At 42.0% G+C, this 144179-nt stretch overlaps 1 protein-coding gene across 1 annotated transcript; it reads right to left on the bottom strand.

Annotated features, from left to right (window-relative positions):
- Positions 1-58464: 58464 nt before the first annotated feature.
- On the bottom strand, positions 58465-139119 carry SAR1B (secretion associated Ras related GTPase 1B). Its single transcript, XM_089669960.1, has 7 exons — positions 138963-139119; positions 97192-97267; positions 93544-93663; positions 78637-78702; positions 77774-77877; positions 62977-63108; positions 58465-58723 (listed from the first exon to the last, which is right to left on the bottom strand). The coding sequence occupies exons 2-7, from the start codon at positions 97247-97249 to the stop codon at positions 58607-58609; spliced, it is 597 nt and encodes a 198-aa protein (XP_089526086.1). The 5' UTR covers positions 97250-97267; positions 138963-139119; the 3' UTR covers positions 58465-58606.
- Between the last annotated feature and the right edge of the window lie 5060 nt (positions 139120-144179).

Genomic DNA, 144179 nt, shown 5'->3' with positions numbered 1-144179 from the left:
CAATTAGGCAGGCCCTTGCACTACATAGTTGAAGGTAAATCTAAAGGAAATTGGGCAGAAAATCTGCAGATAATTGTATAATGTATGGCCAGCCTAAGGATTTTATGGCTTTGTTCTAGCTTTCTATGCTTGAATGTGTCAACTACATTCTGAATCAATATGATGCCCTGTTAATTTATTTTCATTCAAGTCATGATGCAGACTGCTTGGTAACTGTGGACAGAATAAGTATCAAGCTAGGGGACCCTATAACTAAATGCTATTTTCTGTTTCTTTAACCACTTGAGCTCCAGAGGATTTACCCCCCTTAATGACCAGGCCTCTTTTTGCTACTCGGCGCTGCACTAATTCAACTGATAATTGCGCGGTCGTGCAATGCTGCACCCAAACGAAATTTACGTCCTTTTTTTCACACAAATAGAGCTTTCTTTCAGTGTAATTTGATCACCTGTGCGCTTTTTATTTTTCACGCTATAAACCAAAAAAGGCCAAAAATTTTGAAGAAAAACAATATTTTTTACTTTCAGCTATAAAAAATATATAGTAAACTCAAAGTTGGTTATAAATTTAGGCCAAAATGTATTCTGCTACATGTTTTTTGTAAAAAAAATCCCAATAAGTGTATATTGATTGCTTTGTGTGGAAGTTATAGCGTCTACAAACTATGGTATAAATACTGCAATTTACGCCATTTTTCTGCTATACAGCGCTGCGCTAGTTTAACGGACAATTGCGCGGTCATGCAATATGGTACATAAATGAAATTTACATCCTTTTTTTCCCCACAAATTGAGCTTTCTTTCGGTGGTATTTGATCGCCTGTGTGGTTTTTATTTTTTGCGCTATAAAAAAAAAAGGCTGACAATTTTGAGGAAAAAAAAACAATATTTTGGACTTTTTGCTATAAAACATGTCCAGTGAAAAAAAAAAATGCAAAAATCAAATTTAGTCATAAATTTCTGCCAAAATGCATTCTGCGACGTCTTTGCTAAAAAAACCCCCAATACATGTAAATTAATTGGTTTACGTGAAAGTTATAGCGTTTACAAATGGCGGGAAAGATACTGGGATTTTTAGGGGTTTTTTTATACTAATAATGGCGGCGTTCAGCGAATTTTGGCGGCGATCAGAGACTTATGGCAGCGACCAGCGACTTATGGCGGGACTGCGGCAGACATTCTGACATTGGGGGGTACTGACTTGGGGTCACTGACATCCCCAAAAACACTAATACAGTGATCAGTGCAAAAAAAAAAAACACTGACACTGTACTAATGGCAATGGGGAGGAAGGGGTTAACTTTATTTTGCAGGGAAGGGTTACAGGGGTGTTTTACTAGGGGGCGGGGGTGTGTTCTGGACGGGACAAGGCTGATCGAGAAAGAGAAACTGTTATTTCTCGATCAGCTCATCCTCGAGCTGACAGGGAAGTGACAGACAGCACAGCTACAGCAGCTGTGCTCTCTGTCACTGTTTGCCGCCAATCGCTGGGACATAGCCGCTAAGGAGCGGCTGTGACCCGGCGACTGACATCTGCGGTGGTGATCCGCGGGACAGATAGGGCGGCGGCGCGCCTCGCGCGCGCCCCCTATTTGTTTACAAAACACACGTTTTAAAACGTGGTTTTGCCTGCGAGTGCCGCCCTGGCGCCGTATATGTACAGTGGCTGGGCGGCATGTAGTTAAGTAGTTCTGTCACTTTTCAACCAATTCAATAACATTTTCCAGCACAATTCTCCTATGGTACCTGATATACTTTAACCACTTGAGCTCTTGACAGCTTTACCCCCTTCGAGACCAGGCCATTATTTTGCTATTAGGCGCTGTGCTACTTTAATTGGAAATTGCAAGGGCATGCAGCACTGTACCAAAATGAAATTTATATAATTATTTTCATACAAATAGAGTTTTCTTTTGGTGGCATTTTATCACCACTGTGGTTTTTTTTTTCATTATATAAATGAAAAAGATTGAACATTGTGAAGAAAAAAACAATATTTTCTACTTTCTGTTGTAAAGCATATCCAATAATATAACATTTCTTCATAAATGTAGTCCACAATGTATTCTGCTACATGTCTCTAGTAAAAAAAAAGTGTATATTAATTGGTTTGTGTGAAAGTTTTATAGCGTCTGCAAACTATGGTATATATATATATTTGAAAATTGATCAATCTTGATGTATTTATGGCCTCCTTTTTTCGAGGCTCTAAAATCCTAGGGCACTCGAAATACCACCCAAATAACCTCCTTTTGGAAGGTAGGCAGTCTGAGGTATTTAGTAAGAGGCATGGTGAGTTTTATGATGTTGTAATTTTTTTGTCATTTTTTTGAAAATTAAGAAATTAAAACAAATTGTTTTCTTTCATTTTACTTTTACATACTACACCAGCGCAATACAGCATCATCATATGACTGGAGTGGTAGTGATTAGAGATGAGCGAATCGAACCAGGCGAACCGGAATTCGAGTCGAATTTCAGGAAATATTCGATTCGCGGCGAAACCGAAATTTTGCCTACTTCGGGTGCGCGAATCGAACATTTCCCGATCAGCCGGCAAAAGTGTCCCTGCAGTGAGCTCCGCTATTTCTGACAGTTCTCTGACAGAAGGAACACATGTTTAGCGGTTGAAACATTGTATCTATTAGTTTACATTTAGGATACAGATGTTTCAACCACTGTTCATGTGAAGAAGCTGTGAGAGAACTGTCAGAAATAGAGGAACTCTGCACATACACTTTTTGCCGGCTTGGAATTATTCTTCTTTTCATCCTACTTCTTCTTCTTCTTCATCTTCATCCTCAGAAGAAGAGGATGAGGATGAGGATGAAGAAGAAGAAGAAGAAGAAGAAGTAGGATGAAAAGAAGAATAATTCCAAGCCGGCAAAAAGTGTATGTGCAGAGTTCCTCTATTTCTGACAGTTCTCTCACAGCTTCTTCACATGTACAGCGGTTGAAACATCTGTATCCTAAATGGAAACTAATAGATACAAATTGTATCTATTAGTTTCCATTTAGGATACAGATGTTTCAACCGCTGTACATGTGAAGAAGCTGTGAGAGAACTGTCAGAAATAGAGGAACTCTGCACATACACTTTTTGCCGGCTTGGAATTATTCTTCTTTTCATCCTACTTCTTCTTCTTCTTCTTCTTCTTCATCCTCATCCTCATCCTCTTCTTCTGAGGATGAAGATGAAGAAGAAGAAGAAGTAGGATGAAAAGAAGAATAATTCCAAGCCGGCAAAAAGTGTATGTGCAGAGTTCCTCTATTCTGCAGATACACTTAGAGGAGCTCTGCACATACACTTTTTGCCTGTTTGGAATTAATCTTATTTTCATCCTACTTCTTCTTCTTCTTCTTCTTCTTTATCCTCATCCTCAGAAGAAGAAGAAGAGGATGAAGAAGAAGAAGAAGAAGAAGAAGTAGGATGAAAATAAGAATAATTGCAAGCCGGCAAAAAGTGTATGTGCAGAGTTCCTCTATTCTGCAGATACACTTAGAGGAGCTCTGCAGATACACTTAGAGGAGCTCTGCACATACACTTTTTGCCGGCTTGGAATTAATCTTATTTTCATCCTACTTCTTCTTCTTCTTCTTCATCCTCATCCTCATCCTCAGAAGAAGAAGAAGAGGATGAGGATGAAGAAGAAGAAGAAGAAGAAGTAGGATGAAAATAAGAATAATTCCAAGCCGGCAAAAAGTGTATGTGCAGAGCTCCTCTAAGTGTATCTGCAGAGCTCCTCTAAGTGTATCTGCAGAATAGAGGAACTCTGCACATACACTTTTTGCCGGAAACCGCTGTATGGAGGGAATGTCCCAGAACTGTCATAAATAGTCTATTTCTGACAGTTCTGGGACATTCACTCCATACAGCTGTTTCAACCGCTGTATGGAGGGAATGTCATAGAACTGTCAGAAATACAGTTGTGTCCAAAATTATTCAACCCCCACTGAAATTGAGTGTTTTGGCCAGTTTGACATTGCTTTTGATCATTCAGTCATCTTGCTTACATTTACATTAAAGAGGCACTTGTAGGTCAGACAAATATAACATAACAGTTATAATGAAATAACCACAAATGTCTTTTCTGTGCTCACAGCATTATCAGTTTTATTCAACCCCCAAGTGACATTCAATCTTAGTACTTAGTACAGCATCCTTTTACAGTTATAACAGCTTTTAAACGTGAAGCATAGCTTGACACAAGTGTCTTGCAGCGATCTACGGGTATCTTCGCCCATTCTTCATGGGCAAAGGCCTCCAGTTCAGTCACATTCTTAGGCTTGCGCACTGCAACTGCTTTCTTTAAGTCCCACCAGAGGTTCTCAATCGGATTTAAGTCTGGTGACTGCGATGGCCACTCCAAAATGTTCCAGCCTTTCCTCTGCAACCATGCTCTAGTGGACTTGGAGGTATGCTTGGGATCATTGTCCTGTTGAAAGGTCCAACGTCTCCCAAGCCTCAGGTGTGTGACGGACTGCATCACGTTTCCATCCAATATCTCCTGGTACTGAAGAGAATTCATGGTACCTTGCACACGCTGAAGCTTCCCTGTACCTGCAGAAGCAAAACAGCCCCAAAGCATGATTGACCCTCCACCATGCTTCACAGTAGGCAAGGTGTTCTTTTCATCATAGGCCTTGTTCTTCCTCCTCCAAACATAGCGTTGATCCATGGGCCCAAACAGTTCTAATTTTGTTTCATCAGTCCACAGAACACTATCCCACAACTTTTGTGGTTTGTCCACATGGCTTTTGGCATACTGCAGTCGACTCTTCTTATTCTTTGGAGACAGCAAGGGGGTACGCCTGGGAGTTCTGGCACGGAGGCCTTCATTACGCAGTGTGCGTCTTATTGTCTGGGCTGAAACTTCTGTACCCACATCTGACAAATCTTTTCTCAGTTCCTCAGCAGTCACACGGGGACTTCTCTCCACTCTACGCTTCAGGTAGCGCACAGCAGTCGAAGTCAGCATCTTCTTTCTGCCACGACCAGGTAGCGTTTCAACAGTGCCCTTTGCCTTGAATTTGCGAATGATGCTTCCTAAGGTGTCTCTTGGTATGTTTAACATCTTTGCAATCTTCTTATAGCCATTGCCCTTCCTGTGAAGAGAAATCACCTCTTCTCTTGTCTTCCTGGACCATTCTCTTGCCTTCACCATGTTTGTAACCACACCAGTAAATGTCTAGAAGGAGCTGAGTATCACAGTCATTTTAAAGCTGCCTAATTGGTGCTTATTATGCTTGATTGCTGCTCGGTGACATCCACAGGTGTTTTCAATACCTGATGGAAAGCACCTGTATGAACCTCTGTTCTTCAGAGTGGTAGTCTTTAAGGGGTTGAATAATTGTGGCAATGAAGAAACCACATAAGAACCATTTACTACTGTATTACATAAACAATTGATGTCATTTTAGTTGCATTTGGGTAGTTACAACGTCCTTGTAGGATTTGATTCTGAATACAATTCCAAATGTACACTATAGTCCCTAAACCCCTTTACAGCATTGGGGGTTGAATAATTTTGGACACAACTGTAGACTATTAATGACAGTTCTGGGACTGTCCTTCCATACAGCGGTTGAAACATTGTATCTATTTGTTTCCATAAATGGATCCATTTATGGAAACAAATAGATACAATGTTTCAACCGCTGTATGGAAGGACAGTCCCAGAACTGTCATTAATAGTCTATTTCTGACAGTTCTATGACATTCCCTCCATACAGCGGTTGAAACAGCTGTATGGAGTGAATGTCCCAGAACTGTCAGAAATAGACTATTTATGACAGTTCTGGGACATTCACTCCATACAGCGGTTGAAACATTGTATCTATTTTTTCCATAAATGACATTCTGCAGATACACTTAGAGGAGCGCTGCAGATACACTTTTTGCCGGCTTGGAATTATTCTTATTTTCATCCTACTTCTTCTTTTTCTTCTTATGAGGATGAGGATGAAGAAGAAGAAGTAGGATGAAAATAAGATTAATTACAAGCCGGCAAAAAGTGTATCTGCAGCGCTCCTCTAAGTGTATTTGCAGAATGTCATTTATGGAAAAAAATAGATACAATGTTTCAACCGCTGTATGGAAGGACAGTCCCAGAACTGTCATAAATAGTCTATTTCTGACAGTTCTGGGACATTCACTCTATACAGCTGTTTCAACCGCTGTATGGAGGGAATGTCATAGAACTGTCAGAAATAGACTATTAATGACAGTTCTGGGACTGTCCTTCCATACAGCGATGGAAGGACAGTCCCAGAACTGTCATTAATAGTCTATTTCTGACAGTTCTATGACATTCCCTCCATACAGCGGTTGAAACAGCTGTATGGAGTGAATGTCCCAGAACTGTCAGAAATAGACTATTTATGACAGTTCTGGGACATTCACTCCATACAGCGGTTGAAACATTGTATCTATTTTTTTCCATAAATGACATTCTGCAGATACACTTAGAGGAGCGCTGCAGATACACTTTTTGCCGGCTTGGAATTATTCTTATTTTCATCCTACTTCTTCTTTTTCTTCTTATGAGGATGAGGATGAAGAAGAAGAAGTAGGATGAAAATAAGATTAATTCCAAGCCGGCAAAAAGTGTATCTGCAGCGCTCCTCTAAGTGTATTTGCAGAATGTCATTTATGGAAAAAAATAGATACAATGTTTCAACCGCTGTATGGAAGGACAGTCCCAGAACTGTCATAAATAGTCTATTTCTGACAGTTCTGGGACATTCACTCTATACAGCTGTTTCAACCGCTGTATGGAGGGAATGTCATAGAACTGTCAGAAATAGACTATTAATGACAGTTCTGGGACTGTCCTTCCATACAGCGATGGAAGGACAGTCCCAGAACTGTCATTAATAGTCTATTTCTGACAGTTCTATGACATTCCCTCCATACAGCGGTTGAAACAGCTGTATGGAGTGAATGTCCCAGAACTGTCAGAAATAGACTATTTATGACAGTTCTGGGACATTCACTCCATACAGCGGTTGAAACATTGTATCTATTTTTTTCCATAAATGACATTCTGCAGATACACTTAGAGGAGCGCTGCAGATACACTTTTTGCCGGCTTGGAATTATTCTTATTTTCATCCTACTTCTTCTTTTTCTTCTTATGAGGATGAGGATGAAGAAGAAGAAGTAGGATGAAAATAAGATTAATTCCAAGCCGGCAAAAAGTGTATCTGCAGCGCTCCTCTAAGTGTATTTGCAGAATGTCATTTATGGAAAAAAATAGATACAATGTTTCAACCGCTGTATGGAAGGACAGTCCCAGAACTGTCATAAATAGTCTATTTCTGACAGTTCTGGGACATTCACTCTATACAGCTGTTTCAACCGCTGTATGGAGGGAATGTCATAGAACTGTCAGAAATAGACTATTAATGACAGTTCTGGGACTGTCCTTCCATACAGCGGTTGAAACATTGTATCTATTTGTTTCCATAAATGGATCCATTTATGGAAACAAATAGATACAATGTTTCAACCGCTGTATGGAAGGACAGTCCCAGAACTGTCATTAATAGTCTATTTCTGACAGTTCTATGACATTCCCTCCATACAGCGGTTGAAACAGCTGTATGGAGTGAATGTCCCAGAACTGTCAGAAATAGACTATTTATGACAGTTCTGGGACATTCACTCCATACAGCGGTTGAAACATTGTATCTATTTTTTTCCATAAATGACATTCTGCAGATACACTTAGAGGAGCGCTGCAGATACACTTTTTGCCGGCTTGGAATTATTCTTATTTTCATCCTACTTCTTTTTTTTCCCTCTTATGAGGATGAGGATGAAGAAGAAGAAGTAGGATGAAAATAAGATTAATTCCAAGCCGGGAAAAAGGGTATCTGCAGCGCTCCTCTAAGTGTATTTGCAGAATGTCATTTATGGAAAAAAATAGATACAATGTTTCAACCGCTGTATGGAAGGACAGTCCCAGAACTGTCATAAATAGTCTATTTCTGACAGTTCTGGGACATTCACTCCATACAGCTGTTTCAACCGCTGTATGGAGGGAATGTCATAGAACTGTCAGAAATAGACTATTAATGACAGTTCTGGGACTGTCCTTCCATACAGCGGTTGAAACATTGTATGTATTTGTTTCCATAAATGGATCCATTTATGGAAACAAATACATACAATGTTTCAACCGCTGTATGGAAGAACAGTCCCAGAACTGTCATTAATAGTCTATTTCTGACAGTTCCATGACATTCCCTCCATACAGCGGTTGAAACAGCTGTATGGAGTGAATGTCCCAGAACTGTCAGAAATAGACAGAAACTGTCACAGAACTGTCCTTCTTCTCATCCTTCTCCTTCTTCTCATCCTTCTTCTCATCCTTCTTCTCATCCTTCTTCTCATCCTTCTCCTTCTTCTCATCCTTCTCCTTCTTCTCATCCTTCTCCTTCTCCTTCTTCTCATCCTTCTCCTTCTTCTCATCCTTCTTCTCATCCTTCTCCTTCTTCTCATCCTTCTCCTTCTTCTCATCCTTCTCCTTCTCCTTCTTCTCATCCTTCTCCTTCTCCTTCTTCTCATCCTTCTCCTTCTCCTTCTTCTCATCCTTCTCCTTCTCCATCTTCTCATCCTTCTCCTTCTCCTTCTTCTCATCCTTCTCCTTCTCCTTCTTCTCATCCTTCTCCTTCTCCTTCTTCTCATCCTTCTCCTCATCCTTCTCCTTCTCCTCATCCTTCTCCTTCTCCTTCTTCTCATCCTTCTCCTTCTCCTTCTTCTCATCCTTCTCCTTCTCCTTCTTCTCATCCTTCTCCTTCTTCTCATCCTTCTCCTTCTTCTCATCCTTCTCCTTCTCCTTCTTCTCATCCTTCTCCTTCTTCTCATCCTTCTCCTTCTTCTCATCCTTCTCCTTCTTCTCATCCTTCTCCTTCTCCTTCTTCTTCTCATCCTTCTCCTTCTTCTCATCCTTCTCCTTCTTCTCATCCTTCTTCTCATCCTTCTCCTTCTTCTCATCCTTCTCCTTCTCCTTCTTCTCATCCTTCTCCTTCTCCTTCTTCTCATCCTTCTCCTTCTCCTTCTCATCCTTCTCCTTCTCCATCTTCTCATCCTTCTCCTTTTCCTTCTTCTCATCCTTCTCCTTCTGCTTCTCCTTCTCCTTCTCCGTCTTCTCATCCTTCTCCTTCTCATCCTTCTCCTTCTTCTCATCCTTCTCCTTCTTCTCATCCTTCTTCTCATCCTTCTCCTTCTTCTCATCCTTCTCCTTCTTCTCATCCTTCTCCTTCTCCTTCTTCTCATCCTTCTCCTTCTTCTCATCCTTCTTCTCATCCTTCTCCTTCTTCTCATCCTTCTCCTTCTCCTTCTTCTCATCCTTCTCCTTCTCCTTCTTCTCATCCTTCTCCTTCTTCTCATCCTTCTCCTTCTTCTCATCCTTCTCCTTCTCCTTCTTCTCATCCTTCTCCTTCTTCTCATCCTTCTTCTCATCCTTCTCCTTCTTCTCATCCTTCTCCTTCTTCTCATCCTTCTCCTTCTCATCCTTCTCTTTCTTCTCATCCTTCTCCTTCTTCTCATCCTTCTCCTTCTCCTTCGTCTCATCCTTCTTCTCCTCATCCTTCTCCTTCTTCTCATCCTTCTCCTTCTCCTTCTTCTCATCCTTCTCCTTCTTCTCATCCTTCTCCTTCTCCTTCTTCTCATCCTTCTCCTTCTCCTTCTTCTCATCCTTCTCCTTCTTCTCATCCTTCTCCTTCTCCTTCTTCTCATCCTTCTCCTTCTCCTTCTTCTCATCCTTCTCCTTCTCCTTCTTCTCATCCTTCTCCTTCTCCTTCTTCTCATCCTTCTCCTTCTTCTCATCCTTCTCCTTCTCCTTCTCCTTCTCTTTCCTCATCTCCAAGGGCATTTAAATTAAAGGTACAGTGTTCTGCACTAATTTAAAGGCTCTCTGAAGCCTAGAAACCCTTTTTATAAGTCATCTTCGTAGCGAAGAAATTCGCATCGAATCGAATTTCACACTGGAATTCGCCGAATCAGCCGAATCGAATTTTTGAGAAATTCGCTCATCTCTAGTAGTGATCAAGTATACTGACTAGTGACAGTATGTAAAAAAAACATTTTTTTTTTTTAAATACATTTTAAATCTTTTTGTTTTTTAAATTTTTGTTCACTCTGTCATTAGAGTAGCTCAGAGTCACCATAAAAACACTATACCACTCTGAAAGGGGGAGGGGGGGAATCAGGGATTTTTTCTTCACACTGTTATTACTTATACTGTGAAGCTCACTGTACAAACAATAGCTTTAGCTTTCATTAATGGGTTAACCATTCATGAACCGCTTCATTTGGATTGGGATCTGTGATTGACTAAGCTAATCACATGGTACAGGCAGCCCAAAACCACATGATTGCTTTGGGCCAATTACAGATCACAATAGTAAGCAAGCTTTTCATGAATAAATCCCATTCATGACTGGTTGTTTACATTGTTATTATGTGACCACTATAACTATAACCAATAACAGCGATCAAATGATACTTGGTTACCGATTACCGGTAACAGTGATCCGCTTTGTCCCGTGGACAAGGCGCTTACAGGAGGAGCGCACTGGGCACCCCTAAACAGGTGCAGCCTCAATCAGGTATATATACGTGACTGGGCCTGCATGTGCTGCTCTGCCACAGTAAATCTATTTTGCGGTAGCTACAAGTGGTTATTATTTATTTATTTATTTATTATAGGTACTTATATAGCACCGTCAATTTACGCAGTAATATATATTGCGCATTCACATCAGTCCCTAACCCTCAAGGGGCGTACAATCTAAGATCCCTAACTTACATTCATACATACACATACTAGGGCCAATTTAGACTGGAGCTAATTAACTTACCAGCATGTCTTTGGAGTGTGGGAGGAAACCTATGCAGGCACAGGGAGAACATGCAAACTCCAGGCAGGTGATACCATGGTTGGGATTTGAACAAACGACCCTAGTACTACCCTAGTACGGAAGTGCTAACCATTTAGCCACTGTGCTGCCCTATGTTGCACAACACTTTATTCATAGTTTGTCTCTGTAGTGCTCCATTATAGGAGAACAGTGGGGCATACTCATATCTGAAATATTGGAGGATATTTTAAAATGTTAAAAATGTACCAGAAAGCCCTATTTTCATGCAACCACAAATATATGGGTGCCAAAAGGGGTAATAGGCTTTAACAGGTGTACGGAGCCTCATGATGAAAACCACTGAAAATGTATATAAACCCAAAAGCAGATAATCAATATACTGCAACTTACCAGTCCTTAGATGTTGGTGGCTGCATTAGTTTTCTTTTTTCAGGCTTTCTTTTCCCTTATATGGTTATGTACTAACAACTGCCTAAAGGTTATATGGGCTACTGTATCAGGCCTGTTGGTTTCACTTGAAGATGATAGACTGATTACATTTGACCACATTAATAGTGCAAACTTCAAATCAACAGACAACATTTTCATTGGCTACCATACAAGGGAACATCTGTCTAGAGTAGATGATTTGTCAGCTGTTCAACAGTTCATGGTCTAAGCAACAACAGTTTACACAACAGCAGTGACTGCCATTCAAAAATGAATGCCCATTGCAAAATTCAGCTGTTGGTTTTACTGAAACCTTAAGTCCTCATGCACACTAGACGTTTTTACAGATGTTTTTGGCTTTTGACATTTTTTTCTACAGCCAGTAAACTCCCCAGTATGTTATCATATATGTCAATGCACACACTGACTCTAATCAACATTTTTTGGATGGAAAAAAACCCAGAACTAGTGGGTTTCTAGAGGAGTTTTTTATCTGTAAAAACATTCTAACGCTGAAAAACGCAGCAAACCAGTATTTTTGGACTTTTTTTTACAAAAAAAACCTCTAAAAATGCGGAAAAACGCAGCTAAATGTTAATACAAAAACGCTAAAAAGCGTTGAAAAACTCATGTTTTTACACAGCTAACGTTACAAGCGTTATTAAAATTCCCAGTATGCATGGAGCCTAAAACAGGTCTACTGCTGCATCTGGGGGGATTATTGAATTTTCAAAGCATTTTCCACAAATTGTTCCCCCATCTGATTTTGACGCACTGTATACTGAATTTATTGAATGCCAAGTGACAGATTTAATTGATGTTGCTGAGACTGACAAACGATTCTTATTGGCACATGGTAGGACAAAGTTGTGTTGTCCATTAGGACAATCTAAAAGTACCTAAATTCCAACATCTGGTAAAATTTGCAAAACTTATGCTTTCTCTTCCTCATGGGACAGGTGATGTAAAATGTGCGTTCTCATCTGTTAAGTTCATGACAACTTTCCACTGCAGTGTTGGAAGGACTGCTGTCAGTATAGAGTGGCCCAGGAAGAATTACTCAGGTAATGATTGAAAATGTTAATATCACAATGTTTGACTACAAGCTTGAAACTGTAGCAAAGCATAAACATAAACTACTCGGTGTTTCTTCTACTGCTGCTGGTAAGGACTATAACCACTTCCCAACCACCCTATAGCAGAAATACCGCTACTGTTTTGTTTACTGTCCCTGTCCCTCCCTGATAGCTTGAGCACACTGCTTTGGATGGCTGTGAACAGCACAGCCATCTGAAGCAGTGTGCTTACAGTGAAGCACACAGACACCGCCCCCTAGTGAAACACCCCCTGCACACAGTTAACCCTTTGATCACCCCTCATGTTAACCACTTCCTGCCCAGTGCCATTAGTACAGTGACAGTGCTTTTTTTTTTAGCACTGATCACTGTATTGGTGTCACTGGGGATGTCAGTTCCCCCCAGTGTCAGAATGCCCAGTGCAGTCCTGCAGTCCCACTATAAATCGCTGATCGCCACCATTACTAGTAAAAAAAAAATACCAGTAAATATACCGCCATTTGTAAACGCTAAAACTTTCACATAAACCAATTAATTTACATGTATTGGGATTTTTTTTAGCAAAGTCATGTTGCGGAATACATTTTGGCCTAAATTTATGGTGAAATTTGGTTTTTAAAATTTTACATGTTTAATAGCAAAAAGTCAAAAATATTGTTTTTTTTCTCAAAATTGTCGGTCTTTTTTTTATAGCGCAAAAAATAAAAAACCGCACAGGCGATCAGATACCATCAAAATAAATCTCAATTCGTGCAAAAAAAGGACGTAAATTTAATTTGGGTGCAGCGTTGCATGCCTGAGCAATTGTCAGTTAAAGTAACTCAACGCCGTAATGCAAAAAAACGCCTGGTCATGAAGGGGGGTAAATCCTTTGGAGGGCAAGTGGATAAGGAAAAAGATGAGGTGGTGGTGGTGAAGGAAGACAACTGATTGCAGAGGCATGTACATGTCTGATTCCTTTGTCATGTGACTGTACAATTTTGTAAAAAAAAAGGAATCATTTGTTTGTACTGTGAGAGCATTTAAAATAGTTTCAAACACAGAAAATGACAGTTTGACGTCTGAAAATATTGGGTTTACTGCCAATCTAGTCCAGTCCTGTTTGTCTATATATCTTTTGCCTACAAAGGCTCATTTTGCTTTCTTTTGCTACAGATTTTGGAAGCGGAGCTGTCTCCATGCTAGGGAGGTTTACCTTTTTCTCTTCTGCCAGTTGTTACAGTAGCAGAAACCAATTTCCCAAAATTTGCAGCTGTCAGTGGAACAGGTGGTGAGGGAAAAGCTTCACATGGGAGCACCTGTTCCACTGAATTCTGCTGCAAGATACTTTGCTGTTATTTTAACAATGCATTACTGTCTCTTTAGCAGCTGGTAACTGAAATGTCAGTTGTTTATTGATGTCTCTGTAGTATCACCCTCTATTTGGCCTGTTTACCATTATCAACCAGGGCTGGATCTAGCCGGTCTAATGTGAGGGTGCAGTAAAAGAAAGGCCAAGGGGGTAGGTGATTGGAGGTCAGCAGGACAGTATACAGAAACAGGAATCAGTAGGGCAGAGCTTGGTTGGTTAGTAGGGCAGTGTGGATGTGAGAATCAAGTCATTGTTTTGTTCAATCTGCTGCTTGAACAAAAAAAAAAAAGAAGACTGATGTATGGGCTGCCTTACTGAGCCTACTTTAAAGAAGAACTTCATTAAAACCAGCAACAGTTGGGACAATGAACATTGTTCAGGTCTATGTATATATATGCATTATGTATAAAGTACAGGTGGTCAGGAGTAAGTAATAAACAAAACAACATATAGAGTTTAGCAGTCAGGATGAGCGCCACATTCACATCAGTCCTTTTTTACGTCAAAGTCCCTGGCATTCCCCCTATACATCAGAATCCCCCCTTACATTTGTGTCTCCAAAGTCCCACCTTACATCAGTGTCCCCAGAAGGCCACCACCTTACAACAGAGTACCGCCCCTTAATCAGAGTAAACCAGAGTTCCCCCTTACACATACCTTCACCACTGGCAAGTGGCTGACGTGAAAGGGCTTTAAAAAAATCCCCTTGTCGGCTATGAACTGCACATGCACAATGAACTGCTGGGCTCAGCCTAAACTCATGTGGTGGTGCGTCATTGTGCAGGTGCACTCCTGGACCTGCCCTGCTGTCCGATCTGAGGCCGACCCCTGCAGTTCTCTGATAGGCTGGCTCTGGAACTGCACAGTCCAGAGCTGATGACAAGGGTATTTTTTACAGAACTTTTCTCCTGTCCACAGACATTTATAGACAGAAGAAAAGTGCCTGTTTTTATTACAAGCATCTGTTAATTTACATATGGTTGGCACCACAGGGCTAGGGGTGTACACATGCTGCCACTGTTAGAAACCATGGGGCCCCATGCAACCAACCTGACAGCCAAACCCCCCCCCCATAAAAAACAAAGTTTACAGTAATATACTTCAGGTATGAATGAACAAAGTGAGTTATCGGTACAGATCACTCATTGTGTTCATTAGGGAAAGGAAGGGACTATAAATATGATATATTTACCAAACTCTTTCCCCACTCTCCATCCTGAAGGATCCTGTTGTTTGCTTGCAGCTGTCAGTGGGAAGGAGAGGAGGAAAGCTGGCAGCACTGCGGGAATGGGGGCACACAGGGGGGTCTCAGCAGTAGGGGGAAAGGTATGATGCACAGGGAAGGTGATGGGTTTGGGGTGGTGGAGGATATTACTGGAACTAATCCCCTATATGACTCTCTGCAGCAGCTGACAGCCAATGGGAGGGAGAGGAGAAGCAGTCAGCTTTCAGCTGCTGTAGAGAGCCATACAGGGGATCAGTTCCAGTAATTGCACCCCCCTTCCAGAGCCTATCACCCTCCCTGCCCACATTTAATTCACCCAGCTACCTCGGCCCTCCTGCTGCTCTGGGCCCTGTACAGGAGAACTGGTGGTACCCCCTTATCTACAGCCCTGCTAACCCATGTTAACTGGACTTGAAATCAACTGGCTAGTTTTTGGAGCTCCTAGAAGAACAGGGAGGGAGAGGGGGAGAGAAAGGAGGAAGATGGGGACAGTTCAGTTATAGAGTAGTGTTCAGTGTTTACTCACCCCAGACTGGGATCTGGAGGCTCAGGCCGCAATGAGCACAATGTAGCTGTCAGCTGCTGTACTTCTTATTTCCTGCCCACGCATCCCCTTTCTGAGGCACAGCACTGGCAGGGGATTTGAGTGTGGGTGGGGCAGACACAGGAAGAGAGGTGTGGGAGGAGTTTGAGTCATCCTGTCTATGTGGGAGGGGCAGAGTGGATGGCATCTGTGACACACTCAAACTTGACACAGTCAGCCGCCCTACAAACTGCTTTCCCTGATGAACAGTTGGTAACCCCGTCATGGGCACAATCACCATGGGGGGGGGTCACAACTGAAATCTGGGGTGGGGGGTCACAGACCTCCCCAGCACCCTTCTAGATCCAACCACGTTATCACCAAAACTAAGATCAAATCCAGAACAGGAATAGAGGGGACCTTAAGAATTGGGGACATTTATTTTGGTGATCCTGGTGGCTACTTGGGATTTCCCCTCACTTTCTGTGATGGCTATGGAACTGAAATTAAAGGAGAATTGCTCCAATTAAACACAGGTGACAAAACTGCTGGATTATGTTAATCTGACCTTCATGTAAAAGGAGAAATATGTTTTTTTGCCTTTGGTTAAACCTTAAGTACATTTCTAATTGCATTTTCTACATGTTTATAGCTTAAATATTGAAATTTGCACTGAAAACGGTAATTTTGGATAACTTTTTGAAACATCAGTAAAAATTTGCCTTTGTCATTATTTTTTTTTGTGGTGCCAATAAATTTCACTTCGGTAGGTTGGCAACCCTGAACGCTGGCATGAGGAACCTGATAGCTTCTTAATTGTACCTTTCTTTGAAAGTAGGTTCAGAAAATATCATGCAGTTCTATAGTTTTCCACCAGAGTGCACTGTTGTAACATACATGAAGAAGACTGACCTTACCCAACTTTGCCTGTTTGAATTTTTTTATTTACAGCTCAGCTGTGAAAAGTCCATTCACTTTAGTCATCAATCAAATAATGAACTCTGTAAAAACTGTATCCTAACTGACCACATAACATTATCCTATTAACCTTTTTAGGGAAGATGCATTCTGCAAATATTCTGTTGTAAACATTAATGATGAATAATAAATATTATTGTAATTATTGGTATTGTTGTGGAAACAGGAGTGCACTGACTGGTATAGAATATAAACTCCTCTGATCCAAATTAATTTCCCATTGCAACTACATTTTTTACCAGAGATTAGCATTTATTGGATCTCAGAGCAGATGACAAAGGTACTTATAAAATTAATACAATGAAGAGAAACCTCCAGAGTGCTCAGCTTTCCTGTCATAAATTAGTAAGCATATACTGTATGTCCAATGTATAATATGCACCTAGGTAGCTCTATGCATGGAAATACCAATGACTGAACCTGGAGGGGTTTCTGATTGGCTGACCAAACACTTTTGATCTTAATCAAGATGAAACACCAATTAAGGCCAGCTGTAATATTTACAACCCTTGTTGAGTATGACAGTAAACAATTGTCTGCTTGACCAGATAACATCTATCTATTACAGTTACACAGTTACAGTTGGGTTTGAATAGAATTAACACAGGAATAGTATGCTACTACCTTTCTATGCATATTCTTCAAGGAAAAAAAAAATATAACATATATATATATATATATATATATATATATATATATATATATACAGTGAAGGAAATAAGTATTTGATCCCCTGCTGATTTTGAACGTTTGCCCACTCACAAAGAAATGATCAGTCTAAAAATTGAATGGTAGGTGTATTGTAACACCGAGAGACAGAATAGCAACACAAAATTCAAAAGAAATGCATGTCTAACAAATTATGCACTGATTTGCATGTTCATGAGGGAAATAAGTATTTGATCCGCTTCACAAAACCTGACTTAGAGGTCAGACATTTCCTGTAGTTGGCCACCAGGTTTGCACACATCTCAGGAGGGATTTTGGCCCACTTCTCTTAGCAGATCCTCTCCAAGTCATTAAGGTATGGTGGCTGACGTTTGGCAACTCAAACTTTCAGCTCCCTCCACAGATTTTTAATCAGATTAAGGTCCGGAGACTGGCTAGGCCACTCCAGGAACTTAATGTGCTTCTTCTTGAGCCACTCATTTCTTGCCTTGGCCGTGTGTTTTGGGTCATTGTCATGCTGGAACACCCATCCACAACCTATTTTCAATGCCCTGGCTGAGGGAAGAAGGTTCTCACCCAAGATTTGACAGTACATTGTCCCATCCATCGTCCCTTTGATGCGGTGCAGTTGTCCTGTCCCATTAGCAGAAAATCCCCCCCAGAGGAGAATGTTTCCACCACCATATTTGACATTTGGGATGGTGTTCTTGGGGTCATAGACAGCATTCCTCCTCCTCCAAACACGGCGAGTTGAGCTGATGCCAAAAAGCTCGATATTGGTTTCATCTGACCACAACACTTTCAACCAGTCCTCCTCTGCATCATTCAGATGTTCAGTGGCAAACCTCAGATGGGCCTGGGCATGTGCTTTCTTGAGCAGAGGGACCTTTCAGGCACTGCAGGATTTCAGTCCTTGTCGGCATAGTGTGTTACCACTTGTTTTCTTGGTGACTGTGGTCCCAGCTGCCTGGAGATTATTGACAAGATCCTCACGTGTAGTTCTGGGATGATTCCTTACTGTTCTCATGATCATTGACACTCCATGAGGTGAGATCTTGCATGGTGCACCAGACCTAGGGAGACTGAAAGTTGTTTTGTGTTTCTTCCATTTGCAAATGATTGCACCAACTGTTGTCACCTTCTCACCAAGCTGCTTGGCGATAGTTTGGTAGGCCAGTCCAGCCTTGTGTAGGTCTACAATTTTGTCCCTGACATCCTTGAACAGCTCTTTGGTCTTTGCTATGGTGGAGAGTTTGGAATCTGATTGTTTGATTGCTCCTGTGGACAGATGTCTTTTATACAGGTAACAAAATGAGATTAGCAGCACTCCCTTGAAGAGACTGCTTCTACTCTCAGCTTGTTACCTGTATGAAAGACACCTGGTAGCTAGAAATCCTGCTGAATGATAGGGGATCAAATACTTACAGTGGGGATCGAAAGTTTGGGCACCCCAGCTAAAAATTTGTATTAATGTGCATAAAGAAGCCAAGGAAAGATGGAAAAATCTCCAAAAGGCATCAAATTACAGATTAGACATTCTTATAATATGTCAACAAAAGTTAGATTTTATTTCTCACATTTACACTTTCAAAATAGCAGAAAACAAAAAAATGGCGTCTGCAAAAGTTTGGGCACCCTGCAGAATTTATAGCATGCACTTCCCCCTTTGCAAAGCTGAGACCTGCCAGTGTCATGGATTGTTCTCAATCATTGTCTGGGCAGACCAGGTTATGTCAATCTCAAAGGTTTTAAATGCCCAGACTCATCTGACCTTGCCCCAACAATCAGCACCATGGGTTCTTCTAAGCAGTTGTCTAGAAAACTGAAACTGAAAATAGTTGACGCTCACAAAGCTGGAGAAGGCTATAGGAAGATAGCAAAGCGTTTTCAGATGTCAATATCCTCTGTTCGGAATGTAATTAAGAAATGGCAGTCATCAGGAACAGTGGAAGTTAAAGCAAGATCTGGAAGACCAAGAAAAATATCAGACAGAACAGCTCGCAGGATTGTGAGAAAAACAATTCAAAACCCACGTTTGACTGCACGATCCCTCCAGAAAGATCTGGCAGACACTGGAGTTGTGGTACACTATTCCACAATAAAGAGATACTTGTACAAATATGGTCTTCATGGAAGAGTCATCAGAAGAAAACCTCTTCTATGTCCTCACCACAAAAATTATCGTTTGAACTTTGCAAATGAACATATAGACAAGCCTGATGCATTTTGGAAACAAGTTCTGTGGACCGATGAGGTTAAAATTGAACTTTTTGGCTTGAATGAGCAAAGGTACGTTTGGAGAAGAAGGGGCACAGAATTTAATGAAAAGAACCTCTGTCCAACTGTTAAGCATGGGGTTGGATCAATCATGCTTTGGGGTTGTGTTGCAGCCAGTGGCACAGGGAACATTTCACGAGTAGAAGGAAAAATGGATTCAATAACATTTCAGCAAATTTTGGATGGTAACTTGATGCCATCTGTGAAAAAGGTGAAGTTAAAGAGAGGATGGCTTCTACAAATAGATAATGATCCTAAACACACCTCAAAATCCACGGGGGATTACATCAAGAGGCGTAAACTGAAGGTTTTACCATGGCCTTCACAATCTCCTGACCTCAACATAATTGAAAATCTATGGATAGGCCTTAAAAGAGCAGTGCGTGACAGACAACCCAGAAATCTCAAAGAACTGCAAGACTTTTGTAAGGAAGAATGGGCAAAGATACCTCAAACAAGAATTGAAAGACTCTTGGCTGGCTACAAAAAGTGTTTACAAGCTGTGATACTTGCCAAAGGGGGCAGTACAAGATAGTAACTCTGCAGGGTGCCCAAACTTTTGCAGACACCATTTTTTTGTTTTCTGTTATTTTGAAAGTGTAAATGATGGAAATAAAATCTAACTTTTGCTGACATATTATAAGAATGTCTAATCTGTAATTTGATGCCTTTTGGAGATTTTTCCATCTTTCCTTGGCTTCTTTATGCACATTAATACAAATTTTTAGCTGGGGTGCCCAAACTTTCGATCCCCACTGTATTTCCCTTATAAACATGCAAATTAGTGCATAATTTGTTAGACATGCATTTCTTTTGAATTTTTAGTTGCTATTCTGCCTCTCAGTGTTACAATACACCTACCATTCGATTTTTAAACTGATCATTTCTTTGTGAGTGGGCAAACATTCAAAATCAGCAGGGTATCAAATACTTATTTCCTTCACTGTGTATATATATATATATATATATATATATATATATATATATACACACACATATATATATACAGTTTTGTTCAAAATAATAGCAGTGTGTTGAAAAGAGTGAATAAAGCTCAAACTGCTTCTAATAACTTTTATTTCCATACACACAAATGCATTGGGAACACTACACATTCTGTTGCAAATCAAAACATGAAGAAAAATATATCAAATTTGTGTTGTTCCTCTAAAAAATTTGAAGAAAAGAGAATATTAGACTGTTCAAAAAAAATTGCAGTGTTTGTATTCTTCTTTACAAACTCAAACATTCACTATATAAACTGAAAAATGTTTGAAGATTTTGCTTTCCTTTGAATCACTTAATTAATATTTGGTTGTATAACCACTGTTTCTGAGAACTGCTGTACATCTGTGTTGCATGGAGTCAACCAACTTCTGGCACCTGTGAAGAGGTATTCCAGCCCAGGATGATTGGACTACATTCCACAGTTCTTCTCTATGTCTTGGTTTTGCCTCAGAAACTGCATTTTTGATGTCACCCCACAAGCTTTCTATTGGATTAAAATCCGGGGATTGGGCTGGCCACTCCATAACGTCAATCTTGTTGGTCTGGAACCAAGATGTTGCACGTTTACTGGTGTGCTTGGAGTCGTTGTCTTGTTGGAACACCCATTTCAAGGGCATTTCCTCTTCAGCATAAGGCAGCATGACCTCTTCAAGTATTCTGATGTATTCAAACTGATCCATGATCCCTGGTATGCGATAAATAGGCCCAACACCGTAGTATGAGAAATATCCCCATATCATGAAGCTTGCGCAACCATGCTTCACTGTCTTCACAATGTACTGTGGCTTGAATTCAGTGTTTGGGGGTCGTCTGACAAACTGTCTCTGGCCACTAGACCCAAAAAGAACAATCTTACTTTCATCGGTCCACAAAATGTTGTGCCATTTCTCTTTAGGCCAGTCAATGTGCTCTTTGGCAAGTTGTAACCTCTTCAGCACGTCTTTTTTTCAACAGTGGGACTTTGCGGGGGCTTCTTGCAGATAGCTTGGCTTCACATAGCCGTCTTCTAATTGTAACAGTACTCACAGGTAACTTTAGACCTTCTTTGATCTTCCTGGAGCTGATTGCTGGCTGAGTCCTTGCCATTTTGGCTATTCTTCTATCCATTCGAATGGTAGTTTTTCGCTTTCTTCCACGTCTTTCAGGTTTTGGTTGCCATTTTAAAGCATTTGCGATCATTTTAGCTGAGCAGCCTATCATTTTCTGCACTTCTTTATATGTTTTCCCCTCTCCAATCAACTTTTTAATCTAGGTACGCTGTTCTTCTGAACAATGTCTGGAACGACCCATTTTCCTCAGAATTTCAGAGAGAAATGCACTGTAACCAGCATGTACAACATTTGCTGCCTTCCTTCCTTCCTTAAATAAGGGCAATATTTGCCACCTGTTTTTCAAAGAATGAATGACCTCACTAATAGAACTCCACACTGCTATTATTTTGAACATGCCCTTTTCAATTAGTAAACAACCAAACCGGATATCGATGAAGTCCTCTCTGAGATCTCCGGGTGTTACATCTACATGAGGCGGAGCTGCTGAAGGGTAGCAGTCTGGTCATTAGCTCTGAGGAAAGGGATTTGTCCCCGAAATGCGTCAGCCATTTCACCGCACTGACAGTGAGGACACCTTGCCTGCCGTTGTGGCCATCGTCATTTTTCTATGCTTTTTAGATATATGCTTCGTTTGTGAGTATGTTTTTATTATTTTTTACTCTTTACAATAAACCTTGAATAATGCACTAGGTGTGTGCGCCACCTGTTTTCTCTTTACCCTTTCAATTAGTGATTCAATTACACAGAATCAGCAGCATGCATGTCATGACTGTTTTGTCTGTTGGATTACTATTACTCTACTACACCTGCTAGTAAATTATTTGCCATGTAGAAATATTATTTCTACCAAAAACAGTGATTGATCAGGTTAGTGATGTCTGACTGCTATTATTTTGAACACAACTGTGTGTGTGTGTATATATATATATATATATATACACACACACACTGCTCAAAAAAATTAAAGGAACACTTTGAAAACACATCAGATCTCAATGGGGAAAGATACTATGCTGAATATCTATACTGATATAGACTAGGTAATGTGTTAGGAACGTAAGGATGCCCCATAGTTTGATGGAAATGAAAATGATCAGCCTACAGAGGTCTGAATTCAAAGACACCCCGAAATTTAATTGCAGAAACTCATAATGGTACTCAGTAGTTTGTATGGCCCCCATGTGCTTCTATGCATGCCTGACAATGTCGAGGCATGCTCCTAATGAGATGTCTATATAATTTTGGTAGAGGGGGTGACACCTTTTGTGTTCTGTGCAAACGGGAGTTTTTTTTTTTTTCATTTGCAGACACACATCCCTCTAGGGCTGAATGCCGAGTGGGATCTCACTAATGAGAAAAAAACTTATGAGTAGGGTCGATTTTATTTTTTCCTTTATTACATTTAGGGCTGTTTTTTTTCTTCGTCCTTCCTGTTTGCAATAAGGGTGTTATGTATCCCTGCCTATTATGCCAGTTCCAAATTTCATATATCTGTGATTTGTCCCAGGTACGACGCATATCAGAGGTGTGTTTTCATTTCTGTCAGTATATGTGTCATGTTTTTAAAGTTGTGTCATGTGATTTGTATACTATGTTATTCCTGATTCAAGTTTAATTGCCAATTGTCATCAGTTGTTTTATTCTGTTTAAAGCTTCCTCTGACAAGTAGAAATCAATAATGACATGTTCGTGTGAAACGCGTCTACTGCTCCTCTGCTCAGTCTTGGAGCTGTCATGTTTTTATCATATTGCATGTAAAGGATTCCAATAAAGGATTTAATCCACCACATCGCTGTTTGTGCAGCCAACAATTCTGTTTTTCCATTGCATCTGTGATCACGGATAGGGTCAGCTCCTGCGTGTCTGTGGATTGCTATACAGATTCGGCACTCACCTGGAGTGGATCTTTTGCTCCTTTAGTTGCCCACTAGAGGAAATCAGGCCCTCAGGCTACCATCATGCAGTCTGTTTCTGATTGTTTAGTCAGAGACATTCACACCAGTGACCTGCTGGAGGTCAATTTGTAGGGCTCTGGCAGTGCTCATCCTGTTACTCCTTGCACAAAGGAGCATATACCGATCCTGATGATGGGTTAAGGACCTTCTATGGCCCTGTCCAGCTCTCCTATAGTAACTGCTGTCTCCTGGAATCTCCTCCATGCTCTTGAGACTGGGCTGGGGGACAAACTTTCTGGCAATGAAGCATCAATATGTGCCATCCTGGAGGAGTTGGACTGCCTGTGCAACCTCTGTAGGGTCCAGGTATTATTTTGTGCTACCAGTAGTGACACTGACCCTAGCCATATGCAAAAATAGTGAAAAACAGTCAGAAAAGATGAGTAGGGAAAGAATGTCAGTGGCCTCCACCTGTAAAACCATTCCTGTTTTGGGGGGTCATCTCATTGTTGCCCATCTAGTGCACATGTTGTTGATTTCATTAACACCAAAGCAGCTGAAACTAATTATCAACCCCCTCTGCTACTTAACTGACCAGATCAATATCCCAGGAGTTTAACTGACTTAATGCTATACTCTTATTAAAAAGTATTAATTAAATGTTTTGAGTAGTGTATATAAAAAAATAAACACATGCCCTATACAAATTGTACACTGCTACACTGCCCTTTCAAGGGAATCCTCCCCAGAGCTTAGAGAATATGGTGCAATTTCACTTTGTAAAGAATACCCAATCACGTACAAGAGAAATAAAAAAAAAATGAATATTTGATTGCACTTGATTGAATGAGGGAAGTCAGTGGAGCTTCACCTGATTAAATAAGCTACCCTAAAGGTATCACTCATAGTTATAAATATTTTATTACCGTATTTTCCGGCGTATAAGACGACCCCCTACTTTTCCTATTAAAATATAGGGTTTGGGCTATACTCGCCGTATAAGACTACCCCTCTTCCAACGCACACCAAATAAAAATGAAAAAACATCAGATTTGATTTCAATACGGTATGGTATTTCAGTATGGTATTCCTATGATGGGGTGCTATTCCTCCCACTGACACCAATGATGGGGCACGATTCCTCGCTCTGACACCAATGATGGGGCACTATTCCTCCCACTGATACCAATGATGGGGCACTATTCCTCCCACTGATACCAGTGATGGGACACTATTCCTCCCACTGACACCAATGATGGTGCCCCATCATTAGTGTCAGTGTGTGAGGAATAGTGTCCCATCATTAGTGTCAGTGGGAGGAATAGTGCCCCATCATTGGTGTCAGTGGGAAGAATCGTGCCCCATCATTGGTGTCAGTGAGAGGAATAGTGCGCCATCATTGGTGTCAGTGGGAGGAATAGTGTCCCATCATTGGTGTCAGTGGGAGGAATAGCACCCCATCATTGGTGTCAGTGGGAGGAATAGTGCCCCATCATTGGTATCAGTGGCAGGAATTGCGCCCCATCATTGGTATCAGTGGCGGGAATAGCGCCCCATCATTGGTATCAGTGGGGGGAATAGTGCCCCATCATTGGTGTCAGTGGGAGGAATAGTACCCCATCATTTGTGTCAGTGGGGGAAGGAATAGTGTTCCATCATTGGTGTCAGTGGGGGGTGGAATAGTGCCCCATCATTGGTGTCAGTGGGGGGTGGAATAGTGCCCCATCATTGGTGTCAGTGGGGAGGAGGAATAGTGCCTCATCGTTGGTGTCAGTGGGGGAGGAATAGTGCCTCATCGTTGATGTCAGTGGGGGAGGAATAGTACCCTATTGTTGGTGTCAGTGGGGAGGAGGAATAGTGCCTCATCGTTGGTGTCAGTGGGGGAGGAGTAGTGCCCCATTGTTGGTGTCAGTGGGGGGGGAGGAATAGTGCCAATAGTGTTCCAGCATGGTGCTGCTGCACACTTACCGGCCGCTCCCTCGCTCGATTTTTGCGGGACCGCTGGGCTCCGCCTCCTCGCCGGTGATTGGCCACCTGTGTGCCTTTCCTGAGCTACAGTTCTGGCACCCAATCACTGGTGAGGAGACGGAGCCGAGCGGCCGAACTGAATAAAGGAGCAGCCGCGCTTCCTGGACTGGATCGTCATGGGACCGGAGCCAGGTAAGAAACAGCAGCCCCCTGCCCGCTCCTGTACTTAGTGTCCCTTCCGTTGGAAGGGGGGGGCAGCACCACGCTGCCTCCCGAAAAAGTGCCACCCTGACACCGGCTCGCCGTATACCGGCGTATAAGACGACCCCCGACTTTTCAGAAGATTTTCATGGGTTAAAAAGTTATCTTTACGCCGGAAAATACGGTACTTTTTTCATTTGTGATAAATAATAAAGACCATACATTCTTAGAATACCTCAAGTCTTTAAAGGTTAGGCTGTTGCCTTGCAGGGCCGAGTTCAATGCCCACTGAGGACACTGTCATGCTTAATAATTATTTGCTGTTTCTGTGATTTTCTTCTTAGCGTTCCAGGTTTCCTTCAACAAACAAAACTGGTAGTGTCTTTGGCTTCTGCTGTAAGTTGCTGCATATATATGATGTTGTAATGCCTGTAATATGGGCATTATAAAGTAAAATTCCTTCAATCATTTCATCTGGGTGGCTCGCAAACCCAGAATGAAATCATCCTCATTAAGTATACCCAGGGTTTCTGCTGGTTTTGGAACCCCTAACATCAAACTATACTACAAAGTGGTCATATTAGACTAGGCAAAGCAGTGGTGTTCTCCACATTCCACTTCTTTGTGGCTTCAAATAGAATCCACTGCAATTTCTCACGCTCTTCATCTACTTCTGGCAACAACCTGGCGCAACTTTCATTCACCTTGCTCCTTTTTGCTTATAATCAACGCTACAGTTATGACTTGGAAAGCCATACAACAAACTTCTAAAGGAATCCATATGCAAGCTCTGAGTCTACTTCCACTTCTCTCCTTACTACTCCTTTCTCCAGACCTTCCACTCCAACACTGGACTTTGGCAGGAATCAACAGGATTGGAGATTTGTTCCAACACCAAGATCTTCTCACTTTTCAGCAACTTTCAGCCTTATACAACATACCCAGTAAGGACTTTTACATTTAATTGAGAGTGTCATGTCCTCTCTTCTAGATCCATTGCCAAGACAACCATATCCAAAGATTTCCTTTTTTCTGTACCCAGATATCCACTAAAACTAAGGGGATTTCATTCATCTATAATTGCCTTTCTAGCCCATCTCTGCCTACAAATATGGTCTACTGGGAAACAACTTTGCACATCTAGGCACTCCCAGTTGTCTGGCATGAGCTCTTCGAACCCCATCTATTTTTTCCAAAAATTTAACACATTGTGAAGCACCCATGAAAATTTATTATAAATTGTACTACACACCAGAGAGATATATCTTGTAGGAATGCCTAGTCATTGCGCCTTTTTGAAGGAACGTATCCTCCTTAATGTTTTATTCTACTCATGTTTCGCACCTGTTAGCCCCGCAAATGGCTCTCTTTGGTCTCGATTCTTTTTTCTGGCCTACTAAATTTTTCCCTATTATCAGACACATCTTAATTGCAGCACGACTAACCCTCTTCCACTGCCACTCACATTTGTCATATCTATACTTAATGACCATTGTCGAATGGAATCTCTATTTGCTAAGTCACATTTGACAGGAGACAAATTTACTGAACACTGGTTTCTGTGGTTATCAGATCCCAGATGCATTAAACTCTCCTGATGTAAATCTTCCAACCCCACTTTCAAGCCCCATAATTTTCATCTCTTAGACCAAACAGGGCCAGATGCATACACTCATCTATTGTTTTATATATGCAATCTGATACTTTCCCACTTACTCCGTGATATTCTACACTTTTCCGCTCCTCTTCCTTCTTCCCTTCCTTGCATTTGCCTCTCTTTTTTCTTAGTCTGACACTACTTCCACTGCTGAGAGTAGTGTAATGGCTTGCCTCTTGCTACAAATGGATAAATTATTCTATCACTGATTATTAACTGATGAGAACATTTCAGATAGTACAGTATTTAGTTATAATTTCATTTGTGTCCATTCTATGTACTGTTGGGGGATTCTCCTACCTTTAGACTTGGAACTTATTGAATATTTTTCAATAAAAAATATTGAAGAACAGAAAGTAAAATTCCATAGAGCTAATATCATTGCTATAATATGTACCATGCAAGGTTAATGGCTGGGCACTTATCGAGGCACAATCTTTTGGGCCCGGGCATGGAACATGCCTATCCAGACCATCCCTTTGCTCAGCCCCCAGAGATTGTACCTCTACCCCCTCCACATCACTGTGGGTGATCCCCAACAATGAAAATGCATAATTTGTTTCATCATGACCATCATAAACATTATTAGCGTTACCAACATTATCATCAACATTACTGACATTATCACCCTCAAAGTCATCATTATCATTATCAACAGTCACGTTGATAATATCAATGACACATGAGTTGAATACCTCCCCAGGTAACAATACCTCCCCAGGAAATGAGTGCCTAGGGTTTCTTCTTGTTCTCCAGCTAATGGAGAGTCCTGCAGCCCCACTCCATTCCCAGCCCCCTCCCGCTGTCCATCCACAGGTTGCTCAGACATTACCCCAATATCTGCACACAGTACCTTGGCATGTCCCGAGAGTTCCAGGGGGCCCTTCCAGGTATTCTTGGCAGGGGCATAATAAGAAACAAGAGTGCCTAGATCAGCACCCAACAAAACAGGTGTGGGAATTTCCTCCGAGACACCCACCTCCCTCATCCCCCTTCCCACACCCCAATCAAGGAACACCTTTGCACAGGGTATGCGTGAATGGGTCCCCCCAACTCCTGTGAGGGAAAGGAACTTTCCTGGGATGAGGTTCCTTTGCTCAATCTCGTCTGGCCGGATCAAGGTGACTTCTACCCCGGTGTCCCGGAAACCAGTTACAGACTGGTTGCGCACAGTGACTGGCTGCAAGTTGGTGGGGGTTACCCGCATCTTCCTTAGGACAAACAGCACGGAAGAAGAGTTGCTGGCTGGCTGGCCAGATGATGTCGTCTGCTTCTGCTCAGGACACTGCGTCCTGAGATGTCCGGCTTTCCCACAGGTGAAACATCTGCGGTTGTCAGGCTGGAATGGCTTGGCCCCAGGTGCTTCAGGTGTGGGCGGAGGGGAATCTTGACTCACCGGCGTAGGAGAGGTTGCTAGGGGCGATTTCCTCCCCTTCCAGCCATCCGGAGGAGCCTTGCGATGGTCAGACACTTGTGTCTGGACGAAGGTATCGGCCAAATCGGCTGTAGCTTTAGTAGATGCTGGCTCTCTCTCCAAGACATACTGTCTGACGTCTGCCGGGCAAATGTGCAAAAGTTGATCTCGTATCATGAGATCTTCCAAAGACTCGTAGGAGTCAGCTTTCAGTCCCTTAGTCCACTATCGGAATGTGGTGCGTAAGCGACTCGCCACATTCGTGTAAGAGTCCCCAGGTCCCTTCTGCATGGACCTGAACCGCTTGTGGTACACGTCCGGGCTCATCTGGTGCTTCCGGATGATGGCATCTTTTAAAACTTCGTAATCATCGTCTTGCCCTTCTGGCAATTCAACAAACGCGTCCAGGGCATTGCCTCGTAGCCCTGGTGTCAGGTACCGAGCCCATTGTGTTTGGGGCACATGGTACTGACAGCACGTTTTTTCAAATGACAGTAAGTACATGTCAATGTCACTATCTTTTTCCATCACTGGAAACTTGACGGCGCCCACGGCCAGAGTGGCGTCCCTGTGCTCTAGGGACCCGGGGTTCGGCACCTGTCGCTGGAGCTGGAACCTTGCCATCTCCAGCTCGTGCCGATGATCAGCTTCCCTCTGCACCGCCTCTCTCTCAGTCTGGGGTTCCGCAGCTTCTCTGTCAGCCCCTGCTTGGCGTTCCTCTCTGTCAGCTGCTGCTTGGCGTTCAAGGAACTGCAAGTATGCCATAGGATCCATCTCCATGAGGCGTTTCAGGACTTCCTGCATCTGAGGAGAGTCTCTGCTGGTTACAGGCACTCCGGTGCTGGCCCGCTCAGGCGGTGGTGTGACGATACCATTCGGTGATCCTCCAGTGTCAGTTTCTGTATGCCCATCCTGCGAGGCCGTCCCTGAGCCACTAGGAATGTATGTAGTGGGAACCCCGTCATGTTCAAGTTCCCCCGAGTTCTTATCTGCTCGGCTATCATACTCCACTAGATCACTAATCAAATCTTCACGGTTTTTGCGACCGGCGTCCAATCCCCGTGAGGCACATTCCGCACTCAAATCACTTTTGCTCCTTTACTTGTATTCTGCTGCACCAGGCATGATCGCAAGCAAAGATAAAATAGAAAGTAGAAAAAAGGAAGGAGCTGTTGCTATATGTCTCTCTCTCTCTCTCTCTCTCTCTCTCTCTCTCTCTATATATATATATATATATATATATATATATATATATATATATATAAATAAAATATGCACCGCTTGTTTCTAAGGACTGTTTCCACACAAGGCGAGTGACCCACCAAAATGATTGACTCCTCTTAGCCCATCTGGCGATATGCTCGGTTTTTATGTAAGTCTCTCATATTCCAAGATATGAGACATAGGGGAAAAATGGTTTTAACAGGTTATCTGATTCTGTCACCTATGCTGAGTTAGGTTTTTTTAGGTTGGAATCTCTCTCAACTTAGGAGAAAGCTTGCCTTATCTCTTCCGAGGTGTGAAATGGGACAGCTCGCCCAGACAGCTAGGCACCTAACTCAGAGATGCCTTGGCCTGCCAGTGACCCACAACCAGCACACACACACGCTGGCCAAATGTCTCCTCTCAGAGAGGGAGGGGGAGGGAGTGAGGAGAGAGAAATGGATACTCAACAAAATGGCAGACTGAGTCAGTCTCTGTTGCGCACGTTTGCGACAGCCGGAAACTAGCAGGATCCTGCACCGTGGACAACAACTGGGAGTAAACCCAAGAAATCATTCCTTTTTTATGAGTTACATCATTAAGAAAAATTGAGTCTGTCAATGTGAGTTTGGAGAACAGAGACTGGGCCTGCACCTCATGGCGTAGCTGAAGATGGCGGTAAAATTGCTTATGCATGCACTTAAATTCCGTTTACAATTGTGTAAAGGATTTCAGAGTTTCCCCTGAGTACAGCTGAGATATAAATTTCAAGCCTCGTTCCCTCCATTCACAGAAACCGTCTAATTATGTAATTCTACATAGTGCTGGTTATTCCACAAGGGGGTACTAGAGAGGAACCCAGTGACCTGAAAGGATGCTTTTGCCGCACTCCACACGCGCCTCAGAAAATCCGCCATAGATGGGAGGACCAACAGAGCCATATCAAGATGAGAAAGAGCTGAAATGGTGAAATCAGGAAGGGAAATCAAACTCGTAATAGAATCAGTAGTATCAGATAAATCCCACCCAACAAGATGCAGCAATCGGGCTGCCAGGAAATATAATCTAGGCTTTGGAACTGCCAGCCCCCCTGAATCCTTACCATATTGTAACGTGGACAATTTTATCCTAGCCATCCATTTTTTCCAAATGAGGCATTGAAACTGGGTCTCTATACAACAAAAGCATTTCCAAGTTATGAAAAATATAGAGAAGTTGTGGGGCCGAAATCATTTTAATCAGATTGACCCTGCCCACCACTGACAAAGGAAGATTGCACCAACTGGTGCATTTCAGTCTTTGCTGATGGAGCAGAAGCAAAAGATTGAGAGATATATACTGTCTAGGATCAGGAGAGACCACCACCCCCAGATACCTAAATGTAGATACTACTTGTATTTGCTGTGCACAGGCTGGGAGGGGAAGGTCCACAGGATTCACGGGCATCAACACCGATTTATGCCAATTGATTTTAAGGCCGGAAAAGCCACCAAAACGTCCAATAAGTGACATTACCACATGTGTGTCATCCGCATAAAGGGATATCTTTTCCAAGAGAACACCCCTATTAAAACCTATAATGTCTGGAGATTGTTGCACCAAGATCGCTAAAGGTTCTAATGCCAAGGCGAACAAAAGGGGCGAGAGAGGACAGCCCTGCCTTGTCCCCGTCTGCAGCCTAAATGAGTCTGACAGATCCCCGTTAACCGGGATGCGGGCACTAGGGGCCAAGTAGAGAAGACATACCCAGCTAATAAACTTGGGTCCAAAATCGAATCTAGACAGTACTTCCTATAGATATGGCCATTGCACAATGTCAAATGCCTTAGCCGCATCCAAACATAATATTGCCCCCCCCCCCCCAGGGTTGTCCACTGGAATTTGTAAGTTCCAAAAAAATCTACGAATATTATTTGCCATTGTTCTGGAGGGAATAAACCCCAACTGATCTTTATGCACTATGTTACCAATAATCCGTGCCAATCTAAAGGCTGGAATCCGGGCCAGCAATTTAACGTCCATATTCAGAAGGGAAATAAGACGATAGGAGTCTGGTTTTAACTTATCTTTACCAGGCTTCAATAAAACTATAATAATAGCTTCGTTCATGGAGGGGGGTAATCCATTTCCATCCATGGCGGCATTCAGGGCATTTTATCAATTATATATTTCAAATGGCAATCCATCAGAACCCTGGGATTTATTACTGGGAGTACCTAGTAAAGCTTCGGATAATTCTTCAACAGAGATTGGCATATCCAGAATTCTCTGGTCAGCCTCCCGACAACACAGGAAAAGGGCAAGCATCTAGAAACTGGGTGGCTACCATTTTAGAAGCATATAGATCATCATAAAAGTGATGAAAGACTCTCAGGATATCCACATGACTCGTGCAGATCTCCCCATCAGCATCCTCGATCTTATCTATAGTGGGCATCTCTTGGGCGACTTCGCCACAAGAGCAAGAAGATGTCCGTCCCGTATTCTCACCCTCTTCAAAATATTTTTGTTGTAAAAAATATAATTTTTTATCAGCCGTTTGAATAAGCACTGATTCATAAAGGGTTTGGGAATCTTTCCAGGAGATACAGTTGCGGGGTCTTGGGTCTTGAATCATCTGAATTTCTCTCTGTTGAACATCTAGCAGCACCTTCTCCTCCCACTCCCTGGATCTACGCTTAACTGCTGAAATCTCCCGGATAATCAGACCCCTCAGGAAGACCTTCATTGCATCCCAAACCAGGCCTGATGGGGACAAGCCCTCGTTCCACTGGAATCGTCTCAGACTCTGGAAACAGTGTCAACCAGAATGGGTTAACCTTTCACAGTGGACGAGCTTGGGTAGAACACACCTGCAGTTTAACCCAGAAAGGGGCATGGTCACACAGAGCTCTGGGTTCATACGCAGCATCAAACACATATGGCAGGATAATCAAATTCCCTAGACCCAAATCTATACGTGGAAGCCCATTATGAGTAGCAGAGTACTAAGAATAACATTTCGCTGATGAATACATCATCCGCCACACATCCTGGAGACCCAATTCTGCCAATAAATTAGCAAATGGGGTGGGTAAGGGGATAATTGTCTGCCCCTGCCGCCCAAGGGCAATCTATCCAACATAGGAAGTAAGCAATTATTATAATCGCCCAACACTGTCACGATCGCGGCATCAGACCCCAGACCTTTTCACCAAACTCGTGACCGAAGGGCTAACTAATCTACAACCGCGATGTGACGTGTGTAACAATGCCACACCCAGCTGCACCCTGCACAACAATTTTCCAGCTAATGGATACCGATCGATGTGCCAGCAGCCTGAATCGATTGTTACTGGGTCAGATTAATTACGCAACTAACCCTTCACACTGCCATCACCTCCTTTTTGATCAGAGAAAGAGGAAACTCGGCATTCAGCTATAACACTATAATGGTTGATATAATCGTCTGTATAAAACGGTCCGCAGGACAGGTATACAGAGGTTCAAACAAACACAGTAGCGTTCTCTTTAAAGGCAGGAGTTCGTAAATTGCAATTAAGAGCTATAGAAACAGTTCAACACTTCCAGAAAGAAGGATTTATTACTAAGAGGTCAAACGGTGCAATAACAATATTTACAGAAAAAGATGTAACTAAGATATACAGTATATATAAACATACAGAGAATAACAGCACAGCAAAGAGATAACAGAGAGAGGTTAAAGGGTTAAGGTACTTGCCATTAAACCTTGGATATAAGCAGATCAAGTTGCAGAGCGAAAGGCACTGGTCTCCCCAGGTGGTATTGATGTTAAAATGGGAGACGTCTTCAACTCAACTTCTCTTAGGCCTGACAGCCTGTTTTTAAAGTCCCCAGCAGGAGGTGTCTCTTAAGTCAAGGTCCAATAACCCGTTTAGGGCGTGTAGTTATGGGCGGATGCCTCAACTAGAGCAAAAACCGTCTATAACTCGTATTTTGGCCCATAACTGTCCATATGCACAAGGGACATTCCACCCGCGGGTAGATTATTATACAGACAAGTCTAAGGATTAATTCGATATGAATTATGAAATTATATACTGCACAGTTCACGAGATCTATGTTTCTGCTTCCCTGTGTGTCCGAGACAAGGCGAGTGACCCACCAAAATGTTCGGCTCCTCTTAGCCCATCTGGCGAGATGCTCGGTTTTAATGTAAGTCTCTCATATTCCAAGATATGAGACAAAGGGGAAAAACGGATTTGAGAAGTGTTTATCTGATTTTGTCACCTATGCTGAGCTAGGTTTTATGAGGTTAGAATCTCTTTCAACTCTGGAGAAAGCTTGCCTTATCTCTTAGCAGGTGTGAAATGGTACAGCTTTCTTGGGACAGTGAGGCACCTCCTGGCTCCCTGCTGGGATCTGGCCTATAACACTTCTAACACACACATATACTGCCATATGTCACTGTGCCTTTCAGGGGGGGGGGGGGAGGAAGAATAAGGGAGAAATATATGTGTCAGGACAGTTAACCCCTAGGCCAAGATGGAGGTTGAAATCAAAATGGTTGAACCGCGTCCATCTCTAGGTATACGCTGTTACAAACACCAATAGGGGAACATCAGGGTGATTAGCCATAAATTGAGCTAGGCGTTTAATGACTTCCAGAGAGTAGGGCAGGGGAATATATATCACAGCCACTATGCAGCGAAACCCATTCAAAGTACATAGTAGGAAAATATATCTGCCCTCCGCATCAATCCACTCCCGCACATGAACAAATTGAACAGAGTTTGAAGTAAGGATACTCACACCTCTAGAAAATGTAGCATGGAAGGAATGATACTGTATGGGAAATAAACGGGAGCGGAGGGTGCCGACAGTGTCAGATTTCAAATGGGTTTCCTGCAAACATACTACAGATAGTTTTAAATGCTTAAACACATGTAAAACAGTACCTCAATTGGATCTATCCCCCAGACCCCTTACATTCCAGGATAAAAACATCAAATCTTTATGGGAGACAGACATAATACATATAAGGAAAATGAGAAGGATGACATAGTTGTAGTCAGATATGTATCCTCTGCAATCACTCAAAGTTTAGCTGGATAAAGCATGGCATATTGAAGGTCCAAAGCCCGGAGTCGTTTTTTGACATCCAGGAATTTTGTGCGTTGCTTTTGAACTTTCATAGAAAAATCTGGAAATAAGGATACTTGGACATTATCAACCAACAGATTATCCTTGCTTCTGGCCTGGGAAAGGATGGCGTCTCTGTCTCGATAATTAAGGCGTCTGAACAGGAAAGGCCATGGAGGAGCACGTGTTGGGACTCTGTGTGCACGCTCCACTGCAAACATGGGGAAGAGTGCTTTGGACCTGTTCTCTCATAGTAAGTTTGCCCTCTAATATTTTGGTTTTCCTAGAATGCTATTTGTTGTTAAAGATCTGTTCCCGAGCAGCCACGGATGTCAATCGTTTCAGATGACCTTTGTTTAGCCTTTTAGAACCTGTCTACAAAAATGCCCGTTGCAGCATTGTCGTCTCTTTTCCTGGGAGTGAAAACCCACCATGTCACCAGCTTTACCTATCATGATCTTTATTACAATTCTCTTTCGTTCTGCTCTGGATATAACCATACGGTCAGATCATGGAAGAAAAGTGAATCCCTATTGGAGGATCATCCAGTGCACACGTTGCAGAGTGGAAAATCACATAGCGTGTCTGACCCACTGGGAACAGGGGTCTGATCTTATGGTGAGTGCGGTGAAAAAGGGGGAGCACATGTGGAAGCACCAATTTTGTTTTCCTTCACCAAGCACAAACAAAACGTGTTTGACGGACAGATCTTGTATATGATTTTATTGTCACATTCATGAACGGTTCAGTTTCAATCTTCGTTCACCAATTATTGTTTGGACACTTGGATTTTAATTATTGAGTTGGGGGAGGTGCACTATAGCACCATTCATCATTTATATTATCATGATTGTGTATTTATTTGCATCGGATTGTTGCGGTTAAACTGTTACTGCACAATACTTTAGGGATACAGGACATCCCATGCTTTAGAGGAGGTGTATTGTAGGACCTCATTTTCAGTTCACTGTCACTTTACAGCCCTTTAGGAAGAGGGAGGAAGTTTTTCACCCTTTATTTCTCACATTTGCATTGGAGCATTGATTAATTTTTGTTCACTATCCATTGTTGCACTTTTTGGTTTGAGGAAACAGTTGGGGGAGGTGCATTATAGCACCACTCATCATCATATCATCACATTCATCAATTATTATTTGTATTTGAATGTTATTACACATTACATTAGGGATGCAGGACATCCCATGCTCTAGTGGAGGTGCATTGTATTTACATATTTAAATAGTTCACTGTCACTTTAAAGCCCTTTTGGTAGAGGGATGAAGTTTTTATATCTCATTCCTTAAATTGAAAATGTGGAATTGATTGAGGAGGCACCTGTGGTTTTACTTACTCCATCTGGCCCACTCCTTGGCAGAGAGTGGCTCCATAGGATATATCCCCCGCCTCTCTCATTGACCAGTCCAGTAGGAGGGAGGTGTTTTGCAGCACGGGGGGCCTCTTTCACTATAGGCATCCCAGTTTGTTGCATAGTACTCCATCTAGTTCTTCTATTCCTCTAGTGGGGGTAGCAGTAACATTATCCTAGGAATAGCGCTACACCCCTATGTTTTTGATCAGCCATAGAATATTGGCTTTACAGTATCTCATATTACACAATGTACAGTCAGGTCCATAAATATTGGGACATCGACACAATTCTAACATTTTTGGCTCTATACACCACCACAATGGATTTGAAATGAAACAAACAAGAAGTGCTTTAACTGCAGACTGTCAGCTTTAATTTGAGGGTATTTACATCCAAATCAGGTGAACGGTGTAGGAATTACGACAGTTTGCATATGTGCCTCCCACTTGTTAAGGGACCAAAAGTAATGGGACAGAATGATAATCATAAATCAAACTTTCACTTTTTAATACTTGGTTGAAAATCCTTTGCAGTCAATTACAGCCTGACGTCTGGAGCACATAGACATCACCAGACGCTGGGTTTCATCCCTGGTGATGCTCTGCCAGGCCTCTACTGCAACTGTCTTCAGTTCCTGCTTGTTCTTGGGGCATTTTCCCTTCAGTTTTGTCTTCAGCAAGTGAAATGCATGCTCAATCGGATTCAGGTCAGGTGATTGACTTGGCCATTGCATAACATTCCACTTCTTTCCCTTAAAAAACTCTTTGGTTGCTTTTGCAGTCTGCTTTGGGTCATTGTCCATCTGCATTGTGAAGTGGCGTCCAATGAGTTCTGTAGCATTTGGCTGAATATGAGCAGATAATATTGCCCGAAACACTTCAGAATTCATCCTGCTGCTTTTGTCAGCAGTCACATCATCAATAAATGCAAGAGAACCAGTTCCATTGGCAGCCATACATGCCCATGCCATGACACTACCACCACCATGCTTCACTGATGAGGTGGTATGCTTAGGATCATGAGCAGTTCCTTTCCTTCTCCATACTCTTCTCTTCCCATCACTCTGGTACAAGTTGATCTTGGTCTCATCTGTCCATAGTATGTTGTTCCAGAACTGTGAAGGCTTTTTTAGATGTCGTTTGGCAAACTCTAATCTGGCCTTCCTGTTTTTGAGGCTCACCAATGGTTTACATCTTGTGGTGAACCCTCTGTATTCACTCTGGTGAATTGTCTTCTCTTGATTGGTGACTTTGACACACATACACCTACCTCCTGGAGAGTGTTCTTGATCTGGCCAACTGTCGTGAAGAGTGTTTTCTTCACCAGGGAAAGAATTCTTCGGTCATCCACCACAGTTGTTTTCCGTGGTCTTTCAGGTCTTTTGGTGTTGCTGAGCTCACCGGTGCGTTCCTTCTTTTTAAGAATGTTCCAAACAGATGTTTTGGCCACGCCTAATGTTTTTGCTATCTCTCTGATGGGTTTGTTTTGTTTTTTCAGCCTAATGACGGCTTGCTTCACTGATAGTGACAGCTCTTTGGATCTCATCAGAGTTGACAGCAACAGATTCCAAATGCAAAAAGCACACTTGAAATGAACTCTGGACCTTTTATCTGCTCATTGTAATTGGGATAATGAGGGAATAACACACACCTGGCCATGGAACAGCTGAGAAGTCAATTGTCCCATTACTTTTGGTCCCTTAACAAGTGGGAGGCACATATGCAAACTGTTGTAATTCCTACACCGTTCACCTGGTTTGGATGTAAATACCCTCAAATTAAAGCTGACAGTCTGCAGTTAAAGCACATCTTGTTTGTTTCATTTCAAATCCATTGTGGTGGTGTATAGAGCCAAAAATGTTAGAATTGTGTCGATGTCCCAATATTTATGGACCTGACTGTATATTATTACCAGTGTACTACACCTCAATGCAGGTCCTTATATCGAGCACACTTTAAAATTCATCCCGTTAATACAGACTGGATAGCTCGTACTGAAGAATATAAGAGCCAGTACAGTGCACCCCAATGTAGCCTGCATACTTCACACTATAGTACATTACAGCCAGTAATGTGCACCCCATTATAACCTGCAGAAATAACACTGCAGTATTACAGTCAGTCCAGTGCACCCCATTATAGCTTGTATACCGCACAGTGCAGTACACTATAGCCAGGCAGTGCACACTATTAACTCCTGAATACGCACTGTAGTACATTACAGCTATTATTCCCCCTTTATATTGACCCTGTTATATCCTGTATACCTTACACTGTGCAATATAACAATCAGTGCAGTGCTGTGCTCACAAGCAGTGCACCTCACACTGAACTCGATTACATCCAGCACACCGTACAATGCATTAAAGCCAGCACAGCTCACATTTTGGAGTTGATTTACTAAAGGTATTATAGGCTGTACGCTCTGGAAGTGTAGTTACATTAATTTCTCCAGAGCTTAGTAAATTTGGTAAAGCTCTGCTGATTTCCATCATCCAATAATGTACAAGTACAAATGTTGTTTTGTTTTTTTATTTTCCTTGCGCCTGTTTGGGTATTCTTTATAATGTGAAGCTTCACCACATTATTTATTTATTTATTTATCGAGTTTATATAGCGCCAAAGGGTTTGCTCAGCGCTGTACAATAGAGGGGGGACAATACATGAAACAGTACAGTAACATCAAACAGCACACAAGGGGTAAGAGGGCCCTACTCTTTCGAGCTTACAATCTAGGAGGGAGGGGGTAGAGGTACAGGAGGAAATGGCTGTGGGGGATGGAGTGGTAGGAGGAGGGAAGGGCAGCGGCTGTTAGGTGAGGGTGGGGTAGGCTTCCCTGAAGAGGTGGGTTTTCAGGGAGCGCCTGAAGGTGAGGAGGGAAGGTGACAGTCTGATGGATTGGGGTAGTGAGTTCCAGAGGATGGGGGAGGACCTGGAGAAGTCTTGCAGTCGTGCGTGGGAGGAGGAAACCAGGGAGCAAGATAGAAGGAGGTCCTGTAAAGAGCGAAGGGTACGGGTAGGGTGGTACTTGGGAATCAGGTCGGTGAGGTAGTTAGGGGCAGTGTTGTGAATGGCTTTATAGGTCAGAGTGAGCAGTTTGAATTTAATGCGTTGGGCAATGGGGAGCCAGTGGAGGGAGAGGCAGAGGGGGGTGGCAGAGGTGGAGCGGCTGGTGAGGTGGATGAGTCTGGCAGCTGAGTTCAGGATGGTCTGAAGCGGGGAGAGTTTGCACTGGGGTAGGCCGATGAGGAGGGAGTTGCAGTAGTCAAGGCGTGAGATAATCAGGGAGTGAACGAGTAGTTTAGTGGTGTCTGGGGTAAGGAAGGAGCGTATTTTGGCGATGTTGCGAAGGTGGAGCCTGCATGTATTTGTGAGTGATTTGACATGAGGTTGGAAGGAAAGGTTTGAGTCCAGAATGACGCCAAGGACCTTGGCTTGCTGGGCGGGATTGATGGTGGTGTTGTTGGTAGTGATGGAAAGGATGGGGGGGGGGCACGGGAAGGGGGAAAGACGAGAAGCTCGGTTTTGGAGAGGTTGAGTTTGAGGAAATGGAGCGACATCCAGTCAGAGATGTCATTTAAGAGGTGAGTGATGCGGGCGGAGAATGTGGGGGTGAGGGGTGGATAGGTAGATTTGAGTATCATCAGCATAGAGGTGGTAGTTGAAGCCGTGGGAGTGTATGAGTTTGCCAAGGGAGGAGGTGTAGATGGAGAAGAGAAGGGGTCCAAGGACAGAGCCCTGGGGGACCCCAACAGAGAGGGGGAGGGAAGAGGAGGTGGCGCCGTTGTAGGAAACGCTGAAGGAGCGTTGGGATAGATAGGACGAGAACCAAGAGAGAGCGGTGTCTCTGATGCCAAGGGAGAGTAGTTTATTAAGGAGGAGGGGGTGGTCGACTGTGTCAAAAGCCGCAGAGAGGTCTAGGAGGAGGAGGACAGAGTAGTCGCCTTTGGCTTTGGCGGTTAGTAGATCGTTGGTGATTTTGAGGAGGGCAGTTTCGGTGGAGTGTAGGGGACGGAAGCCGGACTGTAGTGGGTCAAGGAGGTTGTTGTCAGTTAGGTGGGCGCTTAGGCGATCGTAGACCAAGCGCTCAAGGAGCTTGGACATGAGTGGCAGCAGGGAAATTGGTCTGAGGTTGTTGAGGTCACTGGGGTCCAGGGAGGGCTTTTTGAGTATGGGGGTGATGTGCGCATGTTTTAGGGGGGAGGGGAAGACGCCAGTAGCGAGGGAGAGATTGAAGATGTGGGTAAGGGAGCGGATGAGGGAAGAGGGGGGTGACCGGAGGAGTTGAGAGGGGATAGGGTCCAGGGGGCAGGTAGTGAGGCAGGCTTCTGAGAAGACTCTGGTGACTTCCTCAGTGGTAGTAGGGCTGAAGGAGTGCAGTGATGGGGGGGTTACGGTAGGCAGGGCCTTGGGTGTGGTGAGGGGCAGTGCCGTTGCAAGGTCAGAGGAGGGGAGAGATGAGAGGGTGATGGAAGGGGGGAGGCTAGATGGGGAGGTAGACTGCAAGTTGACTATGTCCTTGTGGATTGCGTCAATCTTGCTATGGAGATGAGTGGCAATCTCGTGGGCGGTAAGTGAGGTACTGAGTGGAGGAGGGGGGGGGGAGAGAGCAGGGAGTTGAAGGTGGAGAAGAGTCGGCGAGGGCAGTTTGAGAGGGTGTTGATCAGGTCAACGAAGTAGGCCTGCTTGGCGGCGTGGAGGGAAGAGGTGTAGGTGAGGAAGGCAGATTTGTAGAGGGAGAATGCATGAGGGGACCTGGTTTTGCGCCATAGTCTCTCCAGCGCACGACTGCGACGTTTGAGGCATTTAGTGTGGTCGTTCTGCCATGGTTGGAGCGGTCTGGGTTTGATGTTGCGTGTGGTTAGGGGTGCCAGAGAGTCTAGGGTGGCTGATAGTGAGTCGTTGTACGCGGTGGTGGCTAGGTCAGGACATGACAGTGGAAGGATGCTGTCGTGCAAGCGGTCGGCAGCCGAGTGGAGGGGGGCCGGGTGCAGGTTGCGGAGGTTGCGGCTGGTGATGGTTTGGCGCACTGGGGGGGGGAGTTAGGGGAAGGGGAGATGGAGAACGTGAGGAGGTGGTGGTCGGAGAGAGGGAAGGGGGTGTTAGTGAAGTGGTTAAGGGTACAGAGGTGGGAGAAGACGAGGTCCAGGGTGTTCCCATTGATGTGGGTGGAGGATTGAGTGTGTTGTGTGAGCGCGAAGGAGGTGGTTAGGTGGAGGAGTTGAGAGGTAGCTGGGGTGTGGTCGTTGATGGGGATGTTGAAGTCCCCGAGGATGATGGTCGGTAGCTCAGAGGAGAGGAAGAAGGGAAGCCAGGCGGCGAAGTCATCCAGGAAGCGGGCTATGGATCCGGGGGGCCTGTAGATCACTGCGATCCTTAAGGGGGTGGGTGAGAAGAGCCGGATGCAGTGAGCCTCGAAGGAGGAGAAGGTTAGGGAGGGGGGGTTAGGGAGGACCTGGAAGGTGCTCAGCGGTGATAGGAGCAGGCCGACACCACCACCTTTGTGACCGCCCAGTCTTGGTGAATGGGACCAGATGAGACCTCCATGAGAGTGCCGCAGGGGAGGTAGAGTCGGTGGCCTGTACCCAGGTTTCGGTGATGGCTAGGAGGTTGAGGGAGCGGGAGATAAAGAGGTCATGGATGGCATTACATTTACTATGGTAAATGAGCACAACTGCATAGTCTATATGTCTTTAGTAAATCAACCCCTATGTCTCATTGCCACCACCAGACGTCATAATGCATGCCACTTAGAACCAGTACACCTCACACTCAAACACCTGCAACATATTATACCCAGTATGCTTCTCACTGGAATGTGGCCAAAACATCTCATGATTCACCCTATTACAGCCTGAATATTCTTTATGTGTTGTGGACCTTTTGAATTATGTCTCAAAAATATGACTTTATCAAGACATAATATTATGTGACAAACAGCTCAGTATAGCCGGATGCTAAGAGTTAATTTTGTCTTGGTTGAACCCTCAAGGATTCTAGTTAAAGAAATGGAGAGAATGGGGGAAGTAAGACTTTTCCAAGACAATAAGACTGTTTGGACTGTCAACAAGGACTATTTGTATATTGAGGTTGAGAAGAATGCCTATACAGAAAGTCAAACAAATAGCCAGATAGGACTTCGACTTTCAAACATTTTAACAATAATGAGACGGGAACTCAACTGGTTGAAAGCTTAACCAAAACTTGCAGAGTGTGATGAACTAACAGACCTCTGAAACTATTACAATATACTATTGTTCACCAAGGGTGAAAGCATTAACAGTTGTTTACCATGATTCCAATACAAGAGCCAGGCAAACAAAGAGTTTTTCCCTACACATAGAAAATGTTGATTCTAAAACAAAGAGGTGAAATTCAGGACATTTAAGCCTAAAAATCGACTGTATATAATTACAAAGATATATTACAAAAACATATTATAAATGAGATGTTCTAGATTTTACACACCACTAAATATTCAGCAATGGGAACTATATATCACTAACTTGAGTATTGAGATGATGGAAAGTAAGATGTATTATAAACTAGCATCAGTTACATGTCTTATCAGGAAACAAACAGGATGGTATTTCAAGAAGGAATAACTGAATATACACCTATATTCCATGGTCCCTATTTAGAATATTATAGGTATGATCACTTATATCTGGAAAAAGACGTATATTTGATCCCTGAAATTACCTTAAGATTCCACCCGAGGTATGAGTCATCTCAAATACTCAAATTGTTCTATGATACATGACCGCCACCTGGCGGGCAGATGAGAAATAGCTTATGTACACACATTTCTCAACTAGCCAATCAAGAAGCCTGGTGGGAAGGTATCTTAGAACAATGGATTAGTGGATATAAAAGCCCTTGTACCTTTAACAAAAAAGGACCTCATGAAAAAAAAAAAAGACCTCATCAAAAGAAGACCCTGACATCTGAAGAAGATCTCTGCTGAATAACTACTCTTCCATACTTTCAAACTTCCTAAAACTTTACTAAATTTCTAAATCTCTATCCTTATAACTTCCTACATTTTCCCAGACTGAATACCTATCACTTGCCCTATAATATCAGTCTAAAGGCGTTCCACTGCCAGCTAAATCCACGGGAGAGTTGCCTAGTCTGAATGCCGGGTGCGGTGAGATTGTTTATTTGATTTTGTATTACCTATTTTCTCTGTGGTGTGGAATCACAAAATTATCTTAGTGTATCACAACAATATTGGGTAGTTAGATATATGTAGAGAGATCCTGTTTTACTGTAAAAAAATTGTTTGTTGCCATAGTATAATTTTTTTCATATTTCATAATTTATTGAATATTAATAATCAGAGTATAAAATATCAAGGGCTAACTTCTTGCAATCCTATGGCCACGGCTTGTGAGAATATAACCTTTGAGATACTCGAAATTATTAATTATTAATAAATTTAATAAATAATCAGATCATTTAAAAATCGTGATATTGATGTAATTAGTTAGAAACCTTATTATTGTGTTTTACATTGGTAGGATATATTTTTGATTGTGTGTACCAATATTCATTTATCACCAGTCTTTTGCGTTTTGTGTTAATATATATATAATTTTTGTACATAAATAAATTTTTATATTTATCTATTATAAGGCAAATTTTGTGTGTATGGTACGAAATCATATTGGCTAAAAGAATTCAAGGTATAATAATAAGTGGTGATCAAATTATCAAGGTGTCCAAATTATTGGTTTACTAAATATTTGCCGTATTTTAACGGCTGGAGGCACTGTAATATTTCATCTAAGGGAAAGGGACACGCCCTTTATAAATAATATATATCCTTACATAAACCACCACAGGATAAATTTGGAGGCACTGCTGAGATCCATAGAAATCGTACCATAACACAAAACGCACTGGTGATTGTATATTTGTACACTTTGTCAAACATATATTTTATATCAAAATGGCATCCAGTAATCACGGATCCACCTCTTCCAAGCATAACGAGGAAAATATGGTGGCTCAAGGCATTGAGCAGGAAGCTCTGAAGCCAGCCCGGAAAGCTGTCGGTGCTTGGCAGAAGTATGTTGAATGTGAAGTAATAGATTACATCCGCAAGAGATTAAGTTTGGGGGATAGCAATAATGAGTTTGTGGATGAAGAGAAAAAGCAGGCCATGAGCACCTTTGAGGACCTGTTCAACCAAAAGGGCCAGGTTGTTGGGTTTTTAATAGCGTTTGCTGGAGCAGAAAGTGATAGAAGCCGTGACAGACTTCTCCTAGAAGCTTGGCCCATGTTATGGTTCATGACCGCTGGAGCTGCCCAGCGAACCATGACTTTAAGGGAAGAGTTGTCAGAGGCCCGCCTCTTGTTAGAAAGCAAAAATCAGGACATTGAGTCTTTGAAAGGGAAGCTTGGTCATGCCGATATTCGTTTAGACGAATCCGAGAAATGTTATGATAGATTGGTCAGAGACTTTCGAAGTGCTCAGGACCTGTATGAGAGAAACTTTCAGGAATTAAAACAACTTCAAGAGAAGTATCAGGACTTAAAAGATGAGGTGGAGTACTTCAGATCAGAGAGGTTATCTCCTGTCAAAATTAAAGTTCACCCAGGGGATAAGCATGACCAGTCAGAACTTACATTGATAAAATCTGAGCAGAAAACTCTGGAGGAGCAGATTATGAGGTTGACGGCCCAAATAAATTCTGGGGTCCAAAATCGGACCAACCCAGGCAAGCAGGAAGCTGATGAGCGGAGATACCCGCATCACAGCGAAGTACCTGATAGTGAGGCAGGGTCAGAATATAGGTCACCTCCTAAGCTTTCAAGATACACTCCAGAGCGCTCAGAAGAAAAATATGAGGTTTCATATAGGCAGGAAGGGAAATCCCAGGGGTCATTCAGGAGATATGACACCCCAAAGGTCATTAAAGGTCAAATTTGCAGGCAGAGAAGAAATCATATGCGGAAGTAGTCCGTGGGGGTAGAACCAATGGTTCCCCTAGATTTGTACCTCAAACCCAGCAAGTGAAGGAGGTCCATAACTTTGCACCCCAAAACCAGTGGGTGAGAAAGGATAGACAAAAGCCAGGAAACTACGGTAGTGGAAGTGAGAAGAATAAAAAGTATGGTAAGGGCCAGTATAGTGATGAGAATCAAAGGAGTCAATGGTATCCTCGGAGGTTCTATTATCCTCGCCAAAACCAACATGGGAATTTTTATGGGAACCCCAATTTCAACAGGAACCATAATTACAATAAGAATCCCAATTTTAATAAGAACTCCGACTTCCAAAGATTTCCTCCACGCCAAGAACACCCTCAAGCTCAAAGGGGGGAAACAGTACCCCAGGCTCCCTTTAATAACAGGGAGACCCCAAAACCTCAGAGAGAACAATGGCGTCGGGACCAGAGCAGTAGTTCTGACTCTGAGTCTCATTACCAGTCCCGTCCAAAATACAAGCGCAAGTATAGGAAGAGGGAGAATCAACAGAATGACTCCTCTGAGCGTATTGGACAAATAGAGGCACAGGTCAGCAAAATGGCTGAACAAATGAACAGGCTTGTCACTCAATTTCCATCCAATCCTTTTTTAGAAGCAGCTCCTGTGACCAACCAAGGGTCACAGAATTAACAGGCAACCAAGCCTTAAACCAACAGGGGAGGACACTGAGTCAAATGAGAGGAGATGTGTGCCCCGTCCCTGACACGCCTACTAATGGAGAAGCTAGTTCTCAGGCAAAGGGGGACCAGTTGTTGGTTAATAATGATTCTCCTGTTTTTCAGTGTCCATCTATTGCCCCTAATATAGTCGCGGCATCGGAAGTCGTCGGGATTGACAAGCCAGACGGAGCACCAACTTCTAGTTATGCTTCTGTCTTGGGACAGTCCAAGAATCCCACCAGGGAGGATAAGGGTAATGTGTCCACCACGTGCGGTGAGACAAGAGCTAGTCATAGGTTATTGAAGGGCCCACAGATCTTCAACCACACTAATTTCATGTGTGAGCTGACTGAATCTGATGGGAGATATTATGCCACGGTGCAGGTGCAGGATGCCAGTGATCTTTCGATTGTCGGCTTAATAGACACTGGATCCCAAGCAACCATCATGTCACAGGAACATTTTGACAAAGTGGCGAATGTCATGCCCACCAAGCCGAGACTTAAAAGCTTTGACAGCTCATTAATTGGTGTAGGTGGAGACCCTTTACAAGTCATGGGTACCGCCTGGCTTAAACTGAAACTGGGTAATAAGGAACTGAGACACCCCATCATCATTGCTAGCATATCCCAGCACCACATGATAATTGGGATGGACTTCCTAAAAAGGCTGAACACGATAGTTGACTGTGTGAACCAAGTACTGTGGTCACAGGTAAATACCCCAATTAAATATGGGAAACTTAAAACTCCCCATTCCCGACAACACTGCCACCTGGTGGAAGAAAGGCCTGGATCATTAGAAATCCATTTCAGGAACAGCCAACTTCCTGATGTAACGGTTATCAAACCTGATGACCATAACCCTATCAGAAGAGATGAGGAACACATTTTTAGAATTCCCCAAGATAAAATAAAAGATATCTCCCTCCAAGATGACATCCTTACGATATCTTTTCATCAGGAGGATAAACCAAGAAAAGGGGGAGATCATACCCAATTCTTGACAGGTATTGAAAGGGTTAACAGCGACTTGTTTATTCCCATCCGGATAAATGGTCTTAATAGGTCAAAATATGCCAAACTAGATTTGAGACAGGAACACAGCTTTGTAAGCCATGGGCTGATAAAACACCTGACCGAAATGGAAATGATCCGTTTCTCCACACCTCAACGTCATTGGATTTCAGACTCCATTGATGACTCTGATGATCACAATTCAATGGCTAGGTGTCTCTTAAACGTCACTGTAGGAAACAAAACAGCCACCCATGTGTTCCTAGTCTTGGATAATCCCCAAACTAAAATTTATTTTGGCAACGATGTATTACATCGCTTTGCAATGCAAGTCGACCTAATTAATGACTGTTTATGGAGTCGACTAAAGGGGGACCCCGAAAAATACCAAAATCTGGACTTAGCTTTAAAATCCCAGCAACAGATGCCTTATGCTGTTGAAGTCCAGGTAGCCCAGAAGATTACAATTCCTAAGGGCATAAATAATTTCATACTCCCCATACAAGTTAAAAAGGGACATAGACTGAAGGGGTCAGATGCATTAGTATGCCTCTCCCATAAAATGCAGGGGGAAGGACTGAACATTACACACACGCCCCTAGTCAACACACATCAATCCCCGATGTACATTTACATACATAATCTGTCCAATCAGGACATCGTCTTACCCAAAGAGACCCTTATTGGTCTAGCGGTAGAGACTGAATATTACACCTTTGGGGTCACTAACCAGGTGATTGGACTCATCCCCGATGAATATTTGTCGGAGGAACAATTAATTGAACAAACATTCCATTCATCACCAGAGGGTATTTTCACCATAGAGTCCATTTATCCATTCGATTCTAAAGATGGCACCTGTCGAATCGAAGAGACATCAATTGTCTTTGATCACCCAATCAAAGAACAAGAGTACCCCAAAGAACCTGGATGGCAGGAGAACACACACACACATCACATACCCAATGACCTCACCACGAAACTTGAAGAGGCATATGAGATAGGTCAGCCGGAAAGCTTTCCTGGATTCAAGGAGTTAGTGGAAGAGATGGTGGCCCTCGCCGATGCATGTGCCAGTGATCTCGACCGACAATTGCTCCGAGAGCTTCTCCTTGAATTCCAAGAGATCTTTGCCAAGGATTCTTACGATTGTGGGACTACTGACCTACACATCGCTAGGATCCAAACAGATCCAGATGCCCCACCAGTATTCGTAAGACAGTATAGGTTACCATTAGCTTCCTATGAATCTCTAGCTGAGATTATTAGGAAGTTACATGAAAGGGGTATAATTAGGCCCATCCACAGCTCCTACAACCACCCGATCCTGGGTATTTTAAAACCCAATGGACAATGGCGTTTGTGCGCTGACCTCCGTCAGCTGAACAAACGTGTGTACATGTCAGGATGGCCTGTCCCATACATAGACCAGTGTCTAGCCCAGCTCCAAGGATCCCAGGTTTTTACAGCCTTGGATTGTGCACAGGGGTATTGGACCATAAAGGTGAGTGAGGAAGACCAATACAAACTGGCCTTCAGTTTTGGAAATCGACAATATTGTTGGGTGAGAATGCCTTTCGGATTCATAAATTCCGGACATGAATTTGCTGTGTTCATGCACAAGGCCATGCCAGACGCCTTCGAAAGGGGGACGTTGGCATATGTGGACGATATCCTGATCAAAAGTACTGATATGGCCAAACACATTACAGAACTTCGGCATGTCCTGGGCCAATTAAAAGCAGCAGGAGTTAAACTGTCCTTACAAAAAGCCCAGTGGTGTCGCACGAAGGTAAACTTCCTAGGCCATGAAGTTACTGCTGAAGGTTTGAACCCACAAAAGAAGAAAGTTGAGGCGGTTCTGAACTGTAAAGTCCCTACTAACCTTAAAGAATTGAGATCATTCCTAGGTATGGTAAACTACTCGCGTAAGTTTATTGATAATTACGCCGAGATAAGCAAGCCGTTGCTTCACCTACTGAAGAAAGATGTCGGATGGTCGTGGGGTAAGAAACAGGAGGACGCCATGAAGGAGTTAAAGGAACGTCTCACACAAGCCCCGTGTCTCGGATATCCCGAAGGGGGTAAAAATTTCTATCTAGAGACAGGGTTTACGCAGGTAAGTATGAGTTCTGTTCTTTACCAGAAACGTGATGATGTCAGTAAGGTGATTGCCTATGCCAGTAAAACTTTGTCCCCGGTTGAAGTAAAGTTCAGTGACTGTGAAAAAGCTCTATTGTCCACCGTGTGGGCATTACAGAATTTCCGCAGTTACATTCAGGGAGAGAGAATCATTGTTGAAACGGCACACCAGCCTTTACAGTATTTAAAGAGTGAACGTATCAAGGGAGGAAATGTGTCTAATAGCCGCATCACTGCTTGGACTTTGTCTTTGCAAGGGTGGCCTCTTGAAATTCGGTACAAACAGAACAAGGAAAGTCCAGTAGCCCAGGGCCTAGCCGAGCTCCATGATTGTTCCGCAACTACGCCTGCTATGGAGGCCCCGGACACTGACTTTCTGGAAGAACAACTGTTCTCTCCCTACAAGGTTTACGATGAAGAATACTGTAAACAGCTGCCGTGTGTATATGTGGATGGTTGTGCTTTTCATCACAAGGATGGGGAACAGCTCCAACTAGTGGCAGGTATTGGAATCGTTTGGACCCAAGGTGTCACCCCAATTTCTGTGGGATACAAACTTGGACCAAAAAGCAGTCAGGTTGCTGAACTTACTGCAATCCTTAGAGCAGTTGAGATGGCTATAGAGTTCAACATCAGAGAGTGTGCCATCATAACCGATTCCAATTATGTCAGGAATAGTTTTGTGGAGTATTTCCCTAGGTGGAAGCGAAACAACATGAACAAGAGTAATCACAAACCCGTGAAACATGGTAAGCTCTTTTGTCACATCGATGAACTGGTAAGGTCCAATGATATCACCCTGCACTTCAAGAAGACCAAAGGCCACTCCAAGGTTCTGGGTGCCGAGAAAGAAGGGAACGATCTGGCCGATTCTCTAGCCAAGGAAGGGGCAATCACCGGTGAACTGTTAGACATTGATCAATTTTTAGGTACCGTACAGGTTGAAGCGGTCACCAGGCAACAGGCCAGAACAGCTGGTGATCCAAATGCATTACAGTGGAGTCACGATTCTCCTAGTGAGGATTTAATTACTGCCCAAAAAGAAGACCCAATAATTGGCTTGTTTTATAGTCATATGGAAGATCCCAACCAAAATCCCATAAATAAGGAAGTATGTAGTGGGAAGGAGGATTTACGTATCTTAATGAAATCCAAATCCCAATTCTCTTTATACCAGGGATTGTTGATACGAACCTCAAAGGGTGGCGTACAACAATGGGTCGTCCCACTTAAATTTAGAGGTTTGATGCTACAGCATGCCCATGATGCTCCCACTTCCGGTCATCGTGGAGAGAAGATCACGTATGAGATCCTGCGGGATTATGCCTACTGGCCTCATATGTTACGTGATGTGAAGGAGTACTGCCAAGGTTGCCTAATATGTCCCCAATTTCAACCTACCAAGCCAACTCACAGAGCACCTCTCCAGAAGAGGGGGATATGTATGCCTTGGTCAGACCTTCAGATGGATTTTATTGGGCCCGTAACAAAATCTTCACGAGGAAATCGGTATATGTTAACAGTTACATGTTTATTCACCAAGTATGTCGAATGTATACCAGCACCAAATAATAGCTCCGAGACATGAGCTGCATTGCTAATAAATCATGTATTTTCTCGTTTTGGTCTCCCACAGAGGATAGAGTCTGATAGAGGATCGCACTTCACTAGCGAAGTGATGGCCAAATTGTGGAAAATTTTGGGGGTTAAAAGGAAATTGCATATCGCCTATCGGCCAGCCTCTAGTGGTGGTGTAGAACGATACAATCAGACCATCGTTAACGTCCTTAAGAAATTTGTTAAGGAAACAGGCAAAGATTGGGATGTCAAACTCCCGCTGGTCCTGATGGCGTTGAGGGCTACTCCGAATACAGTTACAAAAATGTCATCTTTTGAACTGATGACAGGTAGACGGATGGTACTGCCCCAGCACTTATTGTATCGCACTACAGATCAAAATTTGATCAATGCTACCACCACACACCAGTACATAGAGGATTTACGTAAACATCTGCAATATGCTTTTGCCTTTGCCCAGCGAAATTTGGAAAGAGCTGCAACTAGTGCTAAGACATACTATGATCTCAAAACCTCCAAGAAGGAATATGAGATTGGTGACAAGGTCTATCTATACAACTTTGCAAGAGACCAGATCAAGGAACGGAAATTCCTTCCATCTTGGAAAGGTCCGTTCTCTATCATTGATAAAATCTCTCCGGTCGCATATAAATTGCAGGTTACCCGGTATGGTGAAATCAGTGATAGATGGGTGCACATCAATCAATTACGTGCTTGCCATCCAAAGTCTCAATTGCAGTTGTTGGAAGACTAACCCACCAGTTCCTATCTGGAGATATTGAGATCATTCTTAAATTTCCTTTGAACATATCATTCATCTTTTGCCTTACAGGATCCAGTAATATAATTTTATGCATATCCAATACTTAAACTGTTCATTTTAATAATTTAGAAAGGAAGGCCCAGACTGTGATCAGACCGGCGATCGGAGGTGTCAATGACCAGACCCTAGAAGGAAGCTATAATGTCCTGTGGGAAAGACCAGATGCCAGAAATCGATCCGGAGACGATAACCTGATGTCCCAGGCCACCAAGGGCCAGTCCAGAGGAAAAGACCCGCCTAGGAGACCGTCTAAGAGACCTGTCGTGCGGAGGACCCATGGACCCCAAGGTGGATGTGCCAGGCCAGGCCGGCCTCATCACAAGACCAGGATCGTCATCAGAAGTGTCCATCTAAAGACGCCGAGTCAAGTTGAGGACCAACCAGCATCACCGCTGCTATTTTATTATATAAAAAAAAAAAAAAATTATTTTTTTTTTGTATTTCATTCACTTCACCGGAGAAGACGAACGATCACTCTAACCAAAAGTCCCACTCATGTTTTTTGATACAGACACCCCTCTACACGTGCCTGTACCCCAAAAAAAAAGGGGGATTTGTTGTGGACCTTTTGAATTATGTCTCAAAAATATGACTTTATCAAGACATAATATTATGTGACAAACAGCTCAGTATAGCCGGATGCTAAGAGTTAATTTTGTCTTGGTTGAACCCTCAAGGATTCTAGTTAAAGAAATGGAGAGAATGGGGGAAGTAAGACTTTTCCAAGACAATAAGACTGTTTGGACTGTCAACAAGGACTATTTGTATATTGAGGTTGAGAAGAATGCCTATACAGAAAGTCAAACAAATAGCCAGATAGGACTTCGACTTTCAAACATTTTAACAATAATGAGACGGGAACTCAACTGGTTGAAAGCTGAACCAAAACTTGCAGAGTGTGATGAACTAACAGACCTCTGAAACTATTACAATATACTATTGTTCACCAAGGGTGAAAGCATTAACAGTTGTTTACCATGATTCCAATACAAGAGCCAGGCAAACAAAGAGTTTTTCCCTACACATAGAAAATGTTGATTCTAAAACAAAGAGGTGAAATTCAGAACATTTAAGCCTAAAAATTGACTGTATATAATTACAAAGATATATTACAAAAACATATTATAAATGAGATGTTCTAGATTTTACACACCACTAAATATTCAGCAATGGGAACTATATATCACTAACTTGAGTATTGAGATGATGGAAAGTAAGATGTATTATAAACTAGCATCAGTTACATGTCTTATCAGGAAACAAACAGGATGGTATTTCAAGAAGGAATAACTGAATATACACCTATATTCCATGGTCCCTATTTAGAATATTATAGGTATGATCACTTATATCTGGAAAAAGACGTATATTTGATCCCTGAAATTACCTTAAGATTCCACCCGAGGTATGAGTCATCTCAAATACTCAAATTGTTCTATGATACATGACCGCCACCTGGCGGGCAGATGAGAAATAGCTTATGTACACACATTTCTCAACTAGCCAATCAAGAAGCCTGGTGGGAAGGTATCTTAGAACAATGGATTAGTGGATATAAAAGCCCTTGTACCTTTAACAAAAAAGGACCTCATGAAAAAAAAAAAAGACCTCATCAAAAGAAGACCCTGACATCTGAAGAAGATCTCTGCTGAATAACTACTCTTCCATACTTTCAAACTTCCTAAAACTTTACTAAATTTCTAAATCTCTATCCTTATAACTTCCTACATTTTCCCAGACTGAATACCTATCACTTGCCCTATAATATCAGTCTAAAGGCGTTCCACTGCCAGCTAAATCCACGGGAGAGTTGCCTAGTCTGAATGCCGGGTGCGGTGAGATTGTTTGATTTTGTATTACCTATTTTCTCTGTGGTGTGGAATCACAAAATTATCTTAGTGTATCACAACAATATTGGGTAGTTAGATATATGTAGAGAGATCCTGTTTTACTGTAAAAAAATTGTTTGTTGCCATAGTATAATTTTTTTCATATTTCATAATTTATTGAATATTAATAATCAGAGTATAAAATATCAAGGGCTAACTTCTTGCAATCCTATGGCCACGGCTTGTGAGAATATAACCTTTGAGATACTCGAAATTATTAATTATTAATAAATTTAATAAATAATCAGATCATTTAAAAATCGTGATATTGATGTAATTAGTTAGAAACCTTATTATTGTGTTTTACATTGGTAGGATATATTTTTGATTGTGTGTACCAATATTCATTTATCACCAGTCTTTTGCGTTTTGTGTTAATATATATATAATTTTTGTACATAAATAAATTTTTATATTTATCTATTATAAGGCAAATTTTGTGTGTATGGTACGAAATCATATTGGCTAAAAGAATTCAAGGTATAATAATAAGTGGTGATCAAATTATCAAGGTGTCCAAATTATTGGTTTACTAAATATTTGCCGTATTTTAACGGCTGGAGGCACTGTAATATTTCATCTAAGGGAAAGGGACACGCCCTTTATAAATAATATATATCCTTACATAAACCACCACATATGGCACCCCAACATTATACTGTATTCTTCCACCCTCTCTCATTGCCACTCCATTAAGGTCAGAGGCATTTCTTAAAGCCAATCTACAGCAAAAAAAAGACAATTTTCTACCACATCTCTCTATCCTATTGACCCCAGGTCTGGTGAGCCATTGTGGCTGTGCTTACTGTAACACTGTTTAATGGTTCAGTACCAGAGGAGGCTGACTATTTGCATTTAGCTCCAAAATTGATCACTTCATGCAGTCTTAAAAGCATGGTAATCAGAGTGCACCACCATACAGATTGGGCCCCACTGTTAGCTGCCTGAGGTTTGCAATTCAGGCATCAGATACTGTACAACTTCCTCACAGGAGTACCCCTTTCAAGAAATATACCTATACCTAAGTTCAGGGGGATATACACAGGTTGCACTCTGGGGCACCTTTTGATTATTTGTTGCAGAGTGGTACTGTGATACTTCCAAATGGTTTATGCTGTTCATTGTTTATACTGCCCTTTACAAGTGCTGCTTATACTAGGACAACTACTTGCCGACCGCTCACAGTACTTTTACAGCAGACGGACAGCAGGTACAGGCAGAGCGGTGTACCGGTAAGTCGCTCTGCCTGTACGAACACGGGGGTGTGCAGCCCTCCCCCCTGCAACGGACTGCGGATGCCGGTAATTGGGACCCGGTGCTCATGTGATTGGTGTGTGATCACATAATCACAATGCTTACAAAGCTTTATGAATCAGTCTGATTCATAACAGCTTTGCTTCTCTTCCTGGTGAGCTGTGATTGGCCCACAGCTCTCACATGGTGCATGGGACTAATCACAGCACCCTGTACCATGTGACCAGCTGGAGCCAATCACAGATCACTATATTTTGAACTGTCATGAACTTAACCCATTCATAACAATTCAAAGCAAGCATTACATTGCAGAGCAACTATGGTAACATTGCACTACTCTGATGAAAAATTTTTCTTAAATAGTTAAAAATAACGAAAAATAATGTTAAAAAAAAATTAAAAATGTATTTTTTTTTAACGACTTGCCAACTGCCTGCCTGGAATGACATTAGTACAGTGTCAGTATATAGAATTACACATACCATCATGATCTGTAAGCTCCCCTCCCAGCCAGGGTCAGCTAGCATTAGATTGCCCGCATCGCAATCACGCTATAGGTCACTGATCACCGGCATTACTAGTTTACTGTTTTTGCAGATCAATATATTGATAACGTGTGATCAGATGCTTTAAGGGGAGAGTAGAGATCGAGAGTCTAATAGACCCCAGATTTCTCAGAAAAGAGTATAAAAATGATAAAAAAATTTAAATAAAGGGACAGTGTATAAATTAAAATAAAAAAGCAAAATCATTAAACAAAGAAACCGCCCCCCCCCCCGCTCATGTGTAAAGGTGAAAGCAAGCATTGGTCCAGTGTTGATATGTAAACAGAGATTTCCCCATGCATACCAGGTATCACCCTGAACTTTGGATCAAGGGCAGTATTTTCTAGCACTTCCTAGACCTTCTGTGTTAATCTAAAGTGGTAATCTGTAAAGGCTTTTAAAGCATCGCCTATAGATATTAAAGATTTATGCAGTTTGTCGCAATTTTAAAGCATGTCATGTTTGATATCTATTTACTTGGCATAACATCATCTTTTATATCTTATCAAACAATTGGGCAATATATTGTGTTTTGGTGCAATGAAATTCAAAAAAGTGTTTTTTTTTTTTAAATATGCGTTTGAAAAATCGCTTCACAAATACTGTGTGACATAAAAAATTACAACACCCACTCTTTTATTCTCTAGGACTTCTGCTTTACAAACATATATTCTGTTTGGGGTTCAAAGTAATTTTTTAGCAAATAAAAGCATAATATTCCAGGATAGTAGAAGCAACCCCCCCCCCAAAATTATCCCTTTTTGGAAAGGTATTTGCTAAGGGGCATGGTGAGTATTTTCCAGATCTCATTTGTTGCCACAAGTTTTTGGAAAATGAAGAAAGAAAACAGAAATGGATTTTTTTATTTTCTTTTTCAAAACCCTGTGACAAAAAAATGATATCTTATCAAATTCTTTTGGGTGTCTACTTTCCAAAAAGGGGTCATTTGGGGGGGGTGTTTGTACTATCCTGGCACTTTAGGGCCTCTGAAACTGTGATAAGTAGTGAGGAGGTGATATGAGGAAATATGCCCTTTGAAAGCCTGAAGGTGGTCATTGGAGTTTGGGTGCCTGTATGTGGCTAGGTTGCCAAAAAGTCTCTTGCATGTGGTATCCCCATACTCGGGAGAAGTAGCAAAGACATGTAGCAGAATACATTTTGCCTAAATTTATGACTAAATTTGAGTTTATTGGGTGTTTTTTTATAATCAGAAAGTTAAAAATGTAGGTTTTTTTTCAAAATGTTCTGTCTTTTTTTATTTATATCACAAAAAATAAATTCCACAAAAAGAAAGCTCTATTTGTGTGAAAAAAGGACATTTTGTTGGGTACAGCCTGTGCAATTACCAGTTGAAATAGAGCAGCACCGAATAGCAAAAAATGGCCTGGTCAGGGAGGGGGGTAAACTTTCCAGAGGGCATGTAGTTAATTTTGCTTAATACTACTGTGATTCAGGATAATTACTATATTATAGCCTAGTATCCATGTCAATTCGTTTATTGCAATCAAACAAACTAATTTTACCTGTTCATTGATTTTTTTGCATTGTCATTTATTTTGTCTTGTGATAATATATTTACTTTGTTCACAATTAAGTAGCCTGGTGCCTATTTCCTATATGCTATAGTTGTGGGTATTATACTAATACTTGAGCTCATAGATGTTTGTAGCATCTCATTACCTAACGTGGTGTGTCAGAGTGGATGAAGCAAGTTTCAGAGTCATGGCAAGTAGCTCATCCAGGCATAGCGCTACTAATACAGTATGTCTACAATGGTTAATATTTGTTTTCTCAATATTGATATAGTTATTGAATTTCAACTGAATCTGACCTGCTTCTGGCCCTGTCAACAATTGACTTTTGTCAAAGGAGTCGGTTGGGAAATGGATGATGAAGGAGTGACTGCATCTAATTAGATACAGGCATTGTTTGGGCATTCAGCAGCCGCGGATCCTCACTAGGGAGAGTTCCCCGTCCACTCTGTTTAGCTTGGATGGAGGAATCTAGTGGAGGAATCTTGTAGATTTCTCTTGTGCATCTTGTAAAGTATCAGAGTTCATGAGTGTATTTGGACAGTGGGGAAGTCTCCCAGATATCAGAATACAATAGCTCAGTGGGGAGGATTCCTTCATCCACATTGAATGTGTGTATGGAGGAATCAAGCCAGTTTTTTTCATTCAACCTTCTGGCTGAATGAAAAAAACTAACTCCTCTATTGGTTGCCTTAGGCCTTCTGTTTGTTTTCCTTCAGAGGATTGTTCTCCAATAAATATACCATATATAACCTTTTGAACACTGAGAGCAGTGGGTAGCTGTTTTTTCTGCATCCTGTTTTTTTCTCTTTTACACATGATGGTGTTTTCAGGATCTGGCTAGCACACAGATTGGTGCATGACACCCTATTTTTCTGCATAAAGGTATTTGTAATCTAAATGACTACTATCTACTGTAAATGACTACTATGTTACTTCAGACTTAAAGGAAAAGTCAACTTCTTTTTTAGATAAAATAATATAGAATATAAAATTGCTGCAGAAGCCATTATTGTTATAATTCCCCATACCCTGTCATTTTCTAAAACTTTCAAAAAAGGCAACACAATATGGCAACCTGGAGGTATTTTGTACACAATTGGTGTACAGAAAACTCCCAGAAATGTAATTTCCTGCATCTGTGATTGGCTCACTGATTCTCCCAGATATCTGCACTAAGATACAAGATTTTTGTTATTCCCTGCAAAAGTAATTTCATTTTTGGGGAGATACTCCCTAAAGGTTCATTACTTCTAAAGGGATGCAAACACAGCATCTTTCTTCTTGCAACACCATTCAGAAATCAGTCTTGCAATGAACAAACCGTGTTTTCATCAGAGCAGAAAAAGGTAAGTTTGTTAAAATCCTTGCACTGTACTTTGATCACAAAGGGGATCATTTTATTTGAAAAAAATTTCACCAAAGTGGCCATGAAAGTAACTCCACGAAGGTGGAGTTATACTGTACATGAGCATGGGCACTGTTAACTGTGGTTTACTTTTTCTTGTTTCTGTGTGTTGCTTCTGTATTTTTTCTGTTTATTCTGACTTAATATTTAATTGTAATTGTTTCTTGAATCAAGGTCCAAGATACCCATGTCATGGGTCAGGTAATAACTGCTACGTATGCTAGCTCTGCTACTGCCTTACTATTACTATTATGGTGTTCAACACTATAGAAAGAGAATTATATTTATATAAGCTGGTCACATTGCATCTGATAGTGTAGAAACTCAGTAAAACATTATTAGTAAAATAAAATAGTACTTTATTGCACTTTAATCACATCTTCTTGAAATGGCACTGATGTATAGCAATTTATTTCAGGTTATAAAGTCTTAATTAAATTAAAAAAAAAGAGAATGAAGCACATTTTTTGTTCAATGTTAATCGATATACTGTGACATCCAGCGAAATCCTTCCCCATAACCTTGTCTCTTCAATATGCTGCACATAAACACTTCAATGGGTCTGGTGTTTAGCTGTTTCTGTGGTACCTTCCCCTGAGAATAAGAACATTCCATTTAACAATATTATAAGTACAGCACTATCCTTCTTTAATTAGGACACCCCACCAAGTCACTTTCACAGTCCTTCACCTGAAGTACATATATCAACAGATCAATCTTTCAGAAAACTTGATTACCATATACTAAATGTTAGTGTATAAAAATAAAGTCCAAAATCAAAGTCCAAATAAAGTCCCAAAAAAATTCAAAAAAAAAAAAAAAGGATTCCACAAGTATTAATTAATAGATCAATCTTTATCTGTAATTTCTCAATTCTTCATATCTCCAAACCGCCTTTGTGATATACTCCAAACAAAATCTTCTTATACCTCAAAGAAAAAAAAACTCAACATGTGTATTATCCCAAAAAAAAATTCACTAAAACGTGCCACACGTGTTTCATGCAAACAAAACTAACGTGCCACCGCAACCGTGAAGAAAATCCCTCTGCCTTAAGTATCAATCCACTGCATACCAATAACAGAAGTGCATAATTACCCTCAGAATAGTATCAAGGGTCTGAATGCGATTATTTCCAACCTTTTTGTTCCTTCAGCCTTTCCAGCCACTTCCCACAGACCTCATAAACAGACCAGGGATCAATATGTGTCATAAATACTCATAACACTTTATTGTAGCAACTTACATTAAAATAAGATGAGATCAGCTTCCACACCAAGAAAATTATTCCACAATCCTGCCTCTCCTCAGTAGGTATCCTCACCATCCCACTCCCGAGGGGGAATAAATCCTGTTATGTGTTATGAGTATTTATGACACATATTCATCCCTGGTCTGTTTATGAGGTCTGTGGGAAGTGGCTGGAAAGGCTGAAGGAACAAAAAGGTTGGAAATAATCGCATTCAGACCCTTGATACTATTCTGAGGGTAATTATGCACTTCTGTTATTGGTATGCAGTGGATTGATACTTAAGGCAGAGAGATTTTCTTCACGGTTGCGGTGGCACGTTAATTTTGTTTGCATGAAACACGTGTGGCACGTTTTAGTGAATTTTTTTTTTTTTTTTGGGATAATACACATGTTGAGTTTTTTTTCTTTGAGGTATATGAAGATTTTGTTTGGAGTATATCACAAAGGCGGTTTGGAGATATGAAGAATTGAGAAATTACAGATAAAGATTGATTCTATTAATTAATACTTGTGGAATCCTATTTTTTTTTTTTTTGAATTTTTTTGGGACTTTATTTGGACTTTGATTTTGGACTTTATTCCATTTAACACTGTGCAAATGTAATAAATAATGATATAATAATTGCTCATAGGTAATCTTTACAGACTTTTTATAGTGTTTTTAATTAATGTGTATATATTAAAAATATATAAATATTCAAAAAAGAAAAAAATGAACACTAGGTCCCTTCACGATATGTACTGTGTTAATGCACCTGCATTAAGGCAATGTGCTTCTCTGTCTAAAAGTGCGCTGCACTAAATTCTTTTTAAATGGGCAGGCAGCACACCTTAACACAGAAAATCCTACTGTAGCACCCACTTAGATAGCTATGGGGAACTAGATACTAATTATTAGGCAGAGGCTGAGTAGCTGCCTGGTGCAACAGTCAGAGAGAGATCAAATTGTGGTCAAGACCGAGAAGCTCTGCAGACCAGCCTCTCTGGAATTTCCCTCTGCTGTAGATCTTTAAGAAGCAGTGGGCGGATTTGAGGAGTGGCTGGTCTGTACTCTTAGAGAATCCTGACCAATCCCCAACAGGAGGCTTAACAAGGGGCCAGAGCAAACTTTAAGAGTAGCTGAGCATGCTCAGCAGCAGGAGACTTCAGGTAGAAGAGAGAGAGAGAAGGATGTGAGGCTGGAGCCTGTAAGGGGGCCCAGATGGAGAGGAGCTCACCTGCAGGCAGAGGACCTTGGAAGGCTGAAAACCTGGGTCTTCACTGGCCCCCTGAGAGAGGACCACCTGTGAGGCAGGGAAGGAGCTGCTCAGTTAGAAGGCCTACTAGCAGCCACTGGCAGCACAGGAGAGGGTCCAAGTGAGTAAACCTGACCCCCTGGGCCAGTAAGAGAAAAGAAGCACTCTAGTGGGGAACTGGGTTTGCTATCCTATCCAGGACTGTATCACACTGCAGTGGCAGGCACTGGATCCCCTGCCCAGGGGTTCACCCAGTACAGCTGGATGAGGAGAAGAATCATCTACAAGAGATGCTGGCTAGCTCTCCAGTAGAGAAACATTGCTGTAAAGACTTGTAGATAGTTGCTAAGGAGTTTGTCCTCAGCTACCATTCCCTTGGGCATCCCATACACCCATTACCCTGTCCAAGTTCTAAATCCTCAAATAAAACTTCAAAACAAAGCTCAAGGACTGTCTCCTACTGCAAGTCTGAGTCAAGGACATGCGTGTTGCCTGGCTGTGCATCACACCATGAATGGCATCAGACCAGTACCAAAAGACACCAATCTGAATGGGCGCTTTCTTATAACCATTTTCCCTTAATGGGGCAATGAAATCTTTTGTTACATAGTTATTTGTGAATTGGTAATAATTAAAAAAAAACATATCTATATCTATGCTAGATATCTATAGATACCTACATATCTATATCTATCTATCAACGACTTACATAGTTACATAATTAATCTGCTTGAAAAAAGACCAAGTCCATCCAGTTCAACCAAAAGAGAAAAAAAAAACACACACAAATAGAAACCTCCACATACACTATCCAATACCTGGATCCCGGGATCAACTTTACCTATAAATATAAGATTCCAGTTATATTGTGTACATTTAGGAAAGAATCCAGGCCTTTCTTAAAGAAAAAGGTCACCTTTTGTATCATGTTACATGTTGCACCTTTACTCAGGGTGTAACATGTTGCGAAAGGACTGGCCCCTGCTCCCCCATTTTGACAGCTAGTAGGGGATCTTCTCACCCTCCCCCCCACCCCCCTAGCTGCCACAATTTTAAAAAAAAGTGTTTGTGTGGGGCTCCGCCCACCAGCCGCGTCATTTATTTACAGTATTCTGTTAATGGGAAAACCAAAAGTTCCGATAGGCTTTGTGGCTGTCGGCTTGCAGTTCTCAATGGACTACCATGGCACTGTTGAGTGCTATGGTAGTTCATTGAGTCTGTCAGTGTGTATCTGCTTGCCCGTATGAGGTACAGGCACACAGATACACCAACACGTCTGCAGAAGTCCTGCATGGCACCAGTGATCTGCTGATCGCTGGTGCACTGCTTTAAAGGCTCCCAAAACAAAAAATACCTGCAAAAAATGTGCATTAATTATTTTTTGGCAAAAGGTGAACTTATCCTTTAAAACAATCTACTGAGCTGGCCAGAACCAGCTCTTGATGGAGTATATTCCACATTTTCACAGCTCTTGCTGTGAAGAAGCCTTTTCATATTTGGATATTAAATCTCTTTTTCTCCAGATGTAAAGAGTGCCTCCTTGTCCTCTGTGATGACCTCAGGGTGAATAGCTCTACATCAAGGTCACTATATGAACCATTGATGTATGTATACATGTTGATCATATCCTCCTTAATCTCCTCTTCTCAAGAGAGAATAAATTCAGTTCCTCTAATCTTTTGTTATAGCTGAGCTCCTCCATGCCTCTTATCAATTCTCTATGAGCAATAATCAATCAATTTAACTAATTTAATAAATTCTAATTGGATTATCGGAGATCTGTGTTTTGCACAGTCACTGTTGGTTGCAGTACCTTTTATAAATGTGTGATAATGTTTTTATGTTACTAGCAGAGTGTGTGGTCAGTTTTTTTTATTTTTTGTAATCTATAACCTCATCAACATGTGTTTGTTTTAATATCCAAGTCACCTGTACTAGAATAACACACAGGCTGAGTGTTATTGTACATTTATATAAGTGCTATATACAATAAGGTGATGTCCTAGGTGTTCATCAAGAAAATATTTCCTGGGTGGCTTATCCTATAATAGATCTTCTTATTACAGCCTTTCAGCAACTGGCCAATGGAGAAAGTGGCATAGATCCAGCAAGAAGATAGAGATGACACAACCTGCAGTACATCAAGTCTATAGTGAATATTACCTTTCGGTAAAAAAGAAAAAAATAGTTGGCTTCCAAAAGTCTGTTTAGAGTTCCTGATCCTTTTCAATGTATTTGATATGGTACATGAGATTTTTTAATTGCTGATACACCAGCAGTAACTGGATGAATGTAAAAAAGTAATTTCTATGATCTATAGCTTTGACATGATAACTGTTTAGATATTACATGGTCAATACCTTCCCTGTAGTATGCCCATAAAGTCCAAAAGTGTGCAGTAGCCTTTCTTCACTGATGGCCTCTGGTCTGTCAATCTTGTTGCCCAGCAGCAGGACTGGAACATTGCTAATGGTTTCATCTGCAAGTAGTGCCTAAAATTCAAAGAACAATACATGTTCAAGTAGTTTATTGACACATTGATATGTTCAACCTTTTGTTGAGATTTTCTAGACATATTAATCCTTTTATTTCATGTGCTTTTATTAAGGCTGGAATCACATATTTGCATTTTTTCAACTAATGCATGTTTCTATTCAAACCAGAAAATCCACCCACTTTAATGCTGGAGAACAAGCGGAATGTATGGAGCCTGTAGCAAATCATCTATTTCAACAGGAAAAACAATGGATAAATAGTTTGTCCTGTTGGAAACGATTGTTAGCATGCATTGCTAGTAAAGCATTGCCAACAGCCTTTTCAGTGTTCCCATAAATTATGATTCCAGCTACTCTCTATCCAGCCTGGATTGACACCAGATATCCACAATTTTCTGTCAATCCTGGTAAATTCATTAATTGAAAACAAAATCAATCACTGCAGGATATAAACACACTGCCCTTGGGCAATGTCCAAATCAAAGTTGTGATTTATCAGCAGCTGCTGAAGAGAAGAACACCACTTGTTTTATATATATATATATATATATATATATATATATATATAGTTACAAGAAAAAGTATGTGAACCCCTTGGGATTACGTGGAGCTTTGCATGAATTGGGCATAAAATGTGCTCTGAACGTCATCTAAGTCACAACAATAGAAGAACACAGTCTGCTAAACATAATACTACACAAACATTAGATGTTGCCATGGTTTAATTGCACATAACATGTAAACATTCACAGTGCAGGGAGGAAAAAGTATGTGAACCTTTGGACTTAATAACTGGTTGACTCTCCTTTGGCAGCAATAACCTCAACCAAACATTTCCTGTAGTTGCAGATCAGACCTGCACAACGATCTGGAGTAATTTTGGACCACTCCTCTTCACAAAACTGTTTCAGTGTAGCAATATTCTTGGGATGTCTGGTGTGAATCGCTCTCTTAAGGTCATGCCACAGCATTTCAATCGGGTTGAGGTCAGGATTCTGACTGGGCCACTCCAGAAGGCGTATTTTGTGCTGTTGCTGCCATTGTTTTGTTGAATTACTTGTATGGTTTGGGTCATTGTCCTGTTGCATCACCCATCCTCTGCGGAGCTTCAGTTGGCGGACAGATGGTCGTACGTTTTCCTGCAAAATGTCTTGATAAATTCTGGAATTCATTTTCCCATCAATGACAACAATCCGTCCAGGCCCTGAGGCAGCAAAGCAGCCTCAAACCATGACGCTCCCTCCGCCATGTTTTACAGTGGGGATGAGGTTTTGATGTTGGTGTGCTGTGCCTTTTTTTCTCCACACATAGTGTTGTGTGTTCTTCCCAAACAACTCAATCTTGGTTTCATCTGTCCACAGTATATTTTGCCAGTAGTGCTGTGGAACATCCAGGTGCTCTTTTGCAAACTTCAAACGTGCTGCAATATTCTTTTTGGACAGCAATGGCTTCCTCTGTGGTGTCCACCCATGTACTCCATTCTTGTTTAATGTTTTCCTTATTGTAGATATGTCAACAAAAATGTTAGCATGTGCCAGAGATTTCTGTAGGTCTTTAGCTGACACTCTGGGATTCTTCTTTACCCCATGCAGCATTCTGCACTGTGCTCTTGCAGTCATTTTTACAGGACGACCTAGGGAGAGTAGCAACAGTGCTAAACTTTCTCCATTTGTAGACAGTCTGTCTTACCGTGGACACATGAACATCAAGGCTTTTGGAGATACTTTTGTAACCCTTTCCAGCTTCATGCAAGTCAACAATTCTTGATCGTAGGTCTTCTGAGAGCTCTTTTCTGCGAGGCATGGTTCACATCAGACAGTGCTTCTTGAAACCAGTAAACCCAAAACAGGTGTGTGTTTTTTAAGGGCAGGACAGCTGTCAGCAACACATCCAATATCATCACACTGATTGGAGTCAAGGTTGGCTCACTCCTGGCTCCAATTAGCTCTGGGAGAAGTCATTAAGCTAGGGCCTCACATACGTTTTCCTCCCTGCACTGTGAATGTTTACATGTTATGTGCAATTAAACCATGGCAACATCTAATGTTTGTGTAGTATTATGTTCAGCAGACTGTATTCTTCTATTGTTGTGACTTAGATGACGTTCAGAGCACATTTTATGCCTAATTCATGCAAAACTCCACGTAATCCCAAGGGGTTCACATACTTTTTCTTGCAACTGTAAAGGTTATATATTTACAGTGGAGATGCTGAACCAATCTGTAGAATGGCTCAGGAGGATGTCCATAAAACTGACAAATAGTTGTTATACTGTTAACAGCATGTAAAAACAGAGTGGTGACTGAAATACCTGCACATAATTATGCCACTCCGTACTTTATGAGAGGGCAGCAAAAACATTCAAGTCATCCTTGAGCATCCAACAGCTCTGTAGCATGTTTCCCTTTATATTAATGACTTGTTATCTTGGCTAAGAATAATAAAGGTTATAATTCATATGCAAGTTGTAAAATCGCACTGACCACATTATATTAGGGATACAGCAATTCCGATACTGGTATTAGTATCAGTGCTAATACTGAGTTTTTTCACAAGTAATCGTATTAGTGAAAATGCTCCTGATACTGGAAACCAATAGTTTTCGGTGTGATTTTTGTCATTACAAATTGCACCGCAAAGATCACATGTAGTTTCCCCTTTGCTCCTGTGTGAGCTCAGGCTTGTCATAGCCTGAGCTCACACAGGAGCAGTGTGGGAAACCTCCCTGCAGGCATCCCATGGAGAGTGGAGAGTGGGCGTGTGGGGGGATGTATACTATGAAAGCAGATGGTCCATATTCTCAGCAGTAGGAGAGGAAAGAAAACGGTGGGGATTTGAAATCCCCGCTGCTTTCTCTCCTCTCCTTGCAGGTATGACAGTTTGGGTTAGAGGACTATTGATTGGTCAGCACTGACACATGGACCCATACTGTCATTGCTGCAAGGAGAGAGGAGAGAAAGCGGCAGTGATTTCAAATCCCCAGACCTATGAAGCCTTGCAGGGATGACAGTACGGGCTGACGGTGTTGACCAATCAATAGTCCTCTAGCCAGAACTGTCATACCTGCAAGGAGAATAGAGAAAGCGGTGGGGATTTAAAATCCCTGCTGCTTTCTCTTCTCTCCTACAACTAAGTATATAGAGCTGCCACAATAGTATACTGTACATCCCCATATGCCCACGCTCCCACTCTCTGCTGTGAAAAATCTCCCTGCTCCACACCTGTGTGACTAGGACAGCCTAGGTACACACAGGAGCAGTGGGGAAACCACATGCGATTTTGACAGGAATCGCATTCCTGTTCAAATCGCATGCTATTCTTTGCGGTGCAGTTCGTGTCCATACATTTTGTTTTGGCGCAACTCGCACCATCGCAAAGTATTAGTAATCGGTATCAGCGAGTACTCGACCAAAAGTATAGGTGCTCATACTTGACCAACTGTATTGGTGCTCATACTCACCGATAAAAAAAGGGTTCCATCATGCCTCTGCAAGTCATAGCTGTAACTGTCAGTTTTGTAAAGTTGCAATGCCTCATGGGAAATGTAGTTCCACAACAGCTAGAGAGCCACAGGTTGCCTACCCCTGGAGACCATTATTTTATTTCATGTAGAAAAAAACATTCAAAACATATCCTGCATATGCAAGTGTTTCAGTATTAAAAAAAAATGACAAATGTCTTCTTTGTTGTTCTGATATCTGAATCTCCGATAAGACAGGGGCAGGATTAAGCATGTTTCGTAGTACACATATACAGGTGAAACTCGAAAAATTAGAATATCGTGCAAAACTTCATTTATTTCAGTAACGCAACCTAAAAAGTGAAACTAATATATGAGATAGACTCATTACATGCAAAGCAAGATAGTTCAAGCCGTGATTTAATTTTGATGATTATGGCTTACAGCTCATGAAAACCCGAATCCACAATCTCAGAAAATTAGAATATTACATGCAATCAATAAAACAAGGATTGTACATAGAACAATATCGGACCTCTGAAAAGTATAAGCATGCATATGTACTCAGTACTTGGTTAGGGCCCCTTTTGCAGCAATTACTGCCTCAATGCAGCATGGCATGGAAGCTATCAGCCTGTGGCACTGCTGAGGTGTTATGGAAGACCAGGATGCTTCAATAGCAGCTTTCAGCTCTTCTGCATTGTTCGGTCTCATGTCTCTCATCTTTCTCTTGGCAATGCCCCATAGATTCTCTATGGGGTTCAGGTCAGGCGAGTTTGCTTGCCAATCAAGCACAGTAATCCCACGGTCATTGAACCAGGTCTTGGTGCTTTTGGCAGTGTGGGCAGGTGCCAGGTCCTGCTGGAAAATAAAGTCAGCATCCCCATAAAGCTCGTCTGTGGAAGGAAGCATGAAGTGCTCCAAAATCTCCTGGTAGACGGCTGTGTTGACCCTGGACTTAATGAAGCACAGTGGACCAACACCAGCAGATGACATGGCTCCCCAAATCAACAAAGACTGTGGAAACTTCACACTGGACTTCAAACATCTTGCAGTGTGTGCCTCTCCATTCTTCCTCCATACTCTGGGTCCTTTGTTTCCAAATGAGATGCAAAAGTTGCTCTCATCAGAAAAGAGGATTTTGGACCACTGAGCAACAGACCAGGTCTGTTTTTCTTTAGCCCAGGTAAGACGCTTCTGACGTTGTTTGTTGTTCAGGAGCGGCTTGACAAGAGGAATATGACATTTGAAGCCCATGTCCAGGATCCGTCTGTGTGAGGTGGCTCTTGATGCACTGACTCCAACCTCAGTCCACTGCTTGTGAAAGTCCCCAACACTTTTGAATGGCCTTTTCCTGACAATCCTCTCCAGGCTGCAGTCATCCCTGCTGCTTGTGCACCTTTTTCTTCCACACTTTTCCCTTCCACATAACTTTCTATTAATGTGCTTTGATACAGCACTTTGGGAACATCCAACTTCTTTTGCAATTATCTTTTGAGGCTTTCCCTCCTTATGGAGGGTGTCAGTGATGGTTTTCTGCTCAACTGTCAGGTCAGCAGTCTTTCCCATGATTGTGATTCCTACTGAACCAGACTGAGAGACCATTTAAATTCAGCGGCCAGACTCATCCACCTTACCAACCGCTACACATCTGCCACACCCCTCTGTCATTCCCTCCATTGGCTTCCGATTGCCCAACGCATTAAATTCAAACTACTAACAATGACATACAAAGCCATTCATAACACTGCCCCAAACTACCTCACCGACCTGATACCCAAATACCACCCAACCTGTACTCTTCGCTCCTCACAAGACCTCCTACTTTCTAGCTCCCTGGTCTCCTCCTCCCACGTCCGACTACAGGACTTCTCCAGGACTTCCCCCATCCCCTGGAACTCACTATCCCAATCCATCATACTGTCACCTACCCTCCTCACCTTTAGGCACACCCTGAAAACCCATCTCTTTAGAGAAGCCTACCCCACCCTCACCTAACAGCCGATCTCCTCCACTCCTCCTACCACTCCATCCCCCACAGCTACTTCCTCCTGTACCATATCCCCTCCTAGAGCAGGGATAGTGGTACAGGAGGAAGAGCAGGGAACTCGAACCCCTTGTATATTGTTTTGTTACTGTATTGTCTCATGTACTGTCCCCCACTATTTTGTACAGCGCTGAGCAAACCTTTTGGCGCTATATAAATACTATATAATAATAATTTAAAGGCTCAGGAACACTTTGCAGGTGTTATGGCTTAATTAGCTGATTAGAGTGGGACACTTTGAGCCTAGATAATTGCACCTTTTCACAATATTCTAATTTTCTGAGATTGTGAATTTGGGGTTTTCATGAGCTGTGAGCCATAATCATCACAATTATGACAAATCACGGCTTGAACTATCTTGTTTTGCATGTAATGAGTCTATTTCATATATTAGTTTCACCTTTTAAGTTGCATTACTGAAATAAATGAACTTTTGCACAATATTCTAATTTTTTGAGTTTCACCTCTAGTTTTTCTGGAAATGTGAAGGATGAATACAAGTTGCTTGCGCTGAGCTATACCCTAGTCACCCAACACCACAATGGGGACCTAGTAGGTATATCAAACATAAGGGGGCCGTCAGAGCCAACCAGCTGTATAACCTTTAGACACCACTCTGGTACTTGTGAACTCTCTCCTCAGGCGGAGAGGACTTCACCAGTTGATAAATGGGGTTAAAACTTATGAATGGACTGGGTAATCCTGACTTCCTTTCTGAAAAACTTGCTTTAGGTGGAGCATGTAGCTTGAGTGCATTAGCAGTCTACGTACTATATATAAAATGAATTTCTTGCACTGTTAATTTCCCTTTTTTACATAGATCCTATAAATAACAATGTAATTCTATACAAAGATCATACACTCTTCACATGGGTTGTACTCTGCCAAGTATTAGGTTTATTCTTGTACATAATGAAATCACTCTAAGGATAGGCTAAGTAAATAAGCTTTTCATATGAAATGTCAACAATAAACTGCTAATGCAGACAATTTCCTTCAGGGGATAAACCGCTGTGCGTACTTCACTTAATTCATATTTTCAATAACAGCCTTGAATTCTATGCAAGATCTAAGACTTTGAGAAACTTTCAGTGTGACATATCACAGTGAATGGAAGATCTCACTTCCCCGTCAAGACTGAGGACAGATAGACATCCTAATCTTTGGAATGCAACAGATTTGAGTACCATGAAGACAATTGAGCAAGGATTAGACCATATAGTACTTAAGTACTTATTTGTAAAATTTGCTTTGCACCATTGGCAGCTAATAAGCATTGTGAATGTGGTCACTGTAATGGAAAAGGAAGGACATCTCCATTGCCTCTGATATCCGATCCGCGTGAAGATCACACTCCAGAGGCTACTAGTAGGCGGTGAGGAAGTGATGCAATGCCCCCTCACTGCCTGTTTTAACCCCCTTTTTTCTGACAATCGTTCCACAACCACAAGCAATACATGCGGTTGCAGGGTGTTTATGCGCATCTCCATTGCTGAATGATACATGTTGGGTCAACTCTGCCACAAAAACATCCTCATCTGCTGTTTATTGCAGTTTAAGGGGAGGCCTATGGCGAACGGCAAAAACGCAGTTCATCCGCACATTTTTGCCACCCTTCAACCACAAGTCTAAATTTTCTCTGTCCTAAAGATGGGAAGACACATACCTCTCCTCAGTACTACGGACCTAGACAACAATAGAAAGCCTATAGATGTGTTAAGTCTGACCTTTGCTGTCCAAAACTGAAAAAGAAAAGGCAATAGTTACATTTAGACAGGGGTTTATATAACTGAATTATATACTTGCAGTCAGTAAATAAAGTGATCAGTCCTTCTGAGGGTCAGTTTATAGGTGGAGCCTAGAAAGCTAAGTCACTCACTGGTTTCTATCTCTTGGAGAAACCAGTGGTGAGATCTACCTGCCATAAGTAATTGCTCTGTTCTTGTACAAATTGGTGGTTTAAATGCGAATACCATCCTTGGGAGTTCTAATTTCTTTAAGGCAATATCCATAATATATATATATATTAAAAGAATTCAGAACATACTACTAAACATGTGGGTGCAAGGAAGACACTCACATGGTAACTGTTCCTGAGTGTCATAAGTCCCCGAATTGAAAATGGAGCTGGTATGGTGCTGGACTTCTTGTACACCAAGAGGGATTCCAGACAACACGCTATGTTCATGCTAGTCATGACACCAGTGGAATGCAGTGGATTATGGATATGCCTTTTACTCTTTTCCTAAAGCAAACCCGTCCTGCATTTCAATGTTTTGAAGAAAAACTGCTCTCTATTGTGAGAGCTGAGACATCACAAAATGCCTGCTGTTACATGTATTACACCCCCCCCCCCCGAAAAAAAAAAACTAACAAAAAAAATCAGCTCCATGCTCCTTTTCTAATTTTGTTTTTCATTTTGCTTGTGGAGCCGTTTTCATGACTAAGCCCTTTCAAATGACATTTCAGTGTAAGTAAAGTCAATCAGATTTGACAGGGTAATGGCAGTTGATGGAGCTTATCAATAAGTCAAAGAGGAACACACAGGATATTTTTCTTACTAATAAAGCTGGCTATACACTGTTCAAATTTTTGCTGGATCCTAAAGAACTAGCATAATTTTGAACAGTGGATGACCACCATTGCCACCCTCCTGCCCAACATCTATGATTGGAAAATTGAAAAATCCAGGTAAAAAATTGTCAGCCGAACAGCAGGTACATTCAGTCAGTTGTTAAAATATGATAGCAGCAGCAATGCATAGGTTAGATTGGGAAAACTGTTAACATTTTTTTTTTGTTCAGCTTGTAGGCTAGACGGAAAAAAAATCTATATGTTTATGCCAGCTTTACAGTACAAAGCAGGGGCGGACTGACAACTCATGGGGCCCCCGGGCAATAGGGGATCATGGGGCAACTGTGTCCTTGTCCAAACTCAAAAAAGCCTATGAAAAAGGTACCAGGGGCATCTGATGAGGCCCCCTACTGACCCCGGGCCCTCGGGCAATGCCCGAGTTTCCAAATGGTCAGTCCGCCCCTGGTACAAAGTAATAATGGGCTTCTTTCAGTGTCTGCTCTCAGGCAAGATGTTTAAAATGTAACAAGGAGAGGGCATTAATGAGGACAGCACAGGGAAACAGTATAGGTGCATGATATCAGAGAGGTAAAAAAACATATCTGTATTTAGTGTGGAGAGAAGCCTAGGACATAGTAAAGTACATTGCTGAAGTCTCTACTTAATTACCCCGCTGAACCTTATGCTTATCAATACAGACCTTTGGCCGATGTTGCAACTACAATGTAACTAAAATCTGTGCCCATTCAGTGTGTATATACATAAACAGCTGCAGCCTAGCTGAAGAATCGCTGCTTCTTGGCAGTATATCTCTCATGCACATATTCTGTGTCACTATTTGTTCTGAGAACAACCTTTCTTCTACTTCTGAATAAACAGTGCAAGGTCTAAAATGCAGTCATGCTAAAAGGTAGCATGTCAAGTCTGAAATATCCAAGAAAATTATTACTTAAATAAATTAAATAAAATTGATAGTTTGGTTGATTCATTGTCATGAAAAGCAGTATTCATGATTTCAGTAATCGGTTTTAATTGCTGTATATATTTAAATGGCAACGTAGCATATTGGGACTAGTATAAAGCTGATGTCATGTCCAGAAATTCAGCAAAAGAATATTGCTACCTGTCTCTTTTAAATTAGAACGTTTTTTTCTAGTGTTGGATTGTGTGATAGAGGATTAGAATCTGTCAAGACTTTATTTTTGTCTGTGTCCCTACCTAAGAGATTGGCCTTAAATATTTCTCCTGGTTGACCAGTGTAGAAACGGAGAGAAAATACAAAATTTGGACACTTATTCCAGTGACAGGTGTCATAGATGGAATTTTCCCTCAATTTAGGGAAATTTCAGCATCCCTCTTTGTTTTTTCAGAAACAAGGAGAAAGGGAGCAAAGAGTAATTTCAACAATGAAGGCCCTTTGACATGTTTTTCCCTCCTGCTAATCTATCCAAAAAAATAAAAAAAACTATTTTGGCCATAGGTCTACTTTAAGCCTTTAGCCTAAAATATCTGCCATACTACAAAGAACTACCTAGCAAAGTTATGTACAATAAATTCCTAATATTTGTGAAGTCTGCGGTTTCACAAATATTAGGAAGCAAGCAAAATTCTCCAGAGAGAGAGATATCATTTTACCCCTGTACAAATCATTAGTAAGACCCTTTCTGGAATACGCAGTTTAGTTTTAGGCACCAATTCAGAAAAAGAACATTGGGGAACTGAAGAAAGTGTAGAGAAGGGCAACCATAACTGAAAAGAGGCATGCAGGAGCTCAGCTATGAGGAAAGATTAGAGGAACTGAATGTATTCACTCTTGAGAAGAGAAGATTAAGGTGGGATATGATAAACATGTATCAATACATCAGTGGTTCATATAGTGAACTCGGTGTGGAGGTATTCCCCTTGAGGTCATCACAGAGGACAAGGGGGCATGCTTTTATGTCTGGAGGAAATTACCACTTCACAAATAACTTTTGTGCTCAAGTTTACTGCTGTGCTTAAGCTAAACTGCAAGCATATCCTGTATATAAACACTATAGTTATGTAATCATCAAAAAAACATGAAATGTATTTTTTAAAGTATCTAATGCAAGTACTTGAATTTGACTTGGTTTCAGCTTCTTGTAAACCCCTGTACAGCAGAACTAGAAGGGTGAGGGGCAGCACTAGGAGCCAATCAGGTTCTGTTGCATTGTACATATGCTCTCAGGAAACATCTTGTTTGAAGGTGGATGCAGAGCAGATATTATTGACTCATGGTCCAATTAGAAGGCTGAAGGTGTGTCACAGTGGAGGTTGCACATTTAGCTATGATGCCTGTCCTTAATAAGAATACATACAGTAAAGGCAAAACCTAAATTACTCTAAACCTACTTTCAGCCACATTCTAAGCCTCATCTATCTAGCCCTGTAAGGAAACAATCACTATACTTTCCTGTTATGCAGCTGCTGCAAAACAGGCTGTGCTGTGACAAGTCACAGCACAAGCCGATCAGCGGGTTACAGCCAATGATTGACCACCGGCACCTGCAGATCGGCGAGGAGGAAGACAGGGCAGAGCTCTGCCTGTCAGTGGGGATGTGCCAGTTTTTTGTTTCCCTGAAATTATTAGTGTCACTGGTTCCCACAAAGTGTCAGTGTCAAATTGCCCACGATACTATCACAGTTCCACTATAAGTCACTAATCAACATTACTAGTATAAAAAGAAAGAAAGAAAAATTCCAGTATATATACCAGGGGTCTGGAATTAAAATTTACAGAAGTCCGGTCAGCAAAATTTCCTTGCAGCAGAGGTTCCGAACCTCGTTAGCAATATAACACATCACAGTCTCCTGGTTCATTATAATCTTTAGCGTACCTTTCACACTGTAGTCCCCTCTACATCAGAGTCCCCTCTTTAAAGCAGTCCCACGGTGTCCTCTTTGCCCTTCACATCACTGCCCCCCTTTACATCACAGCACCCCTTAACAAAACACAGTGTCTCCTAACAAAACACAGCACCCCTTAACACAACACAGCGCCCCTAACAACACAGTGCCCCTTAACACAACACAGCACCCCTAACAGCACAGCAAATATATAGCAAAGATGGGATGTCTCTTTGTTGGACAGGGATGTCTCTTTGCTGAATAGGGATGTCCCTTCTTGGACTGGGCTGTCTCTTTGCTGGAATAGGATGTCTCTTTGCTGGACCCAACTGGGTAAAGAGACAGCCCAGTCCAGCAAAGGGACATCACCGTCCAGCAAAGACACAGCCCGCCCATCAAAGAGACAGCCCACCCATCAAAGAGACAGCCCACCCATCAAAGAGACAGCCCATCCAGCAAAGAGACAGCCGTCCAGCAATGAAACAGCCCAGTCCAGTAAAGAGACAGCCCAGTCCAGCAAAGAGGCAGCCTGTCCAGCAGAGACAGCCCATCCAGCAAAGAGACAGCCCATCCAGCAGAGACAGCCCCATCCACCACCGCTACAGAACTGTCACTGTGTGCCAGCGGGTGAAGAAGAAAGGCCTTCGTTGTCCCTTCAGTACAGCAGCCAACCAAAGAGGTGTCCCTGTGACAGTAGTGCTTCCTGCTTGTCACTGGAATCGTCACTTCTGCTGGCCCTGCTTTAGGCATAGCCACATGCTGACATAACCCTGTTCTGCCTGGAACCCTTTGCCCTGTGTGCTTGACTTAACCCTATTCTGCCCGGAACCTTTTGCCCTGTGTGCTGACATAACCCTGTTCTGCCTGGAACCCTTTGCTCTGTGTGCTTGACTTAACCTTATTCTGCCCAGAACCCTTTGCCTGTGTGCTGGACTTAACCCGGTTCTACCCGACACCTTTGTTCCAGGACTTAACCCCCTGCGCCCTGCCTAAGCCGAGGACTTTAACTCCCTGTTGTGCCCTCGCTGCTCTGCCCGGTTTGCCCTGTGGATTTTCTGCCTATAGGGCCACCGTGAAAATCATTCTTCATTGCTGTGTCCTGCATTGTTCTGTGGACTAGTTTTTCTATTGCCTGTACCCTGAGTTCCCCAATAAATGCCTGCCTGTTGGGTTTCATGTGATCTGCCTCCATGTGCTCTCTCTCTCTGTGCTCCTAGTTCATCGCAATAATAAAAGAACAAATTTCAAGGAGTGGAAACTGCATTTATTTTTTTTACCTACTCCCTTGCTACATTTATATACTTATCCCAGCGTTTAATGTCTGGAAAGCTTCAGCATAGAAAGATTTGTCAGTATGCCTGAACCATCCTAGGACAGCCTGCTTCACTTCGTCATCATTATGTTCACCATTCCCACAGAAAGATTTGTCTCTTGTTCAATTTCACAACAGGTTATAAGTCAAATATCCAGGATCAGGCGTTCCATGCACTTAATGTTCACAGAAATGTCTGCTGTGGGCTGGGAACCACCGTGGCCAGGACCATCACTGACGGACGTACTGATATCTTTGAAATGTTAACACCATTTAAATATCTTACTGCAGCTGATCGTCTCATTACTGTACTGTGCTTGAAGTTTTCTGTAGATATCCACAGGTTTTACACCTTCATTCACAAAAAACTTCATCAACACATGCTATTCCATGCATGCACTAATACTGTTTTCTGTCATCTTGATTAACGGTCTCTGGACTGGTCCGCAACATGTGCACCGCCTATCAGTAAAAGTGCACACATTTGCCACCTACTAATGTGTGTAGTATCATTACGTTAGCATCCCTTTTTATACCTGTAAAATTAAAAGTACCGGTTTGACTTGAATGCCCCTCATACATTACGAGCCACATCTGATTCCCAACTACCTGTTCACAGATGGGTTGCAATGAGTGCACAGTACCGATTCTGAGTAAATGCCTTCTTGCCACCTCTTACAGTATTGTACAGTTGTGGCCAAAATTATTCAACCCCCAATGCTGTAAAGGGGTTTAGGGACTATAGTGTACATTTGGAATTGTATTCAGAATCAAATCCTACAAGGACGTTGTAACTACCCAAATGCAACTAAAATGACATCAATTGTTTATGTAATACAGTAGTAAATGGTTCTTATGTGGTTTCTTCATTGCCACAATTATTCAACCCCTTAAAGACTACCACTCTGAAGAACAGAGGTTCATACAGGTGCTTTCCATCAGGTATTGAAAACACCTGTGGATGTCACCGAGCAGCAATCAAGCATAATAAGCACCAATTAGGCAGCTTTAAAATGACTGTGATACTCAGCTCCTTCTAGACATTTACTGGTGTGGTTACAAACATGGTGAAGGCAAGAGAATGGTCCAGGAAGACAAGAGAAGAGGTGATTTCTCTTCACAGGAAGGGCAATGGCTATAAGAAGATTGCAAAGATGTTAAACATACCAAGAGACACCTTAGGAAGCATCATTCGCAAATTCAAGGCAAAGGGCACTGTTGAAACGCTACCTGGTCGTGGCAGAAAGAAGATGCTGACTTCGACTGCTGTGCGCTACCTGAAGCGTAGAGTGGAGAGAAGTCCCCGTGTGACTGCTGAGGAACTGAGAAAAGATTTGTCAGATGTGGGTACAGAAGTTTCAGCCCAGACAATAAGACGCACACTGCGTAATGAAGGCCTCCGTGCCAGAACTCCCAGGCGTACCCCCTTGCTGTCTCCAAAGAATAAGAAGAGTCGACTGCAGTATGCCAAAAGCCATGTGGACAAACCACAAAAGTTGTGGGATAGTGTTCTGTGGACTGATGAAACAAAATTAGAACTGTTTGGGCCCATGGATCAACGCTATGTTTGGAGGAGGAAGAACAAGGCCTATGATGAAAAGAACACCTTGCCTACTGTGAAGCATGGTGGAGGGTCAATCATGCTTTGGGGCTGTTTTGCTTCTGCAGGTACAGGGAAGCTTCAGCGTGTGCAAGGTACCATGAATTCTCTTCAGTACCAGGAGATATTGGATGGAAACGTGATGCAGTCCGTCACACACCTGAGGCTTGGGAGACGTTGGACCTTTCAACAGGACAATGATCCCAAGCATACCTCCAAGTCCACTAGAGCATGGTTGCAGAGGAAAGGCTGGAACATTTTGGAGTGGCCATCGCAGTCACCAGACTTAAATCCGATTGAGAACCTCTGGTGGGACTTAAAGAAAGCAGTTGCAGTGCGCAAGCCTAAGAATGTGACTGAACTGGAGGCCTTTGCCCATGAAGAATGGGCGAAGATACCCGTAGATCGCTGCAAGACACTTGTGTCAAGCTATGCTTCACGTTTAAAAGCTGTTATAACTGTAAAAGGATGCTGTACTAAGTACTAAGATTGAATGTCACTTGGGGGTTGAATAAAACTGATAATGCTGTGAGCACAGAAAAGACATTTGTGGTTATTTCATTATAACTGTTATGTTATATTTGTCTGACCTACAAGTGCCTCTTTAATGTAAATGTAAGCAAGATGACTGAATGATCAAAAGCAATGTCAAACTGGCCAAAACACTCAATTTCAGTGGGGGTTGAATAATTTTGGCCACAACTGTATGTGGTTTTGTTTCAAAAGCAGAAAAAGTCCTAGAACTAACAGTATAGGGGCAATAAAATAGAACAGTAAAAATATGAAATACTTTCTACTTACATCAAGTTCTACTTTAGATTCCGCAAGCCGATCATGATCAGCACAGTCAATGAGAAACACAATGCCATTAATGGCAGGGAGGTAATTTTTCCACACTCTGCGTGCTAAATGAAAAAGCAAAACATGATGAAGAGGCATAAATGGTGGGTTTACAAGTTTGTAGTGCTGCCTAGGTAGTTGTTTTCACCTTGTGTAAAAATGTGTAGTAATACACTTGCAAATAGTGCTTGCTACATAGAAAAAAACATTTTTTAATATACTGAACAATGTGTACTTGTTACAGATTGAACAGGGAGCAAACCTTTTTACTGCAGTTCAGACAAATTAGAATATAAACCAAATCAAGGATGAAGTCATGAAAGGCTGAGGGAAGAGGAAGGAAGGAGGGAAGGGGGTGTCATGCTTATGGACAACATTGCCTTAGGTAGCAAAACCCACCACTAATATAAATCACATTTTCTCTCTCCAATCACAGAGACTGACGTTTGTTCTCATAACTTTGAACACATTTCTATCATGTTGCATTACTGAATGACAGAACAAAATATATCAAGCTTTCTAGTTCAACGGGGAGTAACCTTCTGTACACTAAAGCCAGCAAACAAACCAATCAGTACATCATTTCTACTGATAATTGGGATATGTAGAAGATGCAGGATAACCATGTGTGGGATTGCACACAGAAACTTGAAGACAAGTTGGGCACTGCATGTGACTTTCTGAAATATCTTTTACAGAAAATAATTCTAGATCGTTTCTTCCAGGCCAGTATATAATGTAAAATGTACAGAAATGGCTTGCTAGCTGCAGTGACACTCTATATTTTTGATATGTGGTTTGCTGATACACTTATAAGGGCTTACCTTGTGCATGTCCACCTAGATCAAAGGTAGTGAATGTCATTCCAGCAATTGTCAATTCTTCTGAAGCTGAAAGAAAAGTAAGTACATTATTAGAAAACGGGCCGCTTCACAGGGTACTAGCATGAAAATAAGAATGGTGGTGTATTGCGACTAAAAGCATACAAATGTTAAAAATGTATGCTATAAGTCTGATGGCTGCTGTTGAGGTCTTGGCATCTGGATTTTTGTGGTAATGATCTGAAGACCGTTATCTAAAAACTATGACTATATTAACTATTGTAACTATTGGCCTGGAAACTACCGGCACTACTTGTGTCTAACTGGTATTAAGCCTGTTAACCTAATATCATGGCCAAAGGAACAGCTTTCCTCCCAAAGTGATGATCTAAAATGATCCAAGATTTTTGTGAGATACAGAGGCCCAACCAAGGCTAAGATGTGTCATACTGCAAGAACCCTATTGATCACCTGGAAGAGGACAAGTGAATTTTTAGTTCCACATACAACAGTTATACAATTACTTTATTAAAGTGCTTAGGGTGCATAGCACAATGTAGAATATCCAAGTCAAGTTTTTTTTTTAGAACCCCTTTAAGCTCATGGGCACTATATACAGTATACTGTATGTTTGTAGTGTCTGTATTGGTTGAGAGGCTTAAAGTGGTTGTAAATCTTGACATTATACCCAGTGAAGTGACTAGTCTCAGGTGATAAACAAACATGATCAAATCCTCCTATATACGTTAGTCTAAAGCTGTCTTTCCCCTACATCCATTCAAAGTGAAGAATTTACACAGGACCTCTTAGCACTGAAAAGCCGGGTGCAAGGAGTTGAAGTTACAGCAGTGAGGAGAGCTCTGAGAGCTGATTGGAGGGAAGGATTACACCTCCTCCACACAGCTCACAGGAACATAGTTGATGCTATCGTGCACAGGCTGTGACCTCCCTTGTCACCATTTTTCTCTTCGTGTCAGCAAAACTCATCATAAATGACTCATGCCTATAGCAAAGGAATGAGGCAGCAGACAGAAATTGCACTTAGTACTCTGGATATACACACTATACAGGGATATGCTTTGTTCATATTTCATGTCTGAGGTTTACAATCACTTTATTTAAGTTTTGGCCTTGGCCCTACTCCAACAATTGTGCTACTGTTCTTGAAAGTACTTTGTTGGTAGCCAGAGGTTATAGCTGTCATGGAAATTTTGTATTGTTGGTCGAACTTTAAATGTGTCATATATTTGTGTTATTCATATGTCTCTCGTGTGGCTTAATTAAAGCTCTGAAGGCTGCAATTGGGCCATGCTCATGTACAATGTATGTATTACAGTACTCAGCTCGGTAATGGATGAGATGGCAGATCTGCGCTTATAGACCGGCGTGTATACCACCACGGCATTCGATGCGAATGCCGCTGGCAGTAGACCGCGGGCCTGTATCCACATATCAGCAGCATAGTACCACATGGGCTCCGTGCCGCAAGGCGCCAAGCGGTACGAACTCCGCGTGTAGGCTTATGCATATCTTACAACCCATTACCAATCTGAACTGTATCTTGGATGGATGTGTTTTAATAAAGATCGTATCGGGCCCATCCAGGTACAGACTGATATTTCTAGGGAATGCTTGTACAGGGAATGGACATACTGCTAGGAGCTGGGAAATATGCTGACCTCAGAAGGCTCATGGGAGGAAGGGGAGAAAGTCTGCTGACCTCAGAAGGCTCATGGGAGGAAGGGGAGGAAGTCTGCTGACCTCAGAAGGCTCATGGGGGAGGACCAGTGATAGATAATAGGAAAGGCTATGCTCCAATCGGAATGTACATCCTGTGTACAGGCACTCCCCATTGCATTGTTCTGTGGGAGGGATTTGACCTTATTCATGTGGGGGGGCGTGTGTGTATTGGTAATAAAACCAAAGGGGAGAATGAAAACTTTCCTTATGTGAATTGCAACACCATCCTGAGAGTGTCGTTTGATCATTCTAGGGTAACGGAGCTCCATCCCCCACATTTCAACAGAAGCTAAAAGTAGTTGGATGGGCAGGAATCGTGTAGTTTAGCTGCAGTCGTGGTAAGCAAGATTCGCACAGCTTTATGGGGGATTTCTGCGCATCCAACTGCGAGTACTCACGGTAAGGAGAAATTCGTTAAAGCGAATTTCCAAGACAGTTTGGCGAGCCTGGTGGATACTAACGCGTATTCTTGCATAGCTAACCGAGCACGAGGGGGAATGAGCCATCATGAACTAGCAAAAAGTATGCTGGCACATTTCAGGTCTCTCTGCCATTAAGAGGATCGCTTTTTGCACGTTTGTGTGGCTGATTTCGCTCTCTGTTAGCTAACAAGAATTACCGCTTAGCAAGGACCTAATTTTGTCCTAAACTCTTGATCTGTGGGTGAAAGACGAGGGTTTTCTCTGCTGAGAGCAGCAGAGGGGTGGGTTTGGTTGGCTGGATTTGGTCAAGTTTAAAAATCTTCCAACCAAAAATTAAACGGGTATATGTTTTAGCGGGTAAAAGTTGTTGCATAGTGTTAGGTAAGTATTTGTGGGTTGTAGGTACTGTGGTGATAGCTTTACCCCCCTCCACGTGAGGTTATTATTACAGTGCTGAAAGGTTTAGGTTAATTGTTAACTGTTGTAAGACCTTTGTGTGTATGTAGTCTGTGCAAAGTTTTGTGGTACTACTGCTCCCAGCAAGCATGCAGCAGGGGGTCCTTTCTGTTACATGTGCATGTTAGTGTGATATGTTGGTGTTTTATGTCTGTTCTGTGATCGTGCCAAATTGTGTTGTATGTGTGCTGTATATTGTTGTGTAATTGTCCAGTGTATGTTCTGTCCAAAAGTCTGTTTTATGTAAGAGGTTAGAGGCAATTTTGAGGCTAGTTTCTACCATGTGCTTCCCTGTGGGGGGCCATTCTAGTATCTACCATGTGCTTCCCTGTGGGGGGCCATTCTAGTATCTACCATGTGCTTCCCTGTGGGGGGCCATTCTAGTATCTACCATGTGCTCCTCTGTGGGGGGTCATTTTCTTGACTAACCACATGTACTCCTTTTGTTTGGTGGCCATTTTGTTGACTGCCATGTGCTTTCCCTGTTGGTGGCCATTTTGTTGATTACCACATGTGCAGTAATCTCTATGCAATGTGTATGCAGCTTCCTATATGCATTTGACCCATATTGTGTTTTTAATCCAAATTTTTTTACAGTTTCATTTGTTTGCTTTTAGCTTTAAATTTACGTATTGCCAACCAATTTAAAGTATGTTAAGCAAGTTTTTCCCTCACATGTTTCACATTTAGTGAGCGCGGTGAAGTCTGGGTTTTTGCACATAGATTTTCTTGTATAGTGATTATGTTTTTCTTGTGTTTTTCCTGTTAAAAGTAGTTCCTTATTGTAAAGTGGGTTTGTTTTAAGCTGCTGCGTCACGTGTTTCACGTCCAGCAGACTTTTTGTGTAAACGGTTTTAGGTTGTTGCAGCGAAGATTGCGTGTGTAGCGCGGATCGTTTAGCGGTGCTGGTATGAGTGATTTTTGCGTCAGCAACAAGGTTACTTTTGGCGCAGTTTTTCGGTTTACCTCTGTGTAATTGTTTTACTGTGAAACGTCCCGTGTTTTTCATAAGGATCCACTTTGTCCTTTTTAACGGTTTTTCAGGTTGAAAAGGGGTTTTTCTGTGTGTATTAGGAAAGATTTTTCTTTACACAAATTTCCTAAAGGTCAGTTAGCAGGTTTCCGGCCAACCAGTGACCCCTAAGTAACATCCAAGAACCCCTCTTTTTGTTTTGACTTGTGTTAGCTACTGTGTGCAGGGAGAGAAAAGCCACTTTCATCATTGTGCGGTGTGGCCTGCCAAACACAGTGGGTGATAAGAACCACATAAATTACGCTGTGCGAGTGGGCGGTCCAGGGAAGTGTAACGCTTAGCATGGTTACCACAAACACTTCGGGTGGTCAGGATCACATAAATTGCGCTGTGGGAGTGGGAGGGGTACTCTCAGTCTGACCGCCACTTGATGCGCTTCGGGTGATCGATAAGTATCACATAAATTACGCTGTGCTGGGAAAGTGGTGGAATCAGGCCTCTCGGTAGGATCCCACCGAGTGCTCCAGGGGGTAAACAGGTACCCGGACGCGGGATATATACCAGTGACTAGTCACGATGGGCAGTAGTCAGTCCATGAAGAGAGAGGGGGAACCAGCCCTCTTCAGGGTAAGGACAGCTGCACAACTGATGAAGGTGAGTTTGGGGGGGAAATCTACAGAACCCCTCAAAAGGTGGAATAAATGGTCGAAGGGTACCAGATGGGAAATTCCCCGGGAAGGTACATTTGACGCATGGAGGTGGGAAAAATTCATCTCTGAATTTGGACCACGGATGCAGGCGTCAGAACTAGAGATCGCACAGCTATGGCTTCACAGGTCAATCCGATTAGGGAAGTAGGGCATACATAAACTGGTGTCTGTCCGGAAGAACCAGGTGATGTATACCTGGCCTCCAGAGGGAATAAAATAGGAGGATCCAGTGTCAGAGGTGGAGGAAGCTCTTTCAGGGCTGACTCTACTAAGGCAGGCAGGATCAGGGTCTGCTGGGGTTCCCGAACAACCAACAGTGGCTGAGATAAGTATAACTGCACCTGTCTCTTCTGCTAGTGACGTCACTCTTGACGTACCTTTCGTGTCTTCTGTATCTATGCCTCAGCCTCTACCTCTACCTCTCCCTTCTCCCTGCTTCACCCCAGCTCCTTCTGTTTCCAACTATGAAGCCTACTCAACAACCGATTTGCAGACTATCTGTGAATCAAGGGGAATAGACACCCGGTTAAGAAACAGGGCGGATTGCATCAAAGCGCTACGAACCACTGATCAGACCCCTGCCCCCCAGCTATACCCTGATCTGAGGGACCTCAAACCTGAAGGTGCAGTAAGCGAGGTGGTTAACCTAAGCCCACCAATGAAGCTGGGCCAGCCCTTGCACTCTTCCCGGACCGAGGCCTATCCAGTCAGGGTGCAGCAATTTGAAGGTCCTCCTAATGCACAGGGGGAACGGACTTTAGGGGAACGGGTAGTTTGGCATGTCCCCTTCACCCCGGCAGAGATCCGCATTATTCTGGCTGAGCTCCCGGACTATCGAGTCAATCCGAGAGGATTTGCTCGAATGCTTGGACAAAACCAGTTCAGCTATGGTATGAGCGGGTCAGATTGTGCGCAGATCCTGAGGGCAAAGGTGGGCATGGAAGTGGCCAGTACAGTGATTGCAGGGTGCTCTATAACCACTCATGAGGAGATGACTTCAGGGGGCAAAGAGTTCTGTACACAGCTAAAGGCAAAGCTTCCAGAAATGTATGGTGCTACCTCTACTACGGACATGAAGCTCACCCAGGGTCCTAATGAGGAAAGTGCCTGCTTCTGGCGCCGTCTCAAGCAGACGGCACTGGATGCGGATCTGGAAGTTGGACCTGATGCTCCAACTGAAGGGGTAAAGGTGACCGCGACGCACATTCTGTTGCGGGCCAAATTTTTGGAAGGCATCGATACTAAAATTCGGGAAAGGCTGGTTCTGGCCCGACCCGAATATAATGAGATGTCTATCCCTGCTATCCTTTCCACTCTTGCGGCAATAGAGAGGGAAATGGATAGAAGAAAACAGGACAAGGCCAAAGTTCTTATGTCCCAGACCCCACACGAAAAACCAAGGGATCTGGGTCACAGGAAGGATAGGCCCCCACCCAGGTGCTTCCAGTGCCACCAAACGGGGCACATGAGGAGGAGCTGTCCCCAATTACCTAAAGGTCGGTGGCAGTTCATTCCTGATGAGTCCTCCGCCCCGGTGATCACATGGTAAGTAACTCCTATGAATTCTCATAGGAAGTTGACAAATCGGTGTCGGCCCAGATCCATCTTTTTCTAAGGAATTAAAATATCCCCTCCCTTGCCTCACCGACACCAGTGCAGCAAGAACGGTCTTGCGAAAACAGGACATCCAAGGCAAGGTACCCCTCTCAAGGGAAAGCCCTCCTAACCCCTACTAACCTCACTATCAAACGATGCACTATTCTTAACCCAGCTTCTCTTCTTCCTGTGTTGGAAGATGAGAAGGGGGGGAGGACAGCAACGACAGTGCTGAATTTTACAACCCGACTAACAATACTAACACCTCTTCTGCTAACATGTCTTCTTTGTCCACTACTAACCTCTCTTCCAAAGGACACGACTGCATTTCTTTGGTGGAACTGGAGTCAGCGGCGACACACCCCATATCACCCCGAGAGTAGCGGTAAGGTTGAACGTCTTAACGGAATCCTTAAAAACAGGATCTCCAACATCATGGCCGATATCCAAAAACCTTGGCCTGAGTGTCCCCCCATTGCCCCCTATTCCATCCGGAATGTCCCTCGGCAACCACATGGGCTGTCACCCTACGAGGTGTTGTTTGGGGGACCTCCCAAAACAGGGTTGTACTTTCCTCAACAGTTGTCGTCTTTGCATTCACAGCTTACAGGTTACGTGCAATCTCTGCAACGGGAGCTGCAGAAGATACACCATCGGGTTCGCGAATCGCTCCCCGATTCAAATGCAATAACAGGTGTTCTTTCTATTGAGCCAGGTGATTGGGTCGTCCTAAAGAAACATCAAAGAACCGGACTCGAGCCACGGTTCACCGGACCATACCAAGTCCAGCTGACGACACCTACCTCACTCAAGCTCGAGGGACGAGACAACTGGGTGCACGCAAGCCACTGCAAGAAGCTTTTCAGCTACACCAGAGAATGAGGGGTGTCATTTTCCTTTTTCTTTTTGTTTGTATGTCTTACATGTGTGTTAACGGAGGAAAAGACGGCAGATACCCCAACCTTTTATTTAAAATGCATCTGCGTTTAGCCAGAACCGCCAACAAAACCAACTGTTGGGTATGCTCTAAGCCCCCACCCAGTCATCACATGTCTGCAATGGCCGCTGTTCATGCCCTATATGACATCCGTGTCGGCATGAAAAAGCAAGGGACCCCTGGTCAGCCCCCACGTAGACATTTGTCGGTAGAACTTAATGACACATTTTTAGCAGGTAACATCAGTTTTAGCACCAATATTAGCTCTAGCTCCTGTAGGACCCTCGTCAGTCCATTATGGGTAACTGGGCAGCTAGGCAGCCCTCAGGTGTGCTTTAACATCAGCTTTGGCACAGGTAACAAGTTTGTTGGGACTACCACCTGTGAGGGAGGTATAACTGTCAATCTGACTAACCAGACTTCCCTTCTGAGTAACCACACTGACCGACCAGACCACGTGTGTTGGAAGGACGGATGTGATGTGCAGACTGAGGGAGCAATCCCCCAGTCTGTGCAACTGTTGCTCAGTGCCAGAGGCCGAATGAGGAACTCCTCCTGCTCTGCTCTGACAGGTCCATACTATTTTCTGTGTGGTTCGGCAGCCTATAGAACATTTCCCCAGAACGCGAAAGGTTCGTGTGCCCTCATAAAGCTAGTCCCCGCATCCTATGTAGTGATGGATCATGAAGAGTTGATGGTCCACAAGAAGGTAAGGATGGCAGGGAGAGTTCACAGGGAGCTGTTCTCTGAGGGCGACCAGGCATGGGCTTGGTTCCCCTCATGGACAGGTTGGGGAATAGAACTTATGAAGCGCCTGAACAATTTTTCTGTCATCGCGGATAGTATGTTTAACGAGACCATAGAGGCTGTCAGAGAAATTTCCCAAGAACAACGGCAGATGGGAATTTTAGTGCTTCAGGAGAAGATGGCCCTTGATTATCTTTTAGCCGCCAAAGGGGGGTTCTGTGAGTTCATCGGAGAGGATTGTTGTACTTGGATAAAAGACACCGATGACAAGGTCCAGGCCCATATGGACAAAGTTAGTGAACTACAGGGAAAAGCTAGAGCTATAGCTAGTGAGGGTTGGAATCCGTTCAAGGGTTTGGGAGGATTGGGAGATTTCCTGTTCTCCATCGGATCTTGGTTGAAGGAAGTGGGAGTGTATATCCTGATGCTTCTCTTTTTCCTCTGCCTCTTATATGCCGCGGTGAGATGTTCCTGTTGCCTCATCGACCGTGTAAGCCAAGTTCGGGCAGACGACCACATCTCCATGCCCGCTCCTGGGATCCCACTCCAACCACTGATTGGAGGAAGACCTCACCAACCAACCACCTTCTCTACAGATTACGTCCTGGCTTCCCTCTAATTTATCTCCCTGAAGACCACATTCTCCAAGACCTCCAAGCAAGCTTCAAGCCTCATCATGGTTTGTGTCTGCGATTTGGAAAACTGTCTGGGTCGAGACCAGCCTTGTGTGGCCCCGTCTACAGGGGCAATTTGAGAATCTGTTGCTGGATCTCCCCAGACCACCGTGGGATCACAAGCCTTATTCATACCACAAGTCTGTTTGTGGTTTTTGCAAGAGCCTTCCTGTAGTGAAGGTTCCAACGCTCTTGAGGATCATTGCTTCAATCAAGCCTGTTTGCGTCGAGTCTGCGTCGGGTCTTGTTGTTTCAGGTACCCCGTGGAGCTTTATTCTCAGGGACAACTACAGGAACTCTTTGAGGTTTTGAGACTACACCCATCAAGCTGAAGAAGATCAAGAAGGGACACGAGGAGAATATGATAAAACAGCAGGGAATGTCATGGAAATTTTGTATTGTTGGTCGAACTTTAAATGTGTCATATATTTGTGTTATTCATATGTCTCTCGTGTGGCTTAATTAAAGCTCTGAAGGCTGCAATTGGGCCATGCGCATGTACAATGTATGTATTACAGTACTCAGCTCGGTAATGGATGAGATGGCAGATTTGCGCTTATAGACCGGCGTGTATACCACCACGGCATTCGATGCGAATGCCGCTGGCAGTAGACCGCGGGCCTGTATCCACATATCAGCAGCATAGTACCACATGGGCTCCGTGCCGCAAGGCGCCAAGCGGTACGAACTCCGCGTGTAGGCTTATGCATATCTTACAACCCATTACCAATCTGAACTGTATCTTGGATGGATGTGTTTTAATAAAGATCGTATCGGGCCCATCCAGGTACAGACTGATATTTTTAGGGAATGCTTGTACAGGGAATGGACATACTGCTAGGAGCTGGGAAATATGCTGACCTCAGAAGGCTCATGGGAGGAAGGGGAGAAAGTCTGCTGACCTCAGAAGGCTCATGGGAGGAAGGGGAGGAAGTCTGCTGACCTCAGAAGGCTCATGGGGGAGGACCAGTGATAGATAATAGGAAAGGCTATGCTCCAATCGGAATGTACATCCTGTGTACAGGCACTCCCCATTGCATTGTTCTGTGGGAGGGATTTGACCTTATTCATGTGGGGGGGCGTGTGTGTATTGGTAATAAAACCAAAGGGGAGAATGAAAACTTTCCTTATGTGAATTGCAACACCATCCTGAGAGTGTCGTTTGATCATTCTAGGGTAACGGAGCTCCATCCCCCACATTTCAACAGAAGCTAAAAGTAGTTGGATGGGCAGGAATCGTGTAGTTTAGCTGCAGTCGTGGTAAGCAAGATTCGCACAGCTTTATGGGGGATTTCTGCGCATCCAACTGCGAGTACTCACGGTAAGGAGAAATTCGTTAAAGCGAATTTCCAAGACATAGCACACCAGATACTTAAAAGTACTGTATATCTAACAAGCTTGATTGTGTGAGATTTGCCTGATATTTTCCAAACTCTGATAACATGCATTGATTCACCCATTCCTGTTTCTCAACTCTACTCTAGCAATAGTGCATGTTTTACACATATGCATGTAGCATATTTTTCCCCACTGTTGTGAGGCATCTTTTATTAAAAGATCCATGTAGTTTTAACTAAAATAGTAAAGCTCAAATAGTTCAAATGTTCACTTTAAAACAGCAAATATATTCATACATCTTATCACTACAGAAACGCTGCTTGCCAACAGCTCAAAAGGGCTTCTCCATCACAGAAGCTCCAAAAATTATTGACTTCTCAAATCTTTTACAGACATATTTATCAACATGTTCTCATTAAGAACGTACATCACTTCCCCTCAACTACCAATCATATATGCACTGAAAATTTTAATCTAATTGGTGATTGTGGTGAAACTGCAGCACATATTAAGAACACTCAGTGATATTAAGAAGACTCTGCGAGCTCGCAATGTTAGTCTGTCTATCACAATGATATAATTATACCATAGAGTCTGTAACATTGCTGTTTCATTATTATGATTTAAAGAAACATATTTTGTATGAATGCTTAACCATACTGCTTAATGGGAGGTGTTAAAATGTAAAATACTACAGGTTCTGTATCAGACAGAGGTCCTAATTTTCCACTCAAGGTGATGTTTCTGCCTTACAGAAAACCCACTCTCAGATACAGTGAGGAACACAACCAGTGGGACCTGAAGGAAACCCTGGCCAGCAAACAAATATTTTAGTGCATTCGTTTTTTTTACTCTGCTGTAAATACAGAAAAATAATCACTACTTTTTATGGGCATTGTTACTTTGTACAGACTTCCCAGATGGCCTGTCTGCAAAGATCTAGACTGATGGTAACACTGGTAAGCAATGTCCATGTACATGAGATGATGTAGGGTTTACATTCTCCAGCCTTCCATAGGCTGTCAGTACAGATAGGTTCCTACTCAAAGCTGAAGGTGGGGGTAAAGTCTGTGTTAGACTGACCATTTTCAAAAAAGGAGCATGGTACAGATCCCATCCACTCTTTCCTGCCCTTCTCATATTGTATTTATGGAGATACGAGGGATGAAATCGCTGCAGCATTTTACCAAACTTCTCTAAGCACACTTAGAGGTAAACTGTATATATAAAGCAGTGAATGTGACATTTACCAAATATTAGTGAATATTTGGTAAATGTCAAATTCACTGCTTTATACAGTTTATCTCTAAGTGTGCTTAGAGAAGTTTGGTAAAATGCTGCAGCGATTTCATCCCTCATATCTCCATACGAGGGATGAAATCCCTCGTATATCTTCTGGACAGGTACATCTTCTGGTGCATGTATTTTAAATGGCAGTGATTGATTCAGCTACAATGGATGTTTGGTGAAAGTCATATTTACTGCTTTATACATGTGCTCCTACATATTTCTTCTGTGATGAATATACTGCATGCTGCCTTTGCAAATCTATTTAAGAAACACTCTTGGGGTGTGCCTGAATTCCAGTATGTGAGCAGCTTCTCCTTTCTGCTCCATGACCGCTTCGAGACCCTGTGCTTGATCCTTCTCAGCCTCCGGAGTTTTTTCCTGCCCTACTTACTCCTCTTGGAACCTGGGAGCCCTGTGAGTCAGACGATGGTGAAAATCAGAAAGGAGACCCCCAGGCACCCAGTAAGAGGCTGGATGGCTTTGCCCATGTGGCTAGCCAAGATGGCACCCAGCACACACAGCCCTCCTCTCTCCCTTCTGGGGATGATGATTCCACCCGGGTCAAGGGTAGTGCAGACTGGCTGGACTCTCCTGATCCTAATAAGGGGCACACATCTGCATCGCAATCTGTGGATCTCACAGTGGCAGACCCGCAACTCAGGTAACAGAGCCGACTTTGTCTCAGATCATGTATGCCATTAAGCAATGCCAGGTCTCACTCTCCACACAAATTGACAAGCTTACAGTGGATTTCTCACTGCTTAAAGATGATGCACAAGATCTAACACTGGGTTTACAATGCTGAGCAATACATGATTGATGACCCTCTTATGGTCATGATTCAAGATGTTGTGGTGGAACACAAATCCCAAGAGGCCAAGTTGGGGGATGAGAAGACAGGCTTTGTCGGAATAATCAGCTTTTTGTGCTTTCCGGAGGGATCGGAGGGAAAATACCCAAAAGAATTCCTGCTTACATGGCTGAAGCAAACCTTCTGGGGGGGGGGGGGGTCAGCTTTTCTGCCCTCTGCCATTGAAAGAGCCCACCGAGTCCCTCTAAGGGCTGCACTGCCAGGCAGTCATTCGAGACCTTTGCTAGCTAGATTTCTGTATTTCAAAGATAAAGAAACCATCCTCCAGTATGCCAGGAACATGCCAGAGCTGATCGTCAATAACAACCCTATCACCCTTTTCCCCCTTTTTTTTCATATACATTACTCCGCTTTTACTGTATGCAAAACCTTAATATTTTGTGGAATGTTAGAGGGTTAAATTCTAAAATTGAACGTTCCCTTGTATTCAATTATCTTCAGAAACATAAACCTCATCTTGTTTTTCTCCAGGAAACACACCTTCCTGGGTCCAAAAATGTGCATTTGCGGCCCATGCCTTACATTTCATGTATTCTAACTATGCTTGAGGAGTTTCCATCCTAATTACCAAGACCCTTTGTTGCTCCCTTAAAATGATTGTAACTGACCCCTTTGGGAAATTTGCCATTGTTCTTTAGAGTAATAATACCCCTTACACTTTTGTGGCTGTGTATATCCCTCCCCCGTTTACAGTCTCATATTGGGATACACTGCTGGCGAGGGTGCTCCAGGTGATGGAGGGATCACTAGTCCTAGCTGGGGATCTGAATATGATACTTTCTCCACAGCTTAAACGGTTTAAAATGCATGTCAAATGTTCCTCCCCATTGGCCTCTTGCATTGCTGAATATAATCTGGTAGAGGGCTGGAGCTGGAAGAATATAGAGACTTGAGTGTATTTTTGCTTTTCTTTCATATTCAATACTCTTTCTTGTATAGATTTGTGCCTACTGACTTCTGATATCCTTTCAAGGGTGGTAGATGTACAATATCTCTTGAAGGCCATTTTGAAACCACTCCCCTTTGTCACTTACTATTTCTATGGGTCTCCCAGCTGGATATAAATTGTGGAAGCTAAGCCCTTTGTGGCTAAAGGAAGAATTATTTGCAATATCTACTGTTTCTTCCATCCATAACTTTTGGCTAGAAAACACTGCGGATGTTCCTTCAAGTACTACCTGGGATGCCTTCAACGCTACCCTCAGAGGCTCTATTTCTGATGTGATTAAGCAACATCGATCTGATACGGAGTGGAAGGTGTGGACCTATGAACAAGCAGTCTCAGATGCTGAACTTGAATATACGAAAATCCTCTCCTAACTATAGAACTTGAAGGGATCATTCTCGATAACTTGACTTACTACTACTGGTGGAACAAACTAAAAAAAAACCTGAAATTGCCAAAGCCTTTACAGATTTCTATTCTTATTTTTATTCCTCCCAGGTCAATTATGAGGTGGAGGAGTTGCAGCAATATTTGGCTCAGATCCAGTTACCTGTATTGACATGGGAAGTGGCTGCTGACTTAGACCTACTTATTACTTCTGATGAAATGTGCTGCTACGCACTCCTTTCACTCCAATAAAACCCCTGGGTTGGATGGTTATCTAATAGAATGTTACTGTATTTATAAAGAATTTGTCTCACAAACTTTTAGCGGTCTATACAAATGCTTTTGACAGGGGAGTTCTCCCCAATTCTGGAAACATTAATTGTCCTTATTCCCAAGCCGTACAAGGACCCGTCCCTAAATACTGTGAATCTTACAGACCAATTTCCTTAATTAATGCAGATGCCAAAATGTTAGCTAAACTTTTGGCTAGATGATTGAACAAGATTATAGCCTTTGTTATCATCTCTGACCAAACTGGTTTTATACCTGGGCGTTCAGCGGCTATTAAGCTTCGCCAATGATTTACAATTTTACAAACCCCTGGCTCTACCCCTGACAGTAGAGTTGCAGTGCCGTTGGACACACATAAAGATTTCAATTCTATTGTGTGGCCATATCTTTTTGCTGTCTTTGGGCGGCTGGGTTTTGGACCCAACTTTATTGCCTGGGTTAAATTGTTGTACTCCAGACCTGTGGCTTGTATACGAGTCAATGCTCAAACTACTGATTCCTTTAATATTTGTAGAGGCTCTCAACAGGGGTGCCCTTTGTTGCTCCTGTTGTTTGCACTCCCTATAAAGCTGCTGGCGGCTTTATTGAGGGCTTATCTCAATGTTTGGGGCTGCTGGATTGACACTTGAGGAAAAAAACTCCCTTTATGCAGATATGCTTTTGTATTTAGCAGATGCGACCACATCTCAGGACACAGCTCTAGCAGTTAAATCTAGGTTTGGTAGCTTTTCTGGGTTCAAAGTGAATTGGAGTAAATGTATTGTTTTTCCCTTTGCTAATACATATGCCTGTTCTTTATCCCCAGATGTTCCCTTGCAGCTGTTTTCCAAATTTAGGTATTTAGGGGATGAAGTTCAACTGCCCCTGGAAACAAGGAGGCTAAAGGAGGTTTCTCTGCAAACATCTAAATTGAAGGCTCTCCTATTTGAAAACAATAACTCTAAGTTAATGATGGGTAGATTAGACTTGCCGGAATGCCTAAATTGTTATAATAACCTAGGGGATTTTTTTCCTATGATTTGGACATGTCCTAGAGCTGAGGATTTTTGTCCGCTTTCCTTCACTTTTGGAGGCAAAACTAGTGCTCCCAAATATCTGCTCCCCAGATAAGTGTCTTTTGGGTGACTTTGCTGAGGAAGAACTGAGTGGCTCACAGAAATGCTTACTTTGGATACTATTCTTTTATGCTAAAAAAGTCTTGGTACTAAAATGGAAGGATTCCTTCCTTCCCACCCTTCAGTTCTGGATTGACTTAATTAATAAATTGCTACCTCTGTATAAATTGACTTATACTCTATGATCCTATCATTATCCTATCCTATGATCCTATCATTATCATGTTCTATGATCCTTTTTTTAGTGTAAATCAATGCTTCATATGATCCTTTTGTGTATAAAGCTGTATTGTTGTGTATTTGTATGATACCTTTTTGAAACTCAATAAAACTTACCCTTTAAAAAAAAAAAAAGAAAAGAAACACTATTAAGGGTGCAACTCTCACAACTGTGTAGTGAGTAACAAAAATACTCACTTGGATGAAGTGTAGGAACATATTGACCCATTCGGCCATCTTTAAGCATCTGTAGCAATGTGGTTTTCCCAGCATTATCCAACCCTAAAAATACTAATTTTCCATTTTTCTTGTATAAACCTAAAAAAATGGTAAAAGAAAGGCTTTGTCAACAAGATCTTATATTAAGTCTAAAAATCAACAAATTCACAAACAAAACAAAAATATATATGGTCAATCTAAGCAATTTACTTAATCTGTCATATAACCTGGGAATCTGACACTGCACTGTCATATCTTTCTCCAGCCTAGTTGAAGAGCTTTACTAATCCTCTTGAAATGCTTAATTAACTATTTGAGTAAAATAATTCATCCAGACCACTGGAAAAGTTGTGCAAATATTTCTATATATCTTTCTCATATTATTGTGTCTGTTAAACCATACTTTACCCAGTGACCAGGACTGCTGTTTGAATCTGCTTTATAGCTTCAGAAAATGTTACCATTTATGGCTAATCACTTGCATTACTTAATGAACTGCTGCAGTAAATGAAGTGAAAAAATCATGCCAGAAGTACCTTAATATAAGTGCTAGGCATAGGGAACAATCCCTCATAACCTACCTAAATCTCCATTTAATTTGTCCAGAAAAAAAAAAATGAAATAATGCTTTTAAAAAGCTACATTTTATGACTCTACTTAGACTTCTGTAATGTTCTATGGTCATTCAAATTAGTAGTCCAGAGGGTAGGTTCTACAAAGCACATCACAGACTAATGGCATGACCCTGACTGCCAGGACTACATCTCCCAGCACGGACTTGGCAACAATGGGAGCAAACATCACAGTGATACCTTATCAATTGAAGGTATACAGTATGTGGATCATGGATTTGTATAATATCACATTGTTTCTAAGTATACTCAGTGTTGCTTTTATTTTCTTAAAAATATCCAAGTATTTTTATATCATGTCACAAAAGAAATGGGGCTTATTTTGAGACAGCATTAATGCCCAATTCACACCTGCACAGTCCTGGAAGGAGCTACAAACGCTTGCAGTGCCACTAATTGTTAATACTACTCCAAACGCAGCTAGCAGCCATACATTTTGTGTGAAAAACAAACTCTTAAGGCTCATCACCTGAAAAAGATGATGTGAATGGGGCCTAAGGAGTGTAAATAGCATCACACTATGCATCAATGCATTACTTATCCACACAAAAAACTTCAGATGAATGTATTTGCTGATGGATCATACTTGTTTGCCAAGAATATCATACGATGATCTAACAGCTGTTTGCTGAAACAAGTAACATGCTGTCAGTAAAAATCACAGTCAAACCTTACACTGATATGTCTCAATATGGTGGTGTTTCATTAAACATAACTTAAGGTCGTCATATTTGTGCATTTGCAACAACACAGTTGAGTATGGTCCATGATACTTTTTGTATTTGTACTAACTATCAGTTCAGGGATCTATCCCTCTATTCAGTACCTGGATAGAATATAATACAATACACATTACATACAATACACAAAGACAGACAAAACATTAGGAAAACAGTCTGTAAAGACAACAAACCCTGAAAAGAAAACATGTCACCTCCTCACTGCTTGTTTTAACCCCTATAATCCTACACCCTTAATCCACACCCTTAAAAGCATGTAGTTGCGGAACGTTTGGGATGCAGCCCCATTCCGTTGAATGGGTTGCACTGAATGGGAGGTTAATTTTTGAGGCATGTGTACATACCTGTCCACTAACTGCAGCTTAAGGAGGATCGGTTAAGGGGCAGTAAAATTGCATTTTGTTTAATAGCTCCCCACCCCCCCCTTTTTTTTGTTAACCCCTGCTTACCAAGGGATGTCTTCTGCACAATTCAGATACTCATCCACCCAGCAGATCCAGCGTTGAGATCCTCTGTTTTGTCACCACTCTGTCCAGCGCTGCCATGTTTTGTTTTGACATCATCCGTAGGCACTAGCTTTTCTGGGCTCAGTCTAACCGATGACACGCCACTAGGCCTGCCCCCTCCTCCTTCACTGAATGCAGGGGCAATAGTTCCTGAAAGGGAGGTGGAAAGGAGGAAAGATTGCCTAGAGAGTGAAGATTCGCTTTAACTGCAAGTTGTTCATTCTCATACTAATCATTAATTACATAATAGAGACAATTTCATTTTTCCACAATATTTTTCAGATTTGTTATGAGAATGCATGCCTGTCTGTTATCAAAATGGATGCCTCTCTGCATATATGTGTGTGTGTCCAACATGTTTTGCCACCAATCAGCATCATCAGGGGTTTTGCTCCATACCCCTGACGATGCTGATTGATGGCGAAACAAGGTGGGCGGGGCCTAGCCGGTGACGTCTCACACACACACACCAACACACAAGCTTTCGGCGTCTGATTGCTATGCGCTCTGAATTCTTATGTGAGTATATGTATGTTTTTTAATACAAAATAGTTTTTTTACAATATAATACCATTGTGGTTCCTTTGATCTTCTCTTTCGGAGGGAATTTTTCATTTGTAACATTGGAAGGATCCCTTCTTTGATTTATGACAGTATGGAGAGGAGGCGATGAGAGCTTACTAATGGTGGGATGAGTGCCAATTGAGAGCACACAAGCGTGTATTGAGCTCTGGATATTGAGAGCAATACCTCTGGTAAGAGGCTGATTATTTTTTTGGTGGAGGAATCACACTTTCAAGATTTGTTTTCACCAAATGTAGGTATTTATACTGCTTGCATTAGAAAAAAATACACATTTACAGAGCTGCATTAATTTGTGTCTGCCATGAGTTCAGCTTTACCATGATTCTATTGGTGAAATTATCAGAAAAGAGGCAACAGTTTTAATCAAGGTCAGAGCAGAGCTTTTCAGGCTTTTAGGTCTATTAGCAGTTGCTACCTCTGCTACCCCTGCTTTTTGACCACTGAACCCCATGCAATATGTGATACCTGGTCAAAAGCAACAATCGCATACATTATAAAGTGCCTACACAACTAGTATATGTATACTACAGTGAATAATTTTAATTTATTTTATTGGTCACACTTTTTACAACCATTTCAGTTTATTATTAATGTGCCATTAAAAACTCATTGTTATAAAGCTAGTATAGTATATTGTATGTGTGCTGCTAGAAGCTATACACATGAATAAGAAGCATCAATACTAATATTCATTATTAGACTTTTATGTGCAATATATTGCTTTTGGCATAGTAAATATATTGGAGTATATGCCACTTGGTCTACCACAGTTATATGCATGGATCACACAGGCATGAAGGTTTGGCACAAGGACACAAGATAGTTTAGTAAAACTAATATCAGTCTTTAATGAATTACTAAGTCAAATTTCTCTATATCCACCATTCTGCATGGATCTTGACGAGTATAGCAAAGGTTGCTTGCTTTGGGTTCCTGCATTTTGAACATTACTATTGCACTTTGCATAATTTTATGAAATAAGGCCACAAATGTACCGTACTTAAATGTAAATGATATGCTATATTTAATAATAAACAATGTTGTATGCCTTCTAAAAAAAAAAAGACACCAACTACATACTGTATACATAAAAAGCAATTCTCAGCTAATGGAATGTGAATGCTCGTTATACACATAACATGACAATTTCTCGATCAACCTTACCTAAAAACTGCAGCACACTGCTGAAACCACTGTAGATCCAGCTAAACAGGAAGGACATATCTAGCAGTGAATAATCCTAAAAGAAGAAACAAAATAAAATTTGGTTTATATTTTCCTGCCGCTTTTGAAAAGTCAATGGTGTGGCAATGAAACAGAAAACAAATGAATAAGTCTTTTATTGCCTGGGCAAAGAACAGTCAACTTATTATGCTTCATCAGATAATACAAGCCACTACCTCCAGTAATTCCCATCAGAGAGACTTTGTCAATAAAGAGTTCATCTGTCTGAGAATGGTTTGATTACTTTACAAGTTTAACAATTCACATCCTGAGGCTGTAGAAATGGAATTATTTATGTGCCAGAAGTAACATTTAAACAGTATTAAATCCAAAGGCAAACAATTATTATATTGCAGTTTACCAATTCTTAAATGTGATTAGGGTTGCCACCTTATCTTCAAGCCAATAGAAAACAAATGAACAAAAAAAAAAACAAAATGTAGTACAAATAAATATAAAACCTGTATAGCCTTTTTAACCACTTCAATACTGGGCACTTTTACCCCCTTCCTGCCCAGGCCAATTTTCAGCCTTCAGCACTGTCGCACTTTGAATGACAATTACCCCGTCATGCAACACTGTACCCAAAGGAAATTTTCATAATTGTTTTACATAAAAAGTACTTTCTTTTGATGGTATTTAATCACCACTCTTTAAGTGATTTGCTAATTAAACAAAGATCAAATGTTTTGAAAAAAAAACATGTTTTTCTTTGTTTCTGTTATAAAGGTTTGCACATAAATAATTGTTCTTCATAAATGTAGCCAAAAATGTATTCTGCTACATTTCTTTAGTGAAAATAACCCAAATCAGTGTTTAATATTTACTCTGTAGGAGAGTTATAGAGCCCACAAACTATGGTATATATCCGAAAATCGATCAATCCTGATGTACTGGCGACCTAAAAATGTCCGCACAGTACAGATATTCCCCAAATAACCCTTTTTTGAAAAGTAGACAGTCCAAGGTATTTAGTAAGAGGCATAGAGAGTTTTTTGAAGCTGTAATTTTTTGTCATAATTTTTTGGAAAATGAAGAAATTACAAAAAAAATCATAATTTTTTACATACTGTCACCAGTGCAGTACAGCATCATTATATAACTAATGAGGGGGCGATCAGAGGCACTGATTGGTGGCAGTATGAAAACATTTTTTTTTTAATTTTCTTTCTTTTTTTATTACCATTACATAGCAGCAAACAGATATTTGAAGCTGCTGGTGCCTCTGGAGTCCCACGGACATCAAGGTGTAGAGTCCTCCAGAGTCTTGCAACTGTGCATAAACCTTCTATTCAGCCACCACTAACCAATGCTCACAAGCAGAAACGGCTGCATTGGGCAGAAAAATACATGAAGACTAATTTTTAAACAGTCCTGTTCACTGATGAGTGCCGTGCAACCCTGGATGGTCCGGATGGATAGAGTAGTGGATGGTTGGTGGACGACCACCCTGTTCCAACAAGGCTGCGATGTCAGCAAGGCAGTGGCAGAGTCAGGTTTTGGGCCGGAATCATGGGAACAGAGCTGGTCGGCCCCTTTAGGGGCCCTGAAGGTGTAAAAATGACCTCTGCAAAGTATGTGGAGTTTATGACTGACCACTTTCTTCCCTGGTACAGAAGGAAGAACTATGCTTTCCGTAACAAAATCATCTTCATGCATGACAATGCACCATCTCATGCTGCAAATAATACCTCTGCATCAATGGCTGTTATGGGGATAAAAGGAGAGAAAGTCATGGTGTGGCTTCCATCCTCCCCTGACCTCAATCCTATTGAGAACCTTTGGAGCATCCTCAAGCAAAAGATCTATGAGGGTAAGAGGCAGTTTACATCCAAACAGCAGCTCTGGGAGGCTATTCTGACATCTTGCAAACAAATTCAAGCAGAAACTGTCTAAAAACTCACAAGTTCAATGGATGCAAGACTTGTGAAGCTGCTATTAAATAAGGGGTCCTATGTTAAAATGTAACGTGACCTGTTAAAATGTTTAAAAAGTTAAAATGTTGTTAAAAGTTTGATTGAAATAGCTTTTGATTTCGGTAAATATGCTGCAAACACAACAAATGACAATTTTCAGTTCTTTACAACCTATAAAGTGTTTTGAAACTTACTGTGCGTAATAATTTGGAACAGTGCATTGTAAGTTTTTTATGTTTAAAAAAAATACTGTTATCATTAGGAGGTTTGTTCAATAAAATTTGAATTGTACTCTTAATAGTTGACAACATGAGAATTATGCTGACTGTTATTTACATCAATTATTTAGGTAAATGAGAAAAATATCATTTGCATAATAATTTGGAACACGGTGTAATGTTACGATAGTAGCATTGTACTACTCTGGGGAAGTGATCAGCTTTTTTTTTTGTTACATTATGTTTTCTTATAGCAATGTCACTGCTGTAAGCAAGCATTTTAATGAATATAATCTATTCATTCAATTTATTTTGTTGTGATTAGCTGTGATTGGCCACAGCTAATCACATGGTATACATGAGCTGTGATTGGCCCTGTGTGTACCATGTGATCACTGTGACCAATTGCAGCCAACAACATAATGCTGCTGTCTCTGTTGCTCCTTCATCCAGAGTGAAGGCAACCTAAGGCTGCATTCACACCATAGCGTTTTGTTAACGCATGTAGATGTGCATGATTTCTCACACAAAACATGCCAAAACTGCCTGTCATACGTGCATCATTATTCATTGTTAATAGCACTCCAAACGTGGCAAAGACACACATTTGTTGTACATAAAAACATGGCAAAATGCAAGGTTAAAAAAACACAAAGTTCACACTCTAACAGGTACATGAGCTACTTTACTTGCTGTGTGTAGGACAGCTGATTGAAATCAATATGTGTAGGCAGGTGCAGTTAGCCAATTTCCACTAGCTGGCTCTGTACCAGAATAGTGTCTGCTTACAGCAGACAGTGTCATCAGGTGCTGGGCCCCTTTTTAAGTAGAGCTTCCTATAGTGATGTCAGAGGTGAGTCAGAACCCATATATAAGTCAGGTAGGGGCACACACACACACCTACACACACACCTAAACACCCCACAATCAGCACAAATAGGTCCTGGTCAGGGAAGGAGACTGGGTGGAGTGGGCCTGTATGCAGTAGAAGTCAGCTGTAGTCTGTCTCTTATGGAGGTGGGGGTTAGGGCAAATTGCAACCTTTGAGCTCCCTGTGTGAGGCTTCTTCCCTTGAGGGTTCCTGAGAAAGATGTACCTAGCAAAGAAGGTGACTACAGAGAGCACAGTCCTGTGAGTACTAATGACCCTGGGAAGAGGAGAGACTGAAACGAAGATGACTGTTAAAGTTCTGCACATGCGGACACTTGACTACTGCAGATCGCCCACTAATTGTGAATGACAAGTGACTCCAGAATGTATGTCAGTGTGATGTGACAGTAATGCTGTTTCCTAAACATCACCAGTAAAGTGCAGCAAACTATTTCGTGTGGAGACTCTTTCCTTGGGGATGTAAGTGTCTATGGCTGTGAATGTTGTGTGCAGGCCTATGGCAAGGAACATGGCACAAGATGGCAGAGGGTTCCGCCTCTGGCACAAATAAATGGCACAAAAATGAGTACAAATGCACAAAAATGTGGCCCAATTTTGCACAATGAAAAATGTGAATGCAATCTTAGGCCTGGCTCACACTTGTGTGATTTCAGATGTGACTTCAGACACAGAATTGCATGACGATTGAAATCAAGGTTTTTTAAATGATGTCCGTTCATATCAATGCAGTGCACTATGTTTTTGGAAAAGGTACATGTGCTACATTGGTGCTGTAGCAGCATAATTTTGGCCTTGTAGACATCAATGGAAATACACCAAAAAATGCATGTAAAGTAAACATGTTTTTAGTGCAGAATTTTGTGTATAAAATTAATTCTCCTTCTACAAAAAAATGCGGGAAGCATGAAAAACTCATCCAAAGCGCACTACAAAATTCCAATGAAAATCAGCTACATTAGTGTGAACCTAGACAGGTAGTGTGTTACTGGTCAGATCATCAGGTGAAAACCGAGGGATGCAGCCATCACATTTACTGATTGGTAAGCTGCAATACTGTATATCACATTATTTGTTTCTGATTTAATACCGCTTATAATAAAAAAAAACTTTGTGCAATCTTCATATTATTGAAGCATTAAAGTGGGATTGTTTAAAAGCTTTGAATATTTGATATGAATTAAAGTAAATCTAAAATGCCCTGCACGTTTAGTACCTATGTGGTACACCACAGTTATTTTTCATGGTATAATAATTTATTTCTGATTGTGGAAACATATTTGCACCAATTTGTGGGTGGGCTGCAGAGCTGGTAAGACATCGCCTTCCTCTGATGTGTAGATTGCCTCCCCCCTCAAAACTCTTATTTGGTCATGAGCCTACTTGGGTGTGTACGATGCCAGTGCAGGCATGTTCGCCTATAGTCTCCACTAGGAACACTTTAAACAGGATGAAGAGAATGAAGAAAATTTATAGCCTATATCTTTGTGTTGTGACAAAAAGAAAGTGTAGTCCTAATGATCATTCAGGTGCATTCAACATGAAAGTTAAACTCAACAGACATGAAAACTGAATTACTAAATCCACAGATAAAATACATAGGTAGTTATTTGTAAGCAGGTGCTAAATGAGGTATTGCTATATTAATTATTACCTTGGTTAAGTGTTTCTTCTGCTGTGTAAGTTGTACTGCATAGTTCGTGTTGCCCAGCAGGAGTGTTGCTGTGTGGTAGGCAAGGGTTAACTCTGACTAGCCAGACTTTCCCAGGCTTTTCTGAGGAGCACCACCCTCTGCTGGACAAAGCATTTAAAAAGGAATCTGTATCTAGGTAAAAGGTCCTGTTTGCTCTCACATGGGAAAAGGACAGTGCCGCTGAGTATATAATCTCCACTTTACTGCCTTGCTGCCCCTTGTGGCAAACCAGCTGAGGTTCCAAGGAATATGGACTTAACGACTTTCTCACCTAATTAAGATATGGCTATTTCATGGGCCAGAAGGTAGCACCAGGGACATTTCTAAAGAACGGAAACAATTAAAGGGCACTTAGAAAAGCATGTACAGGAATGTGTATAGAAAATATTGCTGAGAACTGTTTATCTGTTATATTTAACTCATTCAACATAGAATTTATGATTAAGATAATCTGCCTGGTCTGAATTCACTAAGGGGGTGCATGCATGGCATATCAAAGAACAGGGCTTAGAAGGGGGATGAAGAGAAGTCAGTGTGGACACATTATAAGAGTCTAACCAGCAGCAGAAGGAGAGGTGGCTATGCTGCTGTTGCTGGGGCTAAAAGTGGAACTTTACCCATAACAACTTGATAAAAAATAACGTTCTTTAGCAAGGAACATACATTCCATAATAATTATGCTGCCAAAATTAGATTGCGCTGTAAGTTGCCTCTACCTTTGCTCCTGTTTCTTCTTCCTGCAGGCTGCCATTTTGCTGAAGCTCAGAGCCCCTAAACAGCAGTAAATCATAAAGTGGAACTAAACCCATCAGTTTGACGGTTTAAACAAAATTACATTCCTGGAATGCCGAGATTGCTGTCACATTTTGCACTCTCCAGTTTTAGTAAATCAACCCCAAAGGGTTAACTGTATAAATAAAGTATGCTCATAACTAAGTTGGAGTGCCGCCTTAACGATGATTTAGCGTATCTGCAACCTCTGCCTGTAGATGTGAGCATTAATGAGCATTACTGGCGAGTCCTCCTATTGGGTGTGTTAGCCCATGCCCACATTTTTTACTTCCCAAAGCATTGCATTTATGTTTATCTAGTAAATCCAGTATTTACAAAGCTCTGCCCCACAATACAGTTCTGCTTTTCAGGGAAGGGGATCTGATTTTTTTATCTGCTGTAGTTTCACTTTCACTTACAGTTCTTCACCTCATCCTCACCCTATGACTGGACAGTGAAGGAGAAGCAAACAGATGAACTCATCTCTCCATCACTCTGCTTTCTGTCCCTATCAGCATGTTCCTTGTACATGAATTGTTTGGTTCCTTCTGCTTCTCCCTCTCCCTGTTCTGTTGTAAAAAAAACTGAAAGAGGCTAAGACTATGTCAATTCCAGGTACTTGTATTGCTTTCAACACTTAATGGTGTATTAATGATTGCACAGCTCCATTACTGTGTGCCTTTTACAGTCATGTTAAAATGTAAGTTTGCCTCATGGAAATTAATTTTTGTAGATACTTTGTCCAGCTTCCCACAAGTCTCTGACATTGACTTATTTAAATTTCTACCGCTTCTTCATGCAAAATCAGTTTCAAGGTGTTTGTGTAGATTAACTGCCCATTTCAAATTCCCCCACAACATTTCAATGGGATTCAAATTATGACTTTGACTAGGCCAGTGTTTGTCCCTCCATTTCTTCTTTTTAGGCTATTCCTTGAAAGATTTGCTAGCGTTGAATGATCCATTTCTGGTTTGAGTTCAACTTTTTATATAGATGGCCTCACTTTCTCATCAAGCAAACATTAATATGACACAGCATTTATGGTTCACTCAATGACTTCAAAGCTGCCCAGACCCTGAAGCATTAAAGCAACCCCAGACAATAATTTCTACTTCCATTACTGGTAGTCTTGCTCTAATGTTCTTTTTGGAAAGGAAATACTTTTTTCTGGTATGCCTCCCATGAAACAAAAGGTATACCGATCAGGCAAACAATCCAGATCAATCCACGACAGGTGCAGGCTCTGGCTCGCCACCACACACGGTGCAACAGGAAGAAGGATCAGCCGCACACCAGAGGATAGATGAATATAGTGTGTATTTATTGATCCATAGGACACACAAAACACCAGGACATGAATACAGGACTTGTTAACGCGTTTCACACAATCATGTGCTTAATCAGGTTAAGTACGAGATCGTGTGAAACACGTTAACAAGTCCTGTATTCATGTCCTGGTGTTTTGTGTGTCCTATGGATCAATAAATACACACTATATTCATCTATCCTCCGGTGTGCGGCTGACCCTTCTTCCTGTTGGTATGCCTCCCATACATGTTAAAAAGGTCCAGACTTTTTTTCTGATTGTAGATACATGCACTCTAATGCAAACTGCTGCGAGAGTTAACAAAAAGGGAAAGGAGAAGAAGGCGGGAGAGCCCTGATAGTGCACAATTGTTGAGGCTGCGGTCACCCAGCTAAGGGGGAATACATGGCCTTCCTAGTGCGCGGATGGAGAAAACTTGTCTTCACACAGCATCATTGTGGTTGCTCTCTATGGCTTATGTATTCCCATCTTGGGTGCTCTTTGGGGGTTCTCAGGTGGGCAAATGAAGTGGTAGAAAGAGTCAGTGCAAAAAGGGCCCTTAGGTAGTTTGATTGACATAGGCACCTTTATCAATCGATCTACCTAAGGGCCCTTTTTGCGCTGACTCTTTCTATCATTTTGAATAATTTGGCAATTCATTTAAATTCCTTACCAGATTCCTAGACATTCACAATCTTCCTTCTGAGGCCCTTAGGGAGCTCTATTAGTCTTGGCATGATGACATCACACATGACAATTGCAAAGAGAACACCAGATCCTAAATCTCTGAGGCTTTAATAACACAGGTTCCACCTTCATAATCTTTTACCAGCATGGGGATGCACAGCTGTTGCATGCATCCCCATGCTGGCGTCCCATTCATTTATATTGAGACATGTGGCTAAACAGGCACAGCCGCTGTGTCCTAATATAACATGTGGATGTATGCAGATGCAGGTCCCCAAATGCATCCTGTACGCGTTCTGGGACCCACACACATCTGAATGTTAAATTAGGATACAGCGGTTGTGCCTGTGCAGCAATGTGCCCCAATATGAATGAATAGGTTGCTGGCATGGGGAAGCATGCAACAACTGTGCATCCCCGTGCATGGGAGACGTGTGCCTGTGCCCTGTGTGCATAGCCCTAACAAGGTTCTAATCGCTGGCAGCTAATCTAGAACACCTGATTCCAATGTAATGGATTTCATGTGATGTTAAATATAGGGGGTATAATCCATGACAAATCTGCTTTTTGCTTAATTTAGATTATGAGATTATATAATTTGTTCAAATATAGCACCTTTACATGTAGACACTGCTAAATGACAATATTTAAAATTAGCAGTCTATTTAAATTAATTTATAATCATTTCGTAATTTTTCTCTGACCCACGATAAATGCTTAGTGGCACCCGCTCAGGCTAACAAGGTCCGATGATTGAATGCTAGTGAGGGTGCAGGCTGGGGAAAGGCTCATCCAGACCCATAGCATGTTGTAGAAATAGGAAGAGATAGACTGAATGCCGCACACCTCGCCCAGCCTGAGTGGTTACCAGGTAAAAGTAGCCTCAGTTTGATTCATCCAAGAGGCATGGCTTGGATGAATTGAGTTGAGGTTGCATATCCCTTTCAACCCATCCGCCTGGATGAGGTGTGCGGTGGCTGGGCTATCTCTTCCTATTTCTGCAGCATCGTTGATTTTTCTACTATGGACACCTTTTGTAAACTTTTATATACCAAGCACTCATCTATCTTTCCTGTGCAGCACTCACTTCTGCACATAACCTCTCCAGGCATCAGGCCTGACAACAGGACTACATGTCCAATGAGTGCAAGCATGCTGGTCAATTTTGTAATGCACATGTTCACTCAATCACGGAGTGTGTGCTGTACATCACAGAGGGTCAGTTTTGATAATTCCCATTATCTTAATATCATAGTGCAAGCTGTATATCACAGGGTTTCTGTCTTAGCTGCACGTATCTGTGTGGTCCCCAGAAAAAGTATGTATGTTACAGTGGCTCCATAGAGACCAGCTTGTGATAGGAGTCACCGCAGAAACAGTCATGTTGTCCAAAGAAAAAAAAATACAAAGCATCTTGTGTTGAAATGATAATGAATTAACAGACAAGACAACATGTACAGTTAAGTCCATATATACTGTATTTAGACACAGGCACAATTTTATTTTTTTTCATGTATTTACTAAAACATATTCAAGCTATAGTTATATCATGGATATGGGCTGAAAGTGCACACTCTCAGGTTTAAGTTGAGGGTATGTACATCCAAATTGGAGGAAGGGTTTAGGAATTACAGCTCTTAAGAGTAGCCATCCTCTCTTTTTCAAGGTACCAAAAGTAAATGGACAATTGAATCAAAAGCTGTTTCATGACCAGGTATGGGCTACTTCTGTGCTATTTCATCATCATTTAAGCAGGTAAAAGATCTGGAGTTGATTCTAAGTGTGGTATTTGCATTTGGAATCTATTGCTGTGAACCTATATCATGTGTTCAAAGGAGCTGTCCTTGCAAGCGAAATAGGCCATTGTAAGGCTTCAAAAATGAAACAAATCCATCAGAGAGATAGCAGCAACAGTTTGGTACATTCTGAGGAAAGAAGAAAGCACTGGTGAGCTCAGCAACACAAATAGGCATGGATGTCCAGGGAAGATAACAGTGGTGGATGATCGCAGGATCCTCTCTATGGTAAAGAAAAACACATTCACAACATTCAGACAAGTGAAGGACATTCTCCAGGAGGTGGGCATATCATTGTCAAAGTCTACAATCAAGAGAAGACTTCACGAGAGAAAATACAGAGGGTTCACTACAAGGTGCAAACCATTCATAAGCCTGAAGAATAGAAAAGCCAGATTAGACTTTGCCAAAAAACATCTAAAAAAGCCAGACCAGTTCCGGAAAAGCATTCTTTGGATGGATGAAACTAAGATTAATCTGCACCAGAATGACAGGAAGAAAAAAGTGTGAAGAAGGCTTGGAACAGCTAATGATCCAAAGCACACAAAGTCATCTGTAAAACATGGCAGAAGCAGTGTGATGGTATGGGCATGCATTGCTTCCAGTGGCACTGGGTCATTGGTGTTTATTGATGATGTGACAGAAGACAGAAGCAGCCGTATGAATTCTGCAGTGTTTAGTGATATACTGTCAGCCCAGATTCAGCCAAATGCAGCAAAGTTGATTGGATGGCGCTTCACAGTACAGATGCACAATGATCCAAAACACACTGCAAAAGCAACCCAGGAGCTTTTGAAGGAAAAGAAGTGGAATATTCTGCAATGCCCAGTCAATCACCTGATCTCAACACACACGAGCATGCATTTCACTTGCTGAAGGCAAAACTAAAGGCAAAAAGACCCGCAAACAAAGAACAACTGAAGATACAGTTGTGACCAAAATTATTCAACCCCCAATGCTGTAAAGGGGTTTAGGGACTATAGTGTACATTTGGAATTGTATTCAGAATCAAATCCTACAAGGACGTTGTAACTACCCAAATGCAACTAAAATGACATCAATTGTTTATGTAATACAGTAGTAAATGGTTCTTATGTGGTTTCTTCATTGCCACAATTATTCAACCCCTTAAAGACTACCACTCTGAAGAACAGAGGTTCATACAGGTGCTTTCCATCAGGTATTGAAAACACCTGTGGATGTCACCGAGCAGCAATCAAGCATAATAAGCACCAATTAGGCAGCTTTAAAATGACTGTGATACTCAGCTCCTTCTAGACATTTACTGGTGTGGTTACAAACATGGTGAAGGCAAGAGAATGGTCCAGGAAGACAAGAGAAGAGGTGATTTCTCTTCACAGGAAGGGCAATGGCTATAAGAAGATTGCAAAGATGTTAAACATACCAAGAGACACCTTAGGAAGCATCATTCGCAAATTCAAGGCAAAGGGCACTGTTGAAACGCTACCTGGTCGTGGCAGAAAGAAGATGCTGACTTCGACTGCTGTGCGCTACCTGAAGCGTAGAGTGGAGAGAAGTCCCCGTGTGACTGCTGAGGAACTGAGAAAAGATTTGTCAGATGTGGGTACAGAAGTTTCAGCCCAGACAATAAGACGCACACTGCGTAATGAAGGCCTCCGTGCCAGAACTCCCAGGCGTACCCCCTTGCTGTCTCCAAAGAATAAGAAGAGTCGACTGCAGTATGCCAAAAGCCATGTGGACAAACCACAAAAGTTGTGGGATAGTGTTCTGTGGACTGATGAAACAAAATTAGAACTGTTTGGGCCCATGGATCAACGCTATGTTTGGAGGAGGAAGAACAAGGCCTATGATGAAAAGAACACCTTGCCTACTGTGAAGCATGGTGGAGGGTCAATCATGCTTTGGGGCTGTTTTGCTTCTGCAGGTACAGGGAAGCTTCAGCGTGTGCAAGGTACCATGAATTCTCTTCAGTACCAGGAGATATTGGATGGAAACGTGATGCAGTCCGTCACACACCTGAGGCTTGGGAGACGTTGGACCTTTCAACAGGACAATGATCCCAAGCATACCTCCAAGTCCACTAGAGCATGGTTGCAGAGGAAAGGCTGGAACATTTTGGAGTGGCCATCGCAGTCACCAGACTTAAATCCGATTGAGAACCTCTGGTGGGACTTAAAGAAAGCAGTTGCAGTGCGCAAGCCTAAGAATGTGACTGAACTGGAGGCCTTTGCCCATGAAGAATGGGCGAAGATACCCGTAGATCGCTGCAAGACACTTGTGTCAAGCTATGCTTCACGTTTAAAAGCTGTTATAACTGTAAAAGGATGCTGTACTAAGTACTAAGATTGAATGTCACTTGGGGGTTGAATAAAACTGATAATGCTGTGAGCACAGAAAAGACATTTGTGGTTATTTCATTATAACTGTTATGTTATATTTGTCTGACCTACAAGTGCCTCTTTAATGTAAATGTAAGCAAGATGACTGAATGATCAAAAGCAATGTCAAACTGGCCAAAACACTCAATTTCAGTGGGGGTTGAATAATTTTGGTCACAACTGTACCTGCAGTTTGAGCCTGGCAAAGCATCAGAAATGAGGAAACGCAGTCTTTGGTAATGTCCATGTGTTCCAAACCTCAGGCAGTCATTGACCGTAAAGGATTCTCAAAATATATTAAAAATGAACATTTTATTTATGATTATATTCATTTGTTCAATTACATTTGAGCCCCTGAAAATGGAGGGACTGTGTATAAAAATGGTTGCAGTTCCTAAAATTTGTACTTGATAGTTATGTTCAACCCCCTGAATTAAAGCTAAAAGTCTGCACTTCAAATTCATTTGGATTGTTTCATTTTAATTTATTCTGGTGGCACGCAGAACCAAAAGTATGAAAATTGTGCTTGTGTCCAAATATATATGGACGTAGCTGTAGGATAGGAACCTTAGTCCATTGGGTTTTTAAACCTTTTATACTTTAAAGTGGTTGTAAACCCTTTCATATACCCAGTGACGTGACTGGCCTCAGTTGATACACAAAGATGAAACAAATCCTCCTACATAAGTTGTACCTATTTATTTGAAGTCTTCTACTCTCTACCTTTGTTCAAAGTGCTGGATTTTGAAAGGATGTCTCAGAGTTGAGAAAAAAGGGAGAGCTGAAGTTACACTTTGCAGAGCTCAGTGAGAGTTCTGAGTGCTGATTGGAAGGAAGAGACACACCCCCCTCAACACAGCACACAGGAAAAGAGCTGAGGCTGTCAATCTGCTGGAGGTCCCTCCGCTGTCACAATTCACCTATTGGTGTCAGGATAATTTGTCAGAAGGGATTCATGCAGATAGAGGAACATAGCAGCAGACAGAAATGGCACTTAATGTGCTCTTAATTGAGACAAGTACACACTATAGAGGTAAATCCTTTGTTCATATTTCATGTCTGATGTTTACAATCACTTTAACCACTTGCCCTCCAGATGATTTACCCCCCACCCCTTCCTGACCAGGTCATTTTTTGCATTACAGCGCTGTTACTTTAACCCCTTAATGCCGACATAACAAAAATATGCTGCCTCACAGAACTAGGTTTTACGTGGGGCCGCATATTTGCGTACCTGTCTTTTTGCTGGGAGCGCGCCGCACAGCACGCTCTCAGCACAAAGACCGTGGTGTCACTTAGAGCCCCGAGTCCCGTTCTAATGATCGGGACACGGGACTCCCGATTCCGGGTCACATGATTTCTGCGATAGCCTCTGATTGGCTATCACAGTAATCAGTCACTGTACAGCCCAGCCCCTTTGTGTTTTTTTTTTCTCTCTCTATGAATGGAGGAGAGAGATTGTATCTCTCTAACTCCTGGCATAGAGGGGAAAAAATGTTTGTAAAAAAAAGAAAGATAAATAAATATTCAAAAATAAAATAAAAAAATAAAGAAAAAATACCTAGATCAAGGTTCGATCTAGTTCAGTGCCAGGGTAAGTGTTTGGGTCAAGGTCAGGGTCAAAGGTCAGGATTTAAAAAAGAAATTTGGTGTCAGTGTTGCATGTCTTTTAGGTAACAAAAAACAAAATGTGCACTATTGTTTCTGGGCTGTACTACGGGTACTAACAACAAATGACATACACATGTGTGGTATCGTTGTGATTGTCAAGAGCTGGAAAATTTATTTTGGGTTGTTCTTTGGTGGTAGTAACAAGAAACACACAGCTAAATAAAAAAAAATATTTTATTTTACTATTTTGGGCCAGTTTTCCTTTGATAATAAAAAATAATCAGGAGATATCCACTACCATTTACCACCAAAAGAAAGCCCAATTTGTCCTGAAAAAAACACGGTATAATTCACCTGGATTACTAACACATGTCATCATTGCAAATTTGTGCTTAGGCATTTAGATTTGTTTTACCCTTAGGCGTGAAGGGGTTAACTGACAATTGCACGGTCATGCACCACTGCACCCAAATTAAATTTATCCTTTATTCCCACAAATAGAGCTTTCTTTTGGTGGTATTTGATCGCCTGTGCATTTTTTCTTTTTTGCACTATAAACAAAAAAAGACTGACAATTTTGAAAAAAAAAACAATATTTTTTACTTTTTGCTATTAAACATGTCCAGTAAAAAATGTGAAATATAACGTTTACAAATGGCAGTATATATACTGGATTATTTATTTATTTTTTACTAGTAATGGCGGCGATCAGTGGCTGTAGCGGGAATTCAGGCATTCTAACAGTGGGGTGGAACTGATTTGGTGTCACTGACATCCCAAGTGACACCAATACAGTGATCAATGCTAATAAAAAGCACTAACACTGTACTAATGGCACTGGGCAGGAAAGGGTTAACATCTGAGGCTATCAAAGTTAACTGTGTTCTGTGTGCTGTTTCACATTATCTGCTATGTGTGTGCTTCACTGTAAGCACACTGCTTTGTATGGCTCTGCTTTGCAGAGCCATACAAAACAGTGTGCAGAAGCTGACAGGGGAGAGATCTGTATTGTTTACATACAGGTCTCTCCCCTGTTGGAGATACTCAGCGATCGCCGAGTGCCGGCGAGTAATCACCAGCTGGGACCCGGTGATTGACAGCCGAGGCCGCGAATGGAGTGCTTTTTATTAGCACTGATTACTTTGTTGGTGTCACTGGGGATGTCAGTGACACCAAGTCAGTTCCCCCCAGTGTCAGAATGCCCGCTGCATTCCCGCTATAAGTTGCTCATCGCTGCCATTATTAGTAAAAAAATATTTTTTACATTTCAAAATCCCAGTTTATATACCGCCATTTGTAAATGCTATAACTTTCATGCAGACCAATTCATTTACATGTATTGGGATTTTTTTTTAGCAAAGAAATGTAGCAGAATACATTTTGGCCTAAATTTATTTAGTTATTTTATCCTCAAAATTATCAGTATTTTTTTGTTTATAGTGCAACAAATTAAAAGCGCACAGGCAATCAAATACCACCCAAAGAAAGCTCTATTTGTGTGAAAAAAAGGAAATTTCATTTCGGTGAAGTGTTGCATGACCGCACAATTGTCAGTAAAAGTAACGCAATGCCGTATCACAAAAAAAGGCCTGGTCAGGAAGGGGAGGTAAATCGTCTGGAGGGCAAGTGGTTAACAAACATACAACATGACAGTTGTTCTAGCCCTACCCCACTCTGCTAAAGAAAAACAATTTTATTTCTGAGTCACACTTGCAATCCTATGGTTTGCAAGTTCACAGGATAATTATGGAGGACACAGCGGGGAGGTGAAGCAGTCACCTGCTTGCATGTGTTGCTCTCTCACTGGATTGATAAGTGATGTGTCACTTTATGTCTGTATTCTGCAATGTTTTTGGCAGCAAAGGAGTGACATTTTATTATTTTGAGAAATCATAACCAAAACAAACTCTAACTTAAGTGCTCAAAACTTGTATTAGCTGGTTTCGTTACAGACTACACTTGTTTTCATCTTTTTAACAGAAAAAACAGTGGTGCTGAGGTTTCTTCTATATTAGTAGTATGACCCACTATTGACCTCACGCCAGAGGACCCTGCTTGAGGATTGAGTATGGTATAGTGATGACAGCATTGTAGCTGAATAGCTATTATATGTTTCAGGCTCCAATGACATCGTGGTACATGTGCATAACATTCCCAAAATGTCTGGTTTCCAAAAACTGGTCATAGATTGGGTGAATGTTAAAGTGTTACTAAACCCAGGACCCTGCATTCACTATATCTGTTCTCCCACAGTACACAGAACATGAAAATGCAATTATTTTAGTGAATATAAACTTCTAAATACCTCTCATCAACAGTATGAGCAGTCTTGTGACATCTATCAGTGTCCAGATGAGCACCGGTTAATCTTGTAAGAGGAGTTTTCATTTTCCTGACTGTCCTATGAGGCTGCATAACCCCTGATGCTCTGTCTGTACAGCAATGATTGGCCCTGTGTTGATCACATGCACTCTCCCAAAGAAAAAGAAAACTTTCTAGCCATAGATATTAAACTGAGCAATGTGCAGAGTGACTCCTAGAGCTCTGTACTTAATAGTACAGATGGATTGGGGACAGTAGAAGAAGGGGAGAATCAGAGAAGACATACAGCTGGTTTACACAATGCGGAGGTTTAACCCCTTAGGTTCCACAGGGAATATACCAAGCATGCTTTACTGCATATACAGACTGATTTTACTGTTGTGGGTTTAGTAACACTTTAAGTAGGATTGGTCTGGTGGAAAGATGTTGTGGGCTTCAGTCAATCATGGTGGATGTCAGGTATGTTCCCTGTTCTATTAATCTATCAATATTTTTTTATGAAATGATTTAGGCGTAAGATTAAGAATATTTTGTAAAATAGAAATATTGTCAGGGCACAACAAATCTGGATGTCAGGCTCCATACTATGGGTCCTCTGTGTCTCAGTCACAGAATCTTTTACATGTTCAGAACAACTATACAGTGAGACTTGGTTGCATTTTGATATGTTCCTGATGCGTTTTTTATACTATTGGGGTTTTTGGTAGAGGAGGGAGACTGGATGCTGGTTGTTAAGGAGCCGGCACCCACTGGCATTATAACAAACAATAACAACCAATGACTAATGAACACCAGAACAAATGATAAAAGTCCAAATTGAGATACTAAAAGACTGGAGATGCATTTTGGGGACGGAAAACGCTAATTTCTTTAACTGCAGTTCATGTAGATACTGCTGGCTGGACTCTCTTGGTCCAGCAATAAACTTCCTGGAAAGCCCTATCTTGAATCCATAAAAGTTTCTGATGTTAAATGAAACCCTGACGAGGCAGGCCCTGAAGCTCCTTGGCTGCCTTTTAGCACAATAAATCAATTCGGACTCTATCATATGGTCTAGCGCTCCTTTTGTTGGGTACCCACTGGAGAATAGAGAATAGCCCTTTCTGTTGCGAGCAGCCTTATTTGAGCCAGTGAGCTGTTTTTTTTTTCTTTCCCTTTCCCTATCTTATATGAATTAAAGTGGTTCTAAAGGCTTTATTTAAAAAAAATATATATAACAAGCATGTCTATACTTACCCACAGTGCGCAGTGGTTTTGCACAGAGCAGCCTAGATCCTCCTCTTCTCAAGTACCTCGCCAGCGCTCTTGGCCCCTCCCTCCTGTCAGGTGCTCCCACAGCAAGCAGCTTGCTATGCGGGCACCCGCTGCTCTGTGTGTCCATTCACACATGGAGCTGTGGCTCCGACACTCTCTCTTCTCATTGGCTCACTGACTGTGAGTGACAGCAGTGGGAGCCAATGTCTCCTGCTTCTGTCTCAGGCAATGGGGAGAGGGAGTCCAAGGATAGCCGAGACTCCAATGCACATCACTGGATCACGAGGGGGCTTAGGTGAGTATTGGGGGGGGGGGCTGCTGCACAGAGAAGGTTTTTTACCTTCATGCATAGAATGAATGAAGGTAAAAAACCTTGAGCCTTTACAACCACTTTAGGTCCCAGCACCTCTTGGGGTTTTTTGGTTGTTGTCTAAATTTCAGGGAGAAGAGAGCTTATCGTTCATCTTAATACTTCTTTTAGCATGCAACCCTCTAAATATGAAGCAATGAAGAATAAATAATTCATATGTAAGAGTTATATTTTTTATTTTATAAGGCAATACATTGAACTGTGACTATGGGGTAAGCAAGACAGTAAAGCTGGTCATAGAGCAATCAACATTTGGCTGGTATAGCAGGGATCGGCCAAATTTCGATCAGTATGTGGCCTTTCGATAGACTTCTGTCGAAGAGACATGCTTCAAAACTTTTGTCAATTGGCTGCAGCCGCTGACCAGTACATACTGACAGCGGGATACTCTGATAGCTGCGTGTTCTTTTGTCGTCAAAATACAATCTCCTAGTGGGGGGATTCTTCCATTCATTTTGTTTGTGTGGAGGAATGTTGTTTTTTTTTTGTTTTGTCGGCCCCCTGACCGAAAGAAAAAAAAATCTATCTATGGCCAGCTTAAAGCGGAACTCCACCCAAAAGGGCAAGTTCCACTTTAACCTCCCTGGAGGTATTCCTGAGTGTAGCTCAGGGTAAAGTTTCAGCGCCACAAGTGGTAACCCCAAGCCACACTGTGAAATACCCTGCAGCATTGCTCCGGGATCCCTTCTGCACTTACCTTGTCCTGCGCTCCCGCGATGTCCCCCCTGCAGCGTCCCCAGCAATGTCCTCCGACCGATGCCGGCATCTGTCTTCCGGGTTCCGTTGCCTGTGACGTCAGGACGTACGGGGACGGAACTGGCGGGAAATTTAAAAATGTCAAAAAGTGACATTCACTAAATACACTAAAATCACAACGTAAAACATTACTGTATTAAACCATTTCACATACATTTTATCCCTAGTGCTTTGTCCTGTGCCCTGCCTGCATTTTTACTGTTCTTTCTGCCTGGAAACTGAGAAACGTCCATGGCATCCAAAAAGCGTCTCTTTAGGTCAAAAGCAGTTTTAGACTAGCTAGAGAACAGCGATAGTAAATTAGAACCACTTTCAGAATTGAGTGATAATGATTCGTGGGGAAATTCGTCATCAGACACTGAGACGGTTTTGTGACTTTGCTCAGTCATGTGCAAACTTGGCGCTATATTCAAATTTCAGTGTTTTTGGTCCGATTATATTATTGAATTACATTTATTATTATTTTTTATGATTATTTATTAAATTATAATTTATGATTTCGTGTTTCAAATTTTAACATACCCGGGATGTTTACTAGACTCTTGTTCGGACAGATTTCAGTGAGTTATTCCTAAAAATTACAGGCCTACAATAAAAAAACTACATATTTTAATGCAAAAAAAGTACCGCTTTGAGCACAGAAATACTGACATAATCAGACCGCTAGGGAGGCTACTTACTGGTCCCCTGCTCCCCATGACGAATTGGCATTCTTCTCGATTTTGACAAGGTCTAGGCGATCAGAAACGGAAGTTCTCCTTCCCACCTCCCCCCACAGTCTTCCAGAATGCATGACAGATCCCAGAAGACTGCTTCACCATTCACAGTGGGCACCTGGCTGTGAAGCCGCAAGCTGTCACAGCCAGGTGTCCAAACTTAAGATTTCTGCACCGGGGTTAGAGGACAGTCAGTAAACCCGGTTGGGGTGAGTACACCGCTGGACGTGGGCCAGGTGAGTGGCTATTTTTTAAAAGTCAGCAGCTACAGTTTTTGACTTTTATTTTTTTCAGAGAAGACTGAAGCTCCACTTTAAATAACAAAAAAAAAAATAGTGGGGAACATAAATTTGTATTACAGCAAAAAAAAAAAAACAAAGATAAACAAGGTGTTGTTGGGAGGTATTCTGCCTGTCAAATATAGACCTTTCAACTTCAGATCAAAAAAAATAAAAACCTGCAACCAAAGAAATGCAAATAAAGCACATTTAAAAGCAAAGGTCAAGAATGTTCATGGATCTGACCGTACACGTCAGCAGTTTCACTTGTTGCAAAAAGACAATCCTAAAATGCCTGTGAAGGCCCGTCAGAGAACTGAAACAGTGACGCAAGCGGGAGGGTCAGGTTACAACAACCAACAAATCTGTTCAGGTGAGTCACTAGGAGATTCCTCTCACAGCACACTGAGTCATTTCTCACTAGTAATGCGTACCAAAAATTTTTTGTGGAGCACTCAGTGTGTAAAAAGGATTCATAGAATTCCTGTTCCATGCAGCACATACAGTACACCTGTGTTTTGTAAATCCTAGCTGTACTAGAATTTTAATTTAAATTTAAAATAACCCTGTTAGTAAAACAGTGACTAAAGTAAATCATTCACATGCTCTTTCCCAAGCTTTTATTTACATGCAGAAACGGACATTTTCTGCCGTCTACTAAATCATAGAAATGTAAAGAATGTTTAGTACTTACCAGGGGCAGACTGACCATTTGGAAACTCGGGCATTGCCTGAGGGCCTGGGGTCAGTAGGGGGCCCCATGAGATGCCCCTGGTACCTTTTTCATAGGCTTTTTTGAGTTTGGGCAAGGACACAGGGGCCCCATGATCCCCTATTGCCCGGAGGCCCCATGAGTTGTCAGTCCGCCCCTGGTACTTACTATGCTTATTACAGAAATGCATTTTTTTCTTCCTGTACAGTATTTCAGTACCACTGGCATAAATTATTTTTATGAAAGATGTTCTATATTTGTCTATGTATAGCCAAAAATGTGTAATTTTGTTGATAATAAGGGCTAAAAATCCAATGCTACCGAATAATCATCATGAAAGGTCTAAACTAGGTGATTACATCAGAAATATGTGAAAAAAAAGGGGGAAAAAAGGCAATAAACTTGTTCCAGTGGATTTGGGGCATAAAAACCCCTTTAGAGATTTAAGGATACACTAGGGCAGCCTTTCTTAACCTTTACAATGCAGAGGAAACCTTGACATAACTTTCCGGTCTCAGGGAACTCCTGCTAAAATGACTTTATCCACAATTCATGATACATTAGTGTGATAGTCAGAGGTAAGAATAGTCCTTACACTTATGGTCATTGGGAAGAATTACCCCCTTCCAGATTGCTAAGAAGATCAATGGTGTCAGTGGGAACTTACACGAGAGGCAAAAATTTCTCATTGCTCAAGGAACCCCTGGCAACCTCTGGAGGAACCCTGGTTGAGAAACCCTGCACTAGAGTTTTGAGTCTTTAAACGTAAACATGAATTCCATTTCTAAAATTATATAGACAAATGTGTGTGTATATATATATATATATATATATATATATATACCATACCTGGCCTGTGCACCTGGAAGCTAGAAATTACAGAAGTAAACACCGATACACTAGTGATATCCACTTGCTTCTGGGTCTTGTGTTGAATTGCCGACCTGTCACATTCTGAATACAGAAGGTTGGCTGCCGATTGATTGCAAAAGTTCTCTGATTGGACAAGGTGGAGTGGTGAAATGGTGATGTCGTTCAGTAAATATAAAGCATTTTTTCAGTGGCACCCATGTTGAGTGACCGAACGCCTTTGTTACAATGCAGCAGGCCAGTCGCTCAGCACAGGACCCAGAAACAAGTGGAGATCACTGGAGCGGTGGTGTCTTCTTCAGTGATGTTCAGTTTCCAGGGGCAATGGTATATACATAATTACAATGGTCCAAGCTACTGTATGTATAAATTATCCATACCTGGAATTCATCTTTAATCCTAAACTGTATCAGGTAAAATAATATCTGGCTTTAGGTTTGTCCACTTTCACTGCCCCCCTACACTTCCCTGAAGCCCTTCCTGATAGGTTTGTTTTAAACACCCTATACTTACATGTTTAAATGCAGTCTTCTTGCAGGTCTGGTCACATCATGGGCCTCTTTCTCTTCTTACTCAGGGTACAACTGGTGAACGCCGCACGGTCCTGCATAATGATAGACTCCTAGGGGATGTGATAATGACAGGCTGGGCTCAATGGAAATGGGTAGAATGAAGCTGACTGCTGTTCAACCTATAGAATAATGGTGGTGCTGGACAGAGGAAGACGTTGGGAACAGCACTGGAGCATGGAGAGGGTAAGTAGAGCTTGGCACATTTTTTTTAAAGTATATGTGGTGTGAACCTTTACCTTGTAAAATATAAAATTCAGGTTAAAACAGAAATGAAAGGTAACTGTGTTTTTTTGTTTTCTAAAAATGGTCACATAATCTCTGTTCTCAGCTGCATAAGGAACTAGAGAGCTGGGGATGGAGAAACAGAATTACACTGATCTTTCCAATGAATGGATGTGCAGGGGCCATGTCAGCACAAGTCTTATCATTGGAGGACAGGCAGAGTGTGCTTCCAGCACAACCAGGAAATTGACCACACAGGGATGGGTGTGCTTCTATGCTTGATGAGGTCAGTTTGAAACAGGAAAGCAGAGGGACTGGCAGGAACACGAGGTATTTCACACAAAGGAAGAAATACAAAGAGAACAGGAGACTTTTTAAGTACAACAGACACGTCAGGAATATGGGAAATGTTGAGGTAACGTACACAAGGTTGAGGTAACGCACAGGAATGTTGAGGTAACGTACATAAGGTGGTCCCTTATGCTATCTTGGATGGTTTGGTGAGCATTATGTTTGTCTTTTGGTGAAGAGAAGCATGTATCACTATAGGAAGCCGTGTCAGATTTTTTGTGGCTTTATTTGATTTTTATTATAGATGAAATAGCTGGATACAGTTGTCTATCCTCTGAGATCTGGGACATTCTATATTTCTAAAGTTCAGTAAGCATTGCGGTGAGTTGCCATAGTGATGGTACTTTTGTACTGTTACAGGTAGCTGTGATAGTATTTCTGTAATTTTTTATTTCTATTATAGATCAAACAATTGTACAAAATCTTTGGTCCTGCGGGACTTGTGATATCTGTAATATAAAATGAGGCGTACTCCAGTTTATCATTCTCATTGGCTATGCCCTTAATACGGTTAGCTTTTTTCTATACAGTTGCAAGAAAAAGTATGTGAACCCCTGTGGGTCTCTATCTCAAGATCGTTCAAAGAAGGACATCGAACGAGTTGATCGGGAATGGACAGACAGCGGCGCATAAAAATGTTGTAACTGAAGGTACCTAAAGATTTCCGATGCTGGTATAGAATGCGATTCACGGAGAGAAGAGAAGGATTTGAATCCTCTGTTGGTAATAAAATGATGAGTATGAAGCAGGTTCGCTGAGGACCAATGTTTGAAGGATCATGGTGAAGACCAAGCTGGGGGGAAGGCCGGGTTTCGTAGATATGAGAGTAGTGGGTTATGTGACTGAAGGGAATAATGGGATTTAAGTCTGCCCCAAAGTGATAAATAATGGGATGTTACAGGGTTATGGAGCGGACGGCGATTCGGTGGTCGAAGCCATAGAAGGTTAGCAACTGATAGGGGGTCTCAATCAATCGATTAAAGAATAACCCATTGGGGAATTTCATGAGTCTCATGATATTTGGACAATTGTGCAAGATGCTCCGCTTGGTATTACCTAGTAAAATCCGGGAGACCTAGGCCACCCGTGAGCTTAGATTTGTGTATGGTAGAGCAGGGTACACGAGGACAGATGGAGCACCAGACATATGCGTACACTCGTCGTTGTAGGATACGGAGAAAATGTGCAAGTATGGGAATAGGTAGTACTCTAAACAAATACAGAATTTTGGGGAGAATAGACATCTTTACAACAGTAATCCTGCCCATCCAGGCCAATGGTAAGCAGGACCATTTGGACATGAGACCAGTAAGGTGGGCCAACATTGGTAAGTAGTTGGTTGTAGAAAGATCTAATGGGCTAGGAGTTAGTTTGATGCCTAAAAAGGGAATGGAGCGCTGGGACCAGGAGAAAGGTAAAACATGTTGTAGGTGTGCCAAGTCCTTGTGAGGTAGAGAGATATTGAGCGCAGTCAACTTCTGGAGGTTGAAGTGAGAAAAAGGAGCACGTCGTCCGAAAAGAGGCAAAACTTGTGGTGAGAACCTCCTAGTTTAAGTCCTCGTATATCCGGGTTGGGTCTTATCAGGAGAGCCAAGGGCTCTATGGCTAGGGCGAAAAGCAAGGGAGAAAACGGGCAACCTTGGTGGGTGCCTTGCAGGATTGCAAACAATGCTGATTTATGTCTCAAGTATCTGACTCTAGCCGATGGTGCACAATCCATGCCAAAAAATGAGATCCAAAGCCCCAGTGATGCAGGATAAAGCCTTTCTAATATCTAAGGACAAAAAGCAAGTGGGGATGTTGCAAGAATGGGCTAAATGGGAAAGGAGGACTGCACGTCTAACATTATCTTCAGCTTGGTGAGTGGGTATAAAGCCTACTTGGTTGTTGTGGATGAGAGAGCCTATATATGGGTTAAGATGGGTGGAGAGGATTTTCGCAAGGAGTTTGATATCGATATTAAAGAGGGAAATTGGTCTGTAATTGGACCATATAGAATCATCTGAGTTGGGCTTCGGGATCATAGAAATATTGGCGGTCACTGTGTCGGGGCTAAAAGAATAACCGGCCAGGATGGCATTGAAGGCATTTGTTAAAACTGGGGAGAGTAGGTGGGCAAACGTCTTGTAATAAGTGGCGGAGAAGCCATCTGGACGAGGGCGTTTGCGGGGCTTCAGGTCCTTGATGGCGTTTAGGGTTTCAGTTGATGTAATTGGGCGCTTGAGAACTTCCAATTGGTGGTCTAATAATTTCGGGAAAGTAAGGTGGGCTAGGAGTGTTTCAGCATGGGATTAATCAAAGAGACCTGTTGGAGAATACAGTTGAGACAAATATTTACAAAAAACTTGTAAGATGCGCACTGGGTTGCAAGTGTAATTGCCAGGAGATATGCGCAACTGGATCGGTTTAGTGGTCCAATCAAGTCTACGAAGTGAGATTGCTAGGAATGTGTCCGGTTTATTCGCTCTGGTATAGTATTTATGCCGAGACCTGCAGTGGGAAAGCTCCGCCTGAACCATGAGAAAGAGATCCCATTCCAATCGGGATTGCTCCAAAGCTTTTCGGGTTCCAGGTTGGAGTGATCTGGAAGGCCTGATGGGACTGGTTGTAGTTAATTTCTAGACAGGAGTGTAACTGACATTTTTCTTTATTTAGAAAAGATGCTTTACTGATGCAAAACCCCCGAATAACTGGTTTATGCTCCTGCCATAAAAGGAGAGGAGTTGAGTTGAGGGACAAGTATTCTTTCAGGGCAATCTCAAAATATCCAAATTGTGAGATGGATGGGACAGTAAGTTGTCATTAATGACCCAGGAGGGATCAGTGGCTGAAAGTGCCAGGGATGCAATTGATGTGATAACTGCACTATGGTCGGAGCAAGGTATAGGGAGGATATCAGAGGCGACGAGCCGACAGTCCTGAAAATGTGATCGATGCGTGAAAATTATTTTTGGGGATGAGAATAGAAGGTGTATTGACGTTTCACTGGATTATGTTCTCTCCATGTGTCGACTAAAGAGTGATGGTGCAGGAGATGTTGAAAGGAGAGTTTGGGGGCCAGCGGGAGAAGCGGTTGTGGTGACTTGTCTAAGAAGGGGTATAGGGTGCAATTTGAATCGCCGTAAACAATGAGTGTGCCGCATTTATGGTGATCTGCGATAGTCAGTAGGTGGGAGAGGAACGGCAGCGGGCCCTGGTAGTAAGTAACAATGGTGACTTTGGAGTCAAGAAGCAAACCTGATAAGAGCAGATAGCAACATTCAGGGTCCCCAATCTCAGCATTAAGTGTAAAAGGGGTGGTGCGATGGAAGGCTATGAGAACACCTCTACATTTTAGATTTAGCGGAAGCAGTAAAAACTTGTGGGTAGTGGGGGCCAAAAAATTTGGGGGTGGAAGCTAAAAAAATTTTTTTTATTAAATTTAATTAAAATAAAAGTTTACAGTACATTAAAATAACCAGCAACTAGTGGTCATTGGTGTACTGTCCCCTTACATTGGTGGCCAGTGTAGTCCCTCCTACATTTTTTGGTGAGGGGCAAAATGTATCTTTACATCAGTAGTCAGTTGGTCACAGCAGCTGTAGGGGAGAGAAGAGAGCACTAGAATTACTGGGAATGATGACATCACCCACAGGCTCGCTCCTATGGCCCATCTGTTGTTGGTATGCCTTCCTCTCTCCTGCAGCTGATACAGGGGGGCCAGATTATGTGACCAGAGCAGTGCAGTCTGAAAATAGGTAAATAGTAAATACATCTTTATTACACCAATTAGTCAGTATAGGTGTTAGGAAGGGGAGAGCATTTTAAGATTAGTTACAGTAGGTATAGCCTGAAATTCTGCACTCCTGTGACCCATTTTCAGCTGAAGCCCACTGTCGGCTGACGTCAAAGAGCTGGCCCAGGCTCTGAAAAGATCCCGACCATATGGTTGGGATCCACCCAGATGCCTGGACCGATGAGTATAAATGCTTTTTTCTACATATAAATATAAATCCCATACTTTTCTTTTAAGCCTACCTATCCAAATAACCATAATAACTCCCTCTCAGGATTCCTCCAATTTTATCAGTTCAGTACACATTTTGTTCTGTAGTACCAAGCCCTATAAAAAGGCTGCTTTATAAAAACAAACCATAATGAAGTTTAATACAATATCCTTAACAGATTTGTCAACAAGGGTGTGATTCAAGTTAAATATCCAAAATTACCACTTAATTATATTAACTGCAAATATTTAAATAAACTTTAGTGCTGATGCAGAATAATAAAGCAAACATTCTATGTACCTAGATATTAAACTCCATAAACTCAAAAAAATGCCCTTAAAGTGACTCTGTCACTATATGCAAAACTTTAATGGAGGTGCTGTCTGGAAGGTAAACAGCTTAATGCTGCCATTCTTTGCTCTGTTGAATGGCTAAGCTGGCTAAAAAAAATTAACACTTTTCTGGCTGTCAAAAGTCAGACCCTTATGTATCTTGGGGTGGTGTCCTGCAGTAGCAAATCTGTTGATACAGAAGGTTTTACAGTCAGCATAATTCTTCAACAGAGCTGTCATCTGCATAGGCAACACTTTTTCATCTAATGACAGAAGACCTTCAAGGATTGATCTGGTGTTGCTGGTTTATTAGTTTAATAGCATTTCTGTATAATATAAAGATGGAAGAGAATCACCAGCCAGTGTCAAGCTGCCTACAGATCTACGGCACAACTTAGGCACTTAATCATCTTTCTTTCTACAAACATGTAATGTATGCAATTTTCAATGGATATACTTGCTTGTTTGTCCTTAAGAAGAAGACTTATCAAGGGTGCCCCAGCCAAGGTCTTGGAGGTAGTTACAATACCTGGTAATCTGGTAATTTAAGTGTCTGTGTCACTGAAACCCCATTAACCTCCAAGGTCCTATCTTCTGGCTGCCTTTGATCTTGCTGTTCATTCACAATGGATGCACTGCTATGTATTTTTCAACATTTTCAGTGCTTCAAAATGCATGGACAGGAGATCACTTGAGAGGATTTTCAGTACATGGATAAGAAGGAATGTAGGAACACAGGCAAGCCAAAGAGGCCTGGAAGTGGACACACTGCATAGGTACCTCTCATGCTGAAATTCTGCAGATGACATTGTCTAGAAAGAGAACTTACGTCACTGGTGACATAGAAAGGGCACAAGTGTAGACAAGGAATACTTGAAGGAGCAGGGCTGGTGTAGGAGGTGTGTGACTAATTAGAAATGCAGAGAGAGGCTAAACACACCAGAGCCGACATGTGAGTCTTTATTGAGGTAGGTTTTGGTACAGCGAAGGTAGAGCAAAACAAAAGAAGCGAGGGTCAGAAATCCAGTAATTCACAAAACAAGGGGTCTGGGGGCGCCACTTGATAATCCGACCCTACGTCAGGGTAGCACCACAAGTCCCAGAGTGTAAATAGCAGCGTACTGCCAATATTGAACTACAAGTGCAGTAGTCCTCATTGCAGCATACATACCAGGAAAGAACCACAGGTCCCAGCAAGTAATTACAGTGACCATTGGTGTAGAATAATCATCTAGTGCAGCGGTTCTCAACCTGGGGGTCGCGACCCCTTTGGGGGTCGAACGACCATTTCCCAGGGGTCGCCTAAGACCATCGGAAAACACATATTTCCGATGGTCTTAGGAACCGAGACACCGCTCCTGTCTCAGGCGATCTGTGGGCGGGATGATATGCTGCCCCTGTAACCTGGCCACACCTCCGGGATCACTCAACAGCTCCGCCTCCTCGCCGCTGATTGGCCACCGGAACTGTAGCTCAGGAGAGGCACACAGGCGGCCAATCACCGGCGAGGAGGTGGAGCTTGGAGAGGAGGAGCCGAGCGGCAGCGCGCGGAGATCAAAGAAGATCGAGGGAGCTGCAGGAGCGAGTGAAGAGAGAGGCCAGAGAAGGAAGACAGCTGACAGGTAAGTGCAAATTTTGCTGCTGCAGCCAGGTATGCAGGCTGTAGATGGAAGAGGGAGAGAGCGAGCGAGCCCAGGCTGGAGCAGGGGTCAGCAAGGTAAGTATCATTGGTGTCAGTGGAAGGGATAGTGCCCCATCATTTGTGTCACTAATACCAACGATGGGGCACTATTCCTCCCCCTACTGACACCAACGATGGGGCACTATTCCTCCCCCCACAGACACCAACGATGGGGCACTATTCCTCCCCCCACAGACACCAACGATGGGGCACTATTCCTCCCCCCACTGACACCAACGATGGGGCACTATTCCTCCCCCCACTGACACCAACGATGGGGCACTATTCCTCCCCCCACTGACACCAACGATGGGGCACTATTCCTCCCCCCACCGACACCAAGAATGGGGCACTATTCCTCCCCCCACCGACACCAACGATGGGACACTATTTCCCCCCCCCCACTGACACCAATGATGGGTCACTATTCCCCCCCCCACTGACACCAATGATGGGTCACTATTCCCCCCTCCACCACACTGACACCAATGATGGGGCACTATTCCTCCCACTGACACCAATGATGGGGCACTATTCCTCCCACTGACACCAATGATGGGGCACTATTCCTCCCACTGACACCAATGATGGGGCACTATTCCTCCCACTGACACCAATGATGGGGCACTATTCCTCCCACTGACACCAATGATAGGGCACTATTCCTCCCACTGACACCAATGATGGGGCACTATTCCTCCCACTGACACCAATGATGGGGCACTATTCCTCCCACTGACACCCACAATGGGGCACTATTCCTCCCACTGACACCAATGATGGGGCACTATTCCTCCCACTGACACCAATGATGGGGCACTATTCCTCCCACTGATACCAATGATGGGGCACTATTCCTCCCACTGACACCAATGATGGGGCACTATTCCTCCCACTGACACCAATGATGGGGCACTATTCCTCCCAATGACACCCACAATGGGGCACTATTCCTCCCACTGACACCCACAATGGGGCACTATTCCTCCCACTGACACCCACAATAGGGCACTATTCATCTCACTGACACCAATGATGGGGCACTATTCCTCCCACTGACACCAATGATGGGGCACTATTCATCCCACTGACGCCAATGATTGTACACTATTTCTCCCACTGATGCCAATGATTGGGCACTATTCCTCCCACTGACCCCAATGATGGGGCACTATTCCTCCCACTGACACCAATGATGGGGCACTATTCCCCCCACTGACACCAATGATGGGGCACTATTCCCCCCACTGACACCAATGATGGAGCACTATTCCTCCCACTGACACCAATGATGGGGCACTATTCCTTCCACTGACACCAATGATGGGACACTGTTCCTCCCACTGATACCAATGATGGGGCACTATTCCTCCCACTGATACCAATGATGGGGCAATATTCCTCCCACTGACACCAATGATGGGGCACTATTCCTCCCACTGACACCAATGATGGGGCACTATTCCTCCCACTGACACCAATGATGGGGCACTATTCCCCCCACTGACACGAATGATGGGGCACTATTCCTCCCACTGACACCAATGATGGAGCACTATTCCTCCCACTGACACCAATGATGGGGCACTATTCCTCCCACTGACACCAATGATGGGGCACTATTCCTTCCACTGAAACCAATGATGGGGCACTATTCCTCCCACTGACACCAATGATGGGGCACTATTCCTCCCACTGACACCAATGATGGGGCACTATTCCTTCCACTGACACCAATGATGGGCACTATTCCTCCCACTGACACCAATGATGGGGCACTATTCCTCCCACTGACACCAATGATGGAGCACTATTCCTCCCACTGACACCAATGATGGAGCACTATTCCTCCCACTGACACCAATGATGGGGCACTATTCCTCCCACTGACACCAATGATGGGGCACTATTCCTTCCACTGACACCAATGATGGGACACTATTCCTCCCACTGATACCAATGATGGGGCACTATTCCTCCCACTGATACCAATGATGGGGCACTATTCCTCCCACTGACACCAATGATGGGGCACTATTCCTCCCACTGACACCAATGATGGGGCACTATTCCTCCCACTGACACCAATGATGGGGCACTATTCCCCCCACTGACAACAATGATGGGGCACTATTCCTTCCACTGACACCAATGATGGAGCACTATTCCTCCCACTGACACCAATGATGGGGCACTATTCCTCCCACTGACACCAATGATGGGGCACTATTCCTTCCACTGACACCAATGATGGGGCACTATTCCTCCCACTGATACCAATGATGGGGCACTATTCCTCCCACTGATACCAATGATGGGGCACTATTCCTCCCACTGACACCAATGATGGGGCACTATTCCTTCCACTGACACCAATGATGGGGCACTATTCCTCCCACTGATACCAATGATGGGGCACTATTCCTCCCACTGATACCAATGACGGGGCACTATTCCTCCCACTGATACCAATGACGGGGCACTATTCCTCCCACTGATACCAATGACGGGGGACTATTCCTCCCACTGATACCAATGATGGGGCACTATTCCTCCCACTGATACCAATGATGGGGCACTATTCCTCCCACTGACACCAATGATGGGGCACTATTCCTCCCACTGATACCAATGATGGGACACTATTCCTCCCACTGATACCAATGATGGGGCACTTTTCCTCCCACTGACGCCAATGATGGGACACTATTCCTCCCACTGATTCCAATGATGGGACACTATTCATCCCACTGACATCAGTGATGGGGCGCTAGTCCTCCCACTGCAAAATTACAGTTATGAAGTAGCAACGAAAATAATTTTATGGTTGGGGGTCACCACAACATGAGGAACTGTATTAAGGGGTCGCGGCATTAGAAAGGTTGAGAACCACTGATCTAGTGGTTAGCATACACATTGTCCCCCTCAAATCTGCTTCTTTAAATGCATAGACAAAGCCCTGACTGAGCTCAGTCTCTTGTATGTTCTTCAGCAAGAAGGTCTGTTAGTGGGACCCTGCTTCCATGAGTTCCTCCATGTATCACTGGAGCAAACTTTGAGTGTTTTTCATCTTTTTTTCTTAGCATAGGTCTGATTTCTTATATGGGTAGCTCAGCAATATGACACCTTACTGACTAAAATTGCTAATGCCAAGGTGTCTGCCTATATTACGGTTATATTCTGTGCTTCTTGCTGTGCCTCCAGACCAGCAGTGCAGGTACAAGAATTCAGCAGACAGATTTAGGTTGGCCATACATGGATCAAATTTTGATCCACATATGGGCAGGCTGGTTGCAGATAATCAATTTGTGTGCAATCAGCCCATTGGAAAATGTTCTCTTAATCAGCACCGAGGACTATAGCTGGTGGTGCTAATCAGTGTATTCTGGCAGCGGGGAATACAATAGCGTAGCAGGTGGGATTCCCCAATCACCTCAAATGTGTGGATAGGGAAATTGAGTAATTTTCTTTTGTTCAACCCACTGCTTGGATGAAAAATTAAAAAAAGACTCATGTATGGCTATCCTTACACAATACCTAGTTTTTCAAGTTACAAGTATTTTATATAGTGTGTAGGTTTAACCGCTTGCTCATTGTGCTATAGCCAAATGACGTCTACAGAGCAGTTGTCCAGCTCTCGGAGGGCGTTATATGACGTCCTCCCAAAACCGCGCACCCGGCTTTCTTTGTGAGCGCTGTGTCCTTCTCTGTAGAGGGCCAATCACAGCACCCCTTAACCACATGATCACCTGTGTCCAATCACAGCTGATCACAATGTAAACACACTTGTCAGTTATTGGCAATACTTTCCTCATGCTGTTACAGGAAAGTACTGCTGATAACTGGCAATTGTGAATGGAGACATCTACACTGATAATCAGGGAACTGATTATCAGTGTCCTGATTATCAGTGCAGCCTCATTAGTGCATCCTCATTAATGCCAACCAGTGCCCATCAGTGCAGCCTCATCAACGCACATCAGTGAATGAGAAAAATTATCTGTTTGCAAAATTTTATAATAGAAACTAAGAAAAATGTTTTGGGGTTTTTTTCAAAATTGTTTACTAAAAAATAAAAAACTCAGCGGAGATTAAATACCACCAAAAGAAAGCTCTATTTATGTGAAAAAAATGATAAAATATTCATATGGGTACTGTGTTGCATGACCACGCAATTGTCATTCAAGGTGCAAAAGCACTGAAAATTGGCCTGAGCAGGAAGGGCAGGTTAGGTAAGTGGTAAAGTATTATGAAACTTATAAACTAACATTTAATAAATTGCAGCTTACCAGTTTTTAGATGCAATGCCTACATTAATTTTATTTTTTTAAGTTTTGTTTCCTTTATTTTCCTGCCAGTAAATCTGTTTTTTCAACTTCCTGTAACACACCAACCTGTCCAAAAAGTGCCAGTTAGAGGGTTGAGACAACCATTTAATATTAATAGGGGTGCTTACAATGGTCAGCATTTTTTAATTTATGTAAAACCTTTATCTCAAATGTTGCTGTAACTGCCTAAAAAGTGTTAGCTGGAGTTCAGTTTTAAAGTGTTATTGACCACTTGCCCTGCTGAGGATTTACCCCCCTTCCTGACCAGGCCATTTTTTGCGTTACGGCACTGCGTTACTTTAACTGAAAATTGTGCGGTCATGCAACGCTGCACCCAAATTAAATTTACGTCCTTTTTTCCCATGAATTGAGCTTTCTTTCGGTGGCATTTGATCGTCTGTGCTTTTTTTATTTTTTGCGCTATAAAAAAAAAGTCGACAATTTTGAGAAAAAAACAATATTTTTGACTTTTTGCTATTAAACATGTCCAGTAAAATCTTTTTAAAAAAATCAAATGACGTCATAAATTTAGGCCAAAATGTATTCTGCTAATCCCAATACGTGTAAATTAATTGGTTTACATGAAAGTTATAGTGTTTACAAATGGTGGTATATATACTGGAATTTTTTTTGTTTTACTGGGGGGGGGGCGGTGTGTTCGTGCTTCACTGTAAGCACACTGCTCTGGATGGCTGTGCTGTTGCTCTGCTCTGTGTGTCCATTCAAACACAGAGTTCAGCTCTGCCCCGCCCTCTGCTCCCTCTTTATTGGCTCACTGGCTGTGATTGACAGTAGCAGGAGCCAATGGCTACTTCTGCTGTCTCAGCCAATGAGGAGGATGAGTCCCTGAAGAGCCACTGCTCTCTTGCACATTGCTGGATCGAGATGGGGTCCAGGTAAATATAGGGGGGCTGCTGCACACAAAGGGTTTTTTACCTTCATGCATAGAATGCATGAAAATAAAAAACATTGAGTCTTTACAACCACTTTAAACAGTTAGTCAAGTCCATCTATATCTGCTAGTACATCTAACAGTACCCTCTTCCCAGATTGACAATGCTGTTGCCCAAAGGTTTCTCCATCCACATCTAGATCACCAGATGAATCTAAGTAAAAATAAAATGCAGCCACCACATTTAAGGATTGGCAAGCTGCAATGAATTCCATTTTTATTTTGGGGCTTAATACCATTTTAGCTTTAAACTCTAATATTAATCATCTGTTACAAGAAGGATTCTAAAAGTAATAAAAAGACACAGAGAAGAAATTCTGGAAGAAACAATGCAGGAACAGAAGAGGGACAACTGGAAGCATCACAGCAAGTGCAGCAGGACACTTGTAGGAATTTGGCAGCAAGGATGTTCAATTCCTATCGCCTGACGCCCAGGACATGCAGTTCCGGGCGCCAGGCAAGAAGTTTTTTTTACATTTAGTCTCTGCTGTGGGCAAGCAGCAGGGTTTAGAGGTGATGGTCGGCTCTCTAGTAAAAACAATCCGAGCAGCTAACTATGCACTGGATCACTTTTACAAGCAGCAGGAGACGTCCCCCCCTCCCCCTGCCTTCCGTGGGCTGTTCCAACGCCTGTCGTCCCCCCAAGCTTAGCAGAGGCACACTTCAATCCAGTCCTGTCCCCCCCTCACAGCCCATTGGTGGAGAGCGTCGCCAGTCAAAGCCAGGTGTTCTCCGCACGGCTGACCGAATCTTGTTCTTCTGGGAAGCTGCTGGAGATGGAGGGCTGCCATACTACAACACCTCCGCTGGCCTACCTACTGTCCAACTCCTCTGCCACGGCTACCCTTCCAATCTTTAACAGCACTGACAATATCACTGATCCAGGACCCATCATGTCAGAGTCGGCCAGCACCCCGTAGATCCCACCCACCATCCTACCCATTGATTAGCTGACCACAGCTGCCACCAACCCCCCAACCATTCCCCCCTCTCACCAGCTGATCACGACCACCCTGACCTTCCCACCCACCAATTGGCTGACCACAGCTGCCATTGACCCCTCTGACCATCCCACTCACCGATTGGTCGGCCACGGCCGCCACCAATCCCCCCCTCGACTATCCAATCCACAGATCGGCTGACCACAATTGCCTCTGACCCCCCCAACTATTTCACTCACCAATCGGCTGCCAGCGACCCCCCTCCCCCGACCATCCCACCCACTGATTGGCTGACCATGACCACCTCAGACCTTACCAACCATTCCACCAACCGATAGACCACCACCAACCCCCCGAGCATCCCACCCACCGATCGGCAAACCATGGCCACCACCAACCCCCCCAACCACCCCACCCACCGGTCAGCCAACCATGGCTGCCACTGACTCCCGCCGGCCATCACACCCACCAATCGGCCAACCATGACCGTTACCAACCCCCTTAACTTCACTGCCCACGTGGAAGAAATATATATTTTAAAATATTCTTCACAAATATATTAACATATATTTGAAATACTACAATTTTGGTCGTATTCAATATATTTCAAAAATATATTTCAAAATATATATAAAGTGTATGTTGAGATGTTTTTTTTATATATTAAAAAATATATGAAGAATATTTTTAAAAATACATTTTCAAACATATGTCTTTGAAAATACATTTAACCTACATTTTTGGAATGCATTTACAAGCAGTTAAAATGACTTTTGAATATGTTAAAAAAAAGCTGAAGAATATATTTTTTAAAAATATATTTTTAAATATATGCCTTTAGAAAATATATTTAAATTTACATTTTTTAGAATACATGTTAAAATATATTAGCGTAGGCCAATTTATTGTAAATATGTCACATTTTTTTTCTAAATATTTTGGAAATATATTTCTCTTCTATGTGGGTTCCTGCCACCAACATTTTTATTGGTAATATTATCTGATTATTGGTATGGACAGATCATTATATATTTAAAATTTTTTTATTATATTTACATTTTTTTTCTTTTTGTTGTTATAATTCGATTATTGTTATCTGCAGTCTTGGAATCCCATCCACTGGGAGGGGAGACAGAGCCTGTCCAATCCTGGACACCCGATCGACCAGCTGGCACTTCTGCCAGCTGATCTTAGAGGCAGACAAAGACCAGAACTGCTCTTTCTGCCTCTATGATATAGGAAGCAGAAAGTGATGAACATATATTGCTTCTGGTTTGCCCGGTTGTAAACGGCACCATTTTTAAAAATGGAAAGCCTTTCATCACACACTGATTTTGTTGTGATCAAAGGCTTTTAAGGGCCGAGGAGGGATCTGAGATCTTATTGACCCCAGATCCCTCCATAAAGAGTACCTGTCACTGCTTACATTCCTTGTGACAGCAATAAAAGTGAACAAAAAAACATTCTTTTTAAGTGACAGTGTAAAAATAAAAAAATAGAAAATAATTTCCAAGCACCCTCGTCCCCCATGCTTGCGTGCGAAGGCTAATGCATGCGTTGGTCCCGTACGCACACAAACCACGATCGTCCATTACATGTGAGGTATCACTGCGAACATCAGATCATGGCCAGTAATTCTAGCACCAGACCTCCTGTGTAACTCTAACACCCCAGTCACACCGATCTCCACTTTGAAATCGTGCGACTTACATTGTAGCCACACGATTTGTGGTGCGATTTGCAAAGACATCTGACACAGATGTCTATGCAAATCACACCAAAAGTAGTGCATGCACTACTTTGGAAATCAGTGCGGCTCCGACCAAGTCAGAATCGCACCGATATGACCGCTGTAATTGCGGACAATAGGGTGCGACTTGGCATGCGATTTGTAATCGCATGCCAAGTTGCACCCGATGTGACCAGGGTGTTAAGTGTTAACCTGTAAAATGTTTAAAGTGTCTCCTATGGATAGTGAAATTTACGTTGTTTGTTGCCGTTGCACGGACGTGCTCAATTTTAAAGTATGATGTGTTTGGTATTTATTTACTTAGCATAATATCTTTTATATTTTACCAAAAATGTTGTTGTGTATTGTGTTTTTCATTAAAATCAAAAAAGTGTATTTTTATCAAAAGAATTGTGTTTGAAAAACTGCTACGCAAATACGCCATAAAAGATTGCAACACCCGCCAATGTATTCTCTAGAGCCTCTGCTATAAAAAAATAAATGTTTGGGAGTTCTATGAAATTTTCTAGCAAACAATAATAAACATTAAAATTTTAAGTCGCCATAAAGCCCATTTCTTTTTTAAAAAATCCTCAGAATTCCTAAAAGCACTTCTGCCTAATAAAAACATCCATACAGCCGAATCCCCCAGAAGACGTCTGTACGACGAAACTTGTAGGGCAGGGCTTGTATGTGTGACATCATCGCGTTGCTACGTTGGTCAACGTGTTGCCAGCCGAGTTGAGCGTCTTCCATACTGGAGCCATCAGCTTGCCATATCACTATTTATGTAAGCACAGTGCTTTTTATCTTGCATCACAATCTTTTTTGGCATGTGAACTGTTGATTTTAAGGAATAAAGGAGTTTTTTGGCATACTTCACTATGTATGCGCTCTTTTTGTTTTTTTTTCATATTATGGCCACTGTTGTGGAATCCTATTTAGGCACAGAGGGCCATTACTTACACCCTCTAATGGTTTGTCCATTTTGGAGATTTGTTTTTTATGGCCACTGGTCTGATATGATGAGATTGTGACTGCATATCTTCGAGCTGAGCTTTATGACCATTAATAATTTTATGATCCACCTGGTCTGGTAAGAGGCCCCGACATCTATATGTGGAGGTATTGAGGTTTTTCATATCGTGGTGTATTATCGCAACTTAGATCGCACTTGGCACTGTGTACACTCTTGGAGAAGAAGGGACTTTAATTGTAGTATGAATTTGGATTCATGTTTTATATGAACCCTTTAATTCTTTATTTTTTGTCTTCACTGTATGAAATTCACTGATGTAAATTCACTATGATATAAGTATTTGATTTTTATTGTTTTTTATGTTTGTTCACTAGCACTGTTATTTAGTTTTTTCCATCCTGGGAATTTTTGTTTTCTATCAGGACAAGTGGAATTTCATGAGGGACAGCTAGATTGGGACCTTGATTTAGTCCCTTGGACAAGCAGTTTTTTTAAAAATTTCCACAGCCCTGGGCAGGTATAGAAAAATGTGACTTTGGAAACAAAAAAAAGTGGGTGCAAAATAAGATCACTCAAAAGAGAAAGCAAAACACAGCTATGGAAAGAATAAACTCATTTATAAAATGTCAAAGCAGATACAATAAGCACATTCAGGGATTCTTTCTCATTCATAGAAGCTATATCCAGGGCCAGTGCTAGACCATTTTGCACCCTAGGCAAGACCAGCTACTTGCGCCTCCCCCTCAAAAAAAAGATATTTTTTAAAAAACAGTAGAAAATATTCAATGAACAAAAGATGAAACTGCTTAATTTCTTTTACTTTGTAAAAATAAGTGCCATAAGAACACCAATATTAAAGACAAAATCTGTGTCACAAATGGACTGTATCTGTGGCTGACAGTGGCAGGGTCACAACTGCAGTGAGTGGAAGATGATGGATCCACAATCTGACAGATAGCGTGCAGGAATTCCCCAGGCAATGGGAGGAGATAAAACGCTGTGACAGCAGGCAGCCCAGCCCACACACACAGAGAGAACTCCTGAACTGAGCGATATACACAGTGACAGATCTGACACAACACACCACCACCAACACTGGCACAGATCAGCAGACCTAGAAGGCACTAGAAGAGCAGGCTGTGGGATCATAATGATGTCATCACTCCCTGACACATTGCACATGTGATGGATGTCCAGCCGGGAACGAGACATCAGACATTACCTCCGCCTCCACTGTTGAATGGGAAGAGAAGGGCTGGAACTCCACAGTGATCAGCAGCCGCCAGCCGGCTTGCGATAAGGTACTGAGTCTGACAGGAACACTGGAAGGAGCAGCTGCTCATCTGCTGCACTGGCCCCAGACACCTGGCATTCTTTTTCTCCCCTCTGCCACCCCTGTTCTCCGCTGAAGGATCATTCATGACGTGGCGGTGTCACACAAAGAGAGAGTGCCGGCCTTTGCTATGCCCAGGTGCCCCTAGGTGGCAGCCTAGTTTGCCTAGTGATAGCACAGGCCCTGGCTATAGCACAGCTTCTGTCAATGAAGGAGGAGGGCATAGTCGGCACTCTTGATGAGTGCTTATGACAGGTCCCTTGGCTCTATTAACCCCATGCTGCACCTGCTGTTTGCAGTAGCAGGGGTAGGCGAGTAGGAAAAGGAAGATTTCAACTAACTCAACTGCTGATCTCAACGGCTTACGATCTGCTGATGTAATGTATGATGCTTGGCTCAGCTCATGTGGCCTTTTTTATACAGTTGATGCCTTGAATTGTGTATCACCTTCTTTTGTACTGTTTGTAAAACTTGAATACAGTTTTTTGAACCTATTGTTCTGCTAGAAATCCAGTGTGCTCTTTCTTCCTATTTTCCTGCACTGAAATCTCAATCAATCAGTCCTGCCTGCTCGTTTACAGAACCCCACCTATCCCCCACTAATCTTTCCACTTACAAAGGCACTTGTAGGTGACCTGTACATTAACCCTTTCACCTCCTCCATTCAAACTTCCTGCATGCACAGTGCACAGTGCAAGGTCTCATTTTCTAGCCGAGCACAACACTTGCAGTTTAAACGTCTCAGACGCTAGGTGGACGCATTATTGAAAAATGCAACTCATCCTGTAAATCACAGAACAAAGAGGAATCAGGGGCCAGCACTTTTTCGGGAGAGGATTCATGATATCTGTATCTGTAATGGGAGGACCTTCACTATTTCCAGCAAGATGTGGACTATGGTATGTAATATTTTTGAATGTAGAATTACCTAGGGGGAGTTTCTGAAATTCTTCCTCAAAGGTGAATTTGACCCGGGCATTTTTTGCTATTTGGCACTGCACTACTTTAACTGAAAAATTGCACGGTCATGCAACTATGCACCCAAATTACATTTGTATAATTTTTTTTCACACAAACAGAGCTTTTTTTTATCATATTTGATCACCTCTGTTTTTTTTTAAATATTATTTAGATAAACAAAAAAAGACCAAAAATTATGAAGAAACTAATATTATTTACTATCCGCTGTAAAACATATCGGATTAAAAATAAAAAAAAATCTAATTTCTTCATACATTTAGTCCAAAATGTATTCTGCTACATGTTTTTGGTTAAAAAAAAAAACTCCCAATAAACGTATAGTGACTGGTTTGCATGAAAGTTAGTATATACTGAAATGTTTATTTATTTATTTTTATACTAGTAATGCTGGTGATCAGTGGAACTGTGCGACGGGCAATCTAACACTAACTGACACTTTGTGGGAACTGACCAAATGACACTGACATCTCCAGGGACACTAATGCAGTGATCAGTGCTAATAATATACACTATCACTGTACTAATAACACTGGCTGGGAAAGGGTTAACATTTAGGGGCAAGCAAAGGGTTTACTGTGTAGCTAATAATGTTTACCCTGTGTATTGATTGCTGCTTTTACTGAGTGATGTGCCTGTTTTTACTCCCTGCTTTGCAAAGGGAAAAAAACCTGACACATCGCTGCTGTCTGTAGAGAGCCCTGTGTATTAAGACATTTGCATGTGTTGCATGTTTGCATGTATGGAGAAATCAGTTAGCTTTTTTATTCAGCCTGCTGGTTTAAACAGAACATTACCCATAACAACTTGATAAAAATAATGTCCTTTAACATACATTCCACATTAATAATTATGCTAGCGAAATTACCATGTGATGTAAATTGCCTCCAGCATTATTCCTGTTTTTTCTTGCTGGAGGCTGCCATTTTGCTAAAGCCCAGAGCCCCGAGCAGAAGGAAATCTTTAGGCTGTCAGCAGGTGGGCCTCTAGTGGCTCTAATTTTTGGCATAGTGCCAAAACATGAAGAGCAACTGAGCATGTGCACAGCAGGTTGTATCAGTGTATTACTGGATTTTAAACAGTATAAGCACTGATTTTTTAATGTTTTATATAGCTAAACCTGCAAAAGGGGCCAGCCTGAAGTGATCTAGCAGGACTTCATTTTCTGACTAAAGTTCAAAGTAAGGTTAGATTTTATTGTAGCTCTAGTTTCTGCAGAACAGTTGAACTCTATCATGATTATTTTCAGAAACACAAAAAACCTCAAAGGTACACTTGGGAAACTAGAAATATTTTGAGGATGGTTCATATTAGGTCACATAGTTCTACACAATGATTAGCATAGTAAGCCCGATGTGCTATGTGGGACTCATTGTGAGGGGTGATAGGAATATCCCTGTTCAAGGGCAGATATATTCTGGGTGAGGGCAGTAGTGGGGGTGCAAAGAATAGTAGAATACAATTTATCACCCGAATGAGGAAAGAACAAACAGAGGGCGCACAGGCCTAGTGCATTACCATAAAAGTGTTTAATAAGAAATAAAGTAGGTGTTGTACTCAGAAACGACAATAAAGTCAAGGCACGTCATAAAAGAACAGCTGGGTCAACACCGCGCTGAGTAACAGTCCGCAATAGGGAGTGTAGACATCCAATAGGCTCACATGTTTCGAGGACTTGCCTCTTCCTCAGAGCCCATCCCCAAGTGCAGGAGCATTTTTGTTTGCTGACAATTTATCACCCACCCTTGATTGAGATGGAAGGGAAAACAAGAATTGATTTGTTCTTATTTGCTTGGCAGAGTAATGGGGCTCCCTGGAAAGGATGAAGGTGCAGTGGGGTGTCCACTACAGCACTGTAAATTAATTATACATCTTGTGTTGAAAATGTGTGTTCATGGCATAACTGCTGTTCCTTTATTGCACTTTGGAAAACGAAATTCAACTTTACACTAAAACTAACAGAGGTTCTAACCCCTCACAAACCTATCCAAAACTTAAAAAAACATTAGGTTTAGATAAAAGCAGTAGTCCACATAAACCAATCAAAGGACACAAAGGTGAAAGTATAGCTAAAGGATTTTTTCTTTAGTTTTGGATAGAGTGAAGATTTAGAACACCGTTTTTTATTTTTTATTTAAATCCCAAATTTTGGGTTGTTCTCAGAACAATAATAGAGGGGAAATCTTCTGACGATAATTCTGGTGCCACCCTGGGATTCCCTCACTTTGGAGAGATTTCCTCTCACTTTCTGTTATGTTATGTAATATTCCTGGCTATGGGACAGGAAGTGAAGAGAAATCTCTCTAATGAAACACAACAAAAAAACAACTTGACAGGGGTTATAACACACCCTTACTCTATCCAAAATGGAAAAAAAAGTTTTGCCTTTAGTTCTACTTGAAGTCAGACGAGTACAGACTGTATCCTGATGGGTTGCTTTGGGCAATTGCAGTTAAAGGTAATTTATAATTGAATAAGGCCAATTATAATCTCATATCATGAGCATAATGACGCTGCATAGTAACAGTATGCTTTCTATTAGTCCAATCCTAAACATCAGTTGGAAAGGAAATATTCAAATATTGCAAATCAAACCCAAGTTCAGCATTTTTCTAAATATTTCTAGTTTCTGATACTAAACAAATACAGACAGATCACATGAACATCTCATTTTCCCTGAAGCCCTAGGTTATATAAAACAAATAGTTATTCATTCGCCAGCTCCTGATTGTCAGCCCACATAATCAACAGGTGAAGCAAGCAGGGATTATTTTTCATAAAATGAGTATAGAGAATCAGTCACCTGGCAGCGACAGGAGGAGGTATTCAGCCCAGTAATCTTCGCTGTACAGAATCACAAGATCCTCAGTGCAAATCCCTGGGATCAGGCAGTCTCCTCCTCGTTGCAGCAAGCTCTGCTCTGACACAGTTGATCGCTGCTTCCACTGTCACTCTACACCTGTCTCAGGCATGTCACCCAGCAAGGGGCTCCTTTTATTAACGAAGGTGGAGCTTTGCTGTCCTTAAAACAAGGTTTTGCTTTTCAAATCTGTGCAGTCTTAGGCTACAGTCTCACTAGCCTCTTACCTTTTGGTTTAGTAAACACAGAAAAAAATTCTTTAGGACATATAAACAAACATTATGGTAAAGTTCACCTGCATTTAAGGGCACATGCACACACATATAAAAAAACCACTGCATTCATATCCATACAGCGTATAGTTTTTAACAGATCTGAATGCAATAGTATTGTATGGTCCCCTGTGCACAGCTATGTTGTGCTCAGTAATCTTCTGCTGTGTTCATCTGCGCAAAAGGAAAGTAGGAAATTCCGCGTCTTCAGTCATTATTTCTACATAATTTACATGTGTGTGCATGTAAATACATGTACATACATATACATGTAAATTATGCAGAAATAATGCCGTGTATGCATGGTAATACATGTACATACATACGTGCTGCGACTTAAAACCGAGCTAGATGAATGGAGACAGAATTTTACAGATGTGAACATTTTACGTGTCTAAATTTGAAGTGCTTTATGGACCATTTTTATTTCATGCTTTTTTTTTTTTTTTTACACAGAATCTTTGTGCCAGCAAGATCCTGTGTGGATATCAGTATTTTATTACACATAAGCTCAAAATGTATTTGCATTTACATATGTCCAAAGTACCTAATCTGTCCTTGGGCTCACAGAATTCTGTTTTCTATAAACAAGGCAAAACCAAATGCACCTGAATGCAAGTGAATGTGCAGTTTGAATTATACCAGTTATCCCCAGTTCACACTAGAACGTGGTGCAGGAAACCCGTGGATCTGTGCGCTTTTCCTGCATCGCGTTCTAATTACAGTTGCATTGCACTACCATTGCAATCTGCAGCAGGTGTCAGTGCAATGTTAACGACACCTCAAATGCTGTGCATTTGCCTCCACCAGATCGCAGGGTACAAAATGACCATGCAATCCGATTGCACTGCATTTCTAAATTGGTGCATGCAGTGCTTTGGTATGATGTGGTGTGATTTGAGCCCATTCAAAATGAATGGGCTCAAATGTACCACAATGAATCACATGTGAATTACACAGCAATGTGGTGTGCTTCCTGTACGATTCATAGTGTGAACCTAGGCTTAAATCGTTAAATGCCTTTAAATATGTTTAGAAATGTCATATACACTGTAAATGCATATTAATGCAGTTTAGCCATTGGCAGTGGGAATTAAGCCTTACATAGATATAAAGCGGTATAAACCCAAAGCAAACATTTATTATATTGCAGCTTACCATTTTTTTAGATGTGATGCCTGCGTTAGTTTTCTTTTTTAGTTTTTCTTTCTTCTACATTCATCTGGTGATCTAGCCAGTAAGTCTGTTGTTTTTCAAAAGAACAAGCTCTCCAGCACAATGTATCAGGTTACAGGGTTGAGACAAAGCATTTAACTAGGGGTGCTTAGAATGATTAGCTTTTATTTGTGTAAAACTTTTATTCCAAAGGGAAAAAATAGTTTACTGTAACTGCTTAGAAAGTGTTAGATGGAGTTTGGCTTTAATTTGTTAGTGTATTTCAATCTGCTAATGCATTTAACACTCTCCTCCCCCTAGACTGAAAATGCTGCTGTGTTGTATTCTGTGGGCACTCTAATACAGGTGGTGTGTTCCTGGCCAGATCAGGTGAAAACAGAGGGGGAAAAAGCCTAAAAAAAGAAAACTAATGCAGCCACCACATCTAAGGATTGGTAAGCTGCAATATACAGAATTACATATTGCTTTGAATTGACTTTAATGCAAAACCAGACATTTTATTTCCATAAAATATTGGTAAAATCAGCAAAAACATATGCAAAAAGTGCCAATTAAATCATTGATTGGCAATACTTTAAGAATAACTTTCATCAAAGTAACAGATACCATTCCAAACTAAGGCAGTCCATAGATGAGTCAGTTTTTTTCATTCATCCAGCGACTCAATTCCTCTATCCACATCAGACATATCAGACTAGCAGCAACTGAACATACAGACCTGACTAGCAGAATGCAGCTTCACTAAGTACAGTGAGCAGACTATGCTTTTACCTAACGACAATCACAGACACACTACAATGTGGTAACTAAATTTACATACCAAATCTATCTATCTAAACCTAGCACCTATCTAGGAGGGTGCTACATAGACATATATCTCAATAATTAAAAATAAATCAGCAATTAGCTACAAAGAGATTCAAATCAACTTACAGATCAAAACAAAGTATAGAAAGAACAGTTTGGAGAATATCATTTGCAAGATAGAGAGGTTGCATAAGAAGAATCTACTACTAAAAATGTGGAGAGAATCATTAAAAGATATTGGCCCATGTAGAACCATTTTATATCAGAAAATAATGGAATCGTTTTCATTATTATTTTCTAAATAACAGCAAACATAAAACTGCATCTGTGGAAGAAGGAGTTCAGAATCTGCTTGCTGGATAAACTGGATAGTAGCAATTGTTTTTACCTTTTTTTAAACCAATATGGACCTGGTATGGTATGTAACTATTGATTTGAAAAAAGCTTTCCTTTATTTGTGTTACATAAATTGGGTTTTTCGGGGAAAGGGGGGAGGTGGGGCACTATTTTTTCCCCAACATTCTAATCACATATAGTTAAAAAATACTTTTCTGGTATATAGTCTTTGCAGGAATAAAAATGGACATGTTACCCATGCAAGTATTAGTTGCATTAAGATCTGGTGTGTTTTAGCCGCATGTGCACAAACCTGTCATAATCACATGACAGAAATTACAATTTACCTGTTAGTAGTTGAATTTGTATCTATCTGTAGTGCTACCCCTGCAGGATTCACCTGTATTGTGTCTCAGGTCTCCCCTTGCATCGCCTCGCAGCCAGGCACACACACGTCTGCTCGTTGTCTTCAATGACCAGTCTGGGAGATGTTGTTTTTGGAGTTTTATTGTAGAACTGGGGATAGGATACTCCAAAATTAGAACTATTCACAATTGAGGACACAATTGAGGATCTAGCTGATCTCTTAATTGGGCACTGTTGAAGTCCTTACTAAAAGCTGATAGTGGACTTCTCTTTAAATTGTAGCAATAGATTGTAGCAGTAGTAGTAGTAGCAGGACAAAGCTCCTCAGGTACAAGCCAGTTACGAGCAGACTAAGACAGCCCAAATGTAACGTAGCTGAGCAAAGTCCTGTGCAGTAGCAACAATTGGTAAAGCTCCTCAGAACACCAGCCAGTGTTCCCTTTTCTCAGACCTACGCTGACTATCAAGCACCAAAGGGGTAGCAAGCACACAAAGTCCCAAAGATCTCTTAGTGTCTGTACTCACAAGTCCAAAGACAGAATGGCAGCCTCCTTCCAATTTTCCAAGCAACTATCTCTAGTGATACTGGACAGAACTTTGGTAGACAGCTCCTCTCAGTCAGCTTACTGTAGAGCCAGGGTCACTCTTTCTAACTTCAGGCTCTTAGGTCGCCACCTGCAAGTGCCAGGTGAGGCGAACCTGCCTCCAACCTGGGTTGGTGCAATCCTCTCCAGGGAAAGATGCTGAACCCATGTGTTCACAGAACATAAATACCACTCCCAGCATGCAATGGGGCCACCTCCCCTGCAATTAGCCAGGGCTGTATCCATATTCATGCTGTTCATTTGTTTAGTTCCTACCATAGCTTCCTCAAGGCAAGTGAAACTGAAAACAAACTTAAACAGCATCAGAGCTTCATGAGCAGACCTGACTAATCAATTACTGCACTCTGTTAAGCAGAATACCAAACTGAATTTACCTAACAGCCTTTCTGTTAAGCAGAGAAACACAACTGTACTTATCCTAACTATACAAATCCTAGCACCTAACTAGGAGGGTGCTACATATCATTGGGAATAAACATGCATGTTAATCAGGCAAGGTTAATTCCTCTGATACTTCTCTTAAAAATCTTTCTGTGGTTTCCTGCTGCTGCCCAAAGACATGAAATTCAAATTTAAAGTATTAACAACTTAAACAGCCAGCCACAACTCTACCCCAAGCTACATCACCAGCCTCGTCTCAATATATCAACAAAACAATTCTCTTTGCACTTTTCAAGGCCTCTAGATCTTTACCTCCCTCTTTGCCTCCTGCCATGCTCATAGCCAGGATTTCTTCAGATCCTTTCCCATCCTTTGGAAATCCCTATCCCAAATTGTATGGCTATCTCCTACTCTGTCTACCTTTAATTCTTGAAAACATATTTTTCAGGCAAGTCTATCCTGCTTCTAGCTAACAACTGATTTTTACTGAATATTCAAGCGGTCAAACTGAGCAAACCCGGAAGGAAGACCAGGAGAAGATAGAGGCTCAAGCACTGACAGAGCAGCATCCTGTGGGCATCCTCTGACTGGTAAGTCTGGCATAATATGTAAGTATGCAGTGCATACTAGCACATTATGGTATAAAGCTTCAGGGGGCCTGGATAAAAAAAAGGAAAAAAAAAAGAGTTTAATACCACTTTAACGCATGTGGCAGAATCACTTATTGACCGCAATATAAGCCATCTATGCTTAATCAAATAAATAAACTTTAAATGGGAATATATATTTACCTCACATAGGTAAAGCAGAGTTTGGACTTGATGCATTCTTGATTTTAGAATTTAGAGTGGACAGGGTTACCATCTATTGACCAAGGCTTGTTTAATACATTGTTGCCAAAGCATCAAAACATGTAATAGGAATACTGATGTGCTGCCATTGACTTCTATGAACCAAGTTTTAGTTTGTTGCAATGCATGCATTACAACACAACAGTGTATATGTGTCCTTAAGGCCCAATTTACATCTGGTGATTTGGGATCACAGGCAGAATCATTATGATTCTGTCCACAATTCCAAAACATACTGCAATAGTGGCAAAAAGCACCATGCATGTTTGGGTGCCATTTATTTTTAATGGCACCTAAACGTGGTGCTCCTGCTCCTTTTTTGGAGACAAGCTTTGCAATAATTGCCACGTAACAGTGGAGGCAAAA

Source organism: Staurois parvus, unplaced genomic scaffold (assembly GCF_062004578.1).
Source record: "Staurois parvus isolate SC_StPar_1 unplaced genomic scaffold, SC_StPar_1.0 ptg000085l, whole genome shotgun sequence".
NCBI classification, from domain to species: domain Eukaryota; kingdom Metazoa; phylum Chordata; class Amphibia; order Anura; family Ranidae; genus Staurois; species Staurois parvus.
This window is presented reverse-complemented; position numbering and strand designations above follow the sequence as displayed.

Excerpts from the sequence above, each read along its gene's own strand:
- SAR1B (XM_089669960.1), bottom strand. The coding sequence starts at position 97,249 with ATGTCCTTCCTGTTTAGCTGGATCTACAGTGGTTTCAGCAGTGTGCTG. Across the intron at positions 78,703-93,543 it reads TGTTCCTACACTTCATCCAA|CTTCAGAAGAATTGACAATT; the intron begins GTGAGTATTTTT and ends CTTTTCTTTCAG. Across the intron at positions 77,878-78,636 it reads TCTAGGTGGACATGCACAAG|CACGCAGAGTGTGGAAAAAT; the intron begins GTAAGCCCTTAT and ends TTTTTCATTTAG.